The sequence below is a fragment of the Neofelis nebulosa genome, chromosome 3 (genome assembly GCF_028018385.1).
Source record: "Neofelis nebulosa isolate mNeoNeb1 chromosome 3, mNeoNeb1.pri, whole genome shotgun sequence".
In the NCBI taxonomy this organism is placed as follows: Eukaryota; Metazoa; Chordata; class Mammalia; order Carnivora; family Felidae; genus Neofelis; species Neofelis nebulosa.
In genome coordinates, this window is record NC_080784.1 from 148,008,594 (window position 1) to 148,152,772 (window position 144,179).

At 38.8% G+C, this 144,179-nt stretch overlaps 1 protein-coding gene and 1 long non-coding RNA gene across 8 annotated transcripts; one reads left to right on the forward strand and one right to left on the reverse strand.

Annotated features, from left to right (window-relative positions):
* The first annotated feature begins 330 nt into the window (after positions 1-330).
* Positions 331-84,330, forward strand: LOC131507479 (cytochrome c oxidase assembly protein COX18, mitochondrial). Of its 6 annotated transcripts, XR_009259514.1 has the most exons (15): positions 331-848; positions 2,004-2,104; positions 4,581-4,744; positions 5,707-5,831; positions 7,597-7,704; positions 15,878-17,366; positions 39,803-39,949; positions 42,368-42,535; positions 42,925-43,076; positions 69,156-69,293; positions 69,876-70,075; positions 73,917-73,974; positions 76,372-76,477; positions 80,970-81,087; positions 81,442-84,330. XR_009259514.1 is itself a non-coding variant. In XM_058722312.1 (6 exons), the coding sequence occupies exons 1-6, from the start codon at positions 507-509 to the stop codon at positions 10,711-10,713; spliced, it is 1,014 nt and encodes a 337-aa protein (XP_058578295.1). In that variant the 5' UTR covers positions 333-506; the 3' UTR covers positions 10,714-13,276. The 6 variants fall into 6 exon arrangements, 3 of the variants coding, with proteins under 3 accessions (XP_058578295.1, XP_058578296.1, XP_058578297.1); XR_009259513.1 differs by lacking the exons at positions 39,803-39,949; positions 42,368-42,535; positions 42,925-43,076; ... (4 more) ...; positions 80,970-81,087; positions 81,442-84,330 and adding exons at positions 10,540-11,275; positions 17,881-21,081 and having other exon boundaries at positions 333-848; XR_009259512.1 differs by lacking the exons at positions 39,803-39,949; positions 42,368-42,535; positions 42,925-43,076; ... (4 more) ...; positions 80,970-81,087; positions 81,442-84,330 and adding an exon at positions 10,540-11,275 and having other exon boundaries at positions 333-848; positions 15,878-21,081.
* Positions 26,703-47,447, reverse strand: LOC131507480 (uncharacterized). 2 transcript variants are annotated; one of them, XR_009259516.1, is made up of 4 exons: positions 46,734-47,447; positions 46,269-46,393; positions 32,422-32,563; positions 26,703-27,073 (listed from the first exon to the last, which is right to left on the reverse strand). It is a non-coding gene; the product is annotated as an uncharacterized LOC131507480 (long non-coding RNA). The 2 variants fall into 2 exon arrangements; XR_009259515.1 differs by having other exon boundaries at positions 32,417-32,563.
* Positions 84,331-144,179: the final 59,849 nt, after the last annotated feature.

The following is a 144,179-nucleotide window of genomic DNA, read 5'->3' on the forward strand; positions in this document are numbered from 1 at the left end:
TGTACCCCTCTCTCTCTGCCCCTGCCCTGCTCGCACTCTGTCTCTCAAAAAAGTGAATAAACGTTAAAAAACAAACAAACAAACAAACAAACACAAAAAACCTGCTAAAGTGTAAAGGAATGGAAAGGCTCACGCCTTACACCGACTTAAAAGGCGAGGGCGCCGAGAGACAGCCCGGTCCCGCCCAGGGCAGCAGGCCCCGCCCCCGGCTCTACAATTCCGGTCCAGCGTCTGAGGCGCTCCAAGCCAGCAGCGGGAAAGTTTTGTGTCTGCGCAGGAGGCCTGCCCGGTGCCGCGTGGGAAAGGCGGGACTTTCCTACCTCCTGCGTCATCCCCAGTGCGACGCAAGACGTCACTGGCTTGAACGGGAAGGTCAATAGTAGTGCAGCGAGCGCCCGTTTTTCGCCTTGGGTTTCCGGCGCGTGCGCTTGGCGGTCTAGGTGCCGCGGATCGTAGCCCGATTCTAACCTCTGATGCCCGTGTTTTAGCTCAGCCCCGGCGCCCACATGCTGTGCCGGCTTGGCGGTAGGTGGCTGCGGCCGCTGCCTGCACTGCAGTTAGGAGTCCGGGTCCCGCCTCTTGCGCCAACCTCGACGGGCGGCATTAAGCACTCTGCTCTGCCCGCTTGGGCCGTGGCGTCAGTCTCTGCAGTGGGCTCTGGCGGCCCTGGCAGCTGGTACGAGGCCCTGGCCACGTCGGCGCCGGTGCAAGGCGCGGAGGAGGTGCTACTCGGCGTGCACACCGCCACGGGTCTGCCCTGGTGGGCCTGCATCGGCCTCACCACCGTGGCTCTGCGCGGCGCCGTCACTCTACCCCTGGCCGCCTACCAGCACTACATCCTGGCCAAGGTGAGGGCCACCTGCACCCTGCGCATCAGCTTCGGCGGTGAAGGGTGGTAGACGTCTACCGGGGGCTTAAAATCCCTGGCTGCCGCCGGAGTGCTTAATGTAAATCATCGTGACCGCCTTCTTTGCTAAGAAATTTAACTAGCACTGGATATGGAATTGAGAGATGTCTGGTGATATGTGTACTTGTCATGTCGTTTACCCTGCTGGGTTTGTGCTCCAAGCCCAAGTGGTTGCTGCTGCTTGCTGCTAGAGAATGAGAGAAGTAAAAGAATTAGCAGAAGAAGTTGTGTGGAGAAACCTGTAAATTTGCCGTCTTAAAGGTTGTAGTAGCCTGTATGCCTGCAGCATCTTTTGTCTCCGAGTATTCCAGTTCACCTTATTGAAAACAACTACTAAACTAGCGATTTGCAAACTTGATTCCTTATTCAGGCCGTGCTGTCTACAACTCGGGTTAGTCGCAGCCACTTGACCTTCAGTGTTTCGTTATTTTTTCTGTGGAATCAGGTAGTAATGCCTTCCTGGCCTACTTCACAGTGTTATGATATCAAATCAAATACTGTAGGTTAAAGTGCTTTGAGAGCAAAATATTATTCAAATGGGAAACTTCAAAAATAATGTCTTAACGTGTTTTCAAATAATTATTGAGGATGTGGAGACCCGGAAACAAAGGAAATTATCACCATTAAGACAGTGACGTGCTGTACAGAATTAACACAGAACAGAAATAAATACAAACTTTTTGTGGCTCTGTCGCTGTCACAGAGCGTATTAAAGACTCTTAATTAATAGATTTCTGTTTTCTCAGTTTACATTATTGGAAAATCCAGGGGTGAAACATTCTAGGATTCAGTTCTTATTTAATCCTTATAATAATTCTGTGAGGTAGGTGTTGTTAAACATTTTATATTACGAGGAAACAGGGTTTTACAGCTTAAGTAACTTGCCTGAAATCGCATGGCTAAGAGTATGAGCTGGAATTTGAAATTTGGTTGTAACTGAAGATTTCTTAAGCAAATTAACATCTCCTGCTTAGACTTAAATTTTCTTGAGATGATCAGTAAACCACATTTCTGAGTGAGTTAGAGGAATATTATGAGTGGTTATGGATAAGATCCTTTATGTGCTCATAACAAATTCTACGTTTTCTTTAGCTAGGTGGAAAATTTGCAGCCAGAAATAAAAAACATTGCAAGGCATCTTAACCAAGAAATTGCAGTTCGTGCAAATCAGTTGAAATGGTCCAAAAGAGCTGCAAGGTGAGCTAATTCTGTGCATATAGACCTACATGTGTATGTATATATATACATACACTTACATACATCCCCAAATTGTGTCTGTGATTATGTTAATTAGAGGTTTGAGTATTCTGTAGCTGTAGCAGCAAAGTAGTTCTTTCACTCTTTAATATTTTAATGTGTTTGTGTGGTATGACAGTTTTATATAGTGGACTGAAAGCAAGAAGTAGAGAAACAAAGAGCAAGTTCCTTCTTGAGGGACTCCAGCCTTCTGAAAAAGACCGATAATCAAATAATGACATAACAATTATAAAAAAGGTTATGTACAAGTTCGGTCATCATGGAAAGTCAGGGAAGGCTTCACAGGATGAAGGTACCGTGCCAGTCTGTTGGAAGTTTAGTCAGCAAATGATACAGAATATTTATACACTTGACTGTTTTGGAAAGAAGGTACAGCAGACAATAACCCACAAGAAGGGGGAGGTAGAAAATGTGAATGTGTGAATGCCAGGTTAGAAGAAATTAGATAGCCAAGGTGCTGTCTGTCCACTGTGGTTACCCTGTGTAGTTGTCTGCCTGGGCTCTTAGCCCTTAGAAAGTGCTTGAATGGGCTGCAATTCTATGCCTGCACTCAGCCACTGGGAACTTCTAAGTCCTGCTTCAGTCAGCCTAAGTTGCTACTTAGTCAAATTCTGGTCTTTACTAGACTAAGTGTTCACCGGTTCACAGCAATGAGAAAAATAAGGGTTTTTATTATGAGTATATGATGTATATATGGTTGTTCATATATTTTTACCTATATGGGTAGACATTTGCCTACTATTTTCAACATGAAATTGCTTCCCTCTTCACTTAGTGTTGAAAATTTGGAAAGACCATTTATTTTTATTTCAGAGAGAGAGAGAGCAAGCAGGGGAGAGGGGCAGAGGGAGAGAGAGAGTCTCAAGCAGGCTCCACACGCAGTGCAGAGTCTGACTCGGGACTGGATCCTGCAACCCTGGGGTCATGACTTGAATTGAAATCAAGAGCCAGATGTTCAACCGACTGAGCCACCCAGGTGCCACAGAAAGACCTGACATTTAAAAAAATCATTGTGGTAGCTTAATATCTTTACTTGATAAACTTAACAGTGTTTAAGTTTTATTGATCAGAGAAATCTAAGGACAACAAATCTAGGCCAAAATAACAGATTCATAGCTGCTTATCTGAGTTATAAATGCAGCCTAGACAAGCCTGATACCTTGCTTATGCAGTACTGGCAGAATGATTTTCCAGATACATCCTCACACAGATAGATGACTTTCTAGAAAGACACATCTGAGGGTTTCCTGCATTTTCAATGGAACTGAGTCTTGAAGGGTAAAAGTGAGTTTGTCAGGTGGATAGCCAGGTAAGTGGACTGTCCACGAAGATGATTTAATGACTTCCAAAAGCATGCTGATGTAGAAGTCTGATATATTGGATAGCCTATGTCATTTAGGCACCAGAATATATAGGTGTGTGTAAAAGAGTAACAAAAAATAAAGTTCAAACCATAGGCAGAGTCTAAATTACAAAGCCTGGGATATCTGTGTACTGTCTTAATGTAATGCTACACTATAATTGTGTTACCTTCAAGCGTATTAAATGTCTACCTTGTACAAAAACCTGCTACAAGAGAATTAGAGATGAGTAAGACCCAACAGTTGACCTTCAAGGAGACTTTGATCTAGAAAGTGGGACTTAAGGCAAGAGCAGGAATAACTAATAGGATTAACAGAGAAACATGAAGAAAATCTTCATGAAAGAATTGAGGGGCACCTGGGCGGCTCAGTCAGTTACACATCCGACTTCGGCTCGGGTCATGATCTCAGTTTGTGAATTTGAGCCCTGCGTCAGGCTGTGTGCTGACAGCTCAGAACCTGGAGCCTGCCTTGGATTCTGTGTCTCCTCTCTCTGCCCCTCCCATGTTCATGCTCTGTCTCTCTGTCTCTCAATAATAAATAAACGTTAATAAAAAATTAAAAAGAAAAAGGATTGAAGAATGGAGACCATTTTAACAGGTCAAGAACCTGTTACATATTACAGAAGCACATTGCTATAAAAGGTATATTCAGAGATCAAGTAATTGAGCTTGCCTGGAATGGAGGGATTTTAGTTAAATGTGCTTTCACCTTTAGAATTTCTGGTACAGACTGGTCAGACCATGTCAGTAGTGAAATTTCACTTGTTAAAACCTAATTGGCCAAAGACCATCAGAGACAAAGCTTATAATCCGACAATGTCAGATTTATCAGATTGTTATATAATTTGTGTACATTGCTAGAGAATTTTCAGTAAAAGGCCTTATTTGCCTTTTGTTAGGCAATCCCTTAATATAGCCTATGAGAACTAAAAATCCTGCACAAAACTTAAGCTAATAACCACAACATGGGTATGTTTGTACTATGGGTATGAAGCACTGTTAGTCAAATGACATTTTCTCCTTTCCCTTTTTTTCCCTCTTCCTTCAAACTAGACTCACTTATCTAAAGAATATGCGGAGGCTTGTTTCAGAGCTGTATGTTCGGGACAACTGCCACCCTTTCAAAGCCACTGTGTTGGTCTGGATTCAGTTTCCAATGTGGGTCTTCATGTCCATTGCCCTCCGGAATTTTAGCACAGGAGCAACACATTCAGAAGGTAGTTATTATAGAAGTCTCTTTCCCCCAAATAAGTTCTCTAACAATGTTTTTGTACTCAAAAAACAAAAACAAAATGTGAAAAATCCCTATACTTTTTATAATTAGTATATTGTCACCATCTTTCTTACAAGGGTATAGGTTTTAAAATATCACGTATTAGCTAACTAGCCATGTTGAGAAAACAAATGAATATAGAAAGGACAATAGTAATAGAGTTGACCCTTGAACAACACAGGTTTGAACTGGGCAGATCCACTTATAGGTGGGTTTTTTACAGTATGGCACCATAGATGTATTTTCTTTTCATTATGATTTTCTTAATAACGTTTTCTTTTCTCTAGCTTTATTGTAAGAATTCAGTATATGATACTTGGGTTATAGGTAAGGCTTCCAGACAACAATAGGCTTTCAGTAGTTAAGTTCTTGGAGAGCCAAAAGTTATACACAGATTTTCAGCTGCTTGGAGGGTCGGCACCTCTAAGCCCTTAGTTGTTTAAGGGTCAACTGTACTTCTTCATGGAAGTCATAATAAATTTAGTGTTATAATTCCATGCTTACGTTTTCTGGCCAAGAATTTCTTCTGTTTATAAAATTAAGAGATCAGAAAAGTTTTCACAGTTATGAATGTAAACATTAATTAAGAAACCGTATAATGAAAGCATGTATTTTTTACTTTCATTTAAAGGCATTTCTAACCAGAAAGTAATCTGAACAGAAAGAAAGTAGCCTATGGACAAATAATTATACAAACACAAGTCTGAAAGAGTGCTGCTACTCTATGCTCCTACAACTGTTTGCTACAGAGAGCTTTCTCAGCACAGGAAGGACTAGTTTATGTTGTGGAATGAAAATGAATGAAAGCAATACATGTCTTCAGTGTGAAAGACCCCTTATTTGAATTAGACTACTTATGTCTTGTGTATTTCTTCCTGCTATGTTTTATTTATGAAACTGTTTTAGCAGGTTTTTCTGTTCAGGAACAGTTGGCTAATGATGGGATCCTGTGGTTTCATGACCTCACTGCACTAGATTCCACTTGGATTCTGCCTATCTCTGTTGGTGTCATCAATTTACTAATAGTGGAGGTCAGTGGTTTTAAATGAGATTTGTTTGCCATTGGAATCATTGAGATTTTTGTTGCTGTTGCACCATTTGAATTGTTGGTGATAGCTCTGAGCTAGAATTGAGATTCCTTGGTTTCTGGTCATAGATCAGACATTGGCAAACTCTGTCTGTTTTAAGCCAGTTCCTTAATCTCTCTGGGGGGCCACATGCTTATAATTAAAATGGAAGAGCTGAATTAGAACACTTCCAAAGTCTCTTTCACCTTTACAATGATCTGAATCTAATACATACAATTTTGTGATTAGTTTTTGGTAAAGAGAGTAATTAAGATGCTTATCAATCTGGTTTTATTCTTCCAGTAGGTTGGCAATTTGTGTATATATTTAAAATGTAAATTTGTAAGCAGGAAACACCATATCTGATTGTCATTTTTTAGCTGTATGACCCTAGAAAAGTTAGAACTTAGCTTTATATGATGGAGTGGAAAAATACAGATATACAAAATATGAATTGTCAACTATGTCTCACCTTTATCCCATGCTGTGTTACTCAGCAGTTTAGGGAAAGCAAGCTTTTAGTTGTATGAGGAGCTGTTCTCAGACTTTGAGTAGGACATAGTCTCTTTGAACTGGAACAAACCTTAGAAATGATCTTTAGAACTTCAGTTGAGATCTCACAGACCTGTCACTGGTCTCTGTTTGGGGAATCTAAAATACCATCCTAAAATGATGGTACTCTAATGTCTTGGGTTAAAATTTCTTGAGAAAAGACTCCATGTGTAGTCTAAGTGTTTTCCTAAGATCACCTAGCACAATCCTATGAATGTGGTTGGTACTTAGTGAATATTTGTTAGAACGAAAGAAGTGGTAAACACAAGGTCACAGTGAATTAATGTCAATCCTTAGTCTTTCCTTTTAGTGACGAATGACCCGGTATATATAAGTTTAAAAAAACTTATTTTTTATTTTTTTAATTTTAGAGAGAGGGAGGGAGAGTGCGAACCGGGGAGAGGGACAGAGGGAGAAAAGAGAGTCTTATGCAGGCTCAACGCTCCATGCGGAGCCCAATGCAATGATCTCATGACCCTGGGACCATGACCTGAGCTGAAGTCATGAGTCGGATGCTCAACCAACTGAGACACCCAGACACCCCAAGAAAATTTATTCTTACTTAATATACACCATGTGGCAGGCACTGTTGTAAGCAATTTACATGAATTAACTTATTTAATTCTTAGAATAATCCTGTGATGTAGCTACTAATATACCCCTGTTTTAAGTTAGAGAAAGTGAGGTACAGAAAGGTTAAGTAACTTGTACAAAGTTACATAACCACTAAATGCAGGGCTGTTCACATGAGTCTAGACAGTTTGGATGTAGATTCTGTGTTCGCAGTTATTACACTATGCTGCCTCTTAAGTAATTCATAAATCATAACTGCTTTTCCTAGCCTGGTTCTCCCCTTATTACATGGAGCCAGATTACAAACCTTTGAAGTACCTATTAAGTTCCTTCTTTATGCCAGGCACTGTATGTAGGTGCCAAAACAAGGGTAGTGATTCATACATAGTACCTATCTTGAAAGGACTTTCAGTCTTACGATCTTTAGAAAAAAAAAACACAGATGATCAACCATATACATTTATCAGTGTTTTATTTTTAACTTTTTTGCTTCTATTAAAATATATGTAGGTGGAGGTCAGTCAAAAATCAGGTTGTATTTTAAAGCTTGTCTAATTTAATATGCTTAATACTCATTGTGTGTGTTTATATTCTACTCTCTCAGATTTTTGCTCTGCAAAAAACTGGAATGTCTCGTTTTCAGACGTATATTACGTACTTCGTTCGTGCAGTGTCAGTGTTGATGATTCCAGTTGCTGCGACAGTACCTTCAGTGAGTAAGCACCGGCATTGTGGGTAGTGTGCTAAATCCTCTCTGTGCATAGCTTACACTGGCTAGGATTCTGCCTCTTTTTTTTTAATGTTTAGTTATTTTTGAGAGAGAGGAAGAGAGATCTGAAATGGGCTCTGCTCCGACAGCAGAGAGCTCCACATAGGGCTCGAACTCATGAACCATGAGATCATGACCTGAGCCCAAGTCTTACACTTAACTGATTGAGCCATCCAGGTGCCCCAGGATTCAGCCTCTTCTATTGAGCTTCATTTGACTAAGTCCCTTACTGGTTTCCAGGTTTCTGTAGTAATTAATCTATCACCAAGTGACACTCGAATATTTCTTGGGTTGGTTAATCTTCCTCTGTGTGAAGGTGAGTTAGCTGTCAACTCTGTTTCTTTTTTTTTTCTTTTTTTTTTCTGTCTTACACAGCGCTGTGAACATAGTATTTGCTCTGTTTAATTAGTTGAAATATTGAATTCCTTCTGTCTACATAGACTGGGCCAAGGAATTTAGCTCTTAAAAAAGAAACAAAACTTCATGCTGAGTCCATAATGGCTCATATATAATATCGCTTAACCTCATAAAAATTCAGTGGGATAGGTACATCTGTCCCCATTTACATGTCATTACACTCTGATAGAAATGGAAAAAAATAGTTAACGTTTGCAGTTATTTCCTATTTTCAGCCTTTGTTTATTTCCCAATGAAACTTTAGTGCAAAGAGGGCAAAAGCTGTATTTGGCATTATCTCTGTCTTTGCTGAGGGCCAACACATAGACCATGAAGTAGAAGTCATTTGTTGGTGGTATATAAAGTTATATCTGCATATATGAAAGTACTTCATTATCCTAAGAATCTGAACCGGTATGTTTTTAGCATCAAAAATGTATTTTTAAAGCTGTCCCTTGGCCATAATACTGTCACTAATCCTGTGTAAAATAAGTAAGTCTCCACATTTCTAAAATAGACATCGTAATGTCTGTGAGAAGTAATGAAATAGCAACAAGTGCTTATTATGGTACTTTTCATGTAATAGTAATGTTGTAAAATACCCTGTGAAAATAGAATAGTACAGAGTCATCGCATTTCTGGGGGAAAATAATACCAGTTATAACTAAGGAAACTCCCTGGTCAAATAAGATAGGAGCAGTGAGTTTTCCGTGAGGGATTGGGTTTGAAATGGGTGACAGATCTACAAAGCAATGTCTTAAGTACCCAAAAGTTTATTCTCTCCAATATAGGAAATTCAGAGTTAGGCAGTTTTGGGGTAGAGCTGGTATAGCAGCTGCGTGAAGATAGGAGAAACCCATCCGCCTTCTCTCCCTGTGTTCCATCATCCACAGCCTGTAATTTCTATCTGTAAGGCCACGGGATGGTCATGATGGCTGCTGGAGCTTATCTTGCAGGATTGGTAAAAGGGTGCTTCAAGTGCAGTTATCCTCTTTAAGGAGCCTTGCCAGAAGTCACACCCAACACTTGTGCTTACGTCTGACTTACATGGGTCATAACCTAATTGCAGAAGAGGCTGGCAAGTAGTCTTTTTTTTTTTTTTTTTTTTTTTAAGATAGCAGTATACCCAGCTAAAAAAGAGAAGTTTATTACTAAGGAAGAATTATTCTTAGTAGGCAATTTCAGGGTAGTTTTTGTGTCCTGGGTAAGTTCAGATGATGATGATGGCCAGTATTTATTTGATATTGACCTTGTGCCAGGCACTGTTTTAAATGGCTTACATATTTTAGCTCATATAATTCATCCAGTGTGCACTGAAGTGGGTGCCATTATAATCTCCACTTTAGTGATGAGGAAACGGGCACAGAGGGGGTAAGTAACTCACCCAAGGTCACTCATTTATTAAGTGATACTTAACATCTCTTAAGTATCTAAGGCACATCCAGGCAGTTTGGCTCCTGCTCATAACTACTATGCTAATCTCCTTTGAGGATGTATTACTTTCTGCCCCTAAGAATTTACTTTGGAACAAAGGCAGGTAGGTCACCTACTGTGCTTAGCAGTCTCTGTAAGTTATCACATTTTTCCCCCCCAGCAACCTTCTGAAGTAGGTATAGTTCAGTTCCCATTTTATAGATGAGGAAACTGAAACAGAAGGAAAATAACTTCCCCAAAGTCAAATAAATGGAATTCAGATTCAGGCAGTTCTACTCCGGGACCTGGACTAAACCACCATGGGGTCATGCCCCTGGAGCCTGATCACATTCTGATGCCAAAGAAAAGTTTGGAACAGGGATGTATTTATGGGAATATTTTGAGAGGCTACAGAACTTAGTCCTTGACCTAAATAAGTCACCCTGGATGGAAGTACAAGAGAAAGTGGAAGAGAGACTGTCTCTGACAAAGGCTAAGATGCTACATTCCTGACTAAGAAACTGATTACTGGGGACATTATAGACGATAGGTCACTGTGTGGAGGGAAATGGGATCCAGGGAGCCTGAATGGCTGTGCCCCACAATACCCTACCTCCAGTACAGCAGCTTGTCAGGACTCTTGTTGGGGGAAAAGTGTGCTGTATTGCCAAAGAAGGGAGGTGACATCTGTCTTGAATCTCTGCCTGGGAGATGCTCTCTGTCACCCACTTTCTATCATGAATACCTCTCCTTTTGCTTTCTTTTCACTTTTTGGTCCTTTCAGCCTCCTTTCTTACTTACTAGATTCATGACAGGTATCTAATAGCCGCTACAGGTCTTGCTCAGTCTGGTGCACTGCTATTTACAGAGATTGTAATTTTCCTTTTTTATTGCCTGTCTGTCTCTGGACGTCAGTGTTCTTGGAGAATGGAGAAGCACTAACATTCACGTCCTTTCTTCTCTTTACAGTCCATTGTCCTCTACTGGTTGTGCTCCAGCTTCATGGGCCTTTCACAGAACTTGCTGCTGCGTTCTCCTAGGTTTCGCCGACTTTGCCGAATACCATTGACCAAGTCAGATTCAGACACTCCTTATAAGGACCTCTTTGCTGCCTTTTATGCCAAGTTCATTTCAAGAACATGAGAGGCTTTCCAGTAATTTTGAAACAATTGGAAGTATAACTGTCACACTACATTTAAGTTTAGAAATTCAGATGTGATTTAATTTGTCTTTATTTAAAATCATGAATTGTGTGAAGTACTGTGGGTTAAGATATAATACAAAAGTAGAATCAAAGTGTCTGGTTCTGCTTATAAAATTACAACTTGCTAGAGGTGCCAAAACTTTGGAAAACAGGATTAGATACTGCATGATGTTAAATTACACTGACCAATCTCATACATTAAAGTTTTTTAAAGTAAGAGAATCCAGTGAGGTGATTCTTAAAATTTTGGTGGTGTGGAGGATCATAGACCCGTTTGCACATCTGCTAAAGCTATGGTTTTCTTTTCAGACAAATCCTGGAACTCACAGTATGGGGGCCTTCATTGACAACCCCTCTGCCCCACACCAAGGCTCTGGTGATTTCCTGGTTGAGAACTCTTATTCTCATGGAACATACAATGATGAGTTAATGTGTGACTTTTAACAAATGGACTTAAGATACATGCAGTAGAGTAGTCCATACAAGAAAGTACCTAATATGGTAGGTGATCTTGCCTTAAGACCTGCTCTGAAAAAATACGAAACGGGTACATTCCTTTTTCTATAATTTAAGACGTCTGGAATAGAGTACAGCACTAAGTATTGCTAGAGCCCAGAGTGGAAAATCTTAAGCATTCAGTTTATTTAGTCAAAGGAAGAAAACTGAAATGGTGGCTACCTATTGTGGATGTGATTTTATAAACTTTTTTATTTGGAAGATTAAGTACTCTAATGGGTTTATTATGGTAGACATATAGGTGAAATTAACAGGTAATATAAATGGTAGATCCAGTTGTTTGATTTGAAAAGATGATAAAACTAATTGTGGAATAATTTGACAGTTACTTAGGAAGGTGATAAATTGTAAGTTTTCATTAAGTTGGAATACGAATACAATCCGAGATGCCCTGCCATCCCATCTCATGTTTTACAATAAAGTAAAAACTAAAGCAAAATCAATTCTTTCTTAAATAATGTCTATTACATCTTAGCCATTTTGGTTGCCACCTAATTGAGAATTTAGAGGTAGCATTTAGGATCTGTTTTTCTTTTCTTGACTTCCCAGTCCTGGGTTGTGACTGCCCTATTGATGGAACTGTCTTTCTAATCATAGTGAAGGAATTGAAACATATGTACAGTCAGTCCTCATTATTCACAGATTTTGTATTTGCCAATTTGCCTACTCGCTAAAATTTATTTGTGACTCTCAAATCAGTACAATGCTTTTGATGCCACAGAGTGGCAAAAAAATTGAGTCATTCGAGGTACATGTTCCCAGCTAGGTCAAATAAGGCAACACTGTGCCTTCTTGTTTCAGCTTTCATACTATATAACCAAGTGTCCTTTACTTGGTCTATTTAGTGCTATGTTTTTTCTCATTTTTGTGCTTTTTGTTGGTGATTTCGCTATTTAAAATGGCCTCCAAGTGTTGTCATACTGAAGTGCTGTCTAGGGGCGCCTGGGTGGCTCAGTCGGTTAAGCGTCTGACTTTTGCTCAGGTCATGATCTCGCAGTTCATGAGGTCGAGCCCCATGTCAGGCTCTCTGCGGTTAGCAGGAGCCTGTTTCAGATCCTCTTGTCTCCCTCTCTCTCTGCCCCTCCCCATCTTGTATGCTCGCGCTCTCTCCCTCTCTCCCTCTCTCTTTCCCTCTCCCTCCCTCCCTCCCTCCCTCCCTCACCTCTCTCAAAAATAAATAGATATTTAAAAACAAGTCAGTCAATCAATGAAGTGCTAGCTGGTTTTCCCAAGCACAAGAATGCTGTGATGTTCCTTAAGGGGAAAATACCTACATTAAATAAACTTCGTTCAGGCATGAATTATGGTGCTTTGGCCATAAGTTTACTGTTAATGAATGAGCAATATATTTTATCGAGTTGACAAAAATGTGACAAGAGGCTTGCGGGAACATGACCCTTTTTTTTCTCTTGGAGCAATGGTTTATGTTCACTAAGTCAGTTTTTGTGGTAACTTTGTAGAATATAACAAGAATTGACTTTCTGTAATGTGCAATCAAGGAAGCAGAGGCAGAAATGGGTATGGTAGTTGTATTATAGCAAAAAGAGGAAAGGGAGTTTGAAATATTGGAACAAGTTGACTCTTGCCATGTGTATCATTGTGTACTGATACATACATTTTTCTCATAATGGGGTGAAGGAATTCAGCCCTCTTTCCCCATCTTACTCTAAGAAGTTGTCACTTTCTGAAAGTAAGAAATAAAGGAATGCTGTAACTCCCTTTTCCAGTAGGTGAATCTGCTTTCATGAGCATGCTTTTCCTTGTTTACTCTGATTCCTCTTGATTTCTAAATATATACTTAACATCTTTTTTCATATAGATATAATTTCCTATTGCTCTCCCATTTTCAGACTTCTTGAATTGCTGTTACAATGTATGTAAATTTATTTAAGAATATTTCTCCCAGATCTCAGAATAATTTCTGATAGGGTTGGAGGTAGCTGGGATCTTGGAAAATACTCATGAATAAAGAAAACTGATACATTATGAACAGAGTTGAATCAGTCACCTGACTTCAGGCTGGTAAATATTCCTCTCATTTCTTTCTCTAGGCAGAGTTGTTAGTAAATAGCAAGTCCTAGTTCAGAAAATTTCATCTGTGGTCTTTGCTCTTACTTCCCCAGCAGTTTGTCATAGTCTGGAGTGTTTCCAGAGCCTGATGTCAGGGGAGGTGGGTACTGGATGCACACAGAGGACACACATGCTGTTAAGATCCCTTGACAACTTCCTGTTGGATGCTTCTCTGTCCTCTGCCGCTGAGGGACTGGCAGAGCTCTGTCCTGGACACTGCAGAGTTCAGGAAATCTTTCTGTCTTTTCAGATGGAGAGCATAATCTATTTGTGTGTGTTACCCTTCCTCATTTCTGGAAGTCAGTCTTTTTGTTTGTTTGTTTGTTTGTTTCAGGTGGGCCTTGTTTTTGTCTCTCACCCAGATTCACTTTTTTTTCTGGGTATGACTCAGCCCAAGAGTTAGGAAAGAAGTCCTGGATCTGTTTATATTATACCATGATGATACTGGAGCTCAGGAGTATGTTAGGAGATGGAACTGTCATACCAAAATAACTAAATTAGTTTTCCCTGGAACCTCTGTAAGAGAAAACCCGAACAGTCGTGTCTTGGCCAGATGACATAGGTGGGAAGAGGAGGCTCACTTAAGTTAAAGGCAAAATCCTTGATTGCCACCTTCACAGATAACCCAGGAGATGATGGAGAGCAAACCTTTCTAGGTACATTTAAACGTGCTCAAGAGCTGAAGACCAAACCCTACCTCCTCTCAGAAGAGGTACAGCTAGTTCTAGACTATATTGGGGAAATTGTAGTTTCTAAGAAAAAGTGGGAAAATGAGGGCCCACATAAACCTTAGTAATTTCTCTGTTGTGCATGTATGCTTCATTCATTCCGTGTGTCTTCATAGGTTTCTCCTCTGAGGATCCCAAGAATCCCCCCACCTTTTTTTTTTTTTTGAGACTCAACCTGTTAAATTGCCTCAATACCAGAGTAAGCCCTGAAAGCAGTAGGAACTCAGATCCTAGAAAAAAAACTAAAGCATGTAGTTTGTTTTTCTCCTGGGATGATAAGTGCAGTTATGACAGAATGCAGAATTTTAAATTTCAAGTATGACCTGTGAATCTGCGCAAGAATTTGGGTTTCTGTATTAAAGCTAAATATGCAAATGTGATGTAAAACATGAGACTGTAGTTATAACAGATCATTACCAACACTTGTCTGTTTTTGTGAACAAAGATTAGGAGAACAAAGATTATCTGCAAATGCTGCGAATCTATAGAAAATGTTCTGAATGAACCTTATGGATATATATAGTTTAAAGTTGTAATAACTGATATTTTCTAATTATTTTTATTATCTTTTCTTTTTATATATTCTGTATTTTATGAAATCAGTATTTAGCTTTGGGACATTTGAATTTGTGTAGTATGAAAACCATAGATATTTCTGAAATTTTGGACCTGTGTTTAAACAAGTAAAATAAGTATACTCATATATATTTTTAATATATTCATATATATAATATGTATGAATTTTCGTTCATGAACATTTCAGGCAAAACCTAAAGACTTTGGGGGTACCTGGGTGGCTCAGTCGGTTGAACGTCTGACTTCGGCTCAGGTCGTGATCTCACGGTTTGTGAATTTGAGCCCCGTGTGGGGCTCTGTGCTTACAGCTCAGACTGGAGCCTGCTTTGGATTCTGTGTCTCCCTCTCTTTCTCCCCTTCCCTGCTCACACTCTGTCTCTCTCTCTCTCTCTCTCTCCCTTTCAAAAATAAATAAACATTAAAAAAAAATTTAAAGAGAAAACCAAAGACTTTGAATTTACATGTATTCTTTGCTAATTATATGAAATACAAAGGTACAAAGGTACTCTCTCAAAATCTTTTGAAAAAATGAAAAACTGGTACTGTGGTCAAGCTAGTGCTAATTGGGGGCATTCTTTGTTTTTCATCAGGTTTTGTTTTTTCATAATGTTGATCAGATTTTTTGTTTATATAATTATTTTATTACTTAAGGTGTTTCTGTACCCATATACATATACTTTTAAATTTTAATTTGAATATAATTAACATACAGTGTTCAATTGGTTTCAGGCATATAGTATAGTGATACAGCAGTTTTGTACATTTTTTAGTACTCCACATGACAAACGTATTCTGAATTGAATTGGGGGAAACCTTAAACCTGTAAACCTTGGTATAATAATACATTACATTAAGTTGGTATAAGTATCTTATATATTTCAAGATTTATGGTATCGTAGCTTGCAAAAAGCAAAATAAGTTTAAAAAGCTTGAAAAATCAGGGTAGTACTTAGCAAATGTTTAAAATAATGGCAGTATATAAAAGTACATTAGTTTTAATATTACTAAAATTAAATGATGGGTGAAGAATTAGCTTATTCAGCCAGATAGTGTGCATAGGAATTATGTATTTGTAATTATGTATTCAGTCCTTAGAGAATGTAAGTAGATCATATAATTGTGAAATTAGATTGTTGTGCAAAATTCTGGAGACCGGGGTTTTGAATATTTTACATCATCTCAAAGTACAGTAGACTTTTCTCTGTTCTGGCAGGTGACAGCCACAAAAGAAAGCCACCTCGTAAGAGCTTTGAACTATCAGCGGCTGCAATGCCGACAAAGCAAACTGAAATAAATGAACCAAACGTCATCAGATAAGGACAGACATTGTCACGGAGAGGCAATGGTGACTCTTGAACAAAAACAAAAGGAATGATGAAAAAATCTTTATTCAGTAATTGTATTGCTCTAATGTTGCATTGTTATTTTGGAACTCTTATTGTTAGGTAAAATATATAACGTCTATTAGGTATCTTAAGTTTTCTTTGGATGCTGTAACACGTTCCTTTATGGCACTTAGGCAACTAAGAGGGAGATGTTATTGACCATATTTGTTGGAGATTTATTTAAAAAATTTGTAAGTGAAGTATAGTTGATGTACAGTATCATATTAGTTTCATGCTATTGCAGCACAGTGGAGATACATAAGATAAATTCTTTTCAAGTTTTTCTTTTAAGATAGCTTCAGGAATCACCCCTGAGAAAGAAAGTGGTCCCACAAAGAGGGTCCTGCCTCCCTGCGGTTCACCACCACCATACTCAGAAAGCCTAGCCTTCATACCTGTTTGACTTCAGACCTTCCACAATCTCAATTAGGAACTATACATAAAAGCATTTTGGTCCTGGTTGATTTCCATCCATAGGAACATAAGACCCGGCCAATACCACAAGGGGAAAAAAGTTACCAGCTTGGCAATGGCAGCAAAATTCCCACGAATCAGCTAAACCAAGAAAGTGCTTTCATACAGAGGCCTTGCCTAGTTCTTAGAGCCATAACCTTATGCTCTTCTGTAACTTGAACGTGAGGGAGATCCTGATACAATTGCCCCAAGGGAATTGCAGAGAGAACCCTGGCCCCTTGCGTTCGATCATAGACTGCCTTCTTGAACGCCCTGTGTTTTGTTAAGTTTTACAAAGTCTTACCTTTAATTACCTAGTCCTATACCGCTGGTTTTGTTTAATAAAATGAGGACTTCTGGGTGTTGGGGAACAAAAGCACTGATGGAAAGACCTGAAATAAAACTAAAAGTACTCCTAGAAAACATCACTTCTACTGAGGTATTCAATCTAAGGTAACAAGACATTTCTATACTTGAAAGTCTCTGCTAGACTCCAAAGGGCCAAGAATTTCATGAAAAAAGAGGCCTCCAGGGAAAGTGCCCAATTTCTATCTTTTCCATTTCTAGGAAATATCACAAGCACACTTCTCTCCCTTTGCATCCCTGATAAGGCAGTTTACATTTGTTTTGCCTTCGTTAGGAAAGCAGCACTGTATTTAATTTAGCTTTGATTTTTGTCTTCTGGCTAAATTGTAGCTCTCCAGGGAAATTTAAAAATGCATTATGAAATACACCTAACTCTATTCCTTTCATTGCAGCTGCATTTCTGCATGTTCCAACCGTAGTACAAATAATTTGAGGGATTTCTTCTAATTACAACCTCAAGCCTCCTGGATCTTTTGTGAGTGATGGCTGCTTCTGAGGGTAAGGAGTATTAAAAATGTAAATTCTTTATCTATGAGAGAGCTAACAGCTTCATATTCCATGCTATTTAAAATTTATCCTATATGTTGCTACAGGTAGGAACCCTCATAAAGTTTTATTATAGAAGCTTCTGTTGTGCTTGACTTTCCTAATAAAACGTCTCTGGCTATATCCAACCTGATCACCAGCCCTTTCTGTCACGTATTCTCCAGAATTTTTCTTCTTCTCATCTAGGCTTCCTTTTTCTTAACTAAGTCTTCCACTGTACCCCTACTCTCCCAAACCTTTCCTCTGTTCTTACGTCCATTATACAGTAAACAAAATTCTCCTTGCAACTCAGGATGATGGAAGGTGAAATACCTTTAATTTTTATTAGTAGATCATTATTTCCCTACTCATATGTAAGAAAAACTTTCTGTATACACGCCAACTGGATCTACCACTTCCTACGCTTGTTTCTGGCATCTATTGGCCATCTCGTCACCCCTGTCATTTACTGGCTTCCTGTCTTCAGGGCTGCCATCACAGTGGATGACTTCAGTAGCTAAGTGGCCGTCTTGTTAGGTTAGGCAGTTTGTTAGGTTCCTAACAGGATACCTGGAGGTCACTAACGAAAAAGTCATGGCCAGCTATGGGGAAGGTCAGAGGCCTGTCCTGGCAGCACTCCACAAGAAGCAGGATCAAACCAGACAGGCCCAAGATGGCAGATGCCATGAAAGGAGACCCTTGGCCAAATCAGGAAGAAAAAGCTCAGAAACCCTGCTTCCCCACCACTACCCAAGTAATAAATATTCTGCCACCTACTTCACTAATAAAAGATAGAAACCCGACCACCCGCGTACACAGCTCCCTCACTGGCCAGCTTAACCTCCCCTTCTCTCTCTCTGTCTTTCCCTCTTTCCTTCTTTCTCTGTGTCCCTCCCTTCCCCCTTTTCCCTCCCTTCAGCTCGCCTGTCTCCTATCTCAAAAGCGTATTTTTCGCTTTAATAAACTTTGCTGCTTGTGTTACTTGTCTGCTATGCTGTGTGTCTGTCCTCGAATTCATTCTTGTGACAAGACCAAGAACCTTTGGCAACTCCTTTGGGTCTGGCTGGGTCGAGGCTCCAGGACCCAGGGACTCCCCAGTTCACCTGGCAACAGTCTCATCTGACAACTTTGTCACCCGGTCGTTTCACCTGCTACCTGAGATATGTTAGTAATTCCTTTCCAGTCTTCAGGACTAAGTATTTCACCAGGTGATGACAATGTGTACCCTGCAGGCCATAGATTATTGGATCTGGGTTGTTCATGTAGCCCAAGCAGGACCATCAAATCTCTAGGAAATTTAATCTAAGAGCTATGAAGACACCAAGTCAATTGGGTAATTGGTTCATGCTAGACCAGCCGTCACACCAGCCCAAACCCACAGGCATGCTACAGCTAAGACTTTGCATAGAAGACAAGGGTAGCAGAGAAAGCTTACGCAAGAAGAGAAGAGACAAAATAACACCATCTTGCAAAAGAAGCTGAGACTGAGAGATCCCAGTCTCTACCCCCATAAGAGATAGAGTGGGTGGCCAAAATTCCAAAATTTGAAATTGCAGCCACATATGACTTTCCTATTGCTGCTGTAGCAAATAAACTTAGTGACTTAAAACCACACAAACATTATCTTACAAGTTCTAGAGGTCAGATGTCTGATATTGGTTCCACAGGGGTGTGTTCCTTATAGAAACTGTCAGCGAGAATCTGGTTTCTTATGTTTTCCAGCTTTTAAAGGTTCCAGCTTATGACCTGCCTCACTCTTTCAATTGTTGGATCCCCTTTCACTCTCACCCTCCTGACCCCCTCTTATAAGGACCCTTGGGATTATTATATTTGGCCACCCTGATAATCCAGGATAATCTTCCCGTCTCAAGGGGCGCCTGGGTGGCTCAGTCTGTTAAGCATCTGACTCTTGATCTCGGCTCAGGTTATGACCTCACAGTCGGCGAGTTTGAGCCCCACATTGGGCTCAGTGCTGACAGCATGGAGCCTGCTTGGGATTCTCTCTCCCCCTCTTTCTCTGCCCCTTCCCTGTGTGCACTCTTTCTCTCAAAATAAATAAAATCTTCCCATCTCAGGGTGTCTGGGTGGCTCAGTTAGTTGGGCATCCAACTCTTGATTTTGGCTCAGATCATGATTTTGCAATTTCTGAGTTTGAGCCACATTGGGCTCTGCCTTGGCAGTGCAGAGCCTGCTTGGGCTTTTCTCTCTGCCCCTCCCGTTCTCACTCACATGTGCGCACGCACGCTCTCTCTCTTAAAATAAATAAATAAACTTAAAAAAAAAAAAAGTCTTCCCATCTCAAAATGCTTAACTTAGTCACATTTTTGATCTCGTTCCTCAGGTCCAAGCACATCTTGATTAAGATCTGTGGAGGTGAACATGCGTCTTTATCTTCCATGCCACAGTGGTAGATAGTCCTGCACTCTCTACGTGCAAGGAGTCATTCCGTCTCCGTCTGCTCCCTTTGTCTTCCTATCTGTAGCCCCCTGTTTGCTTACAAGGGTGGTGGTAGGGAGAGCAGGGCAGCTTTTTTTACTCTTAATTAGAGTAATCCCTCCAATTTTTGTGTTAGCTGATGTCAGTGCCTTAGGCGGGATGTGTTCTCTTCCATCCTCCCTTGGGCAGAAGGTTATTAAAATGCCTTACCAAGAAAATCCTGACCTTGGCTTCTGATGCCGTCCATCTCTGGGAGACTGCCCATTCTACCACTACATAAATGAGCTTACAGTGGTCAGTTGTTTTTTATGTCTGAAGTGCACAAATGCCATTTTGGGGCTTTTACCTGTCTTGCCATACCTGGTGCTACACCAGAGTGACAGATGTCTTCTATATCTCAGTGATGTGCTGAGGGATAAGACGTTCATTTCCCCCACCCCACCCCACCCCACCCCACCCCCAGCTTAATATCGCTGACACCTTGTCACTGATCCTAACATTGTTTAATGGAAGCAGGGCACACACTCAAAGATCAAAAATGACGAGGCAGTCATGCAGCTGGTAATTCCTTGTGGCCTTGTAGGCATGGCAACCCACACATTGACTCTATTGTTATTTTTGTTCTGTATGCAGAGTTGCTGACATCATTAGTGAAGTTTTGTTAAAATCCTTGGGTTCCCCTGAGGATAAAAGGGAATAGACACACACACACACAAAGTCCTTCTAAATGGGACATTTCATATGGCCACTTTTCACCTTTCTATTTTTCCTTTGATCACATAGAATAAAGCAAAAATATTTTTCCCTATTTTTCTCCACCAGAAAGTTGGCATAAAATGATCCATCAGCAAAACTGTGTATGCAGATTTTATTCTCGGATTTTATGAAAAAGGTCCCTGGATACAAATTCTATGGGTTTGGTAGTTAAAATCAGGTTACCACTGTGGTGGGTAATATGTTCAAACGAATGTATTGGCCACAGGAGTCACATTTCAGTCAAAATGGTCAGTTCTCTTTGGCCTGAAGAGGAATTCCTATGTGAGCTCTCAGAGTTCATTTGTTCCCCACTTACACACAGAATGCTTACCTGCAGACTTCTTCCCCCAGTAGGACCAGGAGGGAGTGACTCCACTCTTCTTCCAGTGCCCATGGCCACCAGCAATCATCAGGAAAGAAAAGACAAAGTGGTTACCTAGTGAAAGAGTAACCTCAAGTGAAAATAGAGAAATTCGAAATCTGAATTCTTGAAGGATTCAAGAATCAAGTTACACCTGTAACTCCCAGGAGTAATATCTCTAGTTCTCTAAAGTAAATAAACAGGGCCAGGGTTTCAGCTGAAGTCTTCTAAGGGACAGATACAATTTCTTCCAGATTTAGTGTTTTTGTTCCACCTCAAGTAGGGTTAGCTCTTTTTTTCTGAGCTAGACCTTTATTTTATTTCAATTTTCTTTACTTGCCGTAAGACTGCTATTGACTGGTTTATAGGGTTATTCTTTTAGTCCCAGGTATATTCAGATATTACATGCATACTGACCTTTATCCCAGGCAAGGGTCTTCAAACAGGTCTAAAATGGAGTCAGTTCGGTTTGTCTGAGAGGTCAGATCTCAGGCCTGCCGCCATCAGTCAATCCTTTGCCCACTTCTGGAAGAAGGTGTTCTTTCTTGCTTTCTTTCAAGAAAAAATAGTGGGCTTGGGGAGGTATTAAATCAAAATTTTCTTCTCTCATTTAGTATACTGAAGAGAAAAGGTTTTCCTCCTCTCTTTCTGTTGTAGACAGTAACCATCCAGAGCACCATCAGCATAAATCTTGATCCAAAAATGCTGGGCTTGAGAAGAACATTCTAACTTGGGGGCAGGGGGAGGGGTATAAACTTTTTCTTGAGGTTTAGCAAGAAGGGGCACTTGACAATTAGGTAGTTTGGAGAATTAGGCAAGGGTGTTCTCCTGAGAGGGAGGAATAGTTTTCAGTTTAGTAGCTATGGTTTGGGCAATTTGGATTTTATCAAGAACAGTAGAGAGCAGTGAGGGGCTAAGGTCATTGTGTAGGAGAGAATAGATAAGAATGGTTGCAGGAACTCTGGAAACTTCTCAGTTCCTCAGGGCCTCTTCCACTATTTTTAACACATAGGAAAGCAAGAATGTTTTTGCACATAAAAAGGAGGCTATTTCATAATATTTTGTAAGCACCATATATTCACTTTCCTTGTAGCATTATGTACCTCTGGCCGAGACATAACAGATCCTTGCAGTATGTTGTGGAAGAACACGAAACAATATTCACAATCTACCAACTCATATAATTTACAGGAGAAGGAAGAACTGTTCTGTGGTAATAGCTGAGAGTCCCGGTGTTTCCCATAATAACAGTATGAGTCCTCTGGGAAAATAGCCATTTCTTAAATTTAGAACTGCCACCACCACCACCACCACTGAGCACTTGGCTCAACAGTTGGGGCATTTTGAATTCCCAGCAGAAAATACTGATCTATTTTACCCAATTTTTCCCATGCCATATTCCATATGTATCTTAATTTTTCAGGACTCCAAAATCCAAATACTCTGGTATTAATACATCAGTAATATGGTTTTGTAAGTCGGTAATTTTCTCTAATGAAACAATTATTTTTCTAGGATACTCCTTAAAAAGTGGAGGGCCTCATATTGCTAATGTTATTTCTCTTTAACACATTTTCTATCTGATTCAGTGATGGATAACACCTAAATTCCAATTGATCATTTGCTTTTCCATTGCTTAGTTTCATTACTAGGCCTCTTTTTATTATAATGGATAGCAGCCTAATTCAATCTAACTTCTATTAGAAGGGGAATCAGGGGCGCCTGGGGGCTCAGTCGGTTGAGCGTCTGACTTCGGCTCAGGTCATGATCTCACGGTCCGTGAGTTTGAGCCCCGTGTCGGGCTCTGTGCTGACAGCTCAGAGCCTGGAGCCTGTTTCAGATTCTGTGTCTCCCTCTCTCTCTGACCCTCCCCCGTTCATGCTCTGTCTCTCTCTGTCTCAAAAATGAATAAAACGTTAAAAAAAAAAAAGGGGGGGAATCAATTTATGTAGCTAGCTATATATAGCTATAAGCTAGAAGACTACCTTATGTGGTCTAGGTAATGTTGGTTTTAGGCATCGGTGGTCCTGGAGCTTGAAAAATATTATCAAGACCATTTTCCTTTATCTTTCAACTTTGTTTTCCTTTGGGATGCCCTGATTCTTGTCTCAAGTGGCAGATATAGCCACTAGTAGTTCTAGGCTAATGATATTTCTTCAGTTAGTGTTTTTTATATTTCTAGAAAATGTTCCAGGAAAGACCTTGATTGGCTTATGTGGTAGGTAGATTAATGGCTTCTCAAAGATATCCATGTCCCAATTTTTAGAACCTGTGAATATGTTACCTTACATGGCAAAAGGAACTTTGAAAATGTGATTAAGTTGTGGCTCTTAAGATGGGGTGATCAGGTGCCTGGGTGTCTCAGTCAGTTAAGCATCTGACTTCAGCTCAGGTCATGACCTCACAGTTTGTGAGTTCAAGCCCCACATTGAGCTCTGTGCTGACAGTTCGGAGCCTGGATCCTGCTTTGGATTCTGTGTCTCCCTCTCTCTCTGCCCCTCCCCTGCTCATGCTCTGTCTCTCTCTCTCTTTCAAAAATAAATAAACATTAAAAAAAAAAAAAAAAAAGACGGGATGATCATCCTGGAGTATCCAGGTGGATCTGAAGTAGTTACAGGAGGAAGGCAGGAAGTCAGAGAAGAGAAAAGATGCTGTGCTACTGTCTTTGAAGATGGTGGAAGGGGACCATGAATCAAGGAATGAGGTGGCCTCCAGAAGCTAGAAAAGGCAAGGAAACACACTCCTTTCTAGAGACTCCAGAAGGAACACAGCCCTGAGGATCCATAATAGATAATAAATATATAATAAATTATTTTAAGTCACTAAATTTGTGGTAATTTCTTACAACAGTAATAGGAAACAAATACAGCTTTTAATGATTGCCCATCCCCGAACCAACTGGTCAAACCTTAGTGTAAGAGTTTAGGTGTAGTACACTGCTCAGATATGGGTTATGTGCACTCCCAGAACCAGGGTTGAGGTAAGTCCAACCTAAATCACATGTGTGGAGTGAAGAAATGAATCCATCCTGTTCTTAACTACTCCGCAGCATGCGTATCCGTATGTGTGTGTATTTATATACATTTATATTCTCATGATCCAATTAGCAGTCTCTTTGGCCTCTTGTTGAGTGATCAAACACTGGTATGAAGTTTCTCAGTATTTTTTAGTCTTATATGGAGGCCACCAATCCGTCATGTATCAAGGCCAATGCATTTGTGGCATTTAACCCACATATCACCTTGAAGGCAGAGGCTACAAATGTTTCATAACTCTCCTCTGTTTATAGTTCTGATACATTTTATTCTTACTCCTTATTCTTACCACAACCTATAGTCCAGATTCAGCCCATCTGGGAACCATTTTGTGCTCTGACAGATATCTTTAGCTTTCTCTATCTAGTAACATACAACATAAGCTACCTTAGCTCTTGCCCTGACCATCATAGGCCATCACATTGGTTCTGATGTAATCACTGCATATCTATTCCCCTGGTCAAATTCTGTGAATGTATCTTCCCTTTCTAGAAGTGATCCAGATTTCAAAAAGGAATCATCAGTCTGATAATAAGGATGTATATACCACTTTTCCTATATTCCAAAGAAGCTCGGTAAAGGAATTGACCTATTGGGTTTGAAGAAGGCATGGTTCCAGTCTTCTCAGTTTATATACTCACTCACTGACTTCAGTGACCAAATCACAAAATGAAACACTATTTCTCTCTCCTTATGAAGATTCCAAACCCCAAAACCACCTTATTTTGGGTCCACTTCTCTTGGTACCATTTTGCTAATAATTTTGGTTGCCAAGGTGGATTGTCTCTTAGCTCAGTTCTTTTTTATGATTTGCTTCAGGCACAACTTGACACTCATGCCCCTGGGGACACTCCTGTGGGAAGCTGTGAACTATAACTTGGTCACTCTGCCTATTATCTTAGAGATAGAAAACTGATGATAAGGAGAAATTGTTAAAGGGAAGTTGGGCACTTGTTCCAACATGGCTTTTTTTTCCCCACTGGAGAAATGCAGGTGTCTGCTGTTAATTGATGAGGGAAGGCATGCCCTACCTCTTAGCTGGAAACACACACACACACACACACACACACACACACACACACACACAAAAACAAAAAACAGAGTTGCAAATGAGGTTCATTCAGCTCTCAGTTCAGGTTTGCGCCATAGTTTAACCCATATAACATCCATTGGGGGTGAGAACTTAAGAATGACTTTCTTTATTTTACCCATTTCATTCTCCATTCATGTAGGTGAGCTTTCACTTATAGCCTCCAATGGAGGCAGGGAGGGTGGTAGCATAAGTCCATCCCCTTCATCACAGAATCTCATCTGGACACTCTTTTTAAGTTTATCTTGAGAGAGAAAGCAAGGGGGAGGGGCAGAGAGAGTGAGAGAGAGAATCCCAAGTAGGCGCTGCACTGTCAGCTTGGAGCCTGACACAGGGCTCGAACCCATGAACTGTGAGATCATAACCTGAGCCAAAATCAAGGGTTGGACGCTTAACTGACTGAGCCACCCAGGCATCCTGGACTCTCCTTGAGCTATTCCCATGGTCCTTGATCCTCTTAACTACTTCTCTTTCATCCTAATCCCAACCTACTCTGCTGTGGGTGCTCCTGAAATAGGTCTCCTTTTCTGTTCCCCAAGATTTCTGTGCTGGACAGGTCCAGAAGATAGAGGAGGGTAAAAGTGCTAGTCTGGCTGGAAAGTAGAATATAAATTTTAAAAAGATCTGACACTTTATATTATAGATGTTTATTTCCTATCAACATATCCCTTTCCTTTTATATCTTACATTAAAAGCCTGTCCTCTGCCCAGCACAGACAGCCCGCATTCTATCACCTAGGTGTAGAAGCTTTCAGCTTCCAGGAAATAGGGATGGGTGAAAGAAAAACTCACCTCACTATGTCAAACAAAAAATAAGGTGGCAAATGTTAGCTTGGTCAACTTCCTGACACCAATTTACAAACTTCACATCCACTATCTTTACCCCCACTTTCTCTCCTGGTACTATAAAACACATGTCTTTTTTTATTATTTATTATTATGTATCATTTGTTACTCTTTTTTTGATGATCCCTCCAGCAGGGACCTCACTGCCATGCTTAACTTAATGGTTCTCCTCCATCATCCAGCATTGCTTAATCTGTATCTTTCAGTATTCCATGTTATTCTCTCTCTCCCTCCTATCTCTCTTCTCCCATTCATACTCATTTTATTTATAAGTCATTCATACTAGCTGTCTCCACTCTCTCATTCTTCATTTCCCCCCAGTTTTCATCACTTTGACCTTTTGATTTGTGCTCTAGTTCACTAATTTGTTCTTCAGCTGTCTCTGTCCTTCAGGTGTGTCTACTCAGTTCATCTACTGAGTTTTATTTCAGTTACAGAATTTTAAATCATAACTATTCTTATAAATTTTTGCACCAGCCTATTTTGCTACAAGAATATGGTATCTTTTTTTATTAACGCTTCTAAAGATATTAATTATACTTTAAAAATCACTCTCGGGGCACCTGGGTGGCTCACTTGGTTCAGTGTCTAACTTCAGCTCAGGTCATGATCTCATGGTTCATGAGTTCGAGCCCCACGTTGGGCTCTGTGCTGACAGCTCAGAGCCTGGAGCCTTCTTCAGATTCTATGTCTCCCTCCCTCTTTGCCCCTCCCCTGCTCATGCTCTGTCTCTCTCTTTCTCCCAAAAATAAACATTAAAAAAAAAAAAAAGAAAGAAAAATCACTCTCAGTTTGTTGTATTTATTTTATTTCCTCAGGAGTTAGTTCTGTGTATTTGGATTTATGCTTATGTTTCAGGGTGTGATTTTTGCTTAACTATTTGGTGATTCTTGGTTGTGTTTTTGTCTTTGACTTAACTTTCTCTGCTAGCTTCTGTTATTGTAGCATCTTCCAGTAATTATGAGGAAAAGATACCAGGTCTTCTATGGAGAGTGCTCCTTGTAACTCTTGGGTGTAGCTAGCCATTCAGGACATAGCTTTGCTTTGTGTGAGGGCACGGCAAGAGGACAGCTGTCTGGGAACCAGGAAGTAGGTTCTCAGCAGACACCAAATCCTCTGGCATCTCATCTGATCTTGAATTTCCCAGTCACCAGAACTGTGAGAAATAAATTTCTACTGTCTATAAGCCACCCAGTCCATGTATTCTGCTATAGCAGCTGGGGCGGATTAAGACAGCATCTGAGTTGGTATAAGTCAAGATTAGAAAACTCACCACCAGCCTTCTTCAAGTATTCAGGAATCTATTTAAAACTGTCTGAGACAAAGACATATCTGAACTTTGAAACGACTGGAATTGTTGCCCAGTTTTTCAACCTTCAGTTATGCTCAGATAGCATATCAGAGACTTCTCACTAAGGATATTCATTTCTGTGTGAAATTAGAAATAATCTTATAGGGCACCTGGGTGGTTAAGCATCTGACGTCAGCTCAGGTCATGATCGTGCAGTTCATGAGTTTGATCCCAGTGTTGGGCTCTGTACTGATAGCTCAGAGCCTGGGAGCCTGCTTGGGATTCTGTGTGTCCCTTTCTCTCTGTCCCTCCTCTGCTCACACTCTATCAAAAATAAATAAACAACAAAAAAAAGTAAGAATCTTAAGTTTCCAAAAAAGACAGCTGACTCAATTTTTTCTTGTCTTTATAATGCAATACAGTGGAAATGAATGAGGCTGATGGAGAAGATAATGTCATTGAAATATTCATGACAAAATTAATGAGAGAAAATCACATTATAAAACAATATGTGCAGAGATTCTTTAAAAGGAAAAGCTAGGGGCACCTGGGTGGCTCAGTCGGTTAAATGTCTGACTCTTGATTTCATCTCAGATCAAGATCTCATGGTTTGTGAGATTGAGCCCTGTGTCGGGCTCTGTGCTGACAGTGCAGAGCCTACTTGGGATTCTCTCTTCTTCTCTCTCTGTCCCTCCAATGCCTATGCTCACACTCTCTTATTTAAGTAAATAAACTTAAAAAAAAAAAAAAAAAAAGAAAAGAAAAGTTAAATGCTTATAGAAAAGATAAACCACAAAATATAAAGTGATATTTTCAAGATGTTAAGATTTGGGGGATTTATATAGCCTTTTCTATGAAGCTAAAATTTATTTAGTGAAATGTATTACTTTTGTCATCATAAAAAGTGTTGTACACACATTTTCAGAAATCTATCTATTTGGATAAATCAAAATCCTATATAATTGTTCTGGATCATTAAATAACATCCTAATTCCTTCATGCACAATTGTAGTTTTAATGAGTTGCTATAATAATTTAGGTGATTAATTAAAGATTGAGCTAAAATTATACCACTTAGGAGACTCATGATCAACTTATGGTAAAAACAAGAAAACAATGTCTAATGTTGAGACTTTTATTCTTTAAATTTTCGTTTTTGTATCTTATAGCAATAGCAAGATAGCAATTGCAGCAGTGGGTAGGCGGGCACAGTTCTGAGAAAAATATTGCAGAAGTGGTTCTTCATTGCCAGCGGAAGCTCATTGCTCACCCTGCAGGCTGTGTCTTAAGCAGTAGCCCAACACTGCCCACTAGTGGTTTGTAGAAACAAAGCATCAATGCCAATAAAGGGCAGGTGTTTTGCGTAAGCTTTCTTATACCTAGGACTTTTAAATTAGAATGAAAAGTTGTTTATGCTTATAGAGTTTTGCAATTCATAATAAACAGCCTCCTTATTTTATAGATGAGAAAACTGAGAAGTTAAATGAATAGCCTTAGATCCCGCAGCTACATCGTAATAAAGATGGGAGTGGAACCTGGGACTCCATTGTCCCTAGCCAACATAATTTTTGCCAATCTGAGCTACCTTAGCTTTAAATTGGTTGGCTTGGAAGTCCAAGGTATTTGTCAAACATAGTCCTGAGTTGTAGACTCAATTATGCACAGGAAGCTCATGGCTCCTCATTATTTTCAGCCATCCCTTAACTTTGCCTGGTGATTTATGATACTTTGGATATAGATAGGCCTTTGAATTTTGGGGACCTATTTATTTATTCAAGTTAATGTTACATAGATGAGATGTGCAGATGGTTAATTTAAAACATCACCCAGATATTTGGTTATTGCTAATGAGATAAAGCCAGCACAGGAAGGCTAAACTTTCTGGAAATGCACTCCTTGTCCCTGATAGCAATGGTAACTGGCAGAGTCTAATAACATTTATTGCAGACATATTTTCATTGTTAAAAGGGCATGTTGTTTGTTGAGTTAAGGCTTATGTGGAATTATTATGGTTTCACTTTCCTGATCTCCTTGACACCCACAAGTAGAATTGTGGCCTTTATGTAGTGCATTTTCTTGTGGAAGAGGCACAAGTGAAGAAACCACAAAGGTGTTAACAAGTGAGATGGTGATACAGCAAGTCTAACAATTTGACAGGATGTGTATATTTGCATATCTCCTCTTGATTTGGTCTTACTTCCTCCCCCGACTGCATTTAGATATGGGAGCACTTGATTAATTTTCAAGTCTGTGATTAGAGGGAAACTCAACTGCATTTTGAACTGACTTGTAGATAGAGTTCACTGAAATGAGAGTCAGACTTATGATTAATGCCTCTAGGTGGTGCCTGTGACCTGTATTTGGATTCAGTAGCTTATCAGAGACAGGAAGAATACTATAGAGGAGTGTGTGTGTGTGTGTGTGTGTGTGTGTGTGGGTTCCACTTTACAAGCTCTGTAGGGAAACAGTGTTAAAAACCGAAGAGTGAGCTTGGGGACGCTTTGTGGTTACTCAGTTTTTATTTTTCCAATATCCTTTGTTTTTTCCCTCCTGGGAAGGAGAATTCGCGAAGTTGACATAAAGAAGGAGGTGAAACCCAAGGAAGAAATTTGGAATTTTTAAAACTTATGACTAGCAGTTTATGTTTTTAGGGGTGAAAAAAATGACTCTTTCATGTATATATTGCATCTAATATTTGTCTAATAAGCATATGCAGAAGGCATTCTGTTAGCATGCTACTCTTTTTCTGTGATGTGTCTCTATAGCCAGTCTTTTTCTCTCCCTTTGTTTTAGCCCTCTCTACTGTTTGCAGCTTGGGAAGGTTGATTTGATCACTCAGGTGTTTTTTTCTGAGTTGACCTCCTGTGTGATCTGGAGGTTCTGTTAGTGTTACAGTGTAACTAAGGTGTATGTCCATGTATTAGTCTAGAAAGCAGAGCTGGAAGGACCTTTAGAGATCAGCAAGGAAAGGAGTTTTCAAATTCTCCGTTTGTGTGATCAATAACATTTCAAGCACAGATTACCTAATCATATCTTGGGTTTAGAATAATTAAATAAAACAAACAAATAAAAAGGTCGCATAAGTCTGTAATTAACAGAGCCTGGATTGAATTAACAGAGGCTCTCAACTGTTTACAGATTTCACTATCATTCTACCATATCCACTCTTTCAGTGAATTTCAGTGGATTTTCAGTGATTTCATAGACCAAAAATTTGGGGGGTCAGTTTAGGATTGGCAGTGTTTTACTTAGGACATTAAAGCCACCCCTAATATCATGTCACCACTACTTCACAAAAGAAGAGATATTTTAACACCATGTGGGTAAGAAGGATTTAATCTCAGAATTGATGACAGTCTTTCGATTTAATAATATATGTAAAACTCTACATTGTTCATTTCACCAAGGACAAATGAGCTCCTCTTAGTTTATTGGTAATCCATGAGCAGCAGTAGAGAACTATCTAGGACAGTCTCTTCATTTTTTGGGTGGAGAAACTGAGACCCAAATAAATTGACTTGTTTAAGGTCATATGTCTTGCAAGTAGCAGAGAAATGAGTTTTCCTTATTAGTTCAATAGTTAGAAAATTGGATGGCCCTCTCCCCATTTTTCTCTTTTTTTCTGCTGTTGCTGAGCGAAGGACACATACAAAAGCTAAGAAAAGGCAGTGTATGTCAGGCAGAAAATAGATCCCATAGTGGAATTTTCAATTCTATGTCATAATGGTATTTTTATTTTCTATGAAATCTAACTTGTTTCTTTTTTTCCTTTGTCATCTGTTTCCTTCTTTTCCAGGTTTCCCCCCAGATTTACAGAGGTATAATTGAAAAATAGAAGTGCGTATATATAAGGTGAACAACATGATGATGTGATAAGCATATACAATGTGAAATGCTTATCACAATCAAGATAATTAACACATCCATCACCTCACATAGATACCATTTTTTGTGTGTGTCGTCCATTTTGTTTCTGAATCCCGTTTAGAAATATATCAGTACGTATTTAAGAGAAAGGAATAATGTTTACTGAGTACTTGCTCAATTACAGGGATTTTGCTAGGTGTTTTGCATAGTTATTTAATCTTTGCCTGTCTCACAGCAACATCTGAGATCTGGATGAATAACATTAAATGCCAAAATTTCCCACACCATTGATTTTCCTCCTGTTCGGTATTTTCTTTAGAAATACAGAACTGTATCTTCTTGCCATCTGGAATTAATTGTATTATTGCCTATATATCTACACATTCTCCCTCGGTCTTCATTTTACTACAGCTGTGGTCAAAGGAGGGGCTTTTTAGAATTACCAGACAGTGCTGGTGGAGGGAAATAAATCAAGGTGCAAATTAATGAAGGGGAAGGAGAATCAAGTCAATGAATGCCATTTCGTCTTTGGGAATCATTCCCCATGTAGCAAAATGGGTGAAAAGTCCCCAAGTAACCAGTCTTCACTAATATGACCACCAGGGGGTGTTCAATACTGTCAGATTCTGGTGGTTCTATCTCCAGCAAAATCACAGCACAAGTTTTCTGTAATTATGTCTTTTCTCTCTGTCCATCCTTTCTGCTTTAGAATGGGATCATGAGGCAGATGTTTTATCTTTACTATTCCTTGACTTTTGGAGCTTTAATAATATTCCATAGAAAATAAGTAGTCCTTTTATGAGATTAGACTATATATTATACATGAAATTTTGAATTTACTAGTTACGTTGACCATTGCTTCTTAGACTTACTAGTTACCTTAACCATTCTAGAACCCTCCATGAAATGATGGAGGATAAACATGCCACTGGAAGGCCCTCTGCCGCTCACCTTTAATTTTCTCATTTTATTTCATTTGGTTCCAGGCCATCCTTTACATCCACATTTAAATTCCTTTCTTCTTAATAAAATATTTTCTGGCTATTTGATTCTAGAGAACTTTCTTCTAAACTCCTACAGTTACTAATTCTTCACATAGTCCTGTATTGTCTAACACCATTAGCTTCTGCATTGTTGCTTTCTTTCCTCTAGAAGGTTAAGAACTCCTGGAGGAAAAGCCCTGCAAAACCTTTTCCTCAGGCCACAACAGTGTAGGAGTGAAACTGTGGTCTCAATGACCATGGCAAGACATATTTTCAGGCTTCATCCTCACCCACTGTGTAAGAACTCCAGCTCCCCCAGATGTGTCCAAACTAGCTCTACAGGTCTGCCTGAGCTTACTTCACCTGTCGGTCGCTGTCAGGAGGAGCTGGTTCTGGCTCCTCTCTCCTTCAGGGATGCTGTTGCTGGGGCCACCGGAAGCATCTAGAGTCCCTGCTGTTGCATCTGCAGTGCTAACCAGCAAGCTGGCCTCCTCTCCGGTTCCTCCTGCAGAACAAGATTTTGGTGCTTATTGACCTTTATTTACACCTTTTTTTTTTTTTTTTAATGAACAGCTATCTCTCTTTTTTTCTCCAGTTTACAAAATCCAAGGCCCTTAACAAAAAGTTTTAAATGCAGAAATGTTTTTCTCTGTGTTGAGGCATTAGTGTATGTGTACGTGTGTATATGTGTGTGTGTTTACCTAAGACTTTTTGTTTTTATGAAACAGGTATATTACTGTATACTTTAAATAATTTATTTCACAAAAGCCTGTGTCCATAAAGTAAAACAGTCTTTCTATGAAACATTCAAGTAACAATGGCTTGGGCACCAACCAGACACAGGAGCAAAAAATTCACACTTTTCCCTGGGTATTTTTTTCCAAATCTCTTGAAACTTGCCAAGGTCTCTTATACTCCTACCTCAATTCCATTCCCTAGTTGCTTACCCACAGCTGCCTTCTGAAACTGAATACAGCCCTGAGGGCCATAGGCTGCATTCCTAAGCCCCAGGAGAATTCTGCTATGAACTCTACTGCACCCAGGCATTTCCTCAATGTGGAGGCACCACTGTCATGGTGTTCCTAATGGCCTACTGCTCCTGGTGAAAATATCTATGGATCCACACTTTGAGGTTTGAAAGAGGATACTTCTCAGCATCATGCTTCATTGAGGTGCCCACAGTAAAAATACATGCCTCAGGCTAAATAATTTTTGATTCACTTATTGACTCATTGACTCACATGTTTTTTTCTTTCATTCAAGAAAAATGTTCAGTGAGCATGAACTCCATGTCAGGGACAGTGCTAAAGAGCTGGATAGACACTGCCCATCTGGTGTCCTCAGAGGACCTCGGGGTGGTGGTGGTAAGAGGCTGTGTTGGAACAGGTTCCAGCATTAGATACACACCGGTCCTGAAACCCACTTTCCTTTCAATGACTTTGGCCTTAGGTCTCAGTTTGGGTGATCCATGGCCTAACCTTTCTTATATGAGTTTCCTTATGGACAACACCTTATCTTGTTGACATCTGGCTTGGGTTTGGATATCTCCATCCTCTCCCACCCTAGCTCATCAGACATGTTTTTATATCTTTGACTCTCTCAAGAGTATGGCTTTGGGATTCATTTCATTTTTTACCAGGACGCCCTTTTACTTCATACACATTTATAAAAGCAAATGGTTCTACTCTACCAAAAAGACCTGGGCTCTAAATTCAGTTACTGTGTTGAGAGAGACATAATTCTTTTAATCTACGGAATCTGAGCCCTGATTCAGATGTAATATCTTGTAATAACTGTGTATATAATTTTGAATTCTTTTTCGCCTCCTCTTCTTCCTCCTAACTTAACTTTATATATAATAAATGCTAGCAGATATTATTAAAGATTCTTGAAAACATATTTTAAAACCTGCATAATCACCCATTGTGTGAATGTCCCATAAATGATTTCACCATATGATTGGGGAGTTTGTGTTTTGTTTGTAAATTTTTGCTGTTATATAAAAAATCTTGTGATGAGAAACTTCAGATATAAATCTCAGTCCACACGTATTTCCTTAGGAATAACTTCTAAGAGTAGAGTTACTTATTAAACAGGAAACTTTTTTCCATAATTTTTCACCAATTTTTCTTTCTGCCAGCTATGTATGAGAACTATCCCACTGCATCTTTATTAACTTTTAGCATGTATTATTTTGGCATTTTGAGAGAGGCATTGTTTTAATTTATATTTTTTGGTTACCACTAAGAATGTTCATTTTAATATGTTTGTTGGCTTTTGTATTTCTATTAGTTTTTAATGCTTTTCGTGATGATTTATGAGCTTGCTTTATATGGTAAAAATACAATGGCCCTTTGTCATAATTGTGCCAAGAGTTCTTTCTCCATTATGTTGTGTTTTCATTTTGGTTATAGCATTTTTGATATGTATAAACTTAAAATTTTTATATGTCCAAATGTTTTCATATTTTTTGTGATTTCCTGACAAGTATAATTTACCTCCAAATATCAGCAAAATATTCACATATTTTTCTATTTAATTGTTTTATTTTAAAGCCATTTTCAAAACATGAAGTTTACTAGATTTTATAGAATAACCTCTTCTTCCTCAAAGATTGATCTAGTGTACCTTACATTCTTTGTTGAATAATTAATTTTCCCTCTTGTTATGATGTTGACTTTATGATATGTTCTTTTATGAACGATGGTTATTCTGAGTTTGTCAATTTTGTTTTAGTAATCTGCCTGTCTCCCAGTACAGCACTGACTTAATTACTATGATTTTGTTTTTAAGTTTATTTATTTATTTAGAGAGAGATAGAAACAGCATGAGTGGGGGGAGGCAAAGAGAGAGAGAGAGAGAGAGAGAATCCTAAGCAGACTTCACACTGCCAGCCCAGAGCCTGATGTGGGGCTCAAACTCACCAAACTATGAAATCATGACCTGAGCCAAAACCAAGAGTCGGACGCTTAACTGACTGAGCCACCCAGGTACTCCAGTATGATTTTACAATAAATGCTAATATTTGGTAAAGCAAGACTCCTTTATTGTTGCATTAAGAAGTTACTCTGCACTCTTGTCTATTTATAGTTCTAGGCTAAATTTAGAATAATTTTATCCAGTTGGGATTTCTCATTATTCCATTCAAAAAGTGTTTATGGAGTCCTTCACCGTGCCAGGCATTCCTTATTCTAGGTGCTGGGGAATGGAATGCACTTGTGTCCAAGATAGACAATCACTGCTGTCGTGGGGTTCATGATCTCTCAGAGGAGACAGACGGTAGACAAATAAGGAATGGCTGTACGGCGCAGTATCAGGTGGCGTTGGTGTGACAAACAAAAAAGCAGGACAACGGCAGAGAATGATGGAGATGGTGTTAGAGAATGTTGTTCAAGAATATTTCTATGAGGAGGCCATGAGAGAGTGAGTGGAAAAGAGTAGTCACAGGCAGAGGGATCATGGGTTCCTGGTGCCAGAGGAGCGGGAGGAAGGCTTGTGTGATCCGAAGGAATGAGGGGTTATAGGGATGAGGTCAGGAATGGAGTCAAGGGCCAGATCATGTGCAGCCCTGTAGGGCCTGAAGAATACTTTGGCTTTTAGCAAGTGTTTTGATTAAGATTATGAAACATTTATAACTTACTTTGGGAAAGAGTTGATATATTTTCAGAATTCCATTTTTCCTTTGAAGAAAGTAGTCTCTTACCATGTTTTCGTTTCCTTTTATCCCTTCACCTCCTTCTACTTTACACTTTATAGTAAAAAATATGTCATTTTGTTTGTGTAGGTTCCTCACATGTTTTTAGGTCATTTCTAGATATTTTATATATGCTTCATGGTACTGTCAGTGGAATATATATTCTATTGTATTTTCTAACATACTTTCTGGTGTACAAGAAAATGTGGATATACATTGTATATCTTACACTTGAGTACTAAATTTGAAATTTTCGATTAATTCTTTACCAGTTTTGTGTAAACAGTTTTAATTTCATCTTCCATCATGACAGTATGTCCTCTCCATTTACATAGCTCTACCAGATCAAGAGTGATATTGGATAGATATCTTTGCCTATTTACTATTTATGTAAATGCCTCTAGATTTATTTTTAATATAAGGTTATTATTTTAGAATATTTATTTGCACATTAAATAATTTCCTTCTAGTTCTAGCTCTTAAAAGTTACTTTTTTCCCTGTAAGAATGATTTACTGACTTTCAGATTCCTTGTTAGCATCTTTTGATGATTGTATGGCTTTTGTTCTTTGACTTGCAGATTTAAGGAAAGATTTCTAGAAAAAAAAAAAGATTTGTAGATTTCCTAATATTAAACAATTATTGGACCCTTTAAATCAATGCTGTTCAGGGGCGCCTGGGTGGCTCATTCGGCTAAGCATCTGACTTCGGCTCAGGTCATGATCCCACAGTCCATGAGTTCAAGCCCCGTGTCGAGCTCTGTGCTGACAGCTCGGAACCCGGAGCCTGCTTCAGATTCTGTGTCTCCCTCTCTCTGACCCTCCCCTGTTCATGCTTTGTCTTTCTTTGTCTCAAAAATAAATAAACGTTAAAAAAAATTTAAATCAATGCCGTTCAATTATGGTAGATGTTTGCTCTAGTCTACTGATCAATTTACTTTGTTCTTATTTTATTTGGTCCTTGTCAAATTCACATAAGTAAGACCAATTTATAACTTTTGTATTTTGGATTCACTTTGGTCACCTTTGCTATTTTGGTTATGAAATTAACTGGATCACTACCAGTAAAAATGTCTGGTCCTAAAATCTTTTACTGGATATAATTAGATGATAACCTTCAATTTCTTCAAAGCTTATTGATCTTCTCTTGTTTGATATTTTTCAAGCCAGTTTCGATTCCATATATTTTTCCTCTCAACCTTTTATTTCATTGAGATTTGGGGATTTGTCAGCACAGACTTAGTAATTATTTAATTTCAGGAATATCTCTTTTCATCGTAAGGCCCTTCTTGTCCCTGTAATTTAGACTTGAGACCATAGAGGCAGGACTGGGGTGATCTGAGAGACTGACGTTGGGCTCCACTCATTTGTCCTTATCTCATTATCTATGAACAAATATATTCAGATGGAAGCAAAGGGAGGCAGAAGGAGATGTTTAATTATTGAACATGGATTTCAAAAAAATGCATATTCTGAATACTTTAACAACACAAGGGCTGGTACATGATGTAGACTAGTGTAGATTGATATAGAGGGTTTTGTTGGCAGACCACCTAGGTTTAAAACCAGACTCCATTACTGACTAACTGTTTGACCTTGGGAAAATTGCTGTGCTTCCCTGTGCTCCAGGTTTTTCATTTGTGAAATGAAGATTAATTAATTTGCTGATTCAACAAATATTTATTATATTTATTGAGAGCCTCCTATGTGTTAGGCACTGCTTTAAGATCTGCAAATGCCTCAGTAAAAAAAGTACTTGATCTTTGAGTGTATCCTACTTGGAGTTCTTGAGCCTCTTAGATATACAGATTAACTTTCCCCACCTTCATTGAGATATAACTGACACATAACATTGTGTAACTCTAAGGTGTATAATGTGCTGATTTGATGTACTTACATATTGCAATATGATTATCATCACAGTGTTAGCTAACACCCCATCATTTCACATAATTGCCATTTCTTTTTTGTGGTGAGAATATTTAAGATTTACCGTTTTAGCAACTTTCAAGTGTACATCATAGGATTGTTATTGATTAATCACAGTGCTGCACATTAGATCCCCAGAATGTATTCATTTTCTAACTAGAAGTTTGTACCCTTTGATGAGCACCTCCCCATTTTCCCTGTCTCCCAGCCCCTGTTAACTACCATTCTGCTCTCTGTCTCTATAAGCTCAGCTTTTATAGATTCCACCTATATCATATAATATTTTTCTTTCTGTGTCTGACTTATTTCACTTAGCTAATGTCCTCAGGGACCATCCATGTTGTTATAAATGGAAGGATTTCCTTCTTTCTCATGGCTGACTAATATTTTATTATGTAGAAATATAATATCTATATGTACATATTTATGTGTATGTAAATATATATATTTAATACATCTACTTTCTCCATTCATCGATCAGTGTTCATTTAGGTTGTTTCTATATCTTGGCTATTGTAAATAATGCTGATATGAACATGGAAGTGCCCATACAACTTCAAGATCCTATTTTCATATCCTTTGGCTGTGTACCCAGAAGTGGGATTGCTGGATCACATGGTAGTTCTATTTTAAATTTTTGAGGAACCTCCACACTGTTTTCCATAGTGATTGTACCAATTTACATTCCCACCAGCAGTACACAAGAATTTTCTTTTCTTCATATCCTCACCAACAGTTGTTACCTCTAATTTTCTCAAGGATAGCTATTCATTCTAATAGGAATGAGGTGATCTCTTACTGTGGTTTTTAATTTTTTTTTAAATTTTTATTTATTTTTTATTTTGGGAGAGAGAGAGAAAGGGTCCACAGATCATGGCTTGAGCCAAAATGAAGAGTTGGACACTCAACCAACTGAGCCACCTGGGCACCCCTCAACCTTTTTTTAAAATCAAATTTGAAGTTATTGGTCACTATTTCTTCACATTTTTTTTCTGCCCCTTCCTCTCTGTTCTTTCCTCTGTGACTCCTATTGTACATACTTTGGTAGCTTGTAGTTTCCCACAGCTGCCAGAAGCTCTGTTCATTTTCTTCATTCATTTTCCTTTCTGTATAATCTCAATTGACCTGTTTCCACGTTTTCTGATTCTTCTACCAGTTCTGCCATGAAAAAGTAGTTGGGAGTAACTTTGGGGTGGGCACTTCTTTATAACACATATGGAAGTCCTCTTAAATGACATTTGAGTTGAGACTAGGTCATAATAAAATCTGGTTTCCAAAGGTGATGGGTTATTCTCCAACTGAATTGCAGACTCTCCCTCCATGGGTTGGAGAAGGGGGGTTGATCCTTCCCTGGGCATCTCCACACACCAGTGCACTTGATGGGAATTTCTGTGTTCCTACTTTAGTTCTCCAGATATGCTATACAGACAAGTGTTCTAGTTCTAAGAACTTTATTTTTTAATAACTCGTTGCCAATTGTTCTAAAACCCCTTCCATTTGCAAAGGAACTTTTATGATTTAGGCAGACATGAATTTTTCATAGAGAAGTAGGAGGACTTAATTATAGTTTCAACACACATTGGCATGCTTGGAAGTATCCAAAAGGAAGTCAAAGAATTTTGAGAATTTAAGCCAAGATACTTATTTCATCTTAATAATGTTGTGGCTTGATGTTATTTTACCAGTAAATATTCCCATAAGTATCAGATAATTGGGCTTTATTCTATGGCCTGAAGGCCAATATTCTTGGTGCAACCAACTGAAAGACTGAATTCCAAAAATGGAATTTCTCCATGGAAAATATGTTGTTTCCAGCCCTTGGTATTCACACCTAAGGCGTGTTGGCAGCTGTTCTTTGGCCAGCGGAAACAGGCATGGTGGTACATAAAGGCAGTTTCTATGGAAACCTGAACCCAAATGATACTGGGGCTGTGAAGATCAAAGGCAGCACCCTGAATTGTTTGGAGAGCCCAATAAAGGTTTCAGAACTTTATCGTTCTCCACAGAAAACACTACAGCCAAGAATTTGAAATGCTTTCTTCTCCAGGTGCATTAGAACTATGTGCATAAAATAGAAATTTGTAGTTTGCTCATGAATTTATCTGTTCTAATTATTTTACCAGCTATTTTACAACATCCTTCTCTGCCATAAAGAGAATTGTCATCTTCCATTAATGCTGTGATGAATACGGAAGTGTCGATACCACTTCAAGATCCTATTTTCATTTCCTTTGGATGTATACCCAGAAGTGGGATTGCTGGATCATATGGTAGTTCTATTTTTAATTTTCTGAGGAACCTCCACACTGTTTTCCATAGTGATTGTACCAATTTACATTCCCACCAGCAGTACACAGGGGTTTTCTTTTTTTCACATCCTCACCAACAGTTGTTACCTCTTATTTTCTCGAGCATAGCCATTCTAACAGGAATGAGATGAATTTTTACTGTGGTTTTTAAAATTTTTTATTTTAATAAATAAATAAAGCAATAAGACACACAAAATATGCTGAGCCTATAAATTTGGTGGCAGAGATTGATTTATTTTCATAAACCATGGATAATCTATTCAGTGTGTTATTTTTCCCCATACACTCTTCTTCCTATATACAAACACCCATGTTGCCAGATGCACACACAGCTAAACCACAGTTCTACCTGTAAAGAACATTTTGACCTACAGTAGTATTTTCTCACATTAAGTGTCATCCTTACACTGATTCTTTGTTTAGTATTTCGATACAAATCCCATTATCACAACCTTAGCAGAAATTAAAGTGGAAGAAAATATATTCCCATGAACGTGTCTTCCCAAGAGTGCATTTTGTTTTTATTTTGTGGAGCTTGATTTGTACTTGTTTCTTCTGACAAGCTCCCATTTTATTAAAGTCCTGGTGAATGACAAAGGAGCATTTTCTTCCTGGCTAGTGCAGATTGTCAAGATAAAATCTCTGAACATACTACATTTGTCTGTGGGGATTTGCATCCTTGGTTTCAAGGGCCATTTTAGAGTCAAGTGGATATGTTAAGGTTAGTTGAAGTAATCAAAAGCATCATATTCACCATGAAGTAATGAAATGAAGACTGGATATGTTTATGCCAAGATTTATGATTAATTTGTGCACATGAAATATGGAGGGAGGGAATGGTATAATTTGAAGAAGCTCTCTATGAAATACTTATTAAACCTTACAAGGCCTTTACTTCTCATAGACATCCAGAACCAAGTAATCAAGCTACCTAGACCGTATTTATTAGAGTCTAGTTTTCTTAACATTCCTGAAGGGAAAAGTTGCTTTTTCCCACCTTACAGGAGCACTCCATCTCTGCTTCTCCTCTCTGAGACACAGAGTACCAGCCACATTTCCAGGCTGGTTCTACATATTTTCTTTACTTTTCACTCCTGCTTTCATCCCTCACCTATGAGGGGCACACTTGCCAGAATCTCCTCTCATCATACCTCTACTTTTTCCTTTCCCCACCACAAACAAAGGACTTTTGACTCAGAATTGTGATAAACCTCAATCTGGAATTTTCACTTTTCTTCTTGCAAAGCATTACGTTTTAATAGTGAGCTATAATATAACTAAGGTTTAAATCAAACTGGCAAATTGGCTGTTTGCCATTTAATACACAGAATCATAGGATGAAAAGATATAGAAGGGAACTTGGAGAGTATTTATCAGTATTTTGCCATCATTTTTCACTAGAGGACTTCTGCAGAGGAAAAAGAGCCAATTCAGCAGATGTCTGGAGGCACAGAGAAAGTTCCAGTCAGAATGAATATAATATATAATGTCTTTGAAGTTCACTATTTTAGCTTTAAAATTTTCTGCAACTTTGAAGTTGATACTAAATTATACCTTTACTTGTTTTCTAATAAAAGTAGTTCTAGAATTACTTACCATTAAGTATAGTGGTCCCTATTTTTCCTTCACCTTTGTGTAGCATCTAGCACGTATCTTTATACCTTGAGGAGAATGTAAACCCCAATACAAAAAATACAGACTGGACAATTATATCCTATGGTAGGTGAGTAAACTGAGACCTAGAAATGTAGAAATTTGCTTAAGATCACCATGGTAGAATCAACATGAGAATTCAAGTCTAATGGCGTTCAGCCCAGTGAGCTTCTCATCAAACTCAGACATATGTTTCAACCTGATATCTTTTCCACATGTGTTCCTGGAAACTAAGGTTTCTGTAAGTCAGGAACATCTTTGGAACCTGACTGACCTCACTTAACCTGGTTTTCATGCCGTATAAGGATACCTGAAAAACCACTGTAAGAGTAATTGTGTGTCTATATATGCCTCTTTCAGTAGCTTTGCTCACAAGGGGAGACGTGAGGGTGTGTGTGTGTGTGTGTGTGTGTGTGTGTGTGTGTGTGATAGCAGGTGAAGTAGGGAAATGGTGAGTGGTGGTGGTGGTGGGTAGCATTCAACAGATCATTTTTTTCCCCACTTTCTGAAACCACTACTTTTCCCTGAAACCCATTAGTCTGGTTTTGGCTTTAAGCTGCTGAAGGAAAGCATTATTCAGGGAGTACTGCAGGGGCTGATTCTTGTGGAACTCATGAGAGTTAGATTTGGCTGATGTCAAAATTTTCATCAGATTTTGAATTTTCAGAGACATTTTGTACTCTGCTTATGAGATTGATATAAATAGTTTTGTTCTCTGTCTCCCAGATAGAAGCATGGATAAAAAGAACTTCATTTGTTCCACATGGAAGATAACAAAATATATTTGAGTGATTGGATGGATGGATCTTTGTGGATAATCATTAATCAAATTTACATAACCATTTTCATGAATAAGGGAAAATTTGCTATTCTAAGCTAAGTTGACAAAAAGAGGTAATATTATGTCCCTTAAAAAATATAATACAAGTGAAATGTACACACTCTAACCAACCAGGTAGAAATAAGGAAAAATCCTTATTGCTTCCTTTCATAGGTGAGATTAGAGAATTCTGACTTTTCTCTTTGGTCAGGTGAACTATTCATAGGTATTATGTGAATGCCTTTATCAAATAATCCTGGACTTCTCAGGATACCTATTTCAGTGCCAGCCACTCAGATAGAAGTTGGGAATATAAAAATAGCTAAGGTCAGTTGTGCCTCAAGTTTCTTACAGTCCATTGGAAAGACAAGTACATGAATAACTAACCATAGTATAACACAACAAAGTTTTATGCTGGTGGTACAAATGAGAAGAGAGATTCTGTTAATTGTTGTTACTGCAGGGGGCTACAGAGGGTTTCACTGAGAAGATAAGTTGTAATGCAAGGATGTATTAACTTGGAAGTGGAAAAGTGGAAGGAGAAAAGCGATGGCAAGGCGATGGTTGGAAATAGGAGTGCGCCATGATCTGTTGAGGAAATGGCAAAGAAAAAAGGTAAGTGCAGGTTTGACCAAGAAGGGCACTTATGGCATGGCAGCATGAACCTGGGAGCCAGCCAAGGTTTTAAACCGAGAAATCATTGATTGGGTTTGGGCTCTTTAAAAAGCTATCTCTGACAAGAGCTTGTAGAATCGATTGGGTGGTGGGTGGTGTGAGAAGATTAGAGAGAGGGGGACCAGTGTTATCTAATTCTGTAACCCTTTTTTCTTTTCATACAAACTCAAAAGTTGCTAAAAATAAAGGAAGGTTTTAGAAAAGCTGATTTTATCTCTGATAGGTGAGGTGACAATAAATAGAGATAAAATGAAGTTGCATGCAATGAGAAGGGGAAGTGCAGGTGCAGGAATTGTGTGAGGAAAGACTAAAAATCTCTTTAAAACAAGACATTCAGAAACAGTGATTTGTCCAAGGTTGTAGGGATGTTGGAAGCCATCACAAAATGATCCTTTAGCCAACTAGAGAAGAGTGAGAGAGCAGTGAGAAGACATATCCGTATTGTGTATTTATTCCATATGACGTAATGTTAAATGAAAAAAGATATAAATTTTTTTTAAGTAAACATACTCTCTGCCCTCACATAATCACAGCCTCCCACAGTACCAGCATCCCATATTAGAGTGGTACATTTCTTGCAGTTGACGAACATACACTGACACGTTATTGTCCCTCAAAGCTTTGTAATCCACATTAGGGTTCCCTCTTGGTGTTGCACATTCTGTGGATTTTGACAAATGTACAATGACATGTATCTACTATTATAGTTTATTACAGAATAGTTTCACTGCTCTAAAAATCTTTTGTGCTTTTTAACACTTTTATATAATAATCATAACATTTTAAAGACATATATATGATATATATGTACGAAAGATTGGAACTAAATTGAGCAGCATGTTTTAAGAGTGCTGATTCAGATTTCCTGCTCACTTATAGATTCATATTTCTTGCTTGGCCACAGGACATACTAATGTCCTTTCCTACGATCAGGCCATTTACTAGATCACTCTAGGCCCATTGGGCATGTTTTATCATTAGGCCTAAATAACAGCGAAACAGGATTACTTGTGACAGGAGACAGTACCAGTTTTTCATGAATGTTTACAATTCATTAAAATATGTGGGGGAAGAGGCTTCATTTAATCCAAGAGCAGTGAAATAAACATGTTAAGAACATCTAAATAATTTCAATATATTCATTTTTGTGTTGGGGGAGGGCAGTCATTTAGAGTCCCAGACTCTGATATCTCCCATACTCTCAGACCCTATAGCAGCAGTGTGAAGGTGTTAAAATCCAGCATACCTGTTCTCTGCAAAGCAGTTATGGTAGTGATAGGGTGGTATTGGGGCATGGGTTGTATATGTGAAGAATCAGGTTCTGTGACTTTAAAAAAGTATAATTACCTACATGGCAGGGAAAAAAATTGAAACATTTAAAGAGAAAAAATGGTGCAGGGAAAAAACATTCTAGGAAAAAACATCTAATAATCTAAATAAACTAGATGACTCTCATCATTTGTTCCTTTTAATTCTGGGAGTATCCTGGTTGGAGCAAACGAATAAAAATAAGAAATAAAATATTGTTCAGTTATGAATGGGACAAAAAGGGATTTCCATAGTATTCTTTAAATGGCAACGATAACTTTTTCTGAAGATAGATGGATACTTGTAAGGTTACAGCTGGGATAGATCATGTTCAGGGATAGTTTTGGAAAATAAAAAGCTGATATTTTAAATAAATACAAAATTGGAAGATTAAAAAAGGAAATGATTGGTTGTGTTTTGCTGCAAGAAAGAATAATTCTAAGAATGCTTTTTCTTTTGTCTATCTACCATCTACTTCCTTTGAATTAAATATATGAATGTCTTCTTCAGAACATTGGAATGCCACCTTTTAGAATAATTTCCATTTTTTGGTAAAGGTGTTTAAATAAAGACATGTTTGGGCTATGCTTGAGAAGGCAGGAAAGATTTGGCTGTATTGAAATTTATATCCAGCTATAAATCCAGTATCTTTACCTCTTGATTTTTAAAGGCAGTGGTGAAAGGGAGCACAGCATGTGGTGAATTATGAATGAAGACATGAAAGGATTTCTTGGTCTGATGTGAAGCCAGTTCCTCCCCCACCACACTCTGTTTCTGGAGTTGTCTTGAGTCCATTATAAATATGACTCTAGTGAACCATACACATATCTCCTTTGGAGTGTTATGCACAGTGTTAATATGTAGTCTATCCCTGAGATGCTTTTGTGCAAATAAGAAGTGCTACTTAATAAAAATCAGTGTGTGCAAGGGTACAAACTAAATATCAAACCTTCAAAGCGTCTTCATGACAGAGATTACCAATTCTGACTCTAATTCATTATTTATATAGCAAAAGCATGTGAGAGTATGTGTGAGCAGCAGTAGAGGAGTGGGGAGAATCTTCCTGTTCACATCAAAGGTGTTAGGATACCAGGGACTGTTACCAGGATTCCTTTTTGAAAAGGAGTCTCCAAGACTTTGGGGGAAAGCTAGCTAACTAACTCTCCAACTAACTAACAGCAGTGAAGGGATTCGCTGAACTGGACACTTGTGCTGTGAGTACCCTTCTAAATATATGTTATACTTAACAAAGTTTACATTAAAAAATAGTGGTGAGTGCTTTGGGATTAACAGGCACCTAGGCCACTTGGATTAAGGCACTTAATTGAGAAAGACAATTATTGACTGCTAGTGTCTGGTGAAAATAGGTAGGCAACTCAGGTAGAGATAGCTGACAACTGGTCCTAAAGCTTGGGATCTGGTTTGCTACTGGGGAGAAATGGTTTTGAGAACATCACTTATAAATATTCTCCAACACTGCTGTGTGTGAATGTGTCCCACATAACACCAGGAAGGGGACTGTAAACATTGAAATAGCAATTGGCTCTTTAGTTGCCAAACAAATACTTTTACGTGTGGGGATGGATCCTTGTGTGCTGGAAAGAGAAATTTATCAAAGGTGAGATATCAGAATTAGTTAAAAAGTGGGCCAGCAATAGCAGAAGCATGGCTGCCAGGAGAAGAGAATGGAAGTGACAGCAGCAAACACAGAGGATATAATCCAAGGAGAAAATGATCCCTGCAGGACTCAGTGAGACAGAGAAGCTTTCAGGATTTGAAAGAATAATTCAGAGCTCAATATTCAAATGCCACTAGGATTCTTACCTACACACTTGATTGTCCCTGTAACTTCCTCCTCCTCAGAATAGCCCTTCTCCTACAAGTGATCTGGGAAAACAGGGATTATATTCCAGTTGCCATTTTGATTGTCATCAAATCTTGGTTGTTTCCTGATTGGAATGATTTCAGAAAATAAGGTTTATATTTTAAATTAAAATAGCCAGAGTGGGTGGGGTGTACTTTATTTAAAATATGTACATGTTTAATAAATATATTTATAATTTAATGTATTCATTTAGGGTATTGTGCTAAGTGTTGAGTGGAGTATCAAGAAGTTAAGACCCAGTCTTCTCTCGCAAGAAATCTAGTGAAAGAACTGGTAAGTAGTCATCTGTTTCCAGATTTTCACATCTAGGATTGGGTGGTGGTTCGTGTGGTAAATTATTCAAGATAGGCTAACTGGTGTAAAAACAAAACAAAACAAAACAATTCCCAGATTGAGCTACTTACATGTCATATTTTATTGCAGGTCAGTGGAGGTGAAAGGATCATTTACACTCTTTCTATTCCATGCCTCTTACATCACAAAGGGCCTTGGAGTCTTCTATGGGATCCTCTGCATCTGAGCTTCCGTTAGGGTCAGGCCTGGAAGATTTTTATACAGTCTAAGCCTGAATGTCACTTCACTTCATTCTAATGGCCTCACGACCCACTGATTACAAGGAGGTCTGAGAAATGCCGTCTTTCTGCATTCCCAGAGGGAAACAAAGTGGGGTCTAGATGGCATACAACATAGTCTTGTGCCATCAGAAGGGGTCTCTCAGGCTTATTTTTTCTAATTTCTGAGAGTTTGAATTGGATTTGCTCTTCAGCCATTAAATTTCCCACCTTTTAATAGGAAATAGAAGCAGGGAAGACAACACTTATCAAATATCTACTGTACATATACATGAAATCAATTAGCGCTTAACCAATCTACTGAGATGGATATGGTTCTGGGTTACATATGTAGTTGCTGAGGCTGGGAGAGGGTAGGCAGCTTGTTCAAGGACACTAGCTAGAGATCAGTGGAAGAAGTGTTTAGATCTGCATGTCTGTTTCCAAGGCATTTATTCTTCTATTATCTCTGAAGTAGGAAGTTTAGCTAAGGAACAAATACTTGTTGAATTAATTAAAAAGATAAAAGAATTAAGTTACGAAAAAAGGCAAAAGTAAGCAATGAAGAAAAAAATTTAAGAAACATTTATGGGGTTTAATAATTTTTTTTTTAAGTAAATGTATGCTTAGAATTATAAGAAAAAGGTGCTCAGCACTTAGCTGTTGTCCCACCCTTCAACTAAACCTAGGGAGCAGTGACTAGTTCGTTCTTTCTTTCTTTCTTTCTTTCTTTCTTTCTTTCTTTCTTTCTTTCTTTCTTTCTTTCTTTCCTTGTTTCTTTCTTTATTTCTTTTCTTTTTTTTTTACCATTCATTCAGCAACTATTTAATGGAAGCTTAGCATGTATGCATCATGAGGATCAGGGATGAAGAAGACAAACATAATTCTTTCTTTCACAAAGCAAGCATACACACACATAAGCCTTAAACACCACTCTCATGTAGCTTTTGTTGGGTTTGGGCAGCCCTTTCTCTTTAGGTGCTGCACTTGAAATCTGCTGATCAATATCTTTGTTCTTTCAAAGCAGAGGGGAGACGTCCTTCTTAGAAAGTAGTGTTTTGAGAATTCTCTCTGTGGGGAAGCACAGTAATAAGAGACTTGTTCTGTATTCCTGAATGCTTCCAAACAGCAGTCTGCTTTTCTAGAAATTGTTGGATGGCTTCTCCCAGGCACAGGGGGGAGCTCAACATTTAAGAATCCTACCCCAAAGCGTCTTTGGAATGGAGTGGTTAAATTGGTTCTTGAAGGTTGAAATGTATCTTTTCAGCTCTGCAAAATCAGCTTCCTTCATGCTTGTATTCTTCCTTTTCAACCAAATGCTGTGATTTTGTACTTGCCAAATTGATCTGTGGCAGAAAGGAGACTCCCAAAAGCTGGAGATAAAGAGGAGGAAATGTCAGGTGCTAGCCAGATTTTTTTCATTAACTCTGCAGCCGGGGAGTCCCTGAGTAAAAACCATACAAGTTAAACTCAGCATTATAGAAGAATTGTCATTATTTGTTTTAAAGCTAAGATTCTAATTATAATTTTAATACATATTGACATACTAAAATAATCTATAGTACAATTAATTTTTAAATCAGGTTATATTTAATGTGTTCAGTAGCTGGTGTAGATGATCCTTCTAGATACAGACTCTCTTCCTGAAGTTTTCTAAAATGTCAGTTTGGAAAAGCACTTTCTTGTATTTAAATTCTCTGTCACTTTCAAAAATTATTAAATCCCAGCAGTGTTTCTTGAATTTTTCCCAGAAATACTCACTTTGTCTTGTTGTATAGTTAAATTATTGTTTCTTTTTCAATCATTCAACAAATAATCATTCAGCATCTCCTGTGTAGCAGTTCCTGTACTAGGTGCTTTGGAACCATCTATGAGCCAACTGGTAAAAGTCCTTGCCCTTTACCTGAGTTCTAGCAGAAGGAGATAGACAATAAACAATAAGTGTATTAGGTAGATGATGTCGTTCACTTATTTGGGCATAAGACTCCTTCATTGAAAAGGTGACTTTAGAACTAAGACTTGAAGGAGATGAGGAAGTATCCCAGTGGAAACCTCGAGGGAGAGACTTCCAGACAGCAAGAGCACTCATTGCAAAGGCAGGAGTATGCTTGGCATACTTGAGGAACAGTGAGGAGTTGAGTGCCCAGAGCAGAGAGAGCCAGGGGAGAGGAGTTCAGAGTGGTACTGTGGGCCAGATGGAGGGTGGGGTGGGTGTAGGCTATTGTAAAGACCTGGGCTTTTGTGCTGAAGGGGATGAGGACTCATTGCAAGTTTTTGACCATAGTAGGAACATGATCTTTCCCTATTTTCCTCTGTTCTTATACTTATTTGCTTTTGGACATTTTTGTAATATTTATAATAGTGTTATTAGTAGGCTCTAGTCATGAGTATATTCAAATTTTTATCTGGTATGTTGCCTACAAAATGCAAAATCAGATACTGCAACAGCTTAGTTATATAAACAAACAATACTCTATTTGTGGATTCTAAGTGGCCAGGGGATTTCTGTATTCTGATTGGTTGACTTTGTGACTCAGTCAGTCCAAATATCATCCCTGATGCAACTTTTTAGAGTGTAGATTTTAGTAACCAATCTTACAGTGAAGCAATGTTTGCATATTTTATAACTTATTAGATTCTATTTTTTTCCAGATGGATCTCTGAACATTTACATTTTTTTTTTAATTTTTTTTTTAACGTTTACTTATTTTTGAGACAGAGAGAGACACAGCATGAACGGGGGAGGGGCAGAGAGAGAGGGAGACACAGAATCGGAAGCAAGCTCCAGGCTCTGAGCCATCAGCCCAGAGCCCGACGCGGGGCTCGAACTCGCGGACCACGAGATCGTGACCTGAGCTGAAGTCAGACGCTCAACCGACTGAGCCACCCAGGCGCCCCTGAACATTTACATTTTAATAAACTTCCCCCAGAAGAATACATTCTTCCTGCACACAGTGGCTCCCTTACATGTTTGAAAATATGAGCAAGCTTATATTTTGTATTTTATGCCCACTTCCCTTCTGTGAATGAAGTATATGACTTCACGTTCTGTATTTTCCAGTTAGGTTCAGAGGGTGTTTTTGGATCTTGCCTCAGGCCCACGGACTAGAGAGGCTGTGGCCTGGTTCACCTCATGGTAATGGCTAGTAGTAATGTGTGTGGATGGATGTACTCCTGACCTGGAGCCCTGGGCCCATCTAAGGAGAGAAGTGTTATTTAATATAATTTTGTTTGCATATAAAGAGCCAAATGATTAGAGTATTGAATTAGTTGTTAGATATTTCTACTAATGGAAGCAATTTTATTTTGGCAGCTGGTGAGGTAAAGGGGTATAGGGGAGGAAAAAGTTTTTCCCTATCCTCTTAGGATAACTGGCTGAGTCTGAAAAGTAAACTGATACAGACAGATTAATAGGAAAAATGCATACACATTTATTAACTTTTTACATGTATATGGAAGCCTTCACAAGAGGCTGAGGCCTGGAAGAAACCACGGAAGCAGGAGGCTTTTATACCTTTGAGACAAAGAAGCAATAAATTGGTGAAGGATTGGGGCACCTGGGTGGCTCAGTCAGTTGAGCGTCAACTTTGGCTCAGGTTGTGATCTCACAGCTCATGCGTTTGAGCCTTGCACTGGGCTTTGTGATGACAGCTCAGAGCTTGGAGCCTGCTTCGGATTCTGTGTCTCCCTCTCTCTCTGCCCTCCCCCTCTCACATTCTATCTCAAAAATGAATAAACATTAAAAAAAATTTTTTTTTTTTAATTGGTGAAGGATTGACAAGGCAAAGGAGTTTGGGCTTAGGGTAGTGGTACTGGGGCTAGTAGGTCTTATCTTCCTTAAGTAGGGTTAATTTAATAAGATTTGTCTGCAGATTCCTCTGGTGCTATCTATGAGCTAATGAGAATTTGTCTTTAGTAAAATAATTTATTTTCTGCCTTTAGGTAGAAAACAGGGAGTTTTTTCCCTAGGTTTACTGCTTAATTGCCTTTTATTCAAATTGCCTTTAATTAAAGTAGCATATTTTAAGGTAGCATATTCTGGTTACCTTTGGTAGGTTGCTGACAATCGCTTTAAAAACCTAAGAAAAAGGGTAAGAGAAGCCTCAGTCTACCCATCTGCAGGCCTTAGGCCAGAGGCAGGGAAGGAATCCTTGAATCTTCCATATGGTTCAAGCCCCTCACCAGGAATAGGGGCTTCATCAAGGCTCAAAGGTGGTGAGATGATTCAAACTCCTTAGCCTTGTCCTCTATGCAGAGAGAAAGTAAGGTTCTGAGAAAGAGCATGGGAGGGACACTTAACCCAGATTTACAAAGCAAGGGGCAGATAAGGCTTTCCAGATGAAGTGAAATTGGAATTGAGGCCCAGCAGGGTAAATAGAAGTTAGCAAATCATGAGAAGACAGAAGAGGAGGAGTGGGAAGAGGAGGAGGAGGAGAGGACGATCTCGAACAACAAGAAGAGAGCTTAAAGAGTGGGGTTGGGAGTTGAGTAGTGGGTCAGGGAAGAATGAAGACTCATTAGAGGAACTACAAGGATTTTGGCTTGGATGAGTCATAGAATGCATTTGGGAAGAAGAGAAGAAGCTAGAGAGTTAGGCAGAAGCCATAGAGGTAGGGTCTTAAAGGCCATGGTGAATTTCTAGTTTATTATAAAAATATCAGGGAACCTTGCTGGGGTTTTAAGCAGTGGAATGATATGTTTATGTTTGCATTTGAGAAAGGCCATCCTGATAATAGAATAGATTAGAAAGAAACAAGAGTGTGGGAGGAGGGAGGGGATGGGGAGAGAAGGGACCATTGCCATTAATTCAAGTGAAAGAAGATGCTGATGGCTAGAGCTACTCGGATGGCAATGGTTATGAAGAAAAACAGATGTGTCTGAGAAAGAGTTATGTAGTAGCTTTCATTGACAGGACTTGTGACAGACTGGTGTTGGAAGCTAATGATACCATTTAACATAATGGTAAGGAACAGGAGGATTGAAATAAAGATCACAGAGAAGATCCTCTTTGTAGGTTAATATGGAACACACACTGTTCACATCACATCTGGGTTTGGCAACCCTATAAAACCACTGCCCAACTTGGTCTTCATGATGACCACATTCATAGAAGCAGCGTGTCTAATAGACAGCTACCCTCTCTTCTTGTCTTCCTCCTCTGCCTTTTACCTGATAACCCTCTAAATTTTTGTCCCAACTCTCATCACTTTAAAAGGAACAGCCCTGGAATGCCAATCTCATGGTGGGATTGAGTTTCAGCAGGAGACTTGACCTGTAGCCTCTGGCAGCACCTTGCTTTGGCTCTTGGATAAGAACCCTAGACAAGAATGTGCTGTAGTTTATTTGGGCATCACCTGATTTTTGAATTAGCCAAGGAACGCCATTGCCTCAGCAATTTGCAGAGAAAAGCAGATTGTTACTAATTTGTCACCATTCAACCTCTAAATCTGCCAAACTTGCCTTGATCTGGACTAGATGTGATTCCATCCCTTAGGCTAATTTTGGGGACAAGAGCCCTGGAGTGGTGGGGAAGAGAAAGTTGTGTGGAAGTTTGAGGGGCAAGTCCTATCAGATAATCTCTCTAGAGATGATGTTCTTCTCTGAAGAAGATTTTTCTTCTTTTTTAACACATACTCTCCATCTCCTCTAATTGTAAAGTCATGCAATCCACAGATGTTGGCTTGGCAAGTGTGTCCACGCAGTCAGAAAAGCGAAGCAGCAGAAGGTTCAGTGTGCCAGGTACCAGGGCATGAGTTTTCAAGGAAGTGGTACCTTCCCAGTGCAATGGTCAATAGTCAAAACATTTTACCCCCTCTCCTCCTTTTTTCTTTGGAGGGTTAGAGAAGGGCTGGGGGGGAGGGGGGGATGTTGGGTTGGACTGGGGAAGAACCACAAAGGTGTTTTTCTGTAGAACAGATGAGGTCTCTGTACCGTATCTTGTGTTTAGTTTGGTTTTTATGGGTCCACAATTGAAATACACAAAAGCTAGGTGCCAAAAGGATTGAAAAGTCATTTGGAATAAGGATAGGAGCTGAACATGACCTCATGGGAAGAATGTCGCTCAGTGGAGACAAGTGGGAAACTTACATAGATGTGGGGGGCTGACACATTGTTCGCTTTCCAGAGAAGGGTGGGTCAGGGGCAGCATGCCAAATGCTGGTAAAAATGTTCTGAAGGGCAAACCTTACATGGCCTGAGCATTTGGAATTTTTTGTTGGCTTCTTTAAACTGCTATATTTTCCAACTCTTTGGGCATACGAAAGCTCTCTTCATTCCCTTGCAGGCTATTAATTTCCTAATATGTAGGTCTTTGTCTCATTGACTAAATCCAAGCCAAAGTTAAGCAAATGAGATATTTATTATCTCACAATTCTGTGAAGATTGGAATTACACTGCCACAAGCCAGAAAACTACCAGAAGGGAGGAAAGAGGCCAGGAACAGATCCCCACCACCTTCAGAGGAAACATGGCTCCACTGACACCTTTGTCTCAAACTTCTAGTCTCCAAAACTGTGAGACAATACATTTTTGGTGTTGAAGCCATTCATTTTGAGACACTTTGTTACAGCAGCCCTAGGAGACTAACACACACACCATCTGAGCCCCTTGAACAAATTGAGTGTGAGAATCTATGCTTCTAGTGCATTCTCTCACTGCCTCTTTTGCAAATGTTTCTTCCTAGAGCGTGAAGATACTAGCTCAGATGGAGTCTGTTTAGAGTATCATTCCCAGTGGTTATGTTTCTGTGTGCACTCGGTGTTTGTGGTTGAGGTGAACTTTGCTGAGTTATATGAATCAAAGTGTTTCAAAATGGACCTCCACATGAACTCTGGATGTCCTTTATTTTTGAATCAAGAAAAAAAGTTCTTAAAATGATTTGGAAAAATAAAAGACTTTTACATTTTAGATGGATTTCAAGGAATTAAATGTTTCCCACATTAAATATCTGTTAGAATGAGTATAATTGGACAACTTCAGATAAGTCATTTACCTGAGTTACATATCTTAAAAATGGTGGTAACAACAGTTTCCTACTTGCATCAAAGAGTTGCTTAAAAAAAAATAGTGTGAAAGCCCACTATGAACTATAAAATACTATACACTTTTGTTGACATAAACTAAATTCATGATTATTGTTTTATTTATAATTTGCACTCTACATTCATTTAAAATATATTTGAGACATAATGAAATACAGATAATTAAAATAGAAAATAAAATACAAAATCATCTAGGGGAAAGAGAACAACAAATATGCCTCAAATCCTAAACTAAAATAGTGTGGTAGAAACTGCCTTAGCAAACACCCAGACTACAATTCCCAGTTTTCTTTGTAGTCAGATGTGGTCATATGATTTGGTTCTAGCCAGTGGGTCCTAGTGAATGGAAGTGATCTGTGCCACTTCCTGATCTGACTCATAAAGGCTTCCATGGTGTTTCTTTATGCCATAACCCATTCACAAAGGGTGGAATGGTGACCCGAATACCAGAGTGATTTCGGAAGCCATATATTGCATATGACACAGATCTGTTAGCCTAGAACAACTGTGAGCAGCAGATAGACCCTTTCTCTTCTCCAAAGGCAACCAGAAATACCTGCCCTAGGCTGCTCTCTGAGTGTCTAATGAACATCTGCTGTCATTGTATTTTGGACCTGTCATTTTATAGTAGTTTAGTCTAACTAATACATACAGTTACTATATCTGAGTATTAAATTTAGTTCACTTAGTTCATTTTTCAGGTTATCATCTTTCTCTGTTAATCCTTCCGTGTCTCCAGATTGCCTTCACAATTAAATTCAAAATCCTTAACATGGTTCACAAAACATGTTCTGATTTCTCCCTACTTCTCCATAGTGTTTCTTGCTACTCTTTATTTTGCAGATAATTCTCCAATGAAACAGAAAAACTTGCCTTTCCTCTAACATTCTCATTTTTGTGTTTCTTGCTCTCCCTGAACTGCTTTCTCTTTTTCCTGCCTAGTTTTAGATGATCTCAACTCTCACCTGTGGAAAGCCTTTCTTTTTTTTTTTTTTTTTTTTTTTTTAAATTTTTTTTCAACATTTATTTATTTTTGGGACAGAGAGAGACAGAGCATGAACGGGGGAGGGGCAGAGAGAGAGAGAGGGAGACACAGAATCGGAAACAGGCTCCAGGCTCTGAGCCATCAGCCCAGAGCCTGACGCGGGGCACGAACCCACGGACCGCGAGATCGTGACCTGGCTGAAGTCGGACGCCCAACCGACTGCGCCACCCAGGCGCCCCTGGAAAGCCTTTCTTAATTCTCCCACTCTCCTGACTAAATATTTATCTTATAGTTTCCCACAGCACTCCATCTGTTCTACTAAGACTTACTTTCCTCTATTGTAATCATTGGTTTGATTTAGGGACCTGTCAACTGACCTAGAGTTCATTGATGGCAGAAGACTTTCTTTGAGACATCTGTGTATCCCTAGTTTCTACCAGAGTACCTGAAATGTTTTTCAAATCAGTAAGCAAATTATTTCAGTGCTATTTATTGAGTGCTTCACATGTGTCAGGCCCTTTAAGTGCTGGGGATCCAAAAAATGACAAGGCCTCTGCCTTCATGGAGATCACAGTCTAGTGGAGGAGACAGACATCAATCAAATAATCAAACAAAAAATGTACAACCTTGGTAATGCTGTACATATGCATATATCAGCCATTAATAACGTTCCAGTCTGACTTCTCAGCACTTGAGTACAAGAAATTTAAGATTTGGCACTCAAAATTATTGCAGTTTGAAAACATGTAAAATTATTGAATCCTATAAATATTAATCAGACCTATCACATATTGAGCTTTTTTTATGGGTGAGGCACTTCAAAAAGATGATCACATTCAGATCTTCTTGAATTCTCAGGAAAACCTTATCAGTTGTAGACTATTATTACAGAGAATGAATTTATAATTATGGTCTCTAGACCAAACACAAAATCAGAACCATCTACCTAAAAGTGCCATCAGGCATGGCTTGGGGAATTAGTTTTTGGCCATGCCTTGTACCAAGCTCTGATCATGGTATTGATCTACAACTTGCTCTTCCTCACAAAAGAAAGTAAAAAGTGAGATGCTTCTTAGATCTGGTGAAATTTCAACTTCAAATCATGGGCATCTAATGTATTCCTGTGAGCTCTTAGGGAAGCCTGAGAAAGTATACCTCCTGGTGAGGGTTTACTGCATGTTTTTTCCCCTCACCTTTCTTTTCTTTTTTTCCACTGTTTCCATACAATCATCCCCATTTTTCAGATAGAGAGTTGGGGATTAGTGAGATAACAAGTGCTATGTCCAGAGGTGTGATGTGATTTGCCTAAATTCAGGTATGAAAAGTAAAGAAAACTCTGTTTTCATAGATAGATAGATAGATAGATAGATAGATAGATAGATAGATGGCTTATACAGACAGAAGAAAATACATAGGTTTATAATTTTAGCTATTTAAAAAAGGAAGCACTCAGATTTTTCAGGTAGTACATTTCTGGCCTTTGATTGTAGAAGAAATTGGAATTTTATGATCATTCATTCATTCCTTCATTCACATATGGGAGTAAAAATGTTCCATAGGGACACTGTCCTTGCTCTGGAGGAGAATGAAAGAGATACACAAGCAAATATAGGAAAAATACTGATTTCTGTGATAGAGCAGCTGTTACATATTATGAACATGTAAAGAAGGTGGTAGCTATATTTCCATGCATGGTCAGGAACAGTCTGAGGAGGTGACGTTGTCCCCTTGGTTTGAGTAGAAATTCATGAAACAGAGAGAGAGAGAGAGAGAGAGAGAGAGAGAGAGAGAGAGAGAGGGAGAGAGAAAGTATATACAGGGAAGAAGTACATAGTGTGCAAGAGCTTGGAGATGTTACAGGGAACATAGGAAAAGAGCAAAGAGTTCAGTTTGCTTGTTATAGAGGATACTAGGAGTGTGGCAGTGGTGAGAGTGACTGGGGGAAAGGTAGACTAAATCATGGAAAGCTTTGTAGACTATTACAGGACTAGAAGTTAAGATATTATCTTATGTAAAATATAAAATGTGAGGTTAATGAAGACATTTAAGACAGGGAAAGGACATAAACATATTGGTGTTTTCAAATGGTAACAGTGCAGATAGGAAAGAAGAATTGCTTTGAGAAATATCTTTTCAAGAAAAATTTAGGAGACAGAAATTATCTTATCGGAGATAGAACTGATAGCAAAAATTATTTAGGTGAGAGGAAGGACTGGAGCTGTGCTTTCCCATAGGATAGCCACATAAGGCTTTTTAAATTTAAATTACATTAAATGCAGTGAAAATTCATCTCCTCAGCCACTAGCCACATTCCACGTGCTCTATGACCATGAGTGTCTTGGACACAATATTGGACAGCACAGACACAGAACATTACCATAATTACGGAAAGTTCTTTTTTTTGTTTGTTTAGTAGAAATTTCTATTGGACAACACAGGACTAAAATATCACTCTGTTTTAAGTTTGGGTAGTGAATGACAATGGCACTTATCAAAATAGGGAATATAAGAAAGTTTGAAAGGGAAAAAAAGGACTTCCATTTGGATACAATGTGTCTGAGATACTGTTGGACATCCAGGTGAAAATGTCAAGCAAGCCGTTATTAGATCTGGTACTCAGGAGAGGCAAGTTTAGAGACAGATAGATATCAGAGTCTTCAACTTACAGGCTGAAGCCATGGAAGTGGTATGAGAAGAGGACCAGGAATACCCCATAGGTCTTCCTCACTTAAAGGGAAGCAGAGAAATAGTAGTACAGTATGAAAAGTGATCCAAAGAAGAGCAATCTGAAAAGCCCAGAGAAGAATTCTGATAGAGTGATAAAGTTAGTAATGACAAATTAGGCAAAAATATCCAAAGTCTTAGAGCATCCAAATAGGATTTGTCCTTAAAAGATTCCTCTGGTTTTGGAGGTCAGTAAGTCGTTAGTAATCTTGCCTTCAGTGGTTTCCATGAGAAACCACTGGGAGAAGAAGCTAGATTTCAGCAGAGCTGGAATGGAATTGTGTGTGTGTGTGGGGGGGGGGGGGGGGCGGGGGTGGTGGTGGTGGTGGTGGCGGGAGTAGTATAGGAGAGAAAAGCTCTCCCTTTCTTCTGGAAGTTCAGCTGTGAGGATGGCAAAGAGAGGTAATTAGCCTAAGGGACAGGAAAGGATAAGGAAAAAAAAATTTATTTTATAGAAAGTGTAGACCTTGTAGCTGGGAAAACTGGACAGCGACATGCAGAAGAATAAACCTGGACCACTTTCTTACACCATACACAAAAACAAACTCAAAGTGGATGAAAGACCTCAATGTAAGACAGGAAGCCATCAAAATCCTTGAGGAGAAAGCAGGCAAAAACCTCTTTGATTTTGCCCATAGCAATTTCTCACTAAACACGTCTCTGGAGGCAAGGGAAACAAAAGCAAAAATGAACTACTGGGACCTCATCAAAATAATAAGCTTCTGCACAGGGAAGGAAACAATCAGCAAAACTAAAAGGCAACTGACAGAATGGGAGAAGATATTTGCAAATGACATATTGGATAAAGGGTTAGTATCCAAAATCTATAAAGAACTGATCAAACTTAACACCCAAAAAATGAATAATCCAGTGAAGAAATGGGCAAAAGACATGAATAGACACTTCTCCAAAGAAGACCTCCAGATGGCCAACCGACACTTGAAAAAATGCTCAACTTCACTTATTATCAGGGAAATACAAATCAAAACCACAGGTATAAGATACCACCTTATACCTGTCAGAATGGCTAACATTAACAACTCAGGCAACAACAGATGTTGGCAAGGATGCAGAGAAAGAGGATCTCTTTTGCATTGTTGGTGGGAATGCAAGCTGGTGCAGCCAATCTGGAGAACAGTATGGAGTTTCCTCAAAAAGCTAAAAATAGAACTACCCTACAACCCAGCAATTGCACTACTAGGTATTTATCCAAGAGATACAGGTATGCTGTTTCAAAGGGACACACGCACCCCCATGTTTATAGCAGCACTATCAACAATAGCCAAAGTATGGAAAGAGCCCAAATGTCCTTCAATGGATGACTGGATAAAGAAGATATGGTATATATATACAATGGAGTATTACTCGACAATCAAAAAGAATGAAATCTTGCCATTTGCAACTAGGTGGATGGAACTGGAGGGTATTATGCTAAGTGAAATTAGAGAAAGACAAATATCATATGACTTCACTCATATGAGGACTTTAGGAGACAAAACAGATGAACATAAGGAAGGGAAAGCAAAAATAATATAAAAACAGGGAGGGGGACAAAACATAAGAGACCCATAAATATGGAGAACAAACAGAGGGTTACTGGAGGAGTTGTGGGAGGGGGATGAGCTAAATGGGTAAGGGGCACTAAGGAATCTACTCCTGAAATCATTGTTGCACTATATGCTAACTAATTTGGATGTAAATTTAAAAATAAATAAATAAAATTAAAAAAAGTGTAGACCCTGAATATTCTTTACCTGTAAGTAGGAGTGGGTGGAGTTGAAAAGACTTAAATGGCCTTGGAGTAAAGGTGTAATTACTGAGCCAAATGTCAGAGACAGTGGAAGGAAAGATGGGTGAATCTTGAAAAGGGAAAAAGATTACTTCTGTTTCCCAGAGCCAGGATGGAAGGAGAGAATGATTAATAGTTGCGGGTGGAGGTAGAGAAATTTGGAACTGTTCACATCCTAGTTTTGTAACTAATGTTTTCAAGTGTGATTTATAGACTATACAGAAATATTATGTATATGGCTAATGTTGAACCTTGACAAAAGCCAAAGGCATGTCAACTCAATTCATAAGATTTTGCATTGGAGGAAGCTAATGAAGTCTAAATGGATAATTTTCCAGACTGGGATGATTTATAGTAAATCCATTAAGTACCTTCTGATAGGTCTGTGTCTAAATTGGACTTCTGTAGAGCAGGTTAATAATCAGCTCAGAGTTGAATTTTGTGGTAAATAAGCTCCAAGAAAGACAAAATGAATAAATGAATGAATCTACTTTACACATCAGAATCAAACTTCAGAGTACGAAATACAGAAAATAAAAAGAAAACCTAAAACACTAACAGAGAAGAGAAAACATTAACTACAAGGGTAGGTAATTAGATTGGCAACAGGCTTCTTAGTGGCAACAATAGAAGACCTAAGAAAGAAGGGAAATATCTTTAAAGAAAACATAGTTGCCAATCTAGTATACCCAACTAAACTATGATTCAAGGGCAAAGATAAAATGAAAACATTGAAGAGTAATCCTGAAAGAATTTACTAGTTATAGATTCTCATGGAAAAAATTAAGGACACACTTTAGGAATAAAACTTTTTAATGTACAGAAGGAAAGAATGAGAAGCAAGAGGCAATGTGATAAAAAGAAATGGGTATGCATGGCAATATCTAAATAATCACTAACTCTGTAAATAATAAAAATAGAACTGATTAGCTTGGAGATAAAACATATATGGAGGTAAAATACTGACAATAATGTATAAAACAGGAATGTGAGTAAAGTGAAAAGTTCAGCAGAACTTTTACTTATTCAGGAAGAAGAGAGTTAAATTGTTTCAGATTTTAAGTCAAATTATGCATGTGAAAATTATAAGGGTAACCGTTCAAGTTATAGAATATATAAAATTCAAATAACTCAAAATCTGAAAACAAAAAAAGATCAAACTTAAGCCAAGCAAGAGAATAGAAAAAAAGAATTATAGGGAATTTTTTTCATATTGCCCCTATTGGCTCTGATCGATCTATCTATCTATCTACCTACTATTTATTTATGAGAGAGCTGCAAGTGAGTGAGGGGCAGAAATAGAGAGAGAGAATCCCATGAGGTGCAGTGAGAGAGGGAGAGAAAGAGGGAGCAAGAGTGCGGAGTCCAAGCTCACCTGAAGTGGGGCTCAAACTCACAAACTGAGATCATGACCTGAACCAAAGTCGGATGCTTGACCAACTGAGCCACACAGGCACCCTGGCTCTTTTTTAATTTTAATTTAAAAATGTTTCACTATCAATTGTGAATGTTTTTGAGTCTATGGGTTTAAGAAAAAGGGAAAATATGCAGTTTTCCTCCAAATCTATGACATGCCAACCAACATAGTGCTACATGTTTGTGTTACATAGTGTCATTTTGGTGGTGAAATGACTGTATGCATAGCAATTCTAGCAGAAATAGGAGAAAGCTATTAGAACTAAAGAGTTTAGCAAAGTTTTAGATATATGACCTATTTATAAAAATCAGTAGTATTTCTCTATGCAATTATCAACTAGAAAATATAACTGAAATGAGATGTTATTTATAATATCACCACAAATGAATAAATTTCTACAAATCAATCTAGAAAAGAGAGCCAATATCTTTGTGGAGAAATATTCAAAGCTCCATTAAAAACATAAAAGACACTTTGAATAAATGGATAGGCTGATTTAATGTAGTACAGATGTCACTTTTCCTCAAACAAATCTACAAACTCAATACAATTCCAGTCAAAATTCCATTTATATTTTTTTGAAGAACTTGAAAAACTGTATAAAATCTAGGAAAATAAAAGTCTATGAATAGCTAAGCCACATTTGAAAAAGAAAAGAGAGGATTTACTACATCAGATATTAAGACACTTGACAATTATGTGGTTTAAAGTTGTTAAAAAATTATTGGTTATGGAACAAAGAGTGGAATGGAATAAAGACTCATAAATTGAACTTTGAATATGGGAAACATACAGCTGACAGGTAAAGTGACATAATAAAAAAAAAAAAGATGTAAGAACAGATTATTTTAGTGTCACTGGAACATTCCTCATACAAGAAGAAATTTGGACCCCTATTTTATACTGTATAGGAGGCAGTTCTGCATAAATTAGAGACATCATTGTGAAGGTTAAAGATTCTAAATATAATATTTATTAAAAAACAACAACATCAATGACAAAACACAAAGCCAATGAAAAATGCATTAAGGATATGAAAAGGCAGTATAAAGCGGGAAGTCTGAATGGCTAACAAATTCCCAAAGAGATCTCAAATGTAATCAAAGAAATTAAAGCCAACAGTGAGATGCTCTATTAAAGCTATCAGAATGGCAGACATTAGAAATGTGCATACCAAGTAGAGGTCAGGATATATAATGATAGATACTCTAATGTTCTCCTGTGGATGCATGCAGTGGTATGTTCATTGCTGTTACATCCTATGGTCTGGCAGGCTCTTGGTTGTTTATCCCAGAGAATTTCTTGCACATATCTATGAAGATCCATATAAGTAAATGTTAAAATATGAAATAATGTGTATGTTAGACCTGATGAAAGCATGAGATATTTGAAGAGAAGAGAAAGTAGGGCAGCAGGTTGGTGGGATGTCCACAGTTTGTTATTTTTTCTTTTGGGTTTGAGTTTTGAGGACAGGTTATAAAACCATCTGGATAGGGATGGGGGAAGCACAGTGACTGGGCTATTTGTGCATATTTTTATGCAAAGCCTTGCCTTTGGCATGAGCCATATCTAACATGGTGAGAGAAGGAAATAAACACAGATGGAGGAGGGTGCCTAGAGGAATGAACCTGAGGTCTTGTGCCTGATTCCACACTGCAGGTCATGTGAGGGCAATGAGTGCACTGGAGATATGGGCCCGCAGTAAGGAGGCAGCAATGTATGGGGACTTCCCGAGAACCAATGGCTGTATCTACTGACTCCAGCAGTGGGTGTCTGCATGATGCTCTGTAGGGCTAGGAGTGATCAGCCACGTTTCAGTAGATGTCATCATAGAATTCCCAGGGACCAAACTGTATCCAACTGCTTCATAAGCCCACATACTAAGAAAAGGCATAAAGACCTACAGGTGAGGAATGTAAACACTCCTTCCTCGGATAGTTAAAATCACATGATTTCTCACATACCCACAGACAACATATTGGAAAGGAGAAAGGGGAAGAGGAGGTGTGCTAAAAAGATTGGTAACTTACCCCAAAGAGAGTTAACCTGAAAGAAATTGTTAAGCAGGAAGAGATGTCTTTAACTGGCATAGGAGATTAGATCAGTTTTAAAATAAGAAGACACTGCATTTCCCCCTCGCATATATGTGTGTAAAGTTGGTGGCATGACCTTGCTACATTGCCATATGTATTGTCATTGCACCAAATTAAGAATGTGATTCAGGCAGTTCTTTTTCACACTTGGTCTAAACAGATGGAAACCCCATGGAGCAAATTACAGGATGATTCAGAGCAGGAAACACACTTTCACAAGGAAACAAGAATCATAAGGCTATGGTAATCATGTGTAATGGGTTCACCCACGACTATTAAACAGAGGCCCTTGTGGGATAAAATCAGCCTCTATGACTCTTAATGGTGTTGACAAGCTGAGAAACTTGAGTCGGCCTGCCTCAGGTGATTTCAGGACTCCAGTGGCATTCCTCATGTCCTCACTTTTTTTTTTTTTAAATCTGACAGATGCTAGCCTTTGCTTTTCAATTCTTGGCTATTATTTTCCATTCATAAAATTCATGTACCTTGATTTAACACCGACTTAAAGCAACTCCTCCCCCCCTTTTTTGGGTCACCAAATCTAGTTATTTCTTCCTACCGTGTTTTGAGTAATAATGTCTACCAGCAGGGAGAACTTGTTTTAAGATAGTAGTTTCTCATTTTTAATTAATCAAAGATACAGAACAGTTCAAAGTAGAACTTCTGGTCTGCTTCTAGCCACTTAGTATATATAACCACCTTAGTATATTCTAGGCTACAGTTTCCCTCTATGCTCATTTATCACCTTGAGGACCTCTAAAATGGAGACACAGTAAACCAAGAAGCCAGTACAGTACAGTTTCGGGGAAAGAACATGACTGATTATTGAACTGCTTCACATCCTAGTTTTGTTTTTCACTTAGGCAAGACACTAAACGGAGTCTCTCTCATTTATTTAAAAGAGATAAGACTTTCTGCATTATTGTGAGAAAGTTTAGATGGTTCAATATGCATAACAGTAAAGAGGGGGGAAGAAACCACTTAATTTCCAATATTTAGGGTTACTTTACCCTAGTTTTATCTAACGTTAGCTCTATAAACAAGGAGGCTCTAAATGAGAATAAAAAGTAAAGTTAATTGAGAAGTTTTGGTAAATCCTCCAGTGGAATTCCTCCCAGAACATGAGAAAGTGAACGAATGACGCTAAAGTGAGTAACAAATGTTTCTCAGAGGGAGGTAGTATCCAGTTCTTTAACAAATCAGCGGATAGATCATTAAACAAATTTTGGCGATAGATCATGGTAGGAATTTCCCCGAGCTGCTATAACAAAGTACCACAAACTGGGTGGCTTAAACAACAGAAATTTATTGTCTCATAGTTCTAGAGGCTGGAAGTCTGAAACCAAGGTGTCACCAGGGCCATATTCTCTCTTAAATCTGTAGTGGAGAATCTTTCCTTACCTCTTCTAGCTTCTGCTGTGTATCAGTGATTCCGGGCACTCCTTGGCTTGCAGGTGAATCACTCCAATCTCTATAATCAGATGGCTCTCTTCTCCCTGTGTGTCTTTACCTTGTCTTCCTTCTGTGAGTGTTTGTGTCCAAATTTCCCCTTTTTATAAAGACACTGGTCATACTGGATAAAGGGCACATCCTGTTCCAGCATGACCTCATTTTACCCAATTACACCTGCAACAACCCATTTCCAAATAGGTCACATTCTAAGGTACTGGGAGTGGAAACTTCAACATATGAATTTGTAGCGGGGGGGGAGGGTGGGGTGGGAACACAATTCAACCCATAACAAGGAGAAAGGCTAACTCATAGCCAGAGGACTAACCAACAACTTTCGGACACCTGGGTGGCTCAGTCAACTAAGCATCCACTTCGGCTCAGGTCATGATCTTGCAGTCCGAGAGTACGCGTCGGGCTCTGTGCCAACAGCTTGGAGCCTGGAGCCTGCTTTGGATTCTGTGTCTCCCTCTCTTTTTCTGCCCCTCTCCTGCTCATGCTCTGTCTCTCTCTCTTTCTCTCTCTCAAAATAAATAAACAAACAAACAAACCCTAAAAAAAATAAAAGGAAAGAACTAACAAGAACCTTGATAATTTTGTGTATTCTGTTTTCTTTCAGTCCTGAGTCAATAAAAATTGGGGGTTTAACTGGGCTCTTGGGTATTCGTCACTGGTTAGAGAGCTGTTTGGAGGCTGGGTAGGTTCATTGGAAGCGTAGTTCTATTCCAGAGATGGTTTGGCATATGGAGCTCACCAGGGGTAAAGACTGTGGTAATGTGTGGGTGAGCCAGCAGGAGAGGTAGACAAGTCCAGACACAAGTTGAAAAGAACCTTTCTACTCTGGACTCACTTCCCAGCGCATTGCAGAAAGCAGTTCCTACTGGACCCAGGGAAAGCGCCTTCTCAATAGAATGTGACCTTCTCCTTCCAGAGTCACAGATTTATGAATTTTCCTGTTGGTTTCTTTATTTTCATCTCTCTAGTTGCTCGGAGGAAAATCAGGATAATTCTGACAGTAGAACTTTCAACTTAAGGCCTTTTATTGCTCCTGGGTTTGTGGTTTTGGGTATTACTCATACATTTACATCCACAAAGTAACCTTGAGTTGTTGAAATGTGGTCATTAATTAATCAAGTAATCTAAGTAAAACCTTCCCTGTTAGGCATTTCTTGTATCATTTTTCCAGTGAGTTTGAAACTGGGTTTCCAATAATTTCTGATCATGAAGGATCCTCTGGCTTAGGACTCACAGTAGAAAAGTTCATGGAAAGCCTAGGGTGTTAACTTCTTTCCTGGCTGTATTCCAGTTGGTTTTAAATCACTCTGCTTGCTTTGGCTTTCCCGCATTACCTCTTTATGTGGGTGTTACAGGAACCTTCCACTAGTGTCCAGTAAAACTCACCCCTTCCCTCTCAGTCTTGCTACAAAAGGTTGGAAAAAAAAAAAACAAAACCTGGTGGTACCCTTACCTTAAAAGTCAGGCCAAAGGATAGACAGAGGTAACAAAGAGGGGAAGCTGGGAGTGGTCATCATTTTTCACACTTAACTGTTTGTGAGGGACAATCAGAAAAGAGCTCTATGGAGGGAATGGCTCTTTATGGAGTGAGCCCTTTGGAGGAAATATGAGTCCCATGAGAATTTGAAGTTCACCTAGAGGTTTAAGAAAGGATTAGCAATTCATGTGTGCTACCAGCCAAAGGCAGAAAGGAAGTTATTCTTGTGTTGTGGGTGGTCAAATGTCCATGGAGCTATGAGATTATCTGACAGAGGTAAATAGCAGTGAAGAAGAACAAAGAAGGGATTTTTTTTTCTTTTTTCTAAGCATACAGCTGTACTACTAAGTCATCCAGGTTAGCACTGAGCACTTAGGGGGATGTTCAGATGTAGAGAGCACCACACACTCTCATAGTATCTCTTCATTAAAAAAGTATTTTTATCCCCCATTTTTTAATTATGAAAATAATAATACATGCACATTGAAGAATAATCAGACTGTATGGAAACAAATTAAGGAACTGAAAAAATATATATACTATAGACCTTCTACCACAATTATTTTCATTATTACATATTATCTTCTACTTTTTGTCTAACGCATTCATTTTCCTTGAGTTGCAATCTGCTTAAAATTAAATCATAAACATTTTCCCATGTCACAGTCTTTATCATTATCATTTTACACCACAATATACTAGTTCATTGTATTATGTATGTTAAACCATTTTCCTATGGTGGGATATTGGGAAACATGTACTTTTATGGGTAACTTGAATTATAGTCTTCGTAGATGGTGTTTTGCTTCATTGCATTTGGGGCGAATACATTTTCCAGGAACCATATTGGGTTCATTAGACATAAGAATTTGATACCAGCACCTGAATTTAATAAAAAGTGAGAATTACCCAGTACCTGTACCACCAGCCATTTGTAGGAGATGAGTATTAGAATGTTGATAACATGGAATTGGTACTCTAAAAAAGAAAGAAAGAAAGAAAGAAAGAAAGAAAGAAAGAAAGAAAGAAAGAAAGAAAGAAAGAAAGAAAGAAAGAAAGAAAGAAAGAAAGAAAAAGAAAGAAAAAAGGAATGAAAAGTACTCTCTGGGTGTCAAAGAAAGTCAAAGAGAATTTTGAGGCATTAGCAGAGAGATTAGTGACTATAATAATGTATTTCTGTGTTCTGGATAAGAAGGCATTCGGCATGGTCTGCCCAAAATGAAGCCAGAATTCCAAGTAGAAATGCAATAACGTTAAGAAAACTTTTCTTGGCATTATAAGCTCACACATGTACTTTTATATGCTACAAAGTTGAAAAAAAAGTTAAAATTCTGAAGTATTGAGGCCACAGCTATAAAAAATTAAGGTTTTAAACTAGATTTATGAAAGTAAGAAAATATATGTTATGGTATGCTAAATGCTACTCTAACTACTGCTTTTTCACGCTGGCAAATGTTCTGCTTCTGCCAATGTGAACAATTATTTTTGCTGGCCCAAAACAGTTCAAACAAAAACAGAAGTCAGCCACCATTTCTTAACATAGTAAAGTTGAAAATTTCAAACATTTAATGGAAATTATTTTCACATTTATTTCATTGGTATTCAAAGGAAGTAGTAGGAATTCCATAAGAGTTTGTGTTTATGACAAAAGTAAATTGCTAATGTAAAGTTATTTGGAGGTTAGAAGTATGGTAAATGGAGATGATTTAGAAAGAAACAAGAGTATCTATTTTAAAAACATTATTATTAGCTTCTTCCTTCTTTGACCCTCACAGACTATGTAAGAGTCTGAAAAAGACACGGTGAGTGGACTACCAAATATTCATTCTTTTTTCATGTTTAACAGAAACCAAATTCCTCAGTGAGTTCCACAGGTTCAGCTAAAATACTTTCCCAGACTTGCTTACAGTTTGGAGTAGCTACATGACATTTTCGGCTGATGAAATAATTGACAAAAATGCTAGATTCAACTCCTTTACTCTTCTTTCCTTCTTGGTCTTGCCTGGAAGACAGGTAGTTAGGTTGAAAGTAACATCCAACTTGGGACACCCCACAGCAAGGATGAGGAATTAGCTATATAATGAGAATGAGGAATGAAAAGGAAGTGGGATCCAGGGACACTGATGACACCATGGAACTAACCACTGGGCTGCTTGTCTCTGCACTTCTTTTTATGTGAGGCAAATTATGTGAGGCTCTATGGTTAAGCCACTGGCATCAGTTTTTTGCTACATACAGTACACACAAATGCTAAATGAGGCAGAGCCCTTGATATAGCCTCTTTTTGTATCTTGTACTTCTATTTACAAAGTGTCTGCTATGATAATAATGTGTTTAATGATTTTTGTCCTCAAATCTTCTGAGCTACTAACTACATTAATGACTTAACATTTGTAAAGCATCCTCTCTTGTTCATCATTGTATTTAATGCCTACAAGTATCTGACATGCCATGTGAACTTAATAAATTATATTTCCAGGTAATTTGGAAAGCTGTTTTGACTCCAAAATACACACGCATGCGCACACACACACACACACACACACACGCCCATCTTTACATAAATACATGGATGCATAAACATTCTATATATTTATGTTATGTGTTTTAAAATACTTGTATTGCTTTGAAGTACTCAGATATTAAAGAATTATTCTATGAGAATAATTGTCACTATTTCTTTTCCAGTTAGGATTTGTGTATTACTGTAATAATGGACATTTATGTGTCTCATTGAATGCTAAGGTCTTAGGGAAGCATAAGAGAACTGATGTGGCTGAAAGGGAGATAAACAGTGACTTTGGATCTCCAGCTGCATTTGTCAGGCCACAAGCATTCTGTAAAAACAAAACAAAACAAACACGCAGGATTTTAAACTCAAGTAACTTTTGGAAATACAGCATGTTACACCGTCTTTATCCTGGTGATTCATGGGTCCATTAAAGTTGCCTACAGTAGAAAAAACTGTTTAACTCTGTGTAATCTGGAATTTTCCAATCTTATGTGATCATCAAGCCCTTCTATTCAAGTTACACCTATTAATAATGCTCAGGGAAGATACTTCTGTGACACATACTCTGAAAAACCCTACAATTCAGTGACCAGAAACCTGAAAAATCATCGCTATTACATGGTATTGATCTACATTAGTTAGTGTAACTAGATAGTAATGAGAAATAAAACATATGACTTTTGGAAAAGAGTAGAAAAATGAAGACTTTTTGCAGAAGACAGAAATACCTAGTTTACCATAAAGGTGAGGCATTTATTTTGTTCCCTATTTTAGCTCCAGTGGCCAGAGTAACACGTAAGTGTTACTTGTTGGTGGAAGGAAGGCTTGGTGGAAGGAAGGATTGATGGAGAGATAAGGGATCTCATGGGATCCAGTATTCTAGAGAAACATCCTGAGAAAGTTGCCTAACAGGTATGGTTTGATAACCTTTCTGAAGACTTGAATGTGCCTCACATACTGCTTTTTCTCCAAATTGTCATTGTTTAAAACTTTTGAGTTTTACTCTAATGATAGAAAATATGTGGACTTGATATCTATCAATCAGAATTTTCTCAACATAGTACTCCAGGCAACTACTACCAGCTGATTAGCATAAGGAAGAGAGCGAAAACCATCTCTAACATAACAATTTCCATCTCTAACATAAGGCTTAATATTATTTTTTTCCTGCTTAAATAATTTATACTTATCTCATAATCATTAGTCTCATGTCCCTAGCATTATCTGAAGATGAATTATTTACTTTTTTCTCTCAGATGCTATTGTGATTGTTTTAAAATGACCACAAATTCTTTGATGTTTCTCTTCAATAGATGGAAACTAATTCCTTGTCTACTAAGTGTGGGCTGGAGTAGATTTAGTGAATCTCTTCTAATGAAAAGAATTTAATGGAAGTGACATGTGAAACTTTGAAGACTAGATATAAAAAATACTGTGACTACCTGCTAGTTTTTTCCCCTCCTCTATCTCTATTTCTTGTTTTCTCTCTCTCAGATAATTCAGTGTGGAGGAAGCTAGCATCCAGGCTAGAACCCCGTGTGGTGAGGAACTGAGACCTCAGTCACCAACAGCCATATGAGTGAGCAATCTGGAAGTGGTACCTTCAGCCCCAGTCGGGCCATCAGATGAAACTGCAGTGTCTGCCAGTACCCTAACTACAACCTTATGAGAGTCTCTGAGCCAGCGCCACCCAGGTGAGGAACTTCTGAATTCCTGACCCATAGAAACTAAATAATACATGATTACTATTTAAACCACTAAGTTTGGGGATAATATTTAAAATATAAATGGATAACTAATTCAACAATTTTAGGAACTTTTTTTAATGTTTATTTTTGGGAGAGAGAGAGACAGAGTGAAAGTGGGAAAGGGGCAGGGAGAGAGGGAGACACAGAATCTGAAGTAGGCTCTAGGTTCTGAGCTGTCAGCACAGAGCCCCACTTGGGACTCAAACTCACAAACTGCAAGACCATGACCTGAGCCAAAGTCAGATGCTTAAACAACTGAACCACCTAGGTGCTCCAACAATTTTAAGAACTTTTAAAGAAATAGGACTCATTTACAGCCCCTTTAAAATCCCACCCTCCTCTACTCCCAATTTTATTACTTTGGTATGGCCAAATTAACTAGTTATCCACCAATTCCTGTTTGTTTGTTTGTTTGTTTGTTTGTTTGTCTGTTTGTTTGTTTGTTTTTTCTAAAGCAGGAGTAAGAAAACTGTTTAAAAAGGCCAGATAGTAAATACTTTAGGCCTTGTGGGCCATGTGGTCTTTGTCACAACTACTCAACTCTTGCAGCATGAAAGCAGCTGTAGACAATACTTACATGAATGAGTATGGCTGTTTTCTAATAAAAGTTTATTTGTGGACACTGAAATTTGAATTTCACAGAATCTTCACATCATGAAGTATTATTCTAATTTTGATTTTTTTCCCCAACCATTTTATTTTTTATTTTTATTTTTTAACGTTTTATTTATTTTTGAGACAGAGACAGAGCATGAACGGGGGAGGGGCAGAGAGAGAGGGAGACACAGAATCGGAAGCAGGCTCCAGGCTCCGAGCCATCAGCCCAGAGCCCCACGCGGGGCTCGAACTCGCAGACCGCGAGATCGTGACCTGAGCTGAAGTCGGACGCCTAACCGACTGAGCCGCCCAGGCGCCCCTCCCCAACCATTTTAAAATGTAAAAATCTTTCTTAGCTTGTAGGTCACTTAAAACCAGGCAGTGGGCCAGATTTGGCCCACAGGTATAGTTTGCTGATTCCTGTATTAAGTTAATAGAATTCTTGATATTTAACTGTCATGAATGCCCAAAAATAAAGACATATTTCAGGCAATAGCCATGTGACCACATTATGGTTAATGGGATGTAGGTGGAAAGGGTATGTGCAAATTCTGAGTCATGCTATTAAAGAGAAGTAGTGGACTCCCCCACCCTCACCACCCCCTTTATTCCCCTTTCTCACTGGCCAAAGTGAAGATCATCCTGGACCATGTAGATGACAGAAATGTCCTTGGGGTGGTGGAACAAACAGAGCCAGAATTCCTAGTTTTGGATCGTGTGCAGTCATACTTTTATAAGGGTAAGAAATAGACTACAATCATGTTTAAACCTGTCTGGTTTTAGATCCCTCTTCACACGTCACCAAATGTGAGCTCTAACTGATTCAGCTGGTTAGTGGTTAGCTACCATCTCTTAATGTAATGCCAGGTTGACATTGTGTTGTACTTTCAAGAATCACTGCAGACAGTGGTTAACAGCTATATGTGGAGTTAAAAAAATAATTCTTGGTTACTTATCAAGTCAGAATAGTCTGGACATAGGATAGCTTTGACTTTATTAAAAAACCAGAATTTCTAAAAAATGGCAGGTATTTGCCTTTTCTTCTGATTGTTGATTTCCTGCAATTTGGAAGTGAACAAATGTGCTTTTGTATCCATTTTCTCCCACCTCTATCATACTTATGGCCAAGAGTGGAATATGGTTAATTGAGAGACACATAAACAATACACTCTTTATAATATCTGAGGAAGAATTAATTCATAGTGTCCTTTGTGGAGCTTATTTATATAAATGAATGGGTTTAAAATCTCCCACCCCCACCCCCCAAAGTATCCCATGGTCCTATGGATCTTCTCATTCATATAACTAGAAGAAAATGTAATCATAATAGATATACCTATCTTCTGAGCACTTTTTATTTTCCACACCAGAACATGGGGGTCCCAGGGTGTGAACAACAGTGAAAAAGAATCCCACAGTCAAAGTCTGGAAAGCACTATGAGAATCATCAGCCATCACTTGGCAGCATCAGAGCATCAGGCATTGTCCAAACACAATTGTTTGAGTTCTTGTGCTGACACACAGTGTTTCCCATTCATCTCTCCCCCTTTCTCTCCCTCTTTCTCTCCCCGCCAAAAACCCAACTCGCTTTAAATAGGCACCCTCTTCCAAGTCCTGGCTGTTAGTGTCCCCAAGAGATTTCAGGGAGATGCAGCCCTGGCTGAGGGTTAGAGCCAGAGGCCAGCCAGTGAAGGGAACAATGTCTGGGTTTTGAGAACAGCTGGAGCTTCAGAGGGAGAAAAGCAGCTTGGCGAATGAGGAAAGAATGTACTTGTCACTTCGGGGGCAAGAAACTTCGATTTCTCTCCTGCTTCTGCCAGCAAGTGTTTATTGGAAAGGAGAGTGGTGGTGATGGGCAGGTGACTTTCAGTTAGGATTTTATGGAATTTTTCATGTTTATTTTACCTTTTCAAAGAGCAGATAGATGTACAAATCCCACAGTATAACTATTCTGAATTCTGCTTGTGTTTTTATTGGATAAAGGAGTGTTGTTCCTCAGAGCTATTTTTACGGATGCCGCCCCTGGCCCATTTTGAAACTCTGCTTGCTTTCCTTGTATGTGAGCTAATATTTGTTATAGGGATTTTGGAGAAAAGTAGTAGAGGGTATTCAATGGAAGGTGAAGGACGAAGGGAGGAGAAATCCTGTTCTGAGAACATGAGCTGAATTTACAGATGGGGGAATTGGATGGGCCTTGTCAGACAAAATAGGGATGTTTTAGCTGACACCAAGGTGAGCTTATAAAAAGTTTGATGAAGTTGGGGGGAAATAAAGTTTTTAAGATGTCATATTCTTTGGTCATGTCTTGAGTTCTCTGATTTTCTTAGATTCTTCTGGAAAAGGATAGAACAACAGAGACTATTTTCCCACTCTGAATTCCTTTTGTTAGACTTGGAAAGTTTGATCTGATTTTAAGTATCCCTTATAAAATGAACAAGGAGTTCAATATTAATATTCAAAAAGTAAGAATTGTTACCATTTAAAGGTCTCTTATCTCCTTTTCTCCATTTCCCCCAATTTTTTTGTCTACTTCAGGATTCTTCTTTTAATTGTACCTGTTCTTGTGTTTTTTTTTTAATTTTTCTTTAGTTGGAGAATAAATATATCTAAAAGTTAAAATAGGGAATGAGACTTTATTGCAAGAATGTAAGGGACCAACTATATAGTCACTCTGGGTCTCCAAATTTCCCCAACTAGAATTAGTACTTCTGAGAGAAAAATAATATGTTGTGGTCTATTTGTCAGTAACCACAGTGAATTTCCTGACCTGGCAAGGTTCATGCAAGCCACTTCAGAGGCGTGGCCTCCTCCACATCAAACTGTGTGGTAACTTAGCCTTTAACTTGGACACTCTTGTCTGAGGCCAAAGTACCAGGTTTCATTCAGCATATATGGTGTGAATCACAGCAACTGTTTGCAAAAGGTATCTCTTAGAAGGGGCTTGTGAGCAAAACAGGAACTTAGAATTTCATAGACTCCTTCCCAGCACAAGAATAGTCAGTGAACTCCAGGGACTATCCTGGGAGCAACATCTATCACAGTTCTTTATTCACCAGCATCAAGAGCATCTCCAAAGGGTTGACATATTTTTGTTGTTGTTGTTTTTTAATTTTTAAATATTTATTTATTTACTTGTCTATTTATTTTTAAATTTTAATTCCAGTATAGTTAACAGACTTTATTATATTAGTTTCAGGTTTGTAATATAGTGACTCAACAATTCTATAAATCACCCAGTGCTTATCATGGTCAGTGTACTCTTTTTAACGTTTATTTGTCTTTGAGAGACTGAGAAAGAGGACAAGCGGGGGTGAGGGGGGTGGGGCAGAGAGAGAGAAGGAGACACAGTATCCAAAGCAGGCTCCAGTCTCTAAGCTGTGAGCACAGAACCCAACGCGGGGCTCAAACCCACAAACCATGAGATCATGACCTGATCCGAACTTGGATGCTTAACCAACTGAGCCACCCAGGCACCCCATAATAAGTGTACTCTTAATCCCCATCACCTATTTCACCCATCCCTCCACTCACTTACCCTCTGGCAACCATCAGTTTGTTCTCTATAGTTAAGAGTCTGTTTCTTGGTTTGTCTCTCTCTGTCTCTTTTTTATATTTGATTATTTCTTAAATTTCACATATGAGTGAAATCATATGGTATTTGTCTTTGACTGACTTATGTTGTTTAACATTATACTCTCTGGCTCCATCCATGTTGTTGTAAATGGCAAGATTTCATTCTTTTTTATGGCTGAGTAATATTCCATTGTATGTATACACACATACATACCACATACATGCCACATCTTTAGCCATTCGTCTATTGATGGACACTTGGGCTGCTCCCATATCTTGGCTATTGTAAATAATGCTGCAATAAACATAGGAGTGTATGTACCCCTTTGAATTAGTGTTTTGTATTTTTGGGGAGTGCAATTGCTGGATCACAAGGTAGTTCTATTTTTAATCTCTTGAGGAACTTTTTTCCATACTTCTTTCCACAGTGGCTGTACCAGTTTGTATTCCCACCAACAGTACACAGTGTTCCTTTTCCTTCACATCCTTGCCAACACTTATTATTTCTTGTGTTTTTGATTTGAGTCATTCTGACAGATGTAAGGTAGTTTTATTGTAGCTTTGGTTTGCATTTCCCTGATGATGAGTGATGTTGAGCATCTTTTCATGTGTCTGTTAGCCATGTGTATGTTTTCTTTGGAGAAATGTCTGTTCATGTTTTCTGTCAGTTTTTTTTATTGGATTATTTGGGGGGTTTTGGTATTGAGTTTTGTATGTTCTTTATATATTTTGGATACCAACCCTTTATAGGACACATTGTTTGCAAATATCTTCTCCCATCCATAGGTTGTCTTTTAGTTTTGTTGATGTTTGCTATGCAGAAGACTTTTTTTGATGTATTCCCAATAGTTTATTTTTGCTTTTATTTCCCTTGCCTCAGGAGACATATCTAGAAAGATGTTGCTATGGCTGATATCAGAGAAATTGCTGCTTGTGCTTTCTTATAGGATTTTATGGTTTTATGTCTCACATTTAAGTCTTTAATCCATTTTGAGTTTATTTTTGTGTATTTAATATTTAGGGGTGCTTGGGTGGCTCAGTCAGTTAAGTGTCTGACTTTGGCTCAGGTCATGATCTCACTGTTCATGAGTTCAACCGCCACGTCGGGCTCTGTGCTGACAGCTCAGAGCCTAGAACCTGCTTCAGATTCTCTGCTTCAGATTCTGTGTCTCCCTTTATCTCTGCCCCTTTCCCTGCTCATGCTCTGTCTCTCTCAAAAATAAATAAATATTAAAATTAAAAAAAAAACCATATTTCTTAAGGGGCTATTTTTAATAGATTTCCTAATTTGGGCATATTATTCTCAATATTTTAAAGGCTTGCATGTTTAAGACTAAAGAACAGCTATATAGGGGAGCCTGGATGGTTCAGTTGGTTTAGCATCCAACTCTTGATTTCAGCTTAGGTCATGATCTCATAGTTACTGAGATCAAGCCCCATGTCAGACTCTGCGCCTAAAGCACAGAGCCTGTTTGGGATTCTCTCTCTCCCTCTCTCTCTCTCTCTTTCTTTCAAAATAAATAAACACTAAAAAAAGAACAACTATACATAAAATGTCCATACTACCCAAAGCAATCTGTAGATTCAATGCAATCCCTATCAAAATACCAACAGCATTTTTTACAGAACAAATAATACTAAAATTTGTATGGAACCACAAAAGACACTGAATAACCAAAACAAATTTTGAGAAAGAGGAGCAAAGCTGGAGATATCACAATCCCAGGTTTGAAGATATACTACAATAATAACCAAAACAGTATGGTATTGTCACTGGCACAACACATAGATCCATGGAACAGAATAAGAGCCCAGAAATAAATCCATGCCTACATGGTCAATTAGTCTATGACAAAAGAGGCAAGAATATACATTGAGGAAAAGACAGTCTTTTCAATAAATGGTGCTGGAAACACTGGGCAGCTACATGCAAAAGAATGAAACTGGACCTGTTTCTCACACCACACATTAAAATAAACTCAAAATGGATTAAAGACTTAAATGTATGACCTGAAACTATAAAACTCCTAGAAGGAAACATAGGTAGTAATCTGTTCTGCTTTTTTTTCTAGATAAGTCTCCTCAGGCCAAGGAAACAAAAGCAAAAATAAACTACTGGGACTACACCAAAATAAAAAGCTTTTGCACAGTGAAGGAAACCATCAACAAAATTAAAAAGTAAGCTACTGAATGGGAGATGATATTTGCAAATGATATATCTGATAAGGATATAAAGAACTTATGAAAAGAACCAATAAATAGATAGATAGTTAACTTCTACAACTAAAAAAATCCAATTAAAAAATGGGCAGGGCTCATTATACTTCAATTTTTAAAAAATGGGCAGAGGACCTGAATAGGTATTTTTCCAAAGAAGATATACAGATGGCCAATAGACACATGAAAAGATGCTCAACATCATTAATCATCAGGGAAATGCAAATCAAAACCATGATATCACCCAATACCTGTCAGAATGGCTAGAATAAGAAAGACAAAAGAGAAGTGTTGGCAAGGGGGTGGAGAAAAGGGAACCCTCTCATGCACTATTGGTGGGAATGTAAATTGATGCAGCCACTGTAGAAAATAGAATGGAAGCTCCTCAAAAAAGTAAAAATAGGAATACCATATGCTCCACTAGTTCTACTACTGGGTATTTACCCAAAGAAAATAAAACACTAAATCAAAAAGATATATGCACCCCTGTGTTTACCGTAGCATTATTTACAGTAGCCAAGAGATGGAAGCAACCCAAGTGTCCACCAATAGAAGAATGCATAAAGAAGATGTGGTATATATATACAAAGGAATATTGTTCAGCATAAAAACGAATGAAATCTTACCATTTGTAACAACATGAGTGGATCTAGAAGGTATTATGCTAAGAGAAATAAAAGAAAGACAAGGACTATGTAATTTCACTTACGTGTGGAATCTGAAAAACAAAACAAAGCATAGCAGACACATAAATACAGAAAACAAATTGATGGTTGCCAGAGGGGAGGAGGTTGGGAGGAAGGGAAAAATGCATAAGGAAGAGTAAAAGGTACAGGCTTCCAGTTATGAAATGAATAAGTCATGGGAAGAAAAGGTACAGCATAGGAGGGGATATAGTCAGTGGTGTTGTAATGGCATTGGATGGTAACAGATGGTAGCTAGACTTGTGTTGAGAATAGCATAAGGTATAGACTTTTGAACGATTATGTTGGACACCTGAAACTAACATAGCCTTGTGTGTCAACTACATTTTAATTTAAAAAAAAAAAGGAAACATTATCTGGGTATATCAAGTGGTCAACATACCAAGTCTGGGCTTTTCTAGATCTCTGGTTTACCATTTACCATAGCCTTTATTTTTTGGCCGAGGTATTCAGTTTTGTTAACGCTTGAATTGCCTGCCATCAGGGAAACTAAACATAGCTTAGTAAATCTACCAAAGTTTTGTGTATAACAACATGGATTAACCACATGGGTTGCAGGAGACAGACCGCTCGATTAGACCTTGGCTTTGCTTTTTACTGGATTTTGATCTTGATCAAGTTATCTGAACTCTGCATCTGTGTCATCATCTGAAAATGAGGGTAATAAGTGCCTCCTATGTTACTATTGTAATGAAATAATGTGAGTAAAATGTGAGGTATGAATGAAATGATGCTTGTTAAGCACTTCACCCATTCCTGGCAATACTTAAAGGCTCAGTAAGTATTAGATGTTGATAGTGATGTTATGTTGTGGATTTTCATCATTTTATTATTATCATGGCTGGTTTTATCATACGAGGCAAAAAGTTAATATAATGAATTTATAATAAAACATAGTATAGTACCTGGAATACTTGAGTTACCTCTCAATAGTACTTCATTTATTGGTTTAAAGATAATTTAAATATAGAAACCAGTAGTTAGAAAGCTGTCTGATTAATAAGGATAAAAGATTAGTTTATGGACAAATTGAAACAAGTTTTTTTGTTTGTTTTGTTTTGCTTTTAGCTGGTATCAACTCATATTAAGAGAGTAACTTCTGGTTATCTCTGCTGATAGAATGATGATTGGCCACTAAATTTACTGTTGATTAATTCTTTTGATTGAGGTGAATTCACATAACATAAAATTAACCATTTTAAAGTATATAATTTATTGGCACTTACTACATTCATAATGTTGTGGAAACACTTCCTCCTAGTAGTTACAAAACATGTTTTTATCACCCCAAACAAAATCTCATACCCATTAAGTAGTCACTTCTCACTTCCTGATCCCGCTAACCCAAGGCAACCACCAATCTACTTTTTGTCTTTTTGGATTTATTTACTTTAGATATTTCATGTAGATGGAGTCACATAATATGTGAGCTTTTATGTCTTTCACTTAGCCTAATATTTTTGAGGTTCATCCACACTGTAGCAATTATCAGTACTTAATTCCTTTTTATGGCTGAGTCATATTCTGTTGTGTATATAGGCAATATTTTGTTTATCCATTCATTTATTGGTGGCCTTTGATTACTTTTTACAAGTATAAAATTACTTAATAAATACAGCCCGGTAGAAAAATACTTTCAATATGGGCTTCCAAAAGGAAAATGTTAGGATCATGAGACATAAATGGTACATTTACCTAGCAACTGTTGACTCTCCAATGACGAGTACAGAATGTGACATGTGAATGAATTGAATAAACTTGCATGAATGATGATGTTAGAAACTGACTTACAGATGGAATCAGTGTTCCCCATTGCACCAACTCAACTGAAAGGCAGAGGGTAAGGGAGCTCACTGCTAGAGTCTATGCAGGTCAGCCATATGGGCACAGGGCACTATGGAGAAAGGCAAATCTGGAAGGGCAAACTGTGAAAGCCAACATATGGACCAAAAGTCACTCAGGTCAGAAAGGGGCAGGTGGCTGCACCTCTCATCTTATTCAGGGCCATAGAAGAATGAGTGATGAGTACCATACACAGATACCCATGCTCGTGCTTTCCTCCATTAAGCCTTACATTCTGGTTCTAATACAGGGAGTTAAAAAAGTAATATATAAAAATTAATGGTTTTGATTAGTATACAGTTACAATTTTGGAAACTGCTGAAATTTAAGGCCCACAGAGTGACGGTAATAAAGGTAAACTTGAAGAAAAATTGAGACTTGCCACACTATATATATCATATGCCCTAGATGGTGACTGCAAAGAAGCAAAATAAACTTCATAGAAACTGTGCCAGTTTAAGGAATCTGGGGAAAGATACTTGCTGAAAGAGCTCACCGCATGTTTGCAAACATAAATTAAATTTAAGACAAAATTTTCCTTGAATGTGGTAGTTGAAGAATGAAGCCTGGTTATGAGCATAATCAGAACACTTTCACCACCCAAAGCGCCATTTATTCTCAAGATTGTAATGAATTTATTCTGCTTCAGAATTGCTTTATGTCCCACATGCTGTAATTTTTTATCTGGGAGTAATTTCATGATGCTTTTATTTGGCTAGCATAATTTAAGATTTAAACATAAATGCTTATAGATAATTTTCAATAATAGTTTTGTGATTTATGGACTTGCCAGGAATTAGATGAGGTCTGTACACGCAGCAATTTGACATATTTTATTGAAGAATATATAAAATTAAGAGGTTGGGAGACAGAAACATACATGAGTAAAAGGGAAATAAGTTATATTGGGGGGGCAACTGGGTGACTCAGTCAGTGAAGCGTCCGATTCTTGATTTCAGCTGAGGTCATGATCTCACGGTTTGTGGGATCTAGCCCCACATCGGGCTCTGTGCTGGCAGCACAGACACTGCTTGGGATTCTCTCTCTCCCTCTGCCCCAACCCCCTCAAAATAAATAAATGCATTTAAAAAGATAAGTTATATTAGGAACAGCTAAATAAATGAATATAATTTAGCTTAAAGAGGGGGTATTTGAAGAAGAGTTATATGGAAAATGCTGACTAACTGGATCTTTCTCTTTGTTAAGGACATGGGATAATGAACTTAATGAATATAAGTGAAGGATATGAATACTGGATTCAAAAGGACTTGGGTTAGAGTCCCGCCTCCAAACACTTTCCTGCAGTCTATAACTTTGGACAGATTCCTTAAAACTTATCTGACTTTGGTTTTCTGATGTGAAAAATTTCAGATATAACAGTAATTATGAGGTTGTTGGGAGGATTAAATGAGCTCAGCTTTGCATCCTGATGCACAGTAAACATCCAGTAAATGTAAGCTATTTTTATTGCTCAGAGTCAAGGACATTTAAATACTGGACTAGATCATCAAAGGAATAGATTCTTCCCTTGAGAGCAGAGAGAATGTGAGAGGGTCTTCTCTGTCTGCAAGAAACATTCTTCTCCAGATGATCCATTTATGTGTTTTTCTAGTTCACAATCCTAGCAGGAACTATAAATAAGGAGCAGCTGTTGTAAAAATCCTTTTTCCTCTTTCATGTCGGCTTGCTATCTTTGGGAAGAAAGTTTTTGCTATTTAAACTCTACACTGGTCACTATGCTTGTGGGTTGAAATAGGGGCCTTACTGCTGATGGGGGTAAACCAAAGCTTCCAAGGGGGAGCCAGTGCCTGAGAGGTATGCTGCTATTGGTGCCCTGATCTTATTTCTCAGGCAAGCCTCCCCACTTCAGTTAGACAGGCCAAATCTGCCTGATCTTTTCTTCCAAGCCAAGGGTGACTACCCTGCAATGGCACGTGGCAAGTGGAAGGACCAAGGAACTGACATTCTCCAGGAGCAGTCTTCCCAAGTGACTGGTAGAGGTGGTGGGTGAATTCTTGAGCTCAGGTAAGAAAATTCTCTTTCACACTGTTTTCTCATAGGAGTTCACACCTGGCACCGAGTGGGATTCACTTTTATTTGCTGCTTCCTTTTCCTTTTCTCATTTCCCCCACTTTCCCTTTGGTGTTTTGGGGATTACCTGAATTACCTCAAATAAATTGCTTGCATTAAAAATCCTTGTTTCAGAGTCTGCTTTTGGGAGAGCCAAACTGAGGCAGGGTGTGAGTGGCTGTCTTTCATGATTTGTTGATTTATTTTTTCCAGCTTTATTGAGATACGGTCGGCACATAATTGTGTAAGTTTAAGGTGTACAAAGTGTTGATTTGATGCACACATATATTGTATCTTTTATGTTTTCAGAGCAGCGAACATCAAAATAGAGATTATGGGAGATTTGATGTGAATGGGAAAGGATGAGATTTATGGGGGAATTCACAAGAGGAGAGTCCATTTATTATAATTACAGACATCTTATTGAACACTAAGTGCCAGACACTGGGCTAAACCCTGCTAGCATAAGAGATGGGTGCTGTCCTGGAGAGAGTCACACTCTTCCAGGAAAGACACTCCTAGCAATTCATCAATAAATTCCAAGATGATTCATGACTTAAGAAAGCTGAGAGCAATGTGCAATGGGAGTACTGATGAGAGAGAAGCTTGGAAGGCTGATGAAGATGTACTCCAAATTCACAAAGGAAGTATATCTGTGGTAAAGGATGAATAGGACTTTGGTGGACCCAAGTTGAGAAGAGCCTTCTAGACAGAGAAAACAACCTGCATAATGTTTGAAGTTACATGGAGTGTTTGGGTGGACAGCTGGAGAAAAGTTCATCATGGGGTGGAAAAGAGGCAGGAGATAAGGCTGAGAGGACGTGAAACATCTGATTATAAAAAGTCTTGTCTCCTTCAACTGTAGAACAGATGATAGGAGGAGGAAGGTCTTGATGCATCAGAAAATGCAAGTGCAATGCCTTGTTCGTCACTTCCTTTTCTGCATGTCTCTGGTGCAAGGAGAAAAGGGAGAGGAGAAGACACTTAGGAGAGAGGCTGTGTATCTTCAGGTACATCCATCATTGATGATCACATGCCTGACACCATACTAGTTCTTTCCAAACCTTATCCCATTTCATCCTCACGGTAAGCCAGTGAGGGAGGACTGTTCAACTGTTTTGCTGGTGAAGACATTGAGGCTTAGAAGAGGTCTAGAAAATTGTAAGATTTGGAATCATGACTGTCTGCTTAAAAAGCCCTTAACCACTACATTATACTACTTCTCTTTTGGAAGAAACAAATGTGGAGTGGACAGCAGCTGCTGTGGTCACCTTTCCTGGATTGGGTGACAGCTAAGTGCACTGAGTTCTGCTTATGGAGCCACAAAAATCGGAAGAAACCAGAAGGAGCAGCCATCATGTTGGAAGTCATTTGTTTTGGTATTTACTTTGGTGAAGTCTCCAGAAGATATTTTGGACTTGGAGTACTTGCTTTTTCATCAGATTCATCCTTAGCAACTGCTAAAAGCATTCAACAGAGGACAAGAGAATAAAAAAATTACTTAATTCACACAGTGGCAATGCCAGCGCTCAAGTGACTATTGGCCTTTGGTGAACCATTTTCTTTAAGAGCCCTCGTATAGCACTATCATAATTCTGTAACACCTCAACGCTGATCTTTTCGTTTGTAAAAGGCTTAAGTAAACAAAATTATAGCTTTTCTGCTACACTCCCAGCATTTTTGAGTTACTTAGTGTTTTTGAACTTTAACATTTGTCTGAAGAACTCAGTTACTTGAATGAAAAAGTTTGTCATTGACCTGTCATTTAACACTTGAGAAAGTGGGGTCTAATTAGTGTGGCTTTTAAATTTTTTTCTACAAACGGAATTCTGAAATGTAGATAGATAAGAAATATAAAGTGGATCAGATGTTCTCATAAATAATGAAAACCAGACATTTGAATGGTTTGGAAAATTTTAATCACTGTACATTCTCATGCTACCCTGAAGAGGGAAGAGGTACAGAGACAATCTAGAAAATGTCAAAGTACCTTTTACACATGTAACTGAAGTCTTAACTAAAAAGCTCTGTTGGGGCACCTGGGTGGCTTAGTCAGTTAAGCATTGACTCTTGATTTCAGCTCAGGGTCATGGGATCGAGCCCTACGTCAGGCTCTGCACTGTCAGCCAACCTGCTTGGGATTCTCTCCCTCTCTCTCTGTCTCTCAGTCTCTCAAAATAAAGAAATGAATGAATGAATGAATGAATGAATAAAAGAAAAGCTCTGTAAATTGCAGAATAATCAATTATTAATCTTCTGCTAGACTGATAATCTTATTTTTATCAGAAGTCTCACAATAGTGCACTGTAAAAATTTTTTTCAAATAAAAAATTATTTGAAACAACCCATTTCTGTAATGCATTTTAAGAGACCCACATCATCAGATGCCCTAAAAACTGGCACACCACCATTATAAGATCATAGCATATGGGGACTTGGCATTTTGAACAGTGATTATTTCAGGTAGCAATCTTAAAATAAGCACTTAAGTCATTTTTTGCATCAACTACTAGACCCCTGTCTTTCTTTTAGAACTGGCACAATGTTTACTCTGTATCAGAATCCCAGTGATCTTTGAGAATCAACCTGAAAATGTTAACTTGCTGCTTCTGATGATGGTTGATGGTTATTCCTCTTTAGACTGAAGAGGGAAAAATCTAATGCATTCATCTAAAAACTTTATTTGCTATGGGAATTTGCTTTGGCTAATGCAATGTTTAAGACCTGCTGGTTCACTCAAAGGTCAAGGAACATTTATGTAAGGAATCTTCAATAACATTCTTTCAGCTTGGCGAGCAGAGAATACCCTGATGCCAGTTTTCCCCTCTTTTGAGTATTAAATTTGTGTATGTCTGCATCTAAATTCCTACCAAAGAGTGAAATTGTTTTCAAAATATGCAGATAACATCATGTCAAGTTAGAGCATTGTTTTAATTTTATTTCCTTTTCAGTGATTTTCCTTGTTGGTTTATCAAAAGCACTACTTTGAAACATTGATCATAACCAAAGCCTGCATTGTGAAAATATCTTTTACCAAACAGGTCGGTTTGCATTAAAGATGCTTCCTAAGGGGATGTTTACCTGCATTTCCCAAAGTATGTTCCGCAAACCTCTAATTCTGAACACTGGCTATGAGGATGGTAACAGTTGTTCAGTGAAAGTGTTCTTTCTGTGATTAAATAAATTCGAGTGATTCTGGGAATGTGGTGACACAACTTCCTTTCTTCCACTTTCAATTTGAAACTACTTGACTCTCCTCAGCCATGTATCTATTGAGCCTGAGGACCTGGGGGTGCGGGGGAGGCTTTAGGCACCGTTGGGTCCTTTGGTGAGGAGTGGTCCAGGGCTTCCTTGGATTAGAGGGTACTTTGTAAGCACTTTGAAACCCAAGGCACCTAATCCTGGGAAATTCTCCACCTCCGTTTCAGATGAGTGTCCCCCTCCCTAACTGTCCACAGATCAGGAGAGAGCTGAAAGACTAAGTGGCATCTACCCTGCCATTCAGGGTAGGAGACGACAGGGAAGTTCTGCAGGACTGGTACGCTGGGTTTTCATCACATGCCCCAGGTCCTGAGAATATTTTGCCTATCACTGCCCTTTATGCTTTCTCAACAATAAAATCCAAGTTCCAAAGAAGCTACAAAAAAAGATAGCAGCCCAGCCGAGAGGGTCCAGCCACCCAAGAGAGAAGGAACAAGTTGAGCTATCAGAACGTATGTCACAGAAATACAGAAATAGAAGTGCTGGGGACAAGATTACGGTTCAAGATGGCGACGCAGGAGGCTCCCGGGCTCATGTCTTCTTCCCACGGACAAACCCAGTCTGCAGCTACATACGGCACAAAGTCTTCAGAGAAAAACTGTCCGAGCAACTCCTGTGCATCTGGTGAGCGAGAGAAGTCCTACTTTGAAGCAGGTAGGAGAGGCTGGGACACAACCTTGCCATAAGCCCTGTTCCCAGTGCCGTGACCCGCAATTGGGAGGGAACTCAAAACCCCGAGCTTCCCCTGGAGAGTTTGAACCCCACACCAGGCATATCAACTTTTAAGACCTGAGAGACAATCCCCCAAAACATCTAGCTTTGAAAAATAACAGGGCTCATCTCAGTGGGGCCCCCAAGGCTGTGAGGATCTAAGAAAAAAAAGCTTAAAGGGTTTGCACCCTTGGACTTACTTGCCTGGGGGTTCAGTGCAGAGGTGGCAGATAGACATGCTCAGACTTTGTGTGAATGAGGCTCATTTGCCGATTTCAAAGCCTGGGTCTGAGGGACAGGCATCTAATTCCGCACACATCTAGGGGCCTGCTGGCTGGTGAGTACCCTCTTCACACTCTCCCTCTGCCTCCCTCTGGCCAGCAGGCGGTGCCTTTTCTTTCTTTTCTCTTCCCCCACCCCCCACCCCCAACCCCTGCAGGCACCATCTACATGCTTGCCTTGTGTCTCATTCTGATTGGCAGGTGCCATCTTCTGTTGTACCCCTTTTCCCCCAGGAGGCACCACTTATATGTTCTCCCTCTGCCTGATTCCAGCCAGTGGGCACCATCTTGGTGCCCTCCCTCTGTTGCACTGCAGAGCATCACTATCTCCTGGAGGGGAGCTGTTGCACGTGCCTGGTGCCCCTGGTTTTATAGCTGCCACCCAGGGAATGCCCCTTGATCATCTGGCTCTGTGGGCCAGGGGTGCTTGTGATCCTGAGTTTCATGGGACTGTAACAATCAGAGAGACAGTTCTTGGCAGGCTACCGCTCCTGGGGCACTGCACAGACAGCAGACTGAGACACACCCCAGTCTTTCTGTCAAAGAGGCCTGCTTGCTAATGCTGGCAAGGGGTTTGGCACACAACTAGAAACCAACAGAAGTGCCCTCAGGGAATGGAGGCTGGAGAACTTTGCAGTCTCCCTCTGCCTAGCTACTACCACTCACTGTATCTCCCCCAAATGAGCTTAATGCTTGTATGGCACCCTGAGCTTTGCAACTCGCCACCAGGGGACATCTGTACATTGCCTGACACTGGTAGCCATTGGGGACCACAGGACTGTATATATTTGCATCCTTTAAAAGCTGCTGCCCGAGGGCCTGGCTTCTAATCAGCTAGATGGAAATGATGATGGAAAGATAAAAGATTGGTGGGTAAATCCAGGAAACTGAACATATGGGTAGTAGGTATTCTGAAGGGGAAAAGAGAACAGATGGAGGAGAAACTGTACTTAAACAAATTCTAGGCGAGCATTTTTCAAGCCCGAGTTGACTTGAGTCTGCAGATTTACAGCACTCTCAGGGCTCTAGGCTGAACTGTTAAGAAAAGATACTCACCCAGTTATTTTCTGGTAAAATTCTTAAACTTTAGTGGACAAAGAAAAACTTTTTACAGTCTTCCAGGAAGAAAGATCAAATTGCCTCTTGAGCAAAAAGAATCATAATGCCACTAGAATACCCATCTGTAAACAAAGGAAACTAAAAGACAATGGAATAACATCAGAGAAAAAGAATAACACCTCAAGAATGCTGTATCCAGCTAAGGTATTGTTTACCTGAATAAAGACATTCAAGGATAGGTGACAAAACAGAGTTATCCAAGTAACCCCTCTGGGATAAATACTTGAGATAGTCTAGCTAAGATATAAGTGAAACCCAAATGAAGAACTCAAGCCAGAGGCAAGATGAAGAGGACAGGAATAAATGATAAACAGGGAGCCTCACCATATGAACAGATTCATTAATTCAATCAAAAAATAATTGTTGTGTGCCTGATACATACGAACATAGTTGTTGACAACAGGGATACTGTAGTGAGTAAGATAAACAAGAATTAGATCTTAATGGATGAATCTAATCTGAGAATAAAGAACATAATGGTAACTAAGGATGGCTGAAAAACAGGGAATACATTGTAAGGGATTTTAAAATAAATACTAAAAAATTTCCCACAAAGCCTAAAAGAAGGGGGCGAGGAAGAATGAATGCATTATGAAAGAAGGGGGTGGGGGGGTGCGTGGGGGAGGAGGGAAATGACAGGTGTTGGGGGTTGGGAAGGTGACATTAAAAATATTCTAAAGAACTTTTTGCTATTGGGAAGAGTGGCAAAGCAGTTGTTTTAATTGCAGATGTCAGCTGTGGTAGGTAAAAATCTGAAGATGACTCCCCAACATCTCTTGCCCTAATCCCCAGGACTGTGAATATCATGCATGTGATTATGTTATCTTACATGGCAAAGGCGTTTTGCAGAGGCAATTAAGGTTACTAATCAGTCAACTGAGTTAATCAAAAGATCATCAGGGTAGACCTAAAGTAATCACATGAGCACTTTAAAAGCAGAGTGTTTTCTCCAGCTGATGGCAGAAGAGGAAATCAGATAGATTCAAAGCACAAGAAGGATTTGATGCACCACTGATGACTTGGAAGATGGAAGGGGCCACATGCAAGAACTTGAGGATGGCTTCTACTTGCTGAGAATAACTTCTGGCCAACAGCCAGCAAATAAATGAAGACCTCAATCCCACACATACAAGGAGCTCAAGTCTACCAACAATGTGAATGAACCTGGAAGCAGATTCTCCTCAGACCTTCCAGATAAGATCCCACCATGGCCATTCACCTTGCTTTCTGCCTGTCAAACTCTAAGCAGAGTTTCTGGGTGTCCAGACTTCTGACATACAGAACTGTGAGCTAATAAATGGGTTTTGTTTTACACTGGTGAGTTTATGGTGATTTGTAATGCAGCAATACAAAACTAATATGTCAGGTTGTGAAAGTATTGACTGATACTTGACTTTTACATCATCTTGATGCTTTTGATTAATAATAATTTTATAACTTACACTTAATGACAAATAATTAGCTTAGAATAATTTGATAACAAATATCTAGATTGAAATAAATAATAAAGAAAGTAATGTATTTGGAAGCCCTTTGTAGACCATAGAGTGATATACACTGTATAGAAGCATATACAGAACTTTAGGAAATGCATACAGAGTATTATTCTTCAGTTTGTTGACTCTTTTTCCTCAGTGTGACACTTATTAACATTAAGTGTGTTAACTCAAAGGGAAAGTGATCTTTAAGTTAATATGAAGTGTTTTCATGGCAAACCTATAATTAACACAAAGAAATGTTATATGCTTTTTACAGAGATATGCTTGGTTAATAGCTTTTTCTCATGCCTTATTACTGTAGTCTTTTATATTTAAGTATATACTTTACGTAAATTTTCATCCTTTCTCTTAGCATATTCAGCTTTGTTTTCACTCTAATGGTTTATATCCTCCTCAACTTTTACAAATGCAAATCAACCTTATTATTATTTCTATCTGTAGAATATGGAGTATAGTATTTCTTAAATAACTAATATACAGTTTCTAGGTTCACCTAATCTCATAGCTTCTTTTTTTTTTTTTTTTTTTTTTTTTAATATATGAAATTTACTGTCAAATTGGTTTCCATACAACACCCAGTGCTCATCCCAAAAGGTGCCCTCCTCAATACCCATCACCCACCCTGCCCTCCCTCCCACCCCCCATCAACCCTCAGTTTGTTCTCAGTTTTTAACAGTCTCTTATGCTTTGGCTCTCTCCCACTCTAACCTCTTTTTTTTTTTTTTTTCCCTTCCCCTCCCCCATGGGTTTCTGTTACGTTTCTCAGGATCCACATAAGAGTGAAACCATATGGTATCTGTCTTTCTCTGTATGGCTTATTTCACTTAGCATCACACTCTCCAGTTCCATCCACGTTGCTACAAAAGGCCATATTTCATTCTTTCTCATTGCCACGTAGTATTCCATTGTGTATATAAACCACAATTTCTTTATCCATTCATCAGTTGATGGACATTTAGGCTCTTTCCATAATTTGGCGATTGTTGAGAGTGCTGCTATAAACATTGGGGTACAAGTGCCCCTATGCATCAGTACTCCTGTATCCCTTGGATAAATTCCTAGCAGTGCTATTGCTGGGTCATAGGGTAGGTCTATTTTTAATTTTTTGAGGAACCTCCACACTGCTTTCCCACCAATTTGCATTCCCACCAACAGTGCAAGAGGGTTCCCGTCTCTCCACATCCTCTCCAGCATCTATAGTCTCCTGATTTCTTCATTTTGGCCACTCTGACTGGCGTGAGGTGGTATCTGAGTGTGGTTTTGATTTGTATTTCCCTGATGAGGAGAGACGTTGAACATCTTTTCATGTGCCTGTTGGCCATCCGGATGTCTTCTTTAGAGAAGTGTCTATTCATGTTTTCTGCCCATTTCTTCACTGGGTTATTTGTTTTTCGGGTGTGGAGTTTGATGAGCTCTTTATAGATTTTGGATACTAGCCCTTTGTCCGATGTGTCATTTGCAAATATCTTTTCCCATTCCGTTGGTTGCCTTTTAGTTTTGTTGGTTGTTTCCTTTGCTGTGCAGAAGCTTTTTATCTTCATAAGGTCCCAGTAATTCACTTTTGCTTTTAATTCCCTTGCCTTTGGGGATGTGCCGAGTAAGAGATTGCTACGGCTGAGGTCAGAGAGGTCTTTTCCTGCTTTCTCCTCTAAGGTTTTGATGGTTTCCTGTCTCACATTCAGGTCCTTTATCCATTTTGAGTTTATTTTTGTGAATGGTGTGAGAAAGTGGTCTAGTTTCAACCTTCTGCATGTTGCTGTCCAGTTCTCCCAGCACCATTTGTTAAAGAGACTGTCTTTTTTCCATTGGATGTTCTTTCCTGCTTTGTCAAAAATGAGTTGGCCATACGTTTGTGGGTCTAGTTCTGGGGTTTCTATTCGATTCCATTGGTCTATGTGTCTGTTTTTATGCCAATACCATGCTGTCTTGATGATGACAGCTTTGTAGTAGAGGCTAAAGTCTGGGATTGTGATGCCTCCTGCTTTGGTCTTCTTCTTCAAAATTACTTTGGCTATTCGGGGCCTTTTGTGGTTCCATATGAATTTTAGGATTGCTTGTTCTAGTTTCGAGAAGAATGCTGGTGCAATTTTGATTGGGATTGCATTGAATGTGTAGATAGCTTTGGGTAGTATTGACATTTTGACAATATTTATTCTTCCAATCCATGAGCAGGGAATGTCTTTCCATTTCTTTATATCTTCTTCAATTACCTGCATAAGCTTTCTATAGTTTTCAGCATACAGATCTTTTACATCTTTGGTTAGATTTATTCCTAGGTATTTTATGCTTCTTGGTGCAATTGTGAATGGGATCAGTTTCTTTATTTGTCTTTCTGTTGCTTCATTGTTAGTGTATAAGAATGCAACTGATTTCTGTACATTGATTTTGTATCCTGCAACTTTGCTGAATTCATGTATCAGTTCTAGCAGACTTTTGGTGGAGTCTATCGGATTTTCCATGTATAATATCATGTCATCTGCAAAAAGCGAAAGCTTGACTTCATCTTTGCCAATTTGGATGCCTTTGATTTCCTTTTGTTGTCTGATTGCTGATGCTAGAACTTCCAGCACTATATTAAACAGCAGCGGTGAGAGTGGGCATCCCTGTCGTGTTCCTGATCTCAGGGAAAAAGCTCTCAGTTTTTCCCCATTGAGGATGATGTTAGCTGTGGGCTTTTCATAAATGGCTTTTATGATCTTTAAGTATGTTCCTTCTATCCCGACTTTCTCAAGGGTTTTTATTAAGAAAGGGTGCTGGATTTTGTCAAAGGCCTTTTCTGCATCGATTGACAGGATCATATGGTTCTTCTCTTTTTTTTTGTTAATGTGATGTATCACGTTGATCGATTTGCGAATGTTGAACCAGCCCTGCATCCCAGGAATGAATCCCACTTGATCATGGTGAATAATTCTTTTTATATGCTGTTGAATTCGATTTGCTAGTATCTTATTGAGAATTTTTGCATCCATATTCATCAGGGATATTGGCCTGTAGTTCTCTTTTTTTACTGGGTCTCTGTCTGGTTTAGGAATCAAAGTAATACTGGCTTCATAGAATGAGTCTGGAAGTTTTCCTTCCCTTTCTATTTCTTGGAATAGCTTGAGAAGGATAGGTATTATCTCTGCTTTAAACGTCTGGTAGAACTCCCCTGGGAAGCCATCTGGTCCTGGACTCTTATTTGTTGGGAGATTTTTGATAACCGATTCAATTTCTTCGCTGGTTATGGGTCTGTTCAAGCTTTCTATTTCCTCCTGATTGAGTTTTGGAAGATTGTGGGTGTTTAGGAATTTGTCCATTTCTTCCAGGTTGTCCAATTTGTTGGCATATAATTTTTCATAGTATTCCCTGATAATTGTTTGTATCTCTGAGGGATTGGTTGTAATAATTCCATTTTCATTCATGATTTTATCTATTTGGGTCATCTCCCTTTTCTTTTTGAGAAGCCTGGCTAGAGGTTTGTCAATTTTGTTTATTTTTTCAAAAAACCAACTCTTGGTTTCGTTGATCTGCTCTACAGTTTTTTTAGATTCTATATTGTTTATTTCTGCTCTGATCTTTATGATTTCTCTTCTTCTGCTGGGTTTAGTCTGCCTTTGCTGTTCTGCCTCTATTTCCTTTAGGTGTGCTGTTAGATTTTGTATTTGGGATTTTTCTTGTTTCTTGAGATAGGCCTGGATTGCAATGTATTTTCCTCTCAGGACTGCCTTCGCTGCGTCCCAAAGCGTTTGGATTGTTGTATTTTCATTTTCGTTTGTTTCCATATATTTTTTAATTTCTTCTCTAATTGCCTGGTTGACCCACTCATTCGTTAGTAGGGTGTTCTTTAACCTCCATGCTTTTGGAGGTTTTCCAGACTTTTTCCTGTGGTTGATTTCAAGCTTCATAGCATTGTGGTCTGAAAGTATGCATGGTAGAATTTCAATTCTTGTAAACTTATGAGGGGCTGTTTTGTGACCCAGTATATGATCTATCTTGGAGAATGTTCCATGTGCACTCGAGAAGAAAGTCTATTCTGTTGCTTTGGGATGCAGAGTTCTAAATATATCTGTCAAGTCCATCTGATCCAATGTATCATTCAGGGCCCTTGTTTCTTTATTGACTGTGTGTCTAGATGATCTATCCATTTCTGTAAGTGGTGTGTTAAAGTCCCCTGCAATGACCACATTCTTATCAATAAGGTTGCTTATGTTTATGAGTAACTGTTTTATATATCTGGGGGCTCCGGTATTTGGCGCATAGACATTTATAATTGTTAGCTCTTCCTGATGGATAGACCCTGTAATTATTATATAATGCCCTTCTTCATCTCTTGTTACAGCCTTTAATTTAAAGTCTAGTTTGTCTGATATAAGTATGGCTACTCCAGCTTTCTTTTGGCTTCCAGTAGCATGATAAATAGTTCTCCATCCCCTCACTCTCAATCTAAAGGTGTCCTCAGATCTAAAATGAGTCTCTTGTAGACAGCAAATAGATGGGTCTTGTTTTTTTATCCATTCTGATACCCTATGTCTTTTGGTTGGCGCATTTAATCCATTTACATTCAGTGTTATTATAGAAAGATACGGGTTTAGAGTCATTGTGATGTCTGTATGTTTTATGCTTGTAGTGATGTCTCTGGTACTTTGTCTCACAGGATCCCCCTTAGGATCTCTTGTAGGGCTGGTTTCGTGGTGACAAATTCCTTCAGTTTTTGTTTGTTTGGGAAGACCTTTATCTCTCCTTCTATTCTAAATGACAGACTTGCTGGATAAAGGATTCTCGGCTGCATATTTTTTCTGTTTAGCACACTGAAGATATCGTGCCAAGCCTTTCTGGCCTGCCAAGTTTCAAAGGAGAGATCAGTCACGAGTCTTATAGGTCTCCCTTTATATGTGAGGGCACGTTTATCCCTTGCTGCTTTCAGAATTTTCTCTTTATCCTTGTATTTTGCCAGTTTCACTATGATATGTCGTGCAGAAGATCGATTCAAGTTACGTCTGAAGGGAGTTCTCTGTGCCTCTTGGATTTCAATGCCTTTTTCCTTCCCCAGTTCAGGGAAGTTCTCAGCTATAATTTCTTCAAGTACCCCTTCAGCACCTTTCCCTCTCTCTTCCTCCTCTGGGATACCAATTATGCGTATATTATTTCTTTTTAGTGTATCACTTAGTTCTCTAATTTTCCCCTCATACTCCTGGATTTTTTTATCTCTCTTTCTTTCAGCTTCCTCTTTCTCCATAACTTTATCTTCTAGTTCACCTATTCTCTCCTCTGCCTCTTCAATCCGGGCCGTCGTGGTTTCCATTTTGTTTTGCATTTCATTTAAAGCGTTTTTCAGCTCCTCGTGACTGTTCCTTAGTCCCTTGATCTCTGTGGCAAGAGATTCTCTGCTGTCCTGTATACTGTTTTCAAGCCCAGCGATTAATTTTATGACTATTATTCTAAATTCACTTTCTGTTATATTATTTAAATCCTTTTTGATCAGTTCATTAGCTGTTGTTATTTCCTGGAGATTCTTCTGAGGGGAATTCTTCCGTTTGGTCATTTTGGACAGTCCCTGGAGAGGTGAGGACCCGCAGGGCACTTCCCCCGTGCTGTGGTGTATAACTGGAGTTGGTGGGCGGGGCTGCAGTCCGACCTGATGTCTGCCCCCAGCCCACCGCTGGGGCCACAGTCAGACTGGTGTGTGCCTTCTCTTCCCCTCTCCTAGGGGCGGGATTCACTGTGGGGTGGCGTGGCCCGTCTGGGCTACTTGCACACTGCCAGGCTTGTGGTGCTGGGGAGCTGGCGTATTAGCTGGGGTGGGTAGGCAAGGTGCACGGGGGCGGGAGGGGCAGGCTTAGCTCGCTTCTCCTTAGGTGATCCACTTCAGGAGGGGCCCTGTGGCAGCGGGAGGGAGTCAGATCCGCTGCCGGAGGTTTGGCTCCGCAGAAGCACAGAGTTGGGTGTTTGCGCGGAGCGAGCAAGTTCCCTGGCAGGAGCTGGTTCTCTTTGGGATTTTGGCTGGGGGATGGGCGGGGGAGATGGCGCTGGCGAGCGCCTTTGTTCCCCGCTAAGCTGAGCTCTGCCGTCCGGGGGCTCAGCAGCTCTCCCTCCCTTTGTCCTCCAGCCTTCCCGCTTTCTGAGCAGAGCTGTTAACTTCTGACCTCCCAGACGCTAAGTCGCGCTTGCTGTCGGATCACAGTCCGTCCGGCCCCTCCGCTTTTGCCAGCCCGACTCGGGGGCTCTGCTTGGCCGGCGAGCCGCCCCTCCGCCCCGGCTCCCTCCCGCCAGTCCGTGGAGCGCGCACCGCCTCGCCGCCCTTCCTACCCTCTTCTGTGGGCCTCTCGTCTGCGCTTGGCTCCGGAGACTCCGTTCTGCTAATCCTCTGGCGGTTTTCTGGGTTCTTTAGGCAGGTGTAGGTGGAATCTAAGTGATCAGCAGGACGCGCGGTGAGCCCAGCGTCCTCCTACGCCGCCATCTTCCGGAACTCTCTTCTCATAGCTTCTTAATTAAAAGACATTTAAATATTATCCAAAGCTCAAGAGGCAGTATGAAATAGTAGAAAGAATGTTGTATTATATTAGAAGCTGGAGAATTGAGTTCAGTCTTCAGACTTCATTGGCTAGTATTGCCATCTTTGGCGAATCTCTTCTCATCGTTCTTGGGCTCTATTTTTTAACATTTGTAATTCAAAGGAGTGGTTTCCATACTGCAGAACCCTAGGCTCTTCTTTGGGGTCCCCATGTTTGCTCTAGAAATAAGTCAGAGCCAGTGGGGTGGCTTTTGGATGCCTACTACTGTTTTAATTGGTGTAGTTCTTTTATCTGTTTCATATAGTGGCTTCTGTATCATATTTCATTTCAAGAAATAGCTATATAGTTTTTAAAAAATGAACACCAGAATACTAGATGATTTCTAAGATTTATCCTGGTTTAAATATAAGTTCCTCTTTCCACTTGAATTTTCTTTTCTGAATTCAGTAACTGAATAGATTCAGATAGCAAGGTATATACATTATATACTATGTATTACTTCACAGAAACAGAACCAACAGGATGTGTTTATTTTAATGAATTGACTCATATGGTTATGGGAGGCTTTATAAGTCCAAAAAATCATCAGGGTAGGCCACTAGGCTAGAGACTGCACTTTGAGCTTTGCTTTGAGTCCAGACAGTCTGCTGACAGAATTCCCTCTTGGTTGGGACAGGATGGTGCTGATGGTCTTGTCTGTCTTTGATTGGATGAGGCACATCCACATTTTGGGTGGTAATCTGCCTTACCTAAAGTCCACCAATTTAAATGTTAATCTTAGCCAAACAAACACCTTCACAGAAACATCCAGAAGAATGTTTGATCAATTTCAGGGCACTGTGGGCGAACCAAGTTTACATACAATTAACCATCACATACTATCAGGTGCTTGGGTGGCTCAGTCAGTTAAACTTCTGACTTTGGCTCAAGTCATGACCTCATGGTTGGTGAGTTGAGCCCCGCATCAGGCTCTGTGCTGAGGCTCTGTGCTGAGGCTCTGTGCTGACAGCTCAGAACCTGGAATCTGCTCCAGAACCTGGAATGGAATCTGCTTTGGATTCTGTGCCTCCCTCTCTCCCTGCCCCTCCCCCGTTCTCACTCCGTCTCTCTTTCTTGCTCAAAAATAAACATTAAAAAAATTATTTTAAAAATTAAAAAAATCTCACATACTATGAAGGAAAAATAACAGGACATTATAGCTATATAATTGGTCTTTTGCCAATAGACAAGAATATGCACTAATAAAAGATAAAATATCTTCTGCCCATTTCTTAAACGGATTATTTATTTTTTGGGTGTTGACTTTGATAAATTCTTTATAGATTTTTGATACTAGCCATTTATCTGATATATCATTTGCAAATACCTTCTCCCATTCTGTAGGTTGCCTTTTAGTTTTATTAATTGTTTCCTTCACTGTGCAGAAGCTTTCTATCTTGATGAAGTCCCAATAGTTCATTTTTGCTTTTGTTTCCCTTGCCTCTGGAGACATGTCTAGTAAGAAGTTGCTACAGCTGAGGTCAAAGAGGTTGCTGCCTGTTTTCCTCTAGGATTTGATGGTTTTCTGTCTCACATTTTGGTCTTTCATCCATTTTGAATTTATTTTTGTGTATGGTGTAAGACCCTTTTCCAAAAAAGACATATAAATGACTAACTGATACATGAAAAAGTGTTCAACATCACTCATCATCAGGGAGATACAAATCAAAACCACAATGAGATACTACCTCACACCTGTCAGAATGGCTAATATTAACAACTCCGGAAACAACAGATGTTGGCAAGGATGTGGAGAAAGGGGAGCCCTTTTACACTGTTGGTGGGAAAGCAAACTGAAGTGGGCACTCTGGAAAACTGTGTGGAGGTTCCTCATAAAGTTAAAGATAGAACTACCCTACCACCCAGCAATTGCACTACAAAAGATACAAAAATACTGATTCAAAGGGGCACATGCACCCTAATGTTTATAGCAGCACTATCAGCAATAGCCAAATTATGGAAGGAGCCCAAATGTCCATCAACTAATGAATGGATAAAGAAGTGGTATATATATACAATGGAATATTATTCAGCCATCAGAAAGAACGAAATCTTGCCATTTGCGACGATGTGGATGGAACTAGAGTGTATTATGCTAAACAAAATAAGAGAAAAATACCATATGATTTCACTCATGTGGAATTTAAGACACAAAACAGATGAACATAAGGGGAGGGAAGCAAAAATAAAATAAGATAAAAACAGAGAGGCACTCCATAAGAGACTCTTAACTATAGAGAGCAAACTGAGGGTTGTTGGAGGGGAGGGGGGTGGGGTAGATGGGCTAGATGGGTGATAGGAATTAAGGGGGGACACCTGTGATGAGTACTTGGTGTTATATGTAAGTGATGAATCACTAAATTTTACTCCTGAAACCAATACTAAAAAATGCAAACAATCACACAAACAATAAAGAAAGAAAGATAAAATAGTCACTGGGTTTTATTTTATGGAAGATGACAATTAGAAAAGTCAACGTTCATTTTAATAAGTAGAGCATAAGTTAAATTGCTTGGACAAGAAATTTCTCCTCTTTGAGTAAATTTGGGCCTAGATTTATAAATAAGTATCTCCTTCTAAATGATAGCTATTTCTTTCATTGAAGAAGTATCTCCATAGTTCTTAGAGACCATGGATTCATGATGTCCCAATCTTTACTTAATGTCTGTTCCTTCCTAAGTCTTTGCTTCTTGCATCTGCTTACTGTTTCCCTTTGTTGTTCCTTCCATCTTTGTTCATTTGTTGCTATTGTCTTCAGTAACTTTTCAGTAAATCATGGCATTTTGCAAAAATAAAATGAACATATTCTTAGTAGATTGCTCTATATAAAGAATGTATGTATCTTTTTTATATTTCTTCATTTGGTAATTGTCTGATGCAAGAGGAAGGGGCAAGGTACATTCATCTTACAGAACAATAGAGAAATGAAGCATTTGTTCAAATTTAGTGATAAACATAATGAATAATTAAGGTTCCCTTTTCTCTGAAGACTAAATGAAATTTACATAATTTAGCAATGTATATCATAGAATAAAAATAGTTTGTGCAGTGCTGTAGCTCCCCTTGAGGTAGATTTCCGCCACAGAATGGCATTTTATTGCTAATTTAATTATTCTCTTCTTTGTACCTTAAGAGTTCTAGAGCTATCCAGATGTTAAATATCCTTTTAAAAAAGAAGAGTTTCATTATGAAATGATGCACATGACATATTTGCTTACAATGACACTATACAGCCAAATTCCCAAAGCAGCAACAGCAAAGTTTCTCAGGCCCTCTTAACAACTCATTTGTATTCTTTCAACATGATTCCTTGCTTCTATGCTGCTTCCTTGTGTTGGGTCAAGGTTATAACTGATTTTTCTATTTTGCAGCCTCATGAAGAAGCTTTTTTATTTCCTGAAAAAAAAAGATGATGAATAAGACTTTCAATATTTTTTAAAGACTGAAAAGATTGGACATAAAACTCTGGAATAGAGAATACAACTTTTTCATGCTTTGAAAGTAAGTAAGTGCAAGGAAAAAGGAGTTGGTCAGGGTGAGCTGTGAAGACAACAATCTGATGAGCAAGAGTGATCTTCCAATTTTCAGGAAGTGGCCAAGGAGCCAACTCAAAACATCACCAGCTTTTGAGAAAGATGCCATCACCTGTTAACTATCCTGGATTTGAGGTTACTTTAGAAATGAGAATGGTATGTTCACAGTTATCTTTGAGATTGTTCTAGAAAAAAAACACTTACCCATTGCCAGAGGTTGAAGGAGGAGAGAGGAGCAGATTTTAAAATTTTGAATGTAGTGTTCTATAGTTAGCGTTTCTCTCTCCACAGGAACATGTTCTATCCTCCTGCTTCTCTTAGACAAGGACTGTTTTATTTATTGTTGTGTCTCTGGAACCTCACACTGGTCTTAGGTAAGATTGCATACTAAAGAAATATTTGTTAAATTGAGCTAACTAATTTCTCACTATTAATATGCCATTTATTCTAGCTTTTGCTTATGCTGCTGTATTATGAGATCTTGGAATTACTATGATTGATATTCTTTTAAAGCCCAGTAGAAGCAATTACGTAGCAGTGACATAGTAGTAACATCATTTGTTTTTATGAATCAACATACAAAAGAAGACTTAAAGGCAAATTTCAGGTTTGAACCCAGAATGTCCATCTCTGTATTAAGTTAAACTGCCATACTTCCAGCACCTACCCAAAGAGGAGAAAATGTTGATTTGCAGTGAGTTCAATCCAATTTAAATTCCTCAGAATTTTTTTCCCTAAACCTTCTCCTGAAGGCAACCAATCCCTAATTTGCCTAAAGCAAATATGAGCCATGCCCCTCTGTGCCTACTCATACATTAGTGTTCCACTTGACCACCTACATTTGGTTATTTCTAATTTGTTAGGGGTTAGAACTAGAATCTGAAGTTGCAGACTGATTGTCTGCACCCAGATATGGCTCACATAATTGATTTTGTTTGGTATTTTAAAAATTAGTGTTTGTATTTGGGGGTCCTTAAAACCATCTTTGGGTTCAATGATTTGCTAAAAGGACTTACAGAACAAAGAAAAACTGTTACTCATGGTTACAGTTTATTACAGCAAAAGGATAGAGATTAGAATTAGCAATGGAAAAAGGTTCATAGTGCAATGTCTAGGAGACACAAGGCAGAAGTTTCCAGCTGTCCTATCCCAGTTGTCATGGAGACGGTGCTTAATTCTTCCAGCAGTGATATTTGACAGCATGCATGGAGTATTGCCAACCAGAGACATTCACCTGAACCTTGGTGTCCAGTGTTTTTCTTGGTTAGTCACACAGGTATGACTGCCTGCCTGTGTAACTGACCCTATCCTCCATTCTGTCCAGAGGTCAGGCTGATATCACAGGACCCTACATCTGTACCATAAATCACACTGTTGGGATAGACTATGTGACATGGTCTAAGGTCCTTAGGTATGCAAAACACCCTTATCAGGCAGGGTATTCCAAGGGTTTGGAGGTTAACTTCCAGGAACCAGGCAAAGACCAAACCTTTCTTTGGAATGTGCAGAGGGTAGTCAACCTCGACCTGTTGATTGAATCCTTTGCTGCATAGTATTAATAGTAAACCTATGAGGTTTAAGACATTTCACGTTACATATGGATTTAGGATTCTCTTAAAAAACTGGACAAAGTGGCCCATGTGTCAACCTGGCCACCACTGATAGGAGCTGAGCAGCTATTTTTACTTTAGGTAAGTCATGTTCTTTTCAGCTTACCATAGTCCTTCAATATTATATCCAGTTTGTTTCACTCAATTACATGACTTGTTCATCTCTTATAAGCACTAAATTATAGCTGACTTGGAAACTAAGAGATTTGCTGAAGATTCAGAATGAAAAAAAAAAAAAAGATCATTTTTTTACCTACGGAATTTGTCATGTGTCTCCTGAAGTTGTTTTTCCTATGATACTTTGTTCACCATTTCGTTCCTTAACTCGTGGGATAGTTATTTCTGAGAATATCATCATTATCCAAGTTAAAAACCCCAGATTACTGTGGAACAAGTTTTCAAAATTTTTTAGTCCAGTGACTGCAACAAAGTAATTATAGATCATCTACTCTTTTCTTTTCTTTCTTTCTTTCTTAAAATTTTTTTTTAACATTTATTTTTGAGAGACAGAGAGAGACAGAGAATAAGCAGGGAAGGGGCAAAGAGAGGGAGACGCAGAATTCGAAGCAGGCTCCAGGCTGTCAGCACAGAGCCTGACAAGGGGCTCAAACCCACGAATCACAAGATCATGACCTGAGCCAAAGGTGGATGCTTAACCGACTGAGCCACCCAGGAGCCCCTCTTTTCTTTTCTTTTCTTTTCTTTTCTTTTCTTTTCTTTTCTTTTCTTTTCTTTTCTTTTCTTTTCTTTTCTCTTCTCTTCTCTTCTCTTCTCTTCTCTTCTCTTCTCTTTTCTTTTCTTTTCTTTTCTTTTCTTTTCCTTTCTGTTCTTCTTTCTTTCTTTCTTTCTTTCTCTCATTCATCTTTCTCTTTCTTTCTTTCTTTCTTTCTTTCTTTCTTTCTTTCTTTCTTTCTTTCTTTCGAGCAGGGGAGGAGCAAAGAGAGAGGATCTTAACATGGGACTCAGCCTCATGACTCTGAGATCATGGCCTGAGCCGAAATTAAGAGTTGGTTGCTTAACCAACTGAGCCACCCAGGTACCCCCAGATCATGTACTTTTTCTAACCTCACTCATCCCTTTCTCCTAAACTACTCTTACCTAAATTAAAGGAATAAATATTTTTTTCTTATTTTAATGATATTTTATTCAATACCACACAGAAATTTTAGCTGGAAACCAGGACACAAATTTTTAGACTACATATGGCCACTTTTTCTTGGGACTTGTTCTAAGTTGATCCCCTATAACCTGACAACTAGGTTATAATGAAAACAATTTGCAGAACAAAAATGCCACACATTCAGGTACTTTTTAAATAAATGTTCTTTAAAAATAGGTACAAAACAGTTTATATTCTTTGCTTGGTAGGCTTGATGAAGTCCCAGCTCTGTGTCCTTTTAGAAGCTTTGGCTGCCTCATTACAAGAGCAATTTGCTCAAGGCACACATCCATCAGTACAGAGGCAGCAATAAGGCAGGTGAATTCCTCCTAATCCAAGGGCTCAGAGCAAGACATTTAAGGATCAAGCCTGAGCATTACGCATAAGGGTGCAGCTGTAGTCTGAATTTTATAGAGTGATTGCTTGCCTTAGAGTTGAAACTTAAGCTAACTGGCATATCTATAATTATATATTGTCTCTGCTGAATTATTTAAAAGTAAATTATAAATATCTTAACACCTTTCCAGATTGCTAGTGATAATGATTTGTAGTGATAATGTTGACCTGTTGAGAAAGAGAAGCGATATCATATGATCTGTCTCCTAGTCCAAAGCAGGAGTTTCACTTAAAATATCCATGTGTATAGTTATCTGTCATATGGAGAAAGTTGAGACTCTATCAGTGAGTTGATGGTTATTATACTTTAATTCTTTTGCTGATACTCATTTTGAGAGGAAACACATGCCAGTTTTCTTAACTTAAAAAGTAATGATTAATAAGGGAATATGATTGATATTACATAGAATATATGGTCACAATGCAATAAATCATAATGAAAATGAATGTATCAGGTTAAAGAAAAACCTCTTGGCTTGCAGCAGCTTACTTGACTGGCTTTGAGATTTATTCTTAATAACAATAGGCAAGACAATTATAAAAATCTAAGAAATACTGTGTTAGTACAAAAGTATAAAAGCACCGTCTTTCTCTTGAGTTGGTAATTATCAAGAATTGGAAGTTCCATTTAAAGCTATATACTTGGAGCCATTAAGTAGTCAACTTATTACTGAGAGCCCTACAGGAAAACTAAATTTGTTATTAAGACTCTGGAACTCTCTAGCCCCCAATCTCTTTTTCCCTCCACTGAAACAATTGTTTTTATAGCATGATTTTAGATAACTAAGGTTTCTAAGGAACATAAGGATCACATTATAACAGAATAAATGGCGTTTAATGCGACAGTAATAGTATACACGGGACTAGAAAGAGACAGGTGGAAGGATTTGTGAATATCTGAGCCATTTCCTTTAACACTTAAGATTTTGTCTTACATGCAGGCTTTCAGCTTAGTAAGGATTCATTCTTTTGATGTTTAAAAAGAGAATGATGATTTTTTTCTTTGTGTAAAATTTATATCAAACAAGTACTTACTCTTTCTGTAGACATAAATTAAAGGTTACATTCTGTATATTCATGTGCTCATTACACACAATACACATATAGTTATCCCCCTACATGCAACTGTTATGGATGCTCTTTTCTTCTGTCAAGAGCTCTCCCTTCACATACTCAAATTGTATCCACCTTAGTGTTTCTTTTCTTTGCCTACTCATGCAACAGCACTCCCGCTGAGACATAAATGTGATTAGGAACATGTATAAAAATACAACTGGCAAAAGAGCAGGGGAAAAAAAGAGGGAAAGGTTCCATGTCAGGGAAAGGGATATTTTATGGGCAGGAACTACAGAAGTCAATAAGATATGGGGTAGTACTTCTCCATCGTTAGAAGGAATGTCATAAAATGTGTTAATCATTCAAGGAGCCAAACACATTTAGATACCTCATTCATGTGTTATCTTTCATTAAATCTGAAGCTGGGGCTTGTTCTACAAGTGATTTTCTGCCTACAAAGAGGAAAAATGAGTTACTATTCTTAATTACCTGATAGCAGTAGGGCACATTGCCTTTGTTTGAGAAATGTTTTATTGTTTTTTATTTCAGGAATGTTAACAGTATGTTTTATCAGTTTTGAAAGTTTTCCAGTTAAAGGTTTAACCATGGGTGGGGTGAGGCTGAGGGGTGAAAGGGACAAAATAGTTCTCAAAATTCTCTCTTTCTAGCACTAGCCAGAAAGTACTCTGTACTTTGAATTCTCCCTCTAGACAAAGAGTCAGAAGGAATGTGGTATGCATTTTAAAATATATTCATTAACTTGGGGTGCCTGGGTGGCTCAGTTGGTTAAGCGTCTGACTTTGGCTCAGGTCATGATCTCACTGCTTGTGAGTTCAAGGCCCATGTCGGGCTCTGTGCTGACAGCTCAGAGCCTGGAGCCTGCTTTGGATTCTGTTTCTATCTCTTTGCCCCTCCCCTGCTCACATTCTCTAATATAAAATTTAAAAAAAAATTAAAAACATTAAAAAATAAATAAAATATGTCCATTAACTAAGCAGGAAAAATAATTCATAGGGTACCAGTTATTTTTATCTTTTAAAATAGGAAGATGCAGAGTCCCAACATTTCGAGAGAATTCTCAGTTCATCTTTAGATTAAGCCCAGTCAGCGTCCTAATAGTCTAAATTTTGTTACTGTCCTAAGTATACCCATTTTTCAAATCATAACTTTATTCACATGTATATACTAAAAACTTCTAGCACATAAACACAATCGGCAGTCATTTGTGGGCTTATTATTATTATGTGATATTTAAAGGGTTCCATTAAAGAGCTTGGTTGGTATCAAGATACCAACCAGTTTCGGGGCATTTGGGTGGCTCAGTCGATTAAGCATCCAGCTCTTGATTTTGGCTCAGGTCATGATCTCATGGTTTCTGAGTTCGAGCCCTGCATAGAGTTCTGTGCCGACAGCATGGAGCCTGCTTGGGATTCTCTCTCTCTCTCTTTCTGTGCCCCTCCCCTGCTCTCTCTCCCTCTCAAAATAAATAAAGTAAAGATTAAAAAAAAAATGAAGAAGATACCAACCAGTTTAATAATGGTTATAGAGGAGAGCACAAGACTGTGAGCTCCCAGAGAGACCACCGTCCGCATCACTTTCGTCATTGTATTCCTAGCACCTGGTATGGTATTGGCGTATAGACAGCAGGAGGTTAATACGTGGTTTAGTCTGAATAACTGGAAAAGAAGATTGCATAAACTCTGTGATTGACATATACAATGCATCATCTCATTTAATCCTCAAACCCCCCCTCAAGTAGGTACCATTTTTATCCATTTTATTCATGAATTTAACAACTTAATGACTGGTGAGTTTTTGTAGCTTGCCCAAAGCCACATAACACAATGTGGTGGAGCTGAAATTTGGAGGCAAATTCTTTAACCTTTTGCTACACTAACTTGCTTTTGCCACAGAGTTCTGAACACCTAAACTATTTTAGAAGGAGGGGAGAAGCTCAAGATTTGCAGGGAGAGTGCTCTTGAGACCCACTAGTTTGTTTTTTTTTTTTTTTTAATGTTTATTTATTTATCTCAAGAGTGAGTGAGTGAGTGAGTGAGTGAATGAGAAGGGGAGGGGCAGAGAGAGAGGGAGAGAAAGAATCCCAAGCAGGCTTTGCACTGTCAGCGCAGGGCTGTACTTGGGGCTTGAGCCCATGAATCATGAGATGACCTGAGATCTAGAGGCGGACACTTAACTGACTGAGCCGCCCAGGTACCCCGAGACCCAGTGGTTTTGAGGTCCCAGTGCAGCAAATGTTGCCTAAAATGTTCCCAAAAGATTTTAAATGGATGTATGAATGCTCTTAGTTCTGCTTTGGGCAGGAGACTTTTTTTTTTTTTTTTTAATACAAATATTTCCAAATGGCAGAGGGAGAAAAAAAAATCTTAAAAATCTTTATTGTCTCTTGAAAAGCCTTTTGAATACACAGGAAGAAAACTCAGCAACGTGAGGCAGGGGCTCAGATGTGACTGCCAGAAACTGTTGATAGGTCCAATTACACCATTTATTCTAATAGTGACACCAACTTATTTTCCTTTAATTTTCTACTCAATTTTCTGTTCTAAGTTTAGATTTTTGTAACATTAAACTGTTTCTGAAGCAGTTTCTAAGGAAACCTCTCAGGCGAGGCGCTTAAATCGGTAATTAGAAAGCCGTTATGTGTAAATTAAGTGAAACAGGCTGCGTGCCTAGAGGAACAGATGGGAAGGGGCAGTTTCAGAGAGATTTCAGCTACAGTGGCCGATATGTTTTATTCCTTTGCTGGCCTGGAAAACAAGCTTTCCAAGGTCCCCACGGATGTTCAAGGTCAAAATATAACAACAATTTTGTGGTTATCAAACTCTGTGCCATCTCTGACCCCCCGGTGATCTTGCAGCCTCACCTTGTCCCAGAACTTTGTAGCATCCCTGATCCTTCTCTTTCTGCTGTTCCCCTGCACACTTGTGATTTCAGCGGTGGGAGGGGGAGAGTGTCCCGTGCTTGGAAACTCGCCAAGTGCTCCAGCTTTCTGGGATTCTCTGACCTGTGATATTTAACTGAAGTTGATGCAACTTCTTTCCTCTAATCTTGCATCACATGTTTGGTGGGAACTCAAGAGCCGTCCCCATATTTGGGGCAAAAAAAATTTTTTTTGGTGCCAGGGTTGGAAAGTATAGATTATGATTTCCCTGACTTCCTCTCTAGCTCTGAATTCCCACCTCTGCCTCTGCTGAGCCCTGTCTGCTCTGCGTTTTGCTCCTTTCCACTCCATTCCTTGCTGACTCTCCCCAAAACAAAAATTTATCGTATTCTATTATTCAGAGCAATTCAACTTTCTGCAGCCATGACTGTAAACTTAACCCCAGAAATACTTTTGCATACTCAAAAAAATAAAAAACCTTGTTAAACAGCCTCTGTGCTCTATTAGCAGCATGAAGCATCCTCAGAAGTGTTGAAATGACAGTTTTTCCTTTATCTTAGGCCAGCTCACATTCTTGGGGATGGCCTTCTCCTCCTTTGGAAGGTAGAAGGCTATAGTTAGTATCATTCGTTTTTGTTAATGTAGTATTCTTATCCCCTGCGTTTCTTTTTTCCAGGCAGAGGGACATTCATTAGGCTAACACATCTGGCCTCTCCTTGTCCCTTTGTTCTGTCCCTTGGCAAATCTGGGACAAGACAGTGGGCACATGTGGCCCATATCCTTCCTGCTCCTGTGTTTTGGTATGTGCCTGCCTCAAGGGCGTGCACATCTGCTCTGCTATTCCCTGATGTTCATTTTAAGGGGCAGGTGCTCCCCCCTCACCTTTTTCTTTTTTTTTTTTTTTTACTCTACTCACCTGTGGTATGTTCTCAGCTCCCAAAGTAATAAAGGGAACACTCTGACCTCAGTTTATTTGACTTTCACATGCCAATCTGTCAGTTATTTTCAGTCCTATTGGGGCTATTTGTTGGTTCCCTCAACCCCCATCTGTTTTAATGTTTATTTACTTATTTTGAAACAGAAAGAAAGGAGAGAGCACAAGTGGGGGAGGAGCAGAGAGAGATGGGGAGAGAGATAATCCCAAGCAGGATCTGCACTGTCAGTGCAGAGCCCAACGCGAGGCTTGAACTCATGAACCGTGAGAACATGACCTGAGCCAAAATCAAGAGTTGGATGCTTAACTGACTGAGCCACCCAAGCACCTCTAAACCACATCGTTTTAAAAAAATTTTTAATATTTGTTTATTTTTGAGAGATATAGAGACAGAGCATGAGCAGGGAAGGGGCAGAAAGAGAGGGAAACACACAGAATCTGAAGCAGCCTCCAGGCTCCGAGCTGTCAGCACAGAGCCTGACACGGGGCTCAAACTCATGAACCACGAGATCATGACCTGAGCCGAAGTCGGATCCTCAACTGACTGAGCCACCCAGGTGCCCCAAACCACATTGTTTTAAAAAGCACATTGCCCCTCCCCACCAATGTCATGTTTCCATTTTAACCAATATCCTAAATCCCTAAAGCCTGACCCTTGCACCTATCAGTCTCAGAAGACAATCTAACCTCCTGCTTCACAGGGAAAATTAAGCCAGTTGTCTGTTCCTTTGCCTAAGCCATGAACCTCCTTCCTGCCTTCCCCAAAGAAGGATGTACTTCACTCTTGGAGCCACCACTTTACATCACTTTTTTTTTTTTTTTTAAGTTTACTTATTTATTTATTTTGTGAGAGAGAGTGCATACATGAGCAGGGGGAGGGGCAGAGAGAGAAGGGAGAGAGAGAATCCCAAGCAGACTCCAAGCCATCAGTGCAGAGCCCGATGTGGAGCTCGAACTCCACATAGGGCTTGAACTCATTAACCATGAGATCATGATCTGAGCTGAAACCAAGAGTCGGATGCCTAACCAAGTGAGCCACCCAGGCTCCCCTACACAGCTTGTCATCTCATGCTTTCAAGGCACATGCAAGGTGTTGTTCCATCTGTCAGCACGTTCTCTGTTGAGTCATCTGTTTGCTTTCCTGCTGCCCTTCTTCTACCCATAAGCATGCTTGGGTATTCTCATCTTGGAAACCTTTCTCATTACACTGTCTCCGTCATTTGCCATTATCCCTCTTTTCTTCTCTTCACAAACAGATATCTTTGAAGAGTAGTCTCTACTCACTACTCTCTCAGTTCCATTTTTTCCTAACTCCTTACAGTCAGGCTCCCATCCCACCAGTCTAATGGATTTGTTCTGGTAAAGATTTCTGTTGAATTCTTAATTATGAAATCCAATGAATCTTGTTCGTTTATCGTTCAGTTTTCCTCCCTGCATCACTTAAAAGGTTAACCAACTCCTTGAGATTATTTCTTGGATTTCCTGAAACTACTCCATAGTGCAGTCTCTGGAATCTAGATGAAGGTTTGCATTCTGCCTCTACCACTTACTCACTGTGAGGCTTCACACAAGATTCTTAACCTTTCAAAACCTCAGTTTCACCACTTGTAAGACAGCAGTACTAACAATATCCTCATCACAGGGCAGGTGTGAGAATAAACTAGAGAGCAGTACATGCTAAGCTCTTTACCCTAGTTGGAGGCATAGTCTTCAGTCCTAGGCTCTCCTGAAATGACTTGCCCTGTAGTTTGCAATTCTGTGTCGTGAAATCCCATGCATTGTTCGTTCTCACCTTTTTGAACTCACAACATTCAATAATTTTGACCAACCTATCTTGAAAACGCTTGCTTCTCTTGGTTTCCTGGACACCATACTGTCATGTTTTTTTCACCTATCTCTCTGCCCCTCCTCCCCCTGTCAGTCACCGTCTCTGGTTCATCCTTTTTTATGTAGTATTTAAGTGGCTGTGGTTTCTTGAAACCCTCTTCTCATGGTTTATTCTTTCCCTGGGTCATTTCGTCCATGTCCATGGATTCAGTTCTTACCTCTGCACTGGTGACTCCTACACTAGTTTTTCTAGCTAGACTTGTCCTCTGAGCTACACAGCCAGCCATCTATCTATGCACCTACTTGTGTTCACAGGCATCCACAAAGTCTATGTGCCTCAAATGAAACTCAGGGTGTTCTCTTTCCTTACCAAACCCTGACTTCCTCGAGTTTTTTAATATTCCAGAAATCTAATATTCCAGAACCTTGAGTTTTCTAATTTTAGGCTAGGCTGAGCTCCCTATTTCACTGTTCACAGGGTTCAGTATTTCTCTGTTAACCTGTTATCACAGTTAGGGTTGTATAACTAGTTATTTGGTATTTTCTACCCCAGGTAGTACAAACTCCAGGACACCTAAAGTGTCTGGTTAACAAGAAATAATCAGCATGCAGCATTTTACCTTATGGAAATAAACATTCCATGAATAGATAAAATACATTATGTGAAGAAACACTTAATGGAATTCCTGGCACATGGCCATCACTTGAAAATGTTAGCTATTATAATCTTAGCCACCAATCTGTAACTTCCCTCCTCCTCTCTATCCTTTGAAATACTGGTGTTTTCCAGGGTCTCTCTCTATCTCTCATGTCATACTTTACATATATTTTTTTAAGCAATATAATCTACTCTCTGGTTTTGTCTATTCCCTGTGAGCTGACATTTTAGTAGGGCTTTCAATTTATACTGAAAGACCAGGGAGATGCTCTTTGAAGAGTAACATTAAGGGCTGAAACTTTCAGAATAAGTATGGGCCTGACCTCCAGAGGCCAGAGGTCTGCATGACCACTATAGGAAATTAGTTCTAACAGGGTAAGTCGGCTACCAAGCATGAGGTATCTGAAACATGGCATTCCAAGTAAATTCATCACTTACTGCTGCTTTCTCTTCCTATATTGAAGACCCGTTCTCTCTGATTTGGTGAAGCAGTGTCCCTGGGCTTGACTCTGACTTCATCTTCTATTTCCATTCATGCAGGCCATTCACTCAACTGCAGTGATTCTAATATGGAATGCAAACAAAAGAGCAAGAAATTTTAAATGTTCATGTAAAGAAGTATTACTATATACCCTGAATGATGTAGATCATGGGTTGCCAACTTGTTCTGTAAAGAGGCAGAGAGTAAATTATTTTAAGCTTTCCAGGGCCTAAATACATACATACATACATACATACATACACAAATAAAAATGCATCGCCCAGTGGTTGACAGAAAAAAAATAAGACAAGAAACTTGCAGTGATTCTTCCAGATGTTGGGAGGAAAAATTAATCTCACTCATGGTCAGTGCTATAAACAATTAAAGTGAGACACAACCATATTGTTCTGAGTTCCCAGCATTAAATCCCTTTAATTGATAGCCACACACAGTATCATTTTTAACAAAGCAAAAATTATTAATAGTATTCCCTTTCACTCTCAAAATGTCTTGATTTGGATAATAAATTATATGATCACCCTCCTTACAGTTCACTCAACCTAAAGTGACAGGGTAATTGAGAGAGGGAAGGGATTCTAGTTTTGGCTTCTTGACATGCTCAAATCTAGTCTCCCTCATGAGAATCGAGGTCCTGGCATTGAGCTAAGGACACCAATCCTTGACCATGTCTTGTCACCTTGAATGACTTCTTCAGAGCCCTTGGTCTAATTGTAGTTGCTGGCCTTAGCTGGGACCTCCTCAGTATGGAGAGGTATTCTATTTACATCAAATTCTAAGATCAGTCTCAATGTCTTTCATACAGGGACGCTCTCAGTCTCCTAATGTGAATTCAAGCGTCTTTCTCTGGTATTCTCAGATTCAGCATAACAGGCAGTATTACTTGGCCAAGCCTGAAAACTCCAGTTCTACCTTCTATCTTACATCAAAATGTTTCAAATGATCAAAATAGTTCACTGATAAGATTCAGCTAAGAATGAAGATCTGTTCTGGGTGCCTGAGTGGTTCAGTTGGTTGAACATCCGGCTCTTGATTCTGGCTCAGGTCGTGATCTCATGGCTTGTGGATTGAGCCCCACATCAGGCTCTGTGATGGCAGTGCAGAGCCTGCTTGGGATTCTCTCTCTAACCTCTCTCCTTGCCCTCCCCTCCTCAAAAATAGATGAATAAACATTAAAAAAAAAAAAAGAATGAAGAGCTGTTCAAGGTGAAATGCCGGTCATCATCACTGAGAGACTTCTAATCAGCTCATAACTTTATTTTTTTTTATTTTTTTATTTTTTTTTTGCTTTTTCCATTTATCTATCTATCTATCTATCTATTTATTTATTTATTTATTTAATATATGAAATTTATTGTCAAATTGGTTTCCATACAACACCCAGTGCTCATCCCAAAAGGTGCCCTCCTCAATACCCATCACCCACCCTCCCCTCCTCCCACCCCCCATCAACCCTCAGTTTGTTCTCAGTTTTTAAGAGTCTCTTATGCTTTGGCTCTCTCCCACTCTAACCTCTTTTTTTTTTTTTTTCCTTCCCCTCCCCCATGGGTTTCTGTTAAGTTTCTCAGGATCCACATAAGAGTGAAACCATATGGTATCTGTCTTTCTCTGTATGGCTTATTTCACTTAGCATCACACTCTCCAGTTCCATCCATGTTGGTACAAAGGGCCATATTTCATTCTTTCTCATTGCCACGTAGTGCTCCATTGTGTATATAAACCACAATTTCTTTATCCATTTATCAGTTGATGGACATTTAGGTTCTTTCCATAATTTGGCTATTGTTGAGAGTGCTGCTATAAACATTGGGGTACAAGTGCCCCTATGCATCAGTACTCCTGTATCCCTTGGATAAATTCCTAGCAGTGCTATTGCTGGGTCATAGGGTAGGTTTATTTTTAATTTTCTGAGGAACCTCCACACTGCTTTCCAGAGCGGCTGCACCAATTTGCATTCCCACCAACAGTGCAAGAGGGTTCCCATTTCTCCACATCCTCTCCAGCATCTATAGTCTCCTAATTTGTTCATTTTGGCCACTCTGACTGGCGTGAGGTGATATCTGAGTGTGGTTTTGATTTGTATTTCCCTGATAAGGAGCGACGTTGAACATCTTTTCATGTGCCTGTTGGCCATCCAGATGTCTTCTTTAGAGAAGTGTCTATTCATGTTTTCTGCCCATTTCTTCACTGGGTTATTTGTTTTTCGGGTATCAGCTCATAACTTTAAAATGTCAGCTTCTTGGGGTGCCTGGGTGGCTCAGTCAGTAAAGTGTTCAACTTTGGCTCAGGTCATGATCTCGCAGTTCATGAGTTCAAGCCCCACGTCAGGCTCTGTGCTGATAGCTCAGAGCCTGGAGCCCATTTTGGATTCTGTGTCACCCTCCCTCTCTGCTCCCTGCCATGCTCTGTCTCTCTCTCCTTTAAAAATAAAATAAAATAAAATAAAATAAAATAAAATAAAATAAAATAAAATAAAAATAAATAAAATGTCAGCTTCTTGAGGTTATGCACACATACACACGTTATTCACACACACATTCATTTATATAAGCATAAAAGTATGGAAGGTTATTCATCAAGTGATAATTATGAAAGCTGTTTGTTTTTAAGCCAAACTGAAGAATAAAAAAAACATAAAAATCATCCTGGTTACATTGTCATCAACAAGCATATTTTGAGTACCAGCTGTGTGCCAAGCACCATGTAACTACCTTTTGAAATAACATAAGCAATAAAATGTTATAATCTGAAAAAAGTTGATTTTTTTCTGTAGTTTGTAGATCTCTGACCAAATTAACTGCACATTTATCCTTCTTCCATAGAACATCATACTCCCTTTCAGTATAGCATGCATCATCCTATATGACAGCTATCTGCTTCCATTTTTACTGCCTCTGTCAAGTTGTGATCTCCTTGAGGGGAAACTCCATCTTTTCATCTTTATAATGCCAACTACTGGCCCAGTGCCTGGCTTATAATAGGTATGCTAATTTTTTTTCTCTTGATGCTAGTTTTTTTTTTTTTTTTAACTTTTCCTTACATAAGTCAATTTAGAACTAAAATAATTGAGTGGAGTTGAAATCTGTGTAGAATGACTTCAATAGCAGGCTAAGAAAAAAGATAGTTACAGAAATACTTTCCTAAGTGAACTGAGTTGAAAATAAACTTGCAGACCATAGTGTGAAACTGGCTTTAGAGAACGATGTGTAGTTTCAGAATGATTATTGGTTCCAGCCAACTTATCAGTTGGCATATGATTAAGTTTATTTTGAATTAAGAACAATATCTTATCAGATCGGTTTAGTCCATCTACATAGTACCTTAAAGTAGGTGTTAAATAATGCTCATAGAATGAATGGGTCTACATTTATCATAGAATTTGCATTAGATGTTTTACCAGAAGTAGTATTTGTTTTGATGTTTAATATTTATTTAATAATAAGGAAAGCCATTACTGATTATAAAAAAAGCATATGCTTAGGAGTTAGTATTTCCTTATTAGTAGAGTAATTATTAAGTGCTCAAAAAATATTTGGCAAAATAATAAAATCAAATGACCATAGTCTTCCTCTATGACTGGTTTAGCAAAACTGGGCATCCTTCCTACTGTCATTTCTTTCTTTTTTTTTTTTAATGTTTTATTTATTTTTGACAGAGAGACAGAGCATGAGCGGGGGAGGGGCAGAGAGAGAGGGAGACACAGAATCCGAAGCAGGCTCCAGGCTCCGAGCTGTCTGTCGGCACAGAGCCTGACACGGGGCTCGAACTCACAGACCGTGAGATCATGACCTGAGCCGAAGTCAGACGCTCAACCGACTGAGCCACCCAGGCGCCCCTCCTACTGTCATTTCTTATTGCTATGTCTATTGTAGTTCTTAGTTTTATGTTTTTATTACTTATATTTATTTACTTACCGGTTTTACTCAATAGAGAATCGTTAAGCAGCCAGCGTTAGGCAGCCTGGGATTGTGCCATGGCCACATCCTGTCTCTATGCCCTTTGATTCATTGCTCAACTTCTGAGCATCTCAGTTTCCTCACCTATAGTGGAAAAGATAATACCTTTCCTCACAGGAGTGTTGTAAAGATCAAATGATATAGTGTTTGAATAAGATACTTCTTTTCACCTCGTTTTCCAGGTATTTGGAGTCATTGCTTCCATTAATAATCAAATAAAAAACCCTCAGACTTGTATCAGATAAAGTGGGAAACCCATTGTCTTCCTAATATTTCTGTGGATTCTTAAAGGTTTGGGAAGGGCTTAGATTCTTCTTCTGTCTGATAATTGAAATCTCTGCACCAAGCTTTAACTTTAGCTACTCTTCCTTCTCTACCCTTGTTCCCAAAGTTGCTGTGTTTTCCCCCTCTAGTATAAACATCCCCCCTTTCCTCCAAAGCACCATTCACACATCGGTGTTATGAGTAACAGATTAGCAATTGTTTTGCTGGTGGTTTTGGGGTTATGGGGCTGGAGTGTTAATCGCCATGTAGAACAGGAAACCGCAAATTTAGTCTCAGTCCTCACTTCCTGGGCATTCATCACTTTGCCCACCCTACAGAGTTTCTGATAACTTGTGCGTTCCTCTCTTTGATCTTCCACTAACTTCACTGTCAGAAGTGGTGTGTGTGTTAGTGTGCGCACGTGTGCATGCATGTGCCCTGGAGTGCAACGGAAGGAATGAATGACTTGTAATCTTTGAATGGTCTCCACCTTGGTATTTAACTGTGGTTTGCATGACTTCAAATGCAAATCATTCTTCTTGGATGTGTATTCTTATATATTGTCTCTTTAATCCTCCTAGGTATTCTGTGACTTCTTGATGTATGTTTACAAAAATACTTTACTGAAGTGTAATTTACATTCAGTTCAATTTACACACTTAAGTTCACAGTTGATGAGTTTGACAACTATATTCCTTTGTGTAGAGATCACCACTGTCAAAATATAGAATAGCTCTGTCACTCCTAGAAGTTCCCTAGTGCCCCTTTGCAGACAGCCCTAACCCCAGGTGACCACCAATCTGCTTTCTGTCATTATAGATTAGATTTCCTTTTTCTAGATATTTATGTGAATGGATTGTTCTGTCTTCTTTCTCCCATCATATTGTTTTTGATATTAATTCATGCTGTTGCATGTATCAGGAGATCATTCATTACATACATTACACTGCATGTATATACTAAGTTTTTATACTATTCATTCACTTGCTGATGGACATTTGAGTTGTTTTCAGTTTGGGACTATTAGGAACAAAGCTGTTATGAACATAAATGTACAAGTCTTTGCATAGTGTTACATTTTATTTCTGTCTGTTAAAAATCGAGGAGTAGAATTACTGAGCCATATGATAAGTATATATTAAACTTTATGAGAAACTGATAAACAATTTTCCATAATGGTGGTACCATTTTAAATCCCCACTAATGATGTATGGGAGTACTGGTTGTTCTATATCATCAACAAATCCCTTATATTGTTAGGTTTTCAAATTTTATACATTCCAGCGGGTGTGCAGTGGTATCCCATTTCAGAGTTTTAATTTGCATTACCCTGACAACCAATGATGTTGAGCACCTTTTCATATGGTCATTGGCAGCTCATTCATGTCTTTTGGGGGGTGAAGACTACAAAATTTCTATAAATACCATTTGGGTCCTTTATATGTCTTCTGTACTTGTCCTTATCATATTTATGCTTCCCTTTATCTTCTTGAACATATGGAGCATATTTAAAATAGCTGCTAAAACGTCCTTGTCTTCTAATTTCACTAACTCTGTTACTTCTGGATTTGTTTCTATTGATTGGTCTTTTTCTTGCTTATGGGTCATATTTTCCAATTTCTTTTCATGCCTGTTAATTTTTGTTTTGATTCCAGCTGGTATGAATTTTATGTTGTTTATTGCTGGATTTTGTTGTATTCTTTTAAATATTTTTGGGCTTTATTCTGGCAGGCAAGTAAGCTACTTGGAATCTGTTTGACCTAGTTGAGGCTTGCATTTAAGCTTTGTTTGGGCATGTCTAGAGTAGTCTTTAGGCTAAGGGTAATGAAGTATACTTCTGAGGACTCTATCTACCATCTCCTAGATTGTGAAATCTTTTCAATGTAACTTGTGGGACAGAAACTCTTTGTAGTGCTGAATGAACTCTGTGAATTGTTTGGTGCACTGCTGTTTGATGTTTCTTAATCCCACCTTGTGGAGTATGAACCCTTGCAAGCTCAGATTGGTATTGAGTGAAAGATTCAAGAAGAACTGTCTCCTCTCAGGTTTTCTGCCCCACAAATTCTAGATGCTTTCACCTTCCCCTATTGTGCTATCTCCTCAACTCAGTGAGAGGACAGTGCTCTGTGCTCCCTCTCCCTGCCTGTTTTCCAGGCAGGAAACTAGGGTTTATCATTCATTTTCCTATTATGAGAGACCACAGCCCTGTACTATCTGCTGTCCGATATCTGAAAGCAGTTGTTGATATGTTTTGTCTGGTTTTCTACTTGTATAGTGTGGGAGGATAAATCCAGTCACGATTACTTCTTCATGGCTCAAAACAGAGGTTCATATACTAGTATCATTTAAAAATTTGATGGCTGTAATAGGATTAAGAACGTTTAATTTGCTGATTAACAAAAGGAAAATTTAGACTCGCCCACATTTCATAGAAGAAAAGCTATTTAACAGTAAAAATTTAAGAAATGTCTACTCTCAGTATATAGGATAATTCCTTCTATTAAATAAATGTAGTTCATGAAAATTTTACATTATTCATTTTCTCCTTGTCACATATGAGTAGAGTTTACTTATGAACCAGCTTTAATCTGTTGGGTTTTGGTCAGGAGCCACTGATCCAGGCCATGCCTTCCTTTTCCTATTTAACAGAAAAAGCACTGAGATTCAGATAAATTAATGAGAAAGTGATAAATGGTTAGCAATATGGCCAAGGCAAAAATTGGATCTCTTGACTCCTGGTGCAGTCCTACATCACAATGAGGTTTTCCATGTGTGTGAACACAGTCAGCCAAGCTACTGGACACTACCTTCTCATGGAAGTGTTAAACCTCACAAAGTTACTTTGGCCCTTTGTCACTAGTTTCTAATCTGAGTGAAGTACAATTACTTTGATGAAAATGCTAACATTAGCTTTAAGAAATTAGGAACTAAGCTCAGTGTAGCACTTAAAATAAGAAAATTCAAATCTGTTCATGTGACTTTTGCAAGAGAGAGAGATGCTCACCAAAGCTTCCATCTGCTCTTTAACATTTACCATCCCCCTGCGTTAGGCAGGTCACATAGCCAATCCTGGCCAATTGACTGTGGGCAGAATGACATGTGTTGGTTTTATGCAGAAGTATAGGAAAAGTGGAGTTGGGCTCACCAAATGCCTTTCCTCTGCTGTGAGGACTGTGGTGTTGGCACATCCCCAATGGTAAAGCTATAAAACAGTTTTTCTTTTAGCCTTGATTTTTGAGTGACTCTGTGGACAAGAGTCCCCACCAACTCACAGTGGACATATAGCATGAATTATAAATATACCTGTTTTTTTTCCTTTAAGCCACTGGGATTTGGGAGTTACCCCAGCGTAATTCAGTCTGTGCTACATTCTCATTGGTTAAAGGATGCCATCCTGAATTACTGATGAAGCAGGGAATGATTCTGAACATACCTGTCACTCTCCATCTTTATCACAGTTCAGTCACATGGATTTTTATCTGTTAAATGTTCTTTTCTCCTTAAGCTGCTGCATATCTTGGCAGCTTTGAGGGTAACTGAGTGTCATCATTTGTACACTGATAGTCACTGTGATTGTGCTAATGGATTGGGGTAATTATAGCATGTCAGCATATATTGGGTGAAATTTTTATCAAATTATATATTTTTCTTAACTGCTATAGAAGTGGCTTTGTGAGGCCATGAACTTACATAAATAGTTCATAGGGGTGGATGGGAAACACAGTATAACATGCATTTTTAATGAATAAAGCCAATTTGAGATAGTTTAAAATATCAACAACATTAAGAGAAAGAATATATTAGGAAGATATTTTTCTATCTCACAGAACCCCAAGAACATCTTGAGCCTCTGGCCTACTGGAGCAGGAATTGAAAAGATAAATCTTGAATCCAGGCAACACTCTTTCTCTTCAGTCTCTGGTCTCTGATCTGCTCATCATTCTGCTTTATTCTTTTCTATTAACTGGAATTATCTGCTTCTTTGTGTGCATGGGGGTAGATGGCTACACCCCAGTCTCAAGTTTGCATTATCTTGGTTCTAATCATATGGTGGAAGTTAATTAACTGTATCTGAGCCTTTATTCCAAACTCCTAAGAAAAGTATAATTGGCCAACATAGGATCAGAAGAGTGTGTGTGTGTGTGTGTGTGTGTGTGTGTGTGTGTAGTGGATTTCTTAAAGAAATCAAATCATTGTGAAGTGAGCAGAGACCCTGAAGTTATTTTCAGCCATTTGAGATATGAGAAACAGTCTCAACAGCAAATCACAGAGTTGGGGCACCTGGATGGCTCAGTCAGTTGAGCATCCAACTCTTGATTTTGGCTCAGGTCATGATCTCATGGTTCATGGGTTCGAGCCCTGTGTTGGGCTCTGCACTAGGAGTGCAGAATCTGCTTGAGATTCTGTCTTTCTCTCTGCCCTTCCCCTTCTCTCTCTCTCTCTCAAAACAAATAAACTTAAAAAAGAAAAAGAGCAAATCAAAGAATTGATAGGTAAAATTCACCAAAGCTTATCTAGAAAAAATGAAAAATCTTTTTTTTTTTTAAATTTTTTTTTTAACGTTTATTTATTTTTGAGACAGAGAGAGACAGAGCATGAACGGGGGAGGGTCAGAGAGAGGGAGACACAGAATCCGGAACAGGCTCCGGGCTCTGAGCTGTCAGCACAGAGCCCGACGCGGGGCTTGAACTCACGGACCGCGAGATCATGACCTGAGCCGAAGTCGGTCGCTTAACCGACTGAGCCACCCAGGCGCCCCGAAAAAATGAAAAATCTTAAAACCAGGAATAGTTTATTTAAGAATCAAGAGAATTGAATTATTGATTATTAAATATAGGAGCAGAGGGTGAGATACATGATAAATTTTGCTTATAGAGGTTTATTTTGATTAGCTAAATGTTTATTAATTTAATGAGCTAGAATAAACAAAATGCATGTCACAGAGAAAGAATTCCTTAGTTTTACTCTTCCTCTCACACTCTAACTTGGCTAGTCTTTTTTTAAATTTTTTAAATTATTTTTTAATGTTCTTATTTATTTTTGAGACAGAGACAGAGCATGAGCAGGGGAGGGGCGGAGAGAGGGGGAGACACAGAATCTGAAGCGGGCTCCAGGCTGGGCTCAAACTCATGGACTGTAAGATCATGACCCTAACTGAAGTCGGATGCTCAACTGACTGAGCCACCCAGGTGCCCCCTAATTTGGCTAGTCTTAAGGGAAATATATAAATGGTATAAGGGTTATTGGTTATATGGATAGTAAAAAAACAATAAAAATAAAATTTAAAAAAAAAAAGGAGAGAATTAAAAGGCTTCAGAGTTTCCAAGAAAGGAATTCAAGGAATCTCAAAGGCAGCAAGAGTGTTGTGAAGCTGAAGATAAGCTTGACATCTTGGCCAGAGGGCTGCAAAATGGGCATAGACCCTGAAGGATAAAATGCTGGGATACGGGAAGAAAAGACTTCATTTCTATTTATACTTACTCTCTACCTAAAAATTTAGAAATAAATGAAGCTTTGCTGATATGTAGATAAAAATTGATAGCCTAACCTGTATTGCATGTTAGACTTGAGGTACCATGTCTGACACATGAGGGAGAAGGCAATATGCGTCATGGTTAGGATCACAGACTCTGAAACCTCATGTCTGGGTTTTGGTCCCACCTATTAGACTGACTATTTATGTGACCTTACATGAATTCTGTAACTCTCTGTGTTTCTTTTGCCTCACCTATAAAAGAGGAATAAAAATAATAGTATTTGATTCATAGAATTGTTCTGAGAGTAAATGAGCTGATCCATGTAAAGTACAGTAAAACCTTGGTTTGCAAGCATAATTTGTTCCAGAAACATGCTTATAATCCAAAGCACTGGTATATCAAAGCAAATTTCCCCATAAGAAATAATGGAAACTCAGGTGATTCGTTCTACAACCCAAAAATACTCATATAAAAATGATTCCAATACCTAATATAATATTAAATAATAAAGAAAATACAAAATATAAAGAAAAATAAACTAACCTGCATTTATCTTTGAAAACTTTTGTGGCTAGTATGAGGGAGACAAGAGAGAGGAGGGTTCTTGTGTAGAACGACTTTCACTATCACTAACGGATGTGGACTACAGTACAGTATTAATAAACTTGTCATATACGGTATTTAATGTACCTGGCAATAAAACAGCTGAGGAAAGGGTCTCTATATGTGGGCAGCCTGACCTAGAATGAAGCAAAGCAGTCCTGAGCTTACTCTTGTATGGAAAAGCAAAGGAGTATTCATAGGTGCTTTGAAGTGACAAAAACACACGAGTGACAGTTGTGGGCACCTTCCAACATTTGGAAAAATCACTGATTTCTGCCAAACTCTGTAGCCTGAGCCCAAGCAACCGAGCATGGGAGATGATCACCTACAATCCTGCAGCAAGGTTGAGAGAGAAAAAGAGAGAGAGAAGAACCATTGGCTCAGCTGTGATCATGTCACATTCGGCATCACGCACTATTCCTATTGCAAGACATGGCTCATTTATCGAGTTAAAATTTATTAGAAATGTTTGCTCATCTTGCAGAACACTTGCAGAACAAGTTACTCTCAATCCAAGGTTTTACTGTACTTGGAAAAGTCGCTGATACATATAAGCATTATGTGAGTGTTAGACACAACTTTGATCCTGAGAGAAGCAGGCAAGTTCAGCAGCACAGACGAGCTGATGGTGGTGCCTTCCCTCATTTGTTCACTTTCAGCATTATGTAATATATTGCCATTCAGATGCACTTCCTTTAATGGAATAATACGGATTACATCATTTAGTTTCAGTGAGGGCAGAAAGGATTTTTAGTACCATTAATATGTAGAAATAAGCAACACATTATTTTTTTCACGTAAACTTAGGATAAGAACTCTTGATTTTGTCTCTTAATGATTTTTCTAAATTCTTTTCTTTTTCTATTTGTTATTCATATTCTCTTTATTTGAGGTATATTTTAAGGCATTTCACCTAATGCAAGGAAACTGGAAAAGAATGCAATCACATTAATCTCTGCATCAGACTGATTATATCAGGCATCAGCACTATGATGGAATCTTTAATTTGGTGCCTTGAAAGATGAAAACAGACCTCAAAGATAGAACGTGCGCACATAATTGTAATTAGTAGGAGGACCAGAATGGGTCGGATTGTTCAGAGTTTGTTCTGTCTGGTTGGGAACCAGAGCAGGTAATTCCCAGTCAAGTAAGGGGAACCAGTGCGTGCTAAACCCCCTGGGTGCCTGTGCCATTGTGGCACAAAACATTTCATGTTTTGCAGAAAAGGCAAAAGCTCAGTAGAACTGATATTCAGAATTTGGAAAATGGTAGAAACTGTTTTTTACATGGTTTCCTAAGATTAAGGATCAGGAAGCAATCCTGAGTTGTTGTCCTTGTGTGGCCTCTTCTTTCTTCTCTCTTCTTTCCATTATGTGTGGAAAACCAGAATTTGATTTCTTGGGAAGAATAGCCAAATTGAAGGATGGACTCAAATGTTGTAATGGTCAATTTTGTGTGTCAACTTGACTGAGCCACAGGGTTCCCAGATATTTGGTCAAACATTATTCTGAGTATGTCCAAGAGGGTGTTTTTGATGAGATTAACAGCTGAATCAGTAGACTGAATAAAGCAGATTGCCTTCCCTAGTGTGGGTGGCCCTCATCCAATCTGAAGGCCTGAATAGAACAAAAAGATTGGTCTTCCCAAGAATAACATGGAACTCCTCCTGCCTGACTGTTGAGCTGGGACATTAGTCTTTTTCCTACCTTTGAACTTAAATTGAAAAATAAGCTCTTGTTGGGTCTGAAGTCTGCCAGCTTTCAGACTGGAACCAACGCCATCAGCTATCTTGGGTCTGTAGCTGACTGCAGGTCCTGAGGCCTCTTAGCCTCCATAATTATGTGATTCAATTGCTTGTAATAAGCCTCTTCATATAATAAAACATGTATATATAATATATATGTATATATTCTATTGGTTTTGTTTCTATTAAAAGCTCTAACTAAAACAAATGTCAATAGTATTAAGAATGATTATTCTAAAAAAAATAATTATTTTCATTCTAATACATTCTGGTAGTATTAGAATGAATAAAAATGGCCCACATACTGGCTTAGGCAAGATATACTTAAGAAACTTAATTTAGTGTAGAGATCTGAAAAACAAACAAAAATAGGTCTGAATCAAGAATACAAGGCATCCCAAAATACTACTTTTTATGCTAAATAACACATCTTGGTGTGAAAAACAGCATATGACTGCTTAAATTATTATATATTATATTGATAAATAGAGGAAAGAAATGTAAGTCAAGCTTAAACGGAATCCGTATGTATATAAAAAGTGAATAACTTCATCTTTTAATAAGACAGACTACTCTTCAGAATCAATCACACCTTATATTTTTAATGCATTTTATGGAGTTGAACATTAAGAATATTGTTGAGTATTTTTTATTTGGCTTTGTCCTTTAACCATTAATTAATATGGATTTCAGTATTCACTTAATGGTATGGCACTGTGATTTGGCAGTGCAGGAAATAAACATTATAGCATGGCTGTTATTATTCCCTAGGCAGCCATGAAACCAAATAAAGCAAAGATGAGACCCAGTGTTTTGAATTTTACCTCTTTCCTATGTGCAAAATGGTCTGGGTTTAGTGAAAAAATGTTCCCCTGAAACCTCAGAAAATGTTTGCTTGGACTGAACCTCAAGAACGTTTAGAGTTAGAGAGAGAAGGAAAAAGATGCATTTTAATAATTTGAGTGAAAAAAAGCACAGATTTAATAACTCACAAATGGGACATACTGCACTTTTTCTGTTACTGTGGCCTTTGAAATAATTTGGGTAGGTGCCTTGATAAGCAACCAGACAATAGTATTAGCGAAATTGATCATGTGGGCACTAAACCCAACTCCAACTTTACCAGTACTTGCCTGGGCTCTTCCACCATCTCAGGTATGCTTGTAATAGCTGGAGATTCTGGGATCAATTTCCTATGCTTCACATAGCCAAAAGCCAAATAGTGTTTGTATTTCATCCCCAGCTTTACCACAAGTCCAAGCTCTTGCCAAATATCCCAATACCGAATCCAGAGTATATTCCTTATGGACTTTCTTTCTCATAAGGTGTTATTTATGTGACTGTCTTGGGGTTGGATAACATGACTTTTAATTTAACCAAAAGGCAATAGCAATGCACTAGATGCTACTTGTGAGACAGTGTCTATATGAGAACAGTGGTCTCTTGAGGAAGAATTAGACATGCATGTGTAGGAATAGGCTGCCTGACAATAAAATTGTTATTCCTAACAATCAAGTCAGACTTCTTGGCAAACGAGTTCTGGGTAATATGTAGCTTACAATGTCTTTTTACTTACAGATTGGCAGCGTCCAGCTGATCTGATTGCTGATACATTACATTCCTCTTGAATAATAAGGAAAATAAATCCAGAGAAGTGGAGTGTGGGGGAGATTGTTGCTATTTTCCCCAAATAGGTAACTACAAAGTGCCAGTGCCAGTGGAAATGCACAGCCCTGAGAGCTACTCTGGTTTCTTGGTGGGGGCTAAGAGAGGAAGGTCAGCTAATATACTTTAAGTCAAAGACTGAAGTGTTTCATAGAGTTAATCTGACCCTCACGGGGAAGGGAAAACTAGGGCTTGCAATTTCATTTGTTGCAGAATTTCTGCCCTGTTTTTAAAGACATAATGATAATTATATGGGACAAGGAATAATTAAAATCATGGGTAAAACAGTGAATACATCAAGTAATTTTCCCCAGCTTCTTCCTTCCTCTTTTACAAAGCTCTCCTCTTCTTTCTTGTTACCCAGAGGCTTTGTCCTTCATCATAATTACTCTTTCTGTGTCATTTCCCCTGAGGCTCTTCCAGAATCTAATGATAAAACTAAAAATTCTATTTTGGTGAAAGTGTCAGTGATCAATTATTATTCAATGTGTTGCTCTTCCTAGTTAATATCTGCAATTTAAACAATAGTTTTCTGCATCCCTATCCCTGAGGGATGAGCTGAGCAGTTTGAGCTTGTTTTGTAGTGTTATTCTAAATACAACACCTTGATCCTGAAAAGCAGACAGATTAAAATATTCTTCTGGGTCTTAGAATTAATTCAACACATATTGAATAAAACCTACTATTTGCCAGACTATTCTAGTCATACAAAAACAAAGGTGAGTAAAATACAACCCTTGCCCTCAGTGAGCCCCTGAAGATTTTACTGGAAAGAAATGTTATAGTCTTCTGTGCTTGGCCTTAGAGTCCCCAAGTTGGGAGGAAGTCATTAGTGGTAAGAAGGCGAAGCATCTAAGTTAGAGGTAAGAGTTATGAAATGGTGTGGGACATGCTAATCACTCCTGTGTTTACTATTGCACCCTACACTTCATCCTCCACGTTATACTGGGGGGTGGAAGTCTTTGCTTAGGGAACAAATGTTACTTTGGTTCACACTTTTGGTACTTGCAGTCAAACAGCCAATCTGACAGTTCAAACCTTGGCTATACAACTGACCGACTATAATCTTGAGCACGTTTATGTACCTCCTCAAGCCTCAATTTCCTCATCTGTGAAAATGAGGAAATGAAAACCTCTAAATTGCTTATTTTGAGGGGAGGATTTAATTGGATAATTCATGCCAAGCACTTAGTACAGTTCCTGGCACAAAGTAAGCTCTCAAAGAATGTTGGCAAATATAATGTAAATAAAAATGGATGTACCACGTGGCTCAATCTTCACCTGGAATTAAATCAAAGGCAATAGAAATCCAACTCCAGAAGCCTTGATGAATAATGTAGGAATTTGGTGTCGGTTTCTGAAAGAAGCAGTCCCAGAGATTTTAGAGGGTCTAACACATAAAGAAGCTTCTAAGAAATACTCTAGAGTATTTCCAGTCATTTGTTCCATTGTCTTTCTAAATTCCATGCCATTCGTGACAGCTGCTAAGAACCTCTCTCACTCTCTCAGCTAAATTTGTCTCCTCATTAGCTTCCCCAGCCCCCTTCCCTAAAGAGCCAACTCACTGGTCATGTGAGCATGTTCATGCTCACACTTCCCATGCTCAGGCACTGCCCGCACCCCAAAATGTGACCATTTCTACTAGGTACAGCCTCTGAGAAGCTTAGGTTTTCTCTCATTTAGATTTAGTTTCTGAAAAGTGTTATTTCCCTTGAAATTGTGATGAATGAAATGTGACATCTTACTGAATAGTAGTAATAACATTATTATTAAGTGAATAATCAATGCATGACTCTGCCATTCTGGCGAAAGGAGTCCTAGACAATATATAAATGAATGGGTTATGGCTATGTCCAAAAAAAAGCAGGTGGATTCTAATTTGCTGACCCCTGATGTAGCCATCGTAGGGACTTTGGCTTTTACTCTGAGGACAAAAGATTCTATTAGAGGTTTCAGGGCAGAAAGGTGACATAATCTTACATTTGAAAAGGATCCTTCTGAGTCTGTGTTGACAGTCGACTGTAGTGAACAAAGATAGGAGGGGGAGAACAGGTGAGGGATTATTGCAACAGAGAAGGATAGCATGAAACAATGGGATTCTGGAGGCATTCTGAAGATAAACATTTACAGGATTTATTTATGGTTTGCATGCGGGATTATAAGCAGTAAAAGTGTGGGAGTGGGAGGGCCAGTTAGAAAGCAGTTAGGTATTCCAGATGAGGGGTGATGCAGGCCTGAACTAAGGTGTGGCTTATGGGTTTTATGCAAAATGCTGGCCATGTGTAGTTGTTAAAGGGTGTGTGTACAGCAGGGAGATAGTGCCTGCTACTTTTTGTACATGGCAAATCTATTGATCTGTCTCATTTCATACCTAAGCTTTCTCTTGAGCTTCTAAGGTGCCTTGAAGAAACTAAAGAGAGAATGTGAGGAGGTGCTAGTAACATCCCTCCTGCCTCTGTGCCTGCAAATTCTGGTTGGAGTGAAGACTATCTTCTTAGCCTGTAGGGGGTGGTGGTTGCCTGCCTAATAAAAAGGGAGTAAGCTGATGTTGACTTGGTTTCTTGTCTTTATCCAATTTAGTATATGGAGATCTGAACCTAAGTTACATTCCTAAGGTATTATCTAAATATTTTACCAAGTTTATGATCCTTTGATTATATAAGTCACCGTTATTTTTTCCCCACTACAAAAGAAACAAACAAACAAAAAAAAAAAAGCACTGCTAATTGAAACACAATGCTTCCAATCACCTCGGTTGTGAGACATATCCTGATTTTAGAGCTGTCAAAAGGTTAAAAGTATGAATCTTAAAAATCAATGAAATACAGCATGCTAAAAAACAACAACGATGACAACAACAACAACAAAACAACAACCATGTAAGCTGGCAACCAAATAAAAAAAAGGGACTTCTGTACTGAATGCCTATATTACATCAGAGTGCCCTTCAGAAGCTCCAGTATTCACCATATATGCATTTTCAAAATAACTGGGATAACTTATCCTCTTTAAATTATATCTTAGTGGATATCTTGTTAAAATGTATTATGCATTCAACTAACCCTACTGCTTTATCTTAAAATGGGCATACTGAATAACATTCCATCTTTTTATCAGTGGCTTAAAGTCATGATTATGAATAACATTGGTTTCCAAGACACCACTCTCTTTGCTTTACTCCTAGTTTAGTGGCTTTTCTTGTCTCCTCTCAGGGTTCACTGTCATTTTGCCAAGGCCCTAAACTTTCAGGTGCCCCAGGCTCAGTCCTTCTGTGTCATCTTCTCCTGGTGCTCAGGTGAGCTCCCTAACTTCATGGGTTTTAAATACCTTGAACACCACCAGCCAGAACCTCCCTCTGAACGTCTCTCTTACATCCAGTTATACAGTTGTCTCCTTCACTTGGATGCCTGATGGACACCTCTTACCTGACCTCTCCAACTGAGCCCCTCATTTTCCTTCTAAAAGCTTTTCCTCCCCAAATCAGTTTTGTTTCAGCAATGATATTTCCATTCTTCCAGTTGTGCAGGCCAAAACATCTGGAGTCATCTTTGACACTACTGTGTTTCTCACCCCTCATATCCAAGCCATCAGTAAGTTCTTTCCATCCTATCTGCAAAATATATTCAGAACCCCACTGCTTCTTACCCCCTCCACCAGGACCATCATTCTCTCTTAGCTGGAGCTCAACAACCTCTCCTTGCTGCCACCCTTGCCTCCCTAGCACCATTCTCAACATTTTTATATGGATCCTTTAAAAATGTCATCTGATTATGCCACCTTTGTCGTCAAAACCCTGCAATGGCTTTACAACTGTTGCAGAGTAAAATCCAAAGTCCTTACCATGATCTACAAGGTTCTGCATGGCCTTGGTCTCTGCCTCCTCTCTGACTTCATCTTCAGTCTCTCTTCCATGGGCTTCTTCTGCATGCTTAACACAGGGTCTCTCAGTTTTAGCACTGTTAGCATATGCTTTGTTCTGGAGGGGTTGTCCTGTACATTGTAAGATGTTTGCTAGCATCCCAGCCTCTATTCAGTAGATGACAGCAATACCCCTGCATTGTGACAATAGAAAATACCTGCAGACGTTGCTGAATGTCCTCCAGGGGTTGGCGTGGGGTGGGGGATGGATCCTGATGGAAAACCACTGCTCTAACAAAACAAAGCTCAAATGTGCTTCTTCCTCTCTTCCTCAAGACCTTCGCATTGTCTGTTCTCTCTGCCTTCTTCCAGATACCACACAGTGTGCTCCCCTACTTGGCCAGGTCTCCGTTTCAAATACCATGTTAACATAAACTAGCCATCCCACTCTCATTCCTTGTCAAGCTTACATGCTTTATTCTCTTCTGTTCCATTTACTGTTGCCTTATTTTAGCCACTTACTCTATCCAGGTGTTTCCTTTAACGTGAAAGGAGCACAATTAGGGTAAAACTCTTGTCCTCTCTGTTCGCTCCACCCCAGAGAAGTGGGAGGATTTAACTGATTGGCATATTTGGTAAGAACAAACTGAGCGTTTGGGGCTCTGTTCTCATTTTCTTTTTGTGTTGGAGGTGTGTTTCTCCCCAAGAGCAAGTGAGGGGATCTGCTGTGTTTAACGCTGTCTGCGACTGCATGGGTAAGTTTGCCTCAATCTGAGGTTCCATAACTTTTTCGCCTTTTTAGCCACACCCTCTTATTTAGCCTTTATCAGTAACAAAGGTGCTATTTCTAGCTCTATATACTTTGTCATCACATATCTTAATTTGTTCAGAATTTAGGGGAAAAGGAGTGATATTTATCAGACCCTTTGAGACTCTAATATCTGAGGCATCGAGAAATAAAGGGGGGCACCTGGGTGGTTCAGTTGTCTAAGCATCTGACTCTTGATTTTGGTTCAGGTCATGAGCTCATGGTTTGTGAGTTTGAGCCCCACATCGGGCTCTGTGCAGATCGTGTGGAGCCTGTTTAGGATTCTCTCTCTCTCTCTTTCTCAAAAGTAAATAAATAAACTTTAAAGAAAAAGAGAGAGACATAAAGAAAGGACTGGAAGCTGGGGGAAGCACCATAACATGTAAACAACAAGATTCTGGTGTGATCAAAGTAGTATGTAGCTTTCGTTGGGGATTTTGTTGTGTGGATAGGGCATACTGACCTTTGCTACTTGTAGAGGATTGTACTTGGGCAGTTTTTAACTACTGTGGCTGGGGCAAGAGGCTTTCAGCCTTGGGCGATGCAATATTTTACCTTTGGTGGATGACTGCATTGTAGAGAGGTATTTCCAGAGTCCGATATCTTTCTACAGAGTCAAGGCTGTGCCTTCTAGGTGTCTGAGAGCCAGGGCTGCCTGGGCCTCAGCAAGGGCACAGGGGTCTCTTGGGTCATGGCACTGGCTGCGTGTGAATGCAGCCGTCACAAAAGCAGCAAGCAAAAGTGCAGAAGGTGCGGGCTCTCCTCATGTGCAGGCCTCGGCAAGTGTAAGGACCTCGGCAGAGGCAGATCGGTGGGGCTCCAAGGAAGGGCTGCTGCGGCTCACTACACAGGTGCAGCTCGGCCTTGCATATTGCTGAGGTGAAGATCTGACAATAGGCTAAAGTGGTTTTCCACGTGGCAGTCCTTTGTGACATTAGGGGAAGGAAGCCTATTCACTACCTTGACAGAGCAAAACAACCAAGGCCCATGGACACTACAGAGCATTTACTAGAGGAGGGGAGGAGGGTGTAGTTTTCATTGTTAGTGCCAGGCCTGGCAGACAGCACTACACTCAGGGCCCCAAATTCCATTCCCAAGGAAGGGATGTGGAAGGTTAAGTTGGGATTTATGTGTTCTTTCCATAGGTGAAGAGTTCCCTCCACGTGGTCTCAAGTTGGTTCTTGATTGGTTAATTTTTTTCTAATGGAGAGCTACTCTATAGGAGGCAGGTTTTTCAGGCCTAACAGACCCTTCATGAGAAGTAGAGGAAACAGCGTGGTGGCCTAGGACCAAAAATATCTGATTTCGGGGGAGTGTGAACAATATGATCCTGGATAGAGCCCACACTCCCTTTACTAATGGGGCATCATAATTGGGGTTACATGGGAAATGGAAATTAGGTAAGTAAGAAGGGAAAGTAAGGCTCTTTGCTGAAGAACTGGTGATTGGTGCCCTCACCAATATAAAATTCCAGCCTTGTAAGAAGACAGCAATTTCTCAATGTATACACCTAGAAAAGAGACAAAATACACAAGCAAGTCCCTCCCTCCTCCTCTTCATGCTAAATGTTTAATGCCAAAATGAACCAAAATTCAGTTCTCCCCACTTAAGGTAAGTTTCCAGATCTTGGGTTTTGGGCACCAGGTTTAGGCTGACTAACATTCTGGCAAAACTGTCCTCATTTTTTAAAGATAACATTGAGTCTTTGCAACACTAAATATTTGGTTTCAGAGACATAATTTTTTCTAAGATAACAGTTTTGGGGGTGGGGTAGGGATTTGTTTATTTTCTAATTTAGTGGGTGCTGGCTGGTGCTGTGATATACTTATGTGTCCAATTAACTTTTTGGACTCTATAATAAGGGAAGTACATCAAAGACTTGGCATTGCACTGCATAGCCCTGAGGCAACCGCTCTCTTCCCGTAAGAGACAGCACACGCTGCAGCTGATTAAAGGACCCCCCACTTCACCCAGGCAACAAGAACCCCTTTAAAGTAGAGTAAGAAACTTTGGAAGAAAAACTTTGGATCTGAATTTTGTTGACCTTTAACTTACATGGGCAAGAGTATTTGATTCCATTGAATTTTAATACTTTTGGACATTAAATCACAGAGATTAGTGTCTGAACTTTGCATTTTTCTCTGAAATTACATAACAGATGGGAGTTTATATCTAATTGTGGGGCATCTCTGTGTTGGCAGGGTATTATAGAGTGCCTTAAATTGTTTACTTTTACCAAAAAATCTCTGATAAGCTTTCTTGGATAGTGTGGCTTATCACAGTTAGGTATGAGACATTGAATAGGGAGTGAGATGCTAACCTTGGGAGAGAATGACTCTGGAATTGGTTAAAGTATTAAACTGTTCTAACTCATTTTAGGGTTTTCCAAGAGAAAATTCTAAACCTCCCAAAAATATCTTCAAAAAAGAAGTGGCTGGTATAGAAGGTGTTGCCTCAAGAAGGCAACAGCAGGATTGTTCTAATAAATTTCTTACCTCTACTCTGAGAGAGATAGCAAAACCCAGGGTTGAACATAGACTTATTGGTTAGGCTCACTTAAAAGATCAAAAAGCTGGTGCCTGTTGGAGAAAAAGGTAGAAATGCTTCTTCTTTAAATGCTGGTGTCTCCTTCCATGTTGAGGGAGTTAAATGAGTGGAATACTTACAGTGTGTCTCCAATCTTTTGCTCAGAGCACAGCTAAGGAAGAACAAATGACTTACCTTATTTGAACATTTGGAAAGAATAAACTGCATGCTTGGGGTTCACTTCTCTACTTCTCTCTTGGGACAGAGATTCCTACTAAGCAGTCAGCTTCCTCCTGGCTCTATATACCTTAAGTCTTAGCCTAGGCAGTTCCTGATAAGAGCACATCTTCCCTTGTCTAGGCTTGCCTGTGACTGGGTGGAAAAGCCTGTCCAAATTGGGGGCTCAGTATTAATGGTCTCCTTAGTTGACCAGTCATATCCTTCAACTTAGTCTTTACCATAATAAAAGTTATATTTGACCTATTATCAATCTCTCACTTTTGTTTTATTTTTCCAATTCCTCAAAACTAGAGGAGAGGGAGCTACCCATGCTTGAAAATATCCATACTTACCACTTTCTGACCTATTCTTCCTTTATGTAATGTCTCTCTTTGGTAGAATACGAGTTCCAAGGTAGGAATGTGTTTTCTTCTCTGTTGTATCTACATTTCACAGTACTAACACAAGGTAGTTTCTCAATAAATATTTTTTTAATGAGGACCTCAATTATGATGCCATACAAACTAGGGTGGTGACCTCAGGGAATGAGTTTTTCCTGCATTAAATATGTCCATGTAGGGGAGCCTGGGTGGGCTCGGTTAGGCATCTGACTTTGGCTCAGGTCATTATCTCACGGTTCATGGTTTGAGCCCCATGTCGGGCTCTGTGCTGATAGCTCAAAGCCTGGAGCCTGCTTCGGATTCTGTGTCTCCGTCTCTCTCTGGCCCTCCCCTGCTCATGCTCTGTCTCTCTCACTTTCTCAAAAATAAGTAAACATTAACAAAATTTTTAAAATATCTCCATGTAAATTGTGGATTGTTAATTTTCTATCTCTGCTTTTTCTTATGAGTATTATAAAAGTGCATGCTTTTACTCTCTCTCCATCATCTTATTTTTTAATCTTCTGTGTACTTAGGGTAAATAGATTTTTTTTAATTTGTTTTTTTAATTTACTTCCAAGTTAGTGCAACAGTGATTTCAGGAGTAGACTCCTTAATGCGCTTTACCCATTTAGCCCATCCCCCCCAACACCCCTCCAGTAACCCTCGGTTTGTTCTCCATATTTAAGAGTCTCTTATGTTTTTGTCCCCTTCCCTGCTTTTGTATTATTTTTGCTTCCCTTCCCTTATGTTTTGTATCTTAAAGTCCTCATATGAGTGAAGTCATATGCTATTTGTCTTTCTCTGATGAATTTCGCTTAGCATAATATTAGGGTAAACAGTTTTAAAATAAGAAATCAAGAATCTTTCTTAGTAAAGTACATGGACCTTGTATATTTATTGAGGCTGTTCTGTAGTATTTCTGCTTCTCGTGTTTAGTTGAGTTTCAGTGACTTCAAGTTGCTGGATAAATGACATCTGAATAAGTGAGGTAGATGACAAAAGTATTGTGTTGTGGTGTTAAGTTACTACTGGCCTTCTATTTGTCAGAAGAAGGATCCTTTGCTTCTGGGCTGTGGTTTCATTTTTTTGTCCAAGGTTTCAGTTATCCATTTAGTTATCATAGTCTAGAAGTAGATGATCCTCCTTATGATTTATCATCAGAAGTCTAACGCTGTGTCACAACATATGTCATTCACCTTACATTATCCAATCACGTAGGCATTTTATCATCTCACCATCACAAGAAGGGTGAGTACAGTACAGTAAGATTTTGAGAGTGAGACCCCATTTACAAAGCAGTATATAATAACATTATTAAACTATGTTATTCTTATTGTATATTTTATTAGTTGTTATTCATCTCTTACTGTGCCTAATGTATAAATTAAATTTTATTACAAGTCTGTAGGCACAGACAAAACCCAGTATTTATAGGATTTGGTACTCTCTGTGGTTTTAGGCATCCACTGGGGGGGTCTTGGAACGTGTCTCCAGTGAATGAGGGGAACTACTGTACAAATTTGGGCATGTTCATGAGTATGCTCAGACACTTTTGTCTCTTCAATTAAACTTCCTACGTGGCCAGCTCTTAGTAATGTTAGGGTTTTGAATTAGGAATTATTTTGAGGTAAAACTGTAAGCTTAAACTTACTAGAGAAAGAGAGGAGAGAGAGAGAGAGAGAGAGAGAGAGAGAGAGAGAGAGAGAAAGAGTGTGTGTGTGTGTGTGTGTAGGGGTTTCCATTTAAAGTTTAGTTAAGAAAAAATTTTACATTGCCTTTTTGTTGTTTTTGTTATTGTCCCTGAAGCTTAAAATTCCATTTGGAACCTCAGGAAAGGGGTAGCTCTGTTAGAATCTGGTATTTCTGCATTTTCGTGGTCATTATGCCGACTTAATATCATCAAAACTCCACAGCAAACTAAATTGGACCTTTTTTGTTGTTGTTATTGTTAAAAGCAACAGAAACCAATCTGTGGTAGGCAGCTTTTAAGGTAGTCCCATTGACTTCCACCTCCCAGCATTCACACCTTGTGTGGTCCCTTCCTCTTGAGTGCAGGCTAAACATAGAGACTTGCTTCTAGTGAATGGAATGACAAAAGTAATGTGGATCACTTCTGAGATTAGGTTATAAAAGACTGACTTCCATCTGGCACTCTCTCACTCTGTCGCCTGCTCATTCTGATGAAGCCTGTTGCCGTGCTAAGAGCTGTCCTATAGAGAGGCTCACATGGCAGGAAACTACAGCAGCCCCTGGCCGACAGCCAGGGAAGAACAGAGGCCCTTAGTCCAACAGCCTCCAAGGTACTAAATCCTGCCAACAACCACTCAATGAGCACTAAAGTGGATTCGCCCCAGTTGACTCTTGAGATGACATTAGCATTGTTGACACCTTGATTGCAGTCTCTTGAGATGCCCTCAGCTGGAGGACTTAGCTAAGCCATGCTTGGGCTCAAGATCCAGAGAAACTTTGAGCTACTGTGTGCTGTCTCAAACCCCTATGTTTTGGGGGAAATTATCACTCAGCAACAGATAACTAATATACATCCTAAATATATCATGAAAAATTATATTTAATAATTTATTAGCTGACATCTCTTTCAACTTTAGTTAAAAGCAAAGAGTAAGAAATCATTTGACTGACAAAAGGATTTGTTACCCAGTCATTAGAACCATTTGCTTTCTTGGTTTCTGGGAGTCATACTGCAAAAGACTCTATCAAGACTTAACAAATAATTATCCGTAATATAAGGTGCTTTCTAAGTTAAAAGCTCCTTGTTTAATACAATACACTAAAAAGGTGGGAGATTTGAAATGTTGACTTTATGCATCTTTGCCAATATAACATCTTTTTAAATTGAAGTAGAGTTGACACACTACTGCATTAGGTTTAAGTGTACAACATGGTGATTTGACAATTACATACATTACAAAATGCTCATCCCACTGAGTGTAGTTACCATCTATCACCATACTAAGTTATTACAATATATTGAGCATTTTCCCTGTGCTGTACTTATCATCCCCGTGACTTCTTTATTTTATGATTGGAAGTTTGTACCTCTTGGTCCCCTTTACCTATTTAGCTCATTCTCCCACCCCTTTCCCTCTGGCAACCTCAAGTTTGTTGTCTGCGTTTATGAGCCTATTTCTTTTTTCTTTTTCTTTTTTTTTTAATGTTTATTTATTTTTGAGAGAGACACAAAGTGTGAGCAAGGGGAGGGGCAGAGAGAGGGAGACACAGAATCTGAAGCAGGCTCCAGACTCTGAGCTGCCAGCATAAAGACTGACGCGGGGCTTGAACTCATGGACTGCAAGATCATGCCCTGAGCTGAAGTTGGACACTTAACTGACTGAGCCACCCAGGTGCCCCTATGAGTCTATATCTATTTTGTTTGTTCATTTGTTTTGTTTTTTAGATTCCACATATAAGTGGAATTATATGGTATTTCTCGTTTTCTGTCTCACTTATTTCACTTAGCATAATATTCTTTTTGTGTACCTGTTTTGCTGCAAATGGCAAGATTTCATTCTTTTTTTATGGCTGAGTAATATTCAATTTGAATATAAATATATTCAATTTATATATATATATTACATCTTCATTCATCTAACAATGGACACTTGGGTTGCTTTTACATTTTGGCTATTGTAAATAATGCTGCAATAAACATAGAGATGCATACATCTTTTTGAATCAGTGCTTTCATCTTCTTTGGGTAAATACCCAGTAGTGAAATTGGTAGATCACATGTTATTTCTATTTTTAATTTTTTGAGGGACCTCCATACTTTTTTCCGCAGTGGCTGCACAACTTACATTCCTACCAACAGTGCGTGAGGGTTCCTTTTTCTCCACATCCTTGCCAACATTTGTTATTTCTTATCTTTTTGATATTAGCTGTCTTGATTGGTGTGAGGGGTTATCTCATTGTGGTTTTGATTTGTAATTTCCTGATTATTAGTGAGGTTGAGCATCTTTTCCCATGTCTATTTGCCATCTATATGTCTTTGGAAAAATGCCTCTTCTGGTTCTCTGCCCACCTTTTAATTGGATTATTTGTGCTTTTTTTGGTGTTGAGTTGTTTAAGTTCTTTACATATTTTGGATGTCAAACCCTTCGCAGATATATCATTTGCAAATATCTTCTTTGATTCAGTAGGTTGCCTTTTTGGTTTGTTGATGGTTTCCTTCACTGTGTAAAAGCTTTTTATTTTGATGTGATCCCAATGGTTTATCTTTGCTTTTGTTTTCTTTGCCCGAGGAGACATATCTAGAAAAATATTGTCAAGGCTGATGTCCAAGAGGTTACTGCCCATGTTTCTTTTAGGAATTTTATGGTTTTAGGACTTGATATAATATTTTAATCTTTCACATTGCCTTAAATATATTCTCCCCCAACTATTAAAGTTGCAAATTTAGCTCATTTAATTTATAGAAGAAATTTGCCAAAAGCCTAATTTGCAAAGTTGTCCTTATGTTCAAATTAATTAACCAAATTGGATTTACTGTCTGTTGGAAAAAGCCTGACTTTATTTTAAAAATTTAAACATCAAACAAAAAATGTGTTTAAAATACACATTTAAAGAGCATTGTATAAAGCACTGAGAAATAAATTGTGGTGCACATCTTATAAGATCCTATTCAAGAACAAACTATAGAGTGCTGGGTTTATTTTTGCCTCAAACAGCAAAAAGATAGATTGGTCTCTGATGGAAGAAGGGGAAGAAAGTGTTTTTCCAGGCATTTACCTGGGAAAATGAGCTCCAGGAAGAATTTCTCAGTTGGGTAATAGAAAATATTAAGTTTCTTTTCTTTTTTTTTTCTTTTTTTTTTTTTTTTTATTTTCTTTTTTTTTCAACATTTTTAATTTATTTTTTGGGACAGAGAGAGACAGAGCATGAACGGGGGAGGGGCAGAGAGAGAGGGAGACACAGAATCGGAAACAGGCTCCAGGCTCCGAGCCATCAGCCCAGAGCCTGACGCGGGGCTCGAACTCACGGACCGCGAGATCGTGACCTGGCTGAAGTCGGACGCTTAACCGACTGCACCACCCAGGCGCCCCTTAAGTTTCTTTTCTTATCACCAGTGTCACAATATATAACTTTTCATGGGGACTCTCAAATCTCTTTGACATTTCTGTCTGTGGGGAAAATGAAGTCATTGTGTAAAAAAATAATGTTATTAATCTTATTCATAAAAATAAATTATTATACCTATTCTATAGAAAAAGATATTCCTTGTGGAATAGGAAGACACCCTCCAAAGCACGTATATAATAATATTTTTTCTCATTAGGTTGTATGAATTAAGTGGGATGCTATATGTGAAAATGCCTAGTGTAAGTCCTAAAACTTTGGAGGTACCAGGTTTTTTTTTTTATTAAGTTTCTAATTTTAATTCCAGCATCGTTCACATATGGTGTTATATTAGTTTCATGTGTTCAATATAGTGATTCAACAATTCTGTACATTACTCAGTGCTCATCGTGATTAATATACTCTTTAATCCCCGTCCCCTATTTCACCCATCCCCCACCCACCTCCCCTCTGGTAACCATCAGTTCTCTATAATTAAGAGTCTTTTTCTTGGTTGGCCTCTCTCTCTCCTACTCTCGCCTTTTTTTCCCTTTGCTCATTATTTTTTTCTTAAATTCCACATATGAGTGAAATCGTATGGTATTTGTCTTTCTCTGACATTTCATTTAGCATTATATGCTCTAGATCCATCTATGTTGTTGCAAATGGCAAGATTTCATTCTTTTTTATGGCTGAATAATATTCCATTGTATGCATATACTACATCTTTATCCATTTAACTGTTGATTGACACTCGGGTTTCTTTCATAATTTGGCTGTTGTAAGTAATGTTGCAGTAAACATAGGGGTACCTGTATCCGTTTGAATTGGTGCTTTTGTATTTTGGGGGGTTAGTTCCCAGTAGTGTGATTATGTTGTTTTGTCTTTAATGCATTGATTTAAGGCCATTAGTCTATGTTCTGCAGGTAAAGGTGATGGCAGCAAGGAGTTAGAATGTCTGGGGACCAAGGTTTTGACTGAAGCTTTGAGGTTTCTGAGGATATTTCAGTCTCCATAGTTTATAAGTATATATATATATATATATATATATATATATATATATATATATATATATGTGTGTGTGTGTGTATATGTGTGTGTGTGTATATGTGTGTGTATATATATATATGTGTATATATATATATATATATATATGTATATGATGTCCAAGAGCCTAGACGTTTCTTCTCTAGAAAGAACAAAACGCTGGCCCCTAAAATAAACATGGGAGAGAAAAGTGGCTGACCCAATGGACTGTTAAGCTTTGGAGTGAGCTACTACTGAGGTTATGAAATCCCATCTTCTGGCTGCCTGAAGAAGTAGAATATTTTCTCATCTGTCTGGTATGTTAAAACAGATATGGGATGAGGCTGCAGGACAATGGAGATGATCTCTCATAGTCTATCCAATCCTAAAATTGACTAATTTTTGCGAAGGAATGCATGGTGTTGGGTAACAGGGAAATAAAAACTTCTATTTAGAAGGCATTTTGTGAATTAGAATTTGTAATTCTTGGGAAGTTTTTCAGGAACTGATCAGTAAAATGTCTATAATATATTATTGCCTTTATTTGTAATCTGAGTTTTAAAACGATAGTGCCTATTTTATACCTTGTCCATTTTGTAATTGTACAAAATTGTATAGTGCATCTTATTGCCATTAGAATATACACAGATTCCTTTTCTCTGCTAGCCTGTGCATTCTTCTAGGCAGGCACCATGTCTTCTTTTATCTTTAAATTCCTAGAACCTGACATAAATCCTGGGATGTAATAGGGGCTGAATGAACTTTTGATGGACTGAACTGAACTGAGCCTGCCCTGTAACACTGTACCATTTTTTTGGTAGCATTTATTTTACTCATTTTTGGGTCACTGCCATTTCTATTTACTTTATCTCCAACATTAAGTTTTGCCCTTCTTTCATCTAAGAGAATCAGTGTATTTTAGTGGCAAAGGCACACTGTCAGACTAAAAATCTGCTTGGGTAATCTGCTGAGTAACTTTGGGCAAATTACTTAATCTCTCTATGCCTCAATTTCTTCATCTGTGAAATGGGGGTATTGACAGTACCCATTTGTAGGTTTTGTGAAGGACTAAATGTGATAAAGTATCTAACGTGTTTTTCACAATACTTTGCATATGGCAAGTGTTCAACAAATGATACCTATTTTTAGTTTCGCCTGTAGCATCACGAGCACCTGATTCCCTACTTCCCTCCCTGTGGATGGGAGGCAAATAATCCAGGTTGAATTCCAATAAATCGGAATTTGGGGGAGAAATAGCCAATGGCTGTAGTAGATAGAGATTTGTAAGAGAAGATTACTAAATTAAAATTTGAGTTGGTATTCAATGTCTTTTAATTAAATATATTTTAATTATTATTATCATAATTAGTACTTTAAAAAAAAAGTTGCTCTTACCTAAATCTTCATCAGTCCTTTTTACCTTCTGCAAGATATGTACAACCTCACTTAATACCATGTGTTTCCATGTGAGTTTTATGAAGTTAGTACCCAGTGCTTTCATAGGCAATACATTCTCCCAGGCTATTATGGAATGCAAGGATTCATTTCAGAAAAACATAATTGCTATAACATATGGGTACATTTATGATCCTATATAAATAAAAAAAAATGCTAGGGTATATTTTCCCATGGCTGCACTCTAGGAGTAGCTTTAAAACGGTTTTTGTTTCTAAGATAGGAATAGTTCATATATAAGAACTGGTGATTCATTCATTAATCTTTACTAGTTATAGCTCTATGTATCCCATTGCATTTTAATGTCCCCCAAAGGGTCAAAAACAAAAACTAGGATGGTAAGTGAGATGACTTATACCATGGGAGTGTTATCAATAATGAGCTGCTCCGTGCAGTCTATTAGTTCTCAGATCCATTTTCCAACCCCCCTCCACCTACTATATCTTTTTTTCTTGCAGACATTTTCTGGATAGTTTTGGCCAGTGGAAGATACTGGTGGGAGATTGGAGGACAAGGTATTTCCACACCCCTCATTTGCTTGAGATGGGGAGAGTCCTCTCGGGCAGTGGTTGTGTCTCATCATGGTTATAGCTTTTGCAGGATGGCCACTGATCATTGTTCCAGCTAACCCTGGGAAGTCAACTGGTGGAACTAACTCTTACTGCACAGCTTGGCTTTTAGGATGGTCTCCTCATCTCTTCTTCTAGTCCCTCTAGACCTAAAGGTGATCACAGATTCCTTCTGCTACTAGTTTCTGGGTTGTCTCAAGGAGCCATTTTTTGGTTTTTTTATCTCTTCCAAACACTTCGTGTCTTTCTGTTGGTTTACCTAACATAGACCTTGATGTTTACAGTAGGATATTTTGTGAGTTTAGCAATCTGTATAGATAAGCGTACACCTTTGAGGTTTTTTTTTTAATTTTTTTTTAACGTTTTTTATTTATTTTTGAGACAGGGAGAGACAGAGCATGAACAGGGGAGGGTCAGAGAGAGGAAGACACAGAATCTGAAACAGGCTCCAGGCTCTGAGCTGTCAGCACAGAGCCCGACGCGGAACTCGAACTCACGGACCGCGAGATCATGACCTGAGCCGAAGTCGGCCGCTCAACCGACTGAGCCACCCAGGCGCTCCCCTTTGAGTTTTTATCTGCATGTAGCAGGTACATAATATGTGCCTTAGTCCGTTTGGGCTGTAGTAACAAAATGCCACAGACTGGATGGCTTATAAACAACAGAAATTTGTTTCACACAGTTCTGGAAAGCTAGGAAGTCCAAGTCAGAATGCCTGTATGGTCATGTTCTAGTGAGGAACTTATTCCTGGCTCATAGCCAATGGCTTCTCACTGCGTCCTCACATGATGGAAAGGGCTAGGGAGCTCTCTTGGGTTTCTTTAATAAAAGCGCTGATCCCATTCATGAGGGCTAAACCCTTCTGACCTAAGCACCTCTGAAAGGCTCTACCTCCTAATACTATCACATTGGGCATTAGTATTTCAACATAGATTTTGGGGGTAAACAAACATTTAGACCATAATATGTCTAAATGGGGGAATGGGGAAGTTTTTGGAATCTTGTTCCTTTGAATGCTGGGAGTAAATCTTTTTCTTAGATCACTTCTAAGGGCTTGAATGCTTTAGACAAAAATTTATTAGGCTGTAGCTCTTTCCTTCTCAAAATAGTTGCAGTCCTTCTCCTCAGCTGAAATTGCACAACGATTTTTTTTTTTTTGGTTGATAAGCAAAAGGACAGAGGAAAAGAACATGGAGGCCTCTATACATCCCTCTTGTCAGCTCAGAAAAGGTACTTCAACTTCAGGTTCTTCTGCATTGATCTTTAATTTTCATGGAATAAGGAACAGCTCTTTTTAAAAAATGGGTAGGAGTGTTAGTGGGCTGACTGGTGCTGTTGGGTGTAATACATTGTAGGAAGGAGGCTCATCATAGATATGAAAGATCTTTCTCCTTCTGCTCTGATCTTCTCTTTCACAAGGAGAAATATTAAAATTATTTATTCCATAGGAATGTTATCAATAATGAGTTGCTCAGAGTTTTTGGATATATGTGCTAATCTTAAACCATGAAAGTACCAGAAAGAATGTTTAAGAACACCAGATTACCACTTGGCCAAATAATCTCTTTATTCACTGTTGTTTGTTGTAATCCCATGGATTGGGTTGAGACCATTTGCTGCCAGGCTCTACTTTTGATTACTTCTTATTTCTTTGTGCTCCTTTGGAAGAACACAAAGTCAGATAACTAGGCGATGGTGATTCTAAGCAGAAGAGGATTAATTTCTTCCATTTAATAGTATCATTCTTGATAAAACAGGATGCTTTTTTGGAGGTAAAGGGCCAGAGAGATGCATCTATTAATTTCCAAGATGTTCAAGATTCATAGCCCAGCACATAATTTCTTGTGTAAAGAGAAACAACAACTATGACAACAAAATTCTCCTAAGTTTCAATGAGAGGATATTTCCTGCCAGTAACTTCATGACCCTCACATAGCTTAAATTTATGGTTTGAGATAATTTTTTCGAAGGGAAAAATAAATTGGTACTAAACTCTGGCATTGGCTTCTTGTTTCTTGGACATACTCTGTAAACATTCTTACAAAGATTATTTGGAAAAGTTCTTCACAACTTTATATTTCTTACTAGTTTCATTGCCAAAATAAACTAGCCCAGGGCCAATAGCTGTCTTTCAGTCTCTGGGTTTTTTTTTTTTTTTTTTTTTTAAAGCGTTTGGGAATCTTATCTGGGGAAGTCACTGAGGAGACTAGTGATGTTTCTATTGAATTAAAGGCTTGTAAGCTAAAGTTAAGTTCAGTAAACATTTGGAATATAAGATGAATAAAGCAAGTTCTTAGGACAGTAGGTGCTCAAATTTTAGCCTTTATCAAAGTCACCTGGAGAGCTTGCTAAGCTCCATCCCCAGAGTTTCTAATCGAGTAGCTCTAAGGTGGGAACCCAAAATTGCATATCTAAAAGTTCTCCAGTGATGCTGATGATATTGATCTACAAATCATGAAAACAACAGAAAAACATATGATAAAATGTGATTTGTATGCTTGAAAAATCACAAGGATACACAAGGTGAGATAAGTGAAAGAATACCTAAATCCATTGTAGGAGAGGGGTGTTGATCAGGAAAAGCTTCAGGAAAGGATGATACCTAAGCAGGATTTGGTAGCATGAATGAAAATTCAAAGAGGAACAGTAGAGAATAGAGAGGGAATTTTTGTTAAATACCAACATATAGAAATGTACAGAGGCATGCCAGAGCACGATTTATTCATTCATTTAACACATTTTAGTAATAGCCATTACATCTTGAAAATAAATAGTGAAAAACAATGTGTTTACAAAAACACTCATTGATAGATCACTTGGCTGAGGTATGTGTAGCCGAATGCCCTAACAGGATATGGGCCTGGAAAAATGGTCAAGACCCATTAGTGACTCATGGATATTATATGCCATGCTAAGGAGCTTGGATTTCCCCCTCTAGGTAGTGAGGAGTATTTTGGGAAGATCATTCTGGCAGCAGTGGAGAATGGATTGGAGGGAAACAGAATACGATGAGTAACAGAGATCAGTAGGAAGGTTATTGCAGTAATCGGATTAAGAGATGATGAAGGATCCAGCAATGTTTTATTTCATTTTTGAGTCATATGACATATAAACATAGTTTTGGTGGAGCGCCTGGGTGGCTCAGTGGTTTAAGCTCCCGACTTTGGCTCAGGTCATGAACTCAGGGTTCCTGACTTCCAGCTCCATGTCGGGCTCTGTGCTGACAGCTCAGAGCCTGGAGCCTGCAGCCTGCTTCACATTCTGTCTCCCCCCTCTTCCTCTGCCCCTCCCAGACTCATTCTCTGCTCTCTCTCTCTCTCTGTCTCTCAAAAAATAAAATAAACATTAAAAAAATTAAATTTAAAACATAGTTTTCGTGCATTTTTCTTTCTCTATAAACCTATCACCCAGCTCCCACTCCCATTAGAATGTTAACTCTTTAGGGGCTAGGTGATTAGGGTTTTGTTTTTTTTTTTTTAATCAAAGTCTGTATGGTTACCCATGTGTTCAATTAGTATGAAGGAAAGAGTATTCTTGTATAACCACCTAAGCAAGTAATGAGAGTAATTTAGACAATAAGGAAAATAAAATTGACTAGGGAATTTTTGGAATATTTTAAAAACCACCTTTAAATAAGTTATTTCCTGTTAAGTTCTTGTCTCTAAATTTAGGCAGTGAATCTATTGCTATTCTAAATTTAAAACTGTCTTTAGATTTATAGAGTAGCTGGGGCATTGGCAAAATAGTATGTAGAGCATAAAACACAGAAACTGTCTTTCCTTCTGCTAACTCCAAAGAATATCCAATCAAGGTTATGAGAACCACATAGGCAATAGTCCTCATACCCAAAATCTTTTAGGTCAATTCATGTCTGATTATATTTTCAATTCTTGCCATGCCAAAGTGTCCCATTTGATGAAAACATAGCTGCAATATTTGAGGTAAGCAGAATTTGTAAAATGACATTCCAAAGATGTCCTGCTCTAATCCCTGGAGTCTGTGCCTAAAAATTTTCACCCCCATGACTATATTATCTATGTGGCATGATTGATGTTAAGATAGGAAGAGTGTCTTTCTGGACCTAATATAATCACATGAAGCCTTAAAAGCAGAGAGTTTTCGGGGCGCCTGGGTGGCGCAGTCGGTTAAGCGTCCGACTTCAGCCAGGTCACGATCTCGCGGTCCGTGAGTTCGAGCCCCGCGTCAGGCTCTGGGCTGATGGCTCAGAGCCTGGAGCCTGTTTCCGATTCTGTGTCTCCCTCTGTCTCTGCCCCTCCCCCGTTCATGCTCTGTCTCTCTCTGTCCCAAAAATAAATAAATAAACGTTGAAAAAAAAATTTAAAAAAGCAGAGAGTTTTCTCCAGCTGATAGCAGAAGGAAAAGCCAGGGGAATTTGATGTATGACAGGTATGTATTCAAGGACCCATTGCTGGTTTGAAGATGAAAGAAACTACATAAGAAGGAATGTGAATGGCCCCTAGGAAGAGTGAGTGGCCCCCTATTGACAGCCACCAAGGAAAAGGGAGCCTCAGACATACAACTACAAAAGACTGGATTCTACCAGTGACCTGAATTAGCTTTGCTATGGCCTGAATTATGTCCCCCAAAAGTACAGGCTGGAGTCTTATTTCCTACAGTCAGAATGTGACTGTATTTAGAGATAGGGTCTTTAAAATTTTTTTTTAACGTTTATTTATTTTTTTGAGACAGAGAGAGACAGAGCATGAACAGGGGAGGAGCAGAGAGAGAGGGAGACACAGAATCAGAAGCAGGCTCCAGGCTCTGGGCCATCAGCCCAGAGCCCGACGCGGGGCTCGAACTCACGGACTGTGAGATAGTGACCTGAGCTGGAGATAGGGTCTTTAAAAAGGTAATTAAAATGAGATCATTGGGGGGGGGGGGGTCCCAATCCAATATGGTGCTCTTATAAGAGGAAATTAGGACACCGACATGCACACCGGAAAGACCAGACAAAGACAGTAGAAGATGGCCATCTGCAAGTCATGCCTGACAGCACTGTGATGTTGGACTTCTAGCTTCCAGAACAGTGAGAAAATAAATTTCTGTTTAAGCCACTTAGTCTGTGAAGCTTTGTTATTGCAGCTCTACTAAACTTGGAAATGGATTTTCTCCGACCATGATTTTAATCTTGGGAGACCATCTGGACTTCTGGCCTATAGAAGTGTGAGATAATAAACAGATATTTTAAGTCATTCAATTTGTGGTAACTTGTTATGCAGCAATATAAAACTAATACAGTATCCTAAATTATTAATTCATGAATGTGCCATTTAAATATTTTAGAATGTACTTTAAGATTTTTAAATCTTGAAAATGTGAATGAAATACATTATTTACTTCAGGTAGAAACTTAGCTCATTTTAGACTTGTTCAAATTCAAAAACATGTTGACATTTTTCTCTATGGTGAGAACAAAGGGAATACCCTT

Bases quoted from the DNA above. Each gene is read 5' to 3' on its own strand.
- LOC131507479 (XM_058722312.1), top strand. From the start codon at position 507: ATGCTGTGCCGGCTTGGCGGTAGGTGGCTGCGGCCGCTGCCTGCACTG. The intron at 849-2,003 runs GTGAGGGCCACC...TTCTTTAGCTAG, and splicing joins AGCACTACATCCTGGCCAAG to GTGGAAAATTTGCAGCCAGA. The intron at 2,105-4,580 runs GTGAGCTAATTC...CCTTCAAACTAG, and splicing joins TGGTCCAAAAGAGCTGCAAG to ACTCACTTATCTAAAGAATA.